Source organism: Amblyraja radiata, chromosome 8 (assembly GCF_010909765.2).
Source record: "Amblyraja radiata isolate CabotCenter1 chromosome 8, sAmbRad1.1.pri, whole genome shotgun sequence".
Lineage (NCBI taxonomy): Eukaryota > Metazoa > Chordata > Chondrichthyes > Rajiformes > Rajidae > Amblyraja > Amblyraja radiata.
Genome location: NC_045963.1, coordinates 50188500 through 50329477, shown reverse-complemented (window position 1 = coordinate 50329477; position 140978 = coordinate 50188500). Strand labels below are relative to the sequence as shown.

Genomic DNA, 140978 nt, shown 5'->3' with positions numbered 1-140978 from the left:
CCATCTAGGTGATACGGGTAGAAACTTTGGCAAAGACCCAAAGAGTTGAATTCCCATGAACGTCCTGGAAGTTACCACTGGCCAGAAACTTAATTAAAGTGACCATGACCCATTGATGGTCAACCGGAGGGGTTGGGTCATTCTATATTTGAATGGGTGTTGGAATCTCACCACAATGACACCCCCTCCTGGTATATCTTGTTGCTACCTTGCCCCACCATTGAAAGACCCAGCTGATATAATGTTTACACCCATCCAGACTGGAGTGACTGCCTTCTGACATTTCAAGGAAATCTCTCTCTCTCTCTCTCTCTTGGCTCAGTTTGCCAGGGTTTTAAGTTTGTGGAACTTGGTGTCTTTACCATAACTTAGATCTTTCAACAACATTCTATTCTGATCTATCCCACAAAACATCTCATACTCAGAATCAGCTTTCATTACAAAAAGTAATTACATTAAACTTTAGGGTCTCGATCCGAAACATCACCCATTCCTTCTCTCCAGAGTTGCTGCCTTAGTTACTCCAGCATTTTGAGTCTATCTATCACATTACACTTTAATGTTCCCATCACGGTGTGCTGATGTGCCCTCTCCACATATTCTGCATTCGTCTTCCCATTTCCTTACATTCATAAGCGTGTTTCCATCAGGAGCAGTCAGGTGAGAAATGGGACGTCGGTGTAACAGGATTGTTTGGGGACAGTCTCCTTTGCTCTCTGGTCCCCCATGGTCATCAACAGAATGCTGCGAGACACAAGAAACTGCAAATGCTGCAATCTTGAGCAAACAACAAACTGCTAGTGGAACTCAGTGGGTCAGTCGGCATCTGTGGAATGAAATGGACAATGCCATTTTGCAATATGGACCTTCTTCAAACTGATGGAGGAGAGAAAAATGGTAGAGAGAGGGGTGGGCAAGAACCAGCAAGTGATAGGTGGATTCAGGTGAGGAGCAGTTAATTGGCAGATGAGTCAGGTGGGGAGAGAGGATAAAGTCAGTAACCAACGTTGGAGGTAGGGTTGATAACTGTCCCGTATACACCGAAACATCCCAATTTTTGGGCTAAATTGGTTTGTCCCATAAAGGACCGCCCTTGTCCCGTATTTGACCTCTACTACTCGGTCGAGGGGACTATCGTGTCGGAGCGCCACGTCTAGTCCCGCCTCACCCGTCCCGAAGTAGTCCACCCCATGGAGTGCAGCAGCAGTGTCTCGCACGTGGCCCCATCGGTCAGCAGCCTGGCCAGCTGTCCGACCTTCGGACTTTCATTTACCGCCGACACCACCACCCCTCCTTCTCATGGCTGATCATCGGTTCATGTTGGATAGGGTGCTGGACTTTGCATGTGGCATCGTGCAACCAAAACTCCTCAGCTGGCCCACCGGCTGGGCTTTGCGTGCAGTCCAGCACCCGGGCCAACTCATCATTCACCCAGCCACGGCCGAGTCAGTCAAAGAATTGCCGTCGGGAATTTGTCCCGTATTTTGACCTTTTGTCCCTTATTTGGGAGTGAGAAAGTTGGCAACTCTAGTTGGAGGTGAAGTGGAGAGGACAAATAATGCAGGTGTGGAATCTGATAAAGAAATAAAATGATAGGCTGTGGGCCGAGGTGCTTTTTCGTTTAAGTAAAAAAAAACATGGCGGCGCGTCCACACGCAGCGGCTTTGCGCTCTCCAAGACCGATTCAATTCGGAGCAGCCCAGTATCGAACGCGGTTGTGAAAACCAGGTACTTAAAAACCCCAGAAAAGAACTCACCACCAGTACAGGAAAATCCAGTACCCACACCGAAATCCCGACGGGTCGCACATGGAGCCGAACGGAACTGCTCAACATCGGACGTGGCTGCGAGAAACTGGATTGTGAATACGAAAGTACCCTCAGCAAAATCCCGATGGAGCAAGGCTGAACAGCCCCCTGGATCACCACTCTGGAGGGTAGGAGACGGAGCAAGCGCCGGGAGAGAAAACAGAAACATGGGAGGCGAGCGGGGGTGCAGGCCAGGCTAAGGAGGGCTCCACAACGACCATCCCTACCAAGCGTCTTTCTCGCAAATGTCCGCTCACTCACCAACAAGCTGGATGAGGTAAGGCTCTGGATCAACACCCAGCAATCCCTGAAAGACTGCTGTGCGCTGATCTTCACGGAGACGTGACTCAGTGCGCTGGTTCCCGACGGGGCTGTGGAGCTAACGAACCGGTCACTGCATCGTGCTGATAGAACAAAGGACTCGGGTAAGAGCAAGGACCCATAGTCAGGATCGAACCCAGGTCCCTGTAAAGGCAGCAACTCTACCACTGTGCCACCGTGCCGCCCCTATAGTGAGCTCTCGTGATTTATTCTTTTTACTGTGATAAGAAAGTCCAGGATCGCATGGAGGTGATGCTGGCGATCTTGGGCTTGTCCCAGCAACTCAGTTCTGGTCTTCAAAGGAGGAGCAATCTCACACATTCCTGCAGTTCACTCTTGCTTCAAGAGGAGATACTGATGGTACAGGTTTCTTCCTGGCAGCTCAGCTTTGGGCTTGAAGAGGCGATACTGGTGGTCTCTGGATTATCCTGGCAGCCACTCTTCACCTCTATGTGTTTGTGTGGACACAACCCATCGTTGTCTGTGGGCAGGAAGAGGTCTGGCGTCTCAGGCTTGCCCTTGCCCCTGCCACTCAGTCTTAGCCTCAGTTGGAGGCACTGACTGTCCAGGGCATCTTTCCCAGCAGTCCAGCCTGGCCACACAGTGGCCTCAGGTTTGTCCCAGTGGCTCAGTCTTCTTCGAACCTGCAACAGGGGACCACAGTTAGCTGGGAGGCATCCCACTTTCCCTCCCCATCACCCCCCTCCTCCCTCTCTCTGCTCTCTGCCCCCTCCCCCCTCCATCTAATGTACTGTATAAAATATAAATCGAGATGATATAAAGACGATATAGGATTGAACAATGATACACTTGCATTTATCAATCTCTCTGATTATATAAATTTGAATTCATAAATCTTTTTCAGCTTTTTGCTCAATTTTTTAAACTTAAAATATTAAAATAAATTTAGCTGCCAAGGTAAACAGATGGGAACAGCTTTACCTTTTCAGTACCAAAAAATGCAATGTGCTGTGATATCTCAATAGTCCAGTAACACCTGTACAGGTTAATACATGCCTCTTTTAACTGTATGTACGAAAAGGAAACTTTGGGACTTTTTTTGTTTGGATTACAAGAAACTTAGATCCAATCTGCTTTACTTCTGAAGTCAGAATTGCAAGACTTAACTTGAACGAGCAGAATCCTCTGTGTCTGTGAACTGTTGACAACTTTAAAGTCAGTAATAGACACAAAAAACTGGAGTAGTGGGACAGGCAGCATCTCTGGAGAGAAGGAATGGGTGACGTTTCGGGTCGAGACCCTTCTTCAGACTAGTTAGGGATAAGGGAAACGAGAGATATAGACGATGATAAAGAACAATGAATGAAAGATATGCAAAAAGTAAAGATGATAAAGGAAACAGGCCATTGTTAGCTGTTGGGTGAAAATGAGAAGCTTAGTGCAACTTGGGTGGGGGAGGGAGAGAGAGAGAGAGAGCGAATATCAGGGTTACCAGAAGTTAAAAAAATCAATATTCATACCACTGGGCTGTGAACTACCCAAGCAAAATATGAGATGCTGTTCCTCCAATATGCATTTAGCCTCACTTTGACAATGGAGGAGACCTGGGACAGAAAGGTCTGTGTGGGAATGGGAAGGAGAATTAAAGCGTTTAGCAACCAGGAGATCAGGTAGGTTCAGGCAGACTGAGCAAAGGTGTTCAGCGAAACGATCACCCAATGTACATTTGGTCTCGCTGATGTATAAGTGTCCACATCTTGAACAACGGATAAAATAGATGAGGTCCAAGTAAATTTGAGTACAGGATGGTAATTGGCGGTGAAGAGGATGAACTCCATGAGTTCTGTATGGGTGCAGGAGGTAGCACCACTGCCTTCCATCAATGAAACAGAGATAGAGTTCGGGGATAGGGCCAGTGTACGCCTGAAAATGGGATTGTTCAACGTACCCTACAAAGAGGCAAGCAGAGCTGGGGTCCATGCGAATGCTCATGCAAGTGCCTTAGACTTGGAGGAAGTGGGAGGAGTCAAAGGAGATGAAGGAAAGTTAGTGAAGCAGTTGAAAACATTCTGAAATCAAGTCCAATCCGCCCATAGAATCATTGAATTGTTGCTATTGCTTTATTATTGTTACATGTACCAAGATACTGTGAAAAACTTTGTTTAGCATGCTATCCAATCAAATCATACCATATCTGCGTGCAATCATGCCATACGCAAATACAACAGATGGCGCATCAATACCTATTCAACAATGAAGATTTCCATTAACCTGACTGGGCAGTGAATTTCAATTTTACTTCGGAGTCACGTGAGTGACTACGTGAAGAACCCGCTTCCAACGCATGCGTGTCATATCGCTACAGCGCATTGCACGAGTCAACAGAAGGGTGGAGGACATCCCCCAGTAACGGGAGAAGGAAAAAAGGACCAGCAAAAGGCAGGTAAAGACTCTGCATTTTTATTCACAGAAAAATGGACAGAGTGAAAAGGAAGCGGTCTGCAAAAAAGCTGCCCGAGAAACGCGTTGTAAACGTGGATGAACGGCAGAGACAGCAGCCGTCGGCTCTAGAGGCCTCGGTAGAGGAATCAGCTGTGCCAGAAATCATTCTGGCACCGACGAAACTTACTCACCGGCCGGGAGGCAAAGTTCAAACAAAAACGCACCATCTAGCAGAGCCCGACTTGGAGCAGCAGCGGGCGACCAGCCCGTATCAATATCGGACCAGGGCTGAACGGGTGCGGCAGACGGAACAAACCCGCTATGAGTGGCTGCATACGAGCAGCCAGGAGCAACAGCTGACCGGGAACAGACGTGGACCGACAGTCAGGACCGGTGTGGCCAGCGGCGGGACGAGGAAAGCCCGCAAACCAGCACCCGTGAGTACCGGGGACGGGAACAGCTGGGATACATAGAAGAGCAGCACACTGCTGAAAGGCTGCAAGAATGGGAGCAGCCAAAAATAGCAAGTGCAGCTCACCGTCTAAAGGAGCTGCTGGAGGAGCTCCTTCACAGTGGCAGTCCCATGAATGTGGAGACTAGCCACAGTGGGCAGACAAGCCCCATATGGGTACCCCGTGAGGGACCCCTGAAATCTCGACCTCTTCGGAGGAGAGTGGGCAGGACCCTGATGGGCCAGACCCTGATCACACAGCTTCCCATGATCCTGAATCTGCAGAAAAACATACACTGCTGGACATGGTGGCTGATTACTTCAAACCAAGTCAAACAGGGGCAGACTTGGATTCCAGGATGGCAGCCAGTATTAACTACATGTCTGGCCATCAACTCCAACAACAAATATTCACAGAGACACTGGCCAGACATCTGCCACCTGGTAACTGTGATGCATTACAAATCCCCAGTGTCAACCAATGCATTTGGAAGCATATGGGGAAGGACATCAGGAACCATGATCTCAAAATCCAGAAAGCCTTAAAAGGGCTTACGGCAGGGATCACAGCTTACATCCGCACCCTGGACAAAACAGAGCAAACTAAAGGCCACCAAGACGCACTAGCCCTGTTCTGTAATGTACAATATGAGCTGAATAGCATGCGGAGGGCGGCTATTCAGCCAGCACTGAATCCTAAATATGCAACAATTTGCAAACAAAGAGCCGTTAAAACCCCAACCCTTTTGTTTGGGGAAGCCAAGACACTGGGGCTCATCAAAACCAGAGCAAAGGCTTATTTTGGATCACGGTACCAGCCACATGGAAGACCGAAAAGTGTGGCTTATATCAGTGGCAGTGCCAGAACCCAATATAACCCGCAGCAGCCTTCTTTTAGGGTATGGCCAGGGACGGCCACCCTGGAAGATGCGGAAGCCTAAAACCTCCAGTACAACCACGAACACGAATAAAAACAAAACCCCCTTTTTTCAAAAAACAAAGAAAATAATACAACCACCAGTAACCATGGAGGTAGGTGGGTGTGGTTCTTTTGTAAAAAAGGGACCCACGACAGTGGGAGGGAGGTTGCAATACTACAGTGACGAATGGTGTAAAATCACTACAGACTCGTATGTTCTAAGCAGTATTCAGGGTTATCTGATAGAATTTACTCATCCCAATAACCCCCCAGTACAACATACACCAGAAAGGCATTTCGTCCTTACAAAAACCGAACAATCTAAAGCCCACATGGAGCTACAACGATTGTATACAAAAGGTGTGATTGAGCATACTACTCATGAACAATTAAAATTTGTATCAAACATATTTATTAAAAATAAAAAAGATGGGGGTTGCAGGATTATCATTGACCTTTCAACCCTAAACACATTTGTTCAATATGTTCATTTTAAGATGGATACCTTTATCACTGCTAAAGAATTAGTATCAGCTGGTTTCTATATGACAAGCATTGACTTAAAAGATGCATACTATACAGTACCCATCAGAGGGGAACACAGACGGTAGTTAAGTGTAAATTGATACCAGAAACGAATATGGATTATCTAGGATTCACCATTAACACGGTCAATATGTTAGTAACTTTACCAATAAATAAAGCCGCAGCCCTACAGGAGGATTGCAGCGAGCTTCTTAACACCAACAGACCCTCCATTAGACGGGTAGGCCGGATAATTGGGAAGATTGTGGCTACATTCCCGGCCACACATTTTGGGCCATTACATTATCAAAATTTGCAAAGAGCAAAAATTAGAGCACTCAAATTTAACAAAGGTCATTTTGATAGACCTATGGAGCTGCCTACGGAAGCTATAATTGAACTACAGTGGTGGGAACATAGCATTAGGTATTGCTCCAACCCCATAATTATTGACAACTCGTCTATGGTATTACAAAATGGTGTATCCAAAGAAACATTTGGATATCGGCAACATACCTACCAGGTAAGCTAAATTAAGTGGCAGACACCAGGTCACGCAAATTTAATGAAAACACGGAATGGATGTTAAATAAAAATGTATTTGCTGAAATTACAGCAAAATATGGTAGACCAGATATTGATATTTTTGCGTCCAGGTTGAATCACCAATTACCAAGGTATGTGTCCTGGGAACCAGACCCTGGGGCAGAAGCTACAGATGCTTTCTCACTGCATTGGGGGAAATGGCGTTTTTTATGCTTTTCCCCCATTCTGCATCATCAATCGGGTACAAAGGAAAATTCAACAATATTCGGCATCTGGGATTCTCATAGTACCCGATTGGCCTACTCAACCGTGGTATTCGGTCATACAGGGGATGGTGTTAGAACCATGTTCCATTATTGGACATAGCCCGAATTTATTAATTCATCCAGTAACTGGAGGGGGGCAGTCACCCATGCCATAAGACTATGGATTTGTTGATTTGTAGAGTCTGAAAGACCCGCTACACGGCATGGGGCTGTCAGACAGGACGATGAATCTCATCACATCCGCACAAAGACTGTCAACACGGAAGCAGTACCTTGGACACATCAAGAAATGGGGCATATATACTGCTTTGACAACAACCTAGACCAAAGGGCCAAGAACATTCCGGCCGTATTGGAATTCTTAACAAACCTCCATTATGATAAACGATTGGGCTACAGTGCCATCAATAGTGCCAGAAGTGCACTCTCCAATTACCTATCACAAGGAACGGAGCGGCACACGGTGGGAACGCACCCCCTGGTAACAAAACTTATGAGGGGCATATTCAATGCAAATCCCCCTAAAACCAGGTACTCCAAAATCTGGGATGTGGGTGTCGTTTTAAACATGCTGAGGAGCTGGTCGCCCATAAACAGCATTATCACTGCAGAAACTGACCATGAAGATGGTTATGCTCATGGCGTTAGTTACTGCACAACGAGTCCAGTCATTAAGCAAACTGAGCCTGGACTCCTTGATCATCTCACGAGAGAAACTGGTGTTTGTCATACATGAGTTAATAAAACAAACAGACCAGGTTCATCGGGTCAAGTGATTGAATTTATGGCATATCCATATGACGAACGTCTGTGTATAGCAAGACATATCCAATTATACATGGAATATACTAAGAGCATTCGAGGTCAGGAAATGGCTCTGTTAATTTCTTACAAGAAACCGCACAAAAGGGTCACGACCCAAACTATCTCAAGGTGGCTCAAATGTGTCCTAAAGATGGCAGGAATAAACACTAATGGTTTTAAATCTCATTCCACCAGGGCTGCAGCAAAATCCACAGCAAAAATCCTGAGGTACCCACGGACCAAATCCTCAGAATAGCAGGATGGTCATCCGAAAGGACTTTCCAAAGGTTTTATAATAAACCAGTTTTTGGAGCCATCATCATTTTCGGAAAGCATTTTACGTTCAATATTATAATTTGCCCGAAGGGTTACAGGGCTATGATTTCAATTAATAAATGTATTTTCTCGTTATATCACACAAGTCTTTGTATAAGTGTGTCTAAAATTGCTAATGATACTCTCTCCCGATACCCAAGGCAGTTGTGAAGCATGGACTCGTTCCACGGCATGAGGTCACAGAGCTTTGAAATCTTCACGTAGTCACTCACGTGACTCCGAAGTAAAATAGTAAGATTAAACGAGAACTTACCAGTTTGAAGTTTGATCTGTATTTTATGAGGAGGAACGTTGAGGGAATACGTGCCCTCCGCTCCCACCCTCCTATGATCATATCAAAACTGGTATCTCTTTGATAATCTTACTATGTTAGGTCATTATAGTTTCTGTGACCTCACACCGCTGCTTTGAAGAATGACACGCATGCGTTGGAAGCGGGTTCTTCACGTATTTCCTCAACGTTCCTCCTCATAAAATACAGATCAAACTTCAAACTGGTAAGTTCTCGTTTAATCTTACTATTTTACAACCATCTTCTGATTAAAACAGTCATTTGGAGTCAAAGAGTCATTGCCCATGCTGACCAACATGCCCCACCTACACTCGCCCCATCTGCCTGCATTTTGCCCATATTCCTCTAAACCTATCCTATCCATATACCTGTCCAAATGTTTTTAAAATGTTGTGATAGTACCTGCCTCAACCACCTCCTCCAGCAGCTCATTCCATATATATTAACTATCCTTCTATTTGTCTTGTCCAAATCAGTCATGAAGATGTGCATCTCCATCTAATCTCAACTTCCTTTGCTCCAAGAAGAACTCCAGCTTCATAGGTCTAATCCTGTTGTGCACGGTACTCTAAATATTAAACAACCATCAAGGAATAGAAGAATGACCACTGTGTACAAACTTAATTTGGTAACATTATCAATTGTGTGATTTTGTTCCACTCTGCTTTTGAGGTAGTTAATGAGGTAAACTCTTCCACATCAGAGGCAGATGGTGGCCGATGGGCAGCTTGAGAAGTAATGCGTTCCTTCCACTGCTTACACAGTGCTCCTGATGCATGATCTTGAGCTTTTCAATATCAGCTCAATTGAGCCGTCATGGGCCAGAGGTTTATTGGAGTCAGTGGGATTGTTGCACTTCTTCATGGAAGCTTTGTGTATATCCTTGAATTATTTTTATTTTATATATTCTCATCCTAAACATTCAAGCTAAGGTGCATCAGTGATTTTGTGGCTATCCATCACCAAATGATGTTTACAATAGACAATAGACAATAGGTGCAGGAGTAGGCCATTCGGCCCTTCGAGCCAGCACCGCCATTCAATGTGATCATGGCTGATCATCCCCAATCAGTACCCTGTTCCTGCTTTCTTCCCATATCCCCTGACTCTGCTATCTTTAAGCGCTATCTAGCTCTCTCTTGAAAGTATCCAGAGAACCGGCCTCCTCCGCCATCTGAGGCAGAGAATTCCACAGACTCACGACTCTGTGATAAAAAGTGTTTCCACTTTGCTCCTATACTCAACTCCTCTTGTTTTAAAGGCAAACATGCCATTCGCTTTCTTCACTGCGTGCTGTACCTGCATGCTTACTTTCATTGACTGATGAACAAGGATCTCCAGATCCCGTTTTACTTTCCCTTTTCCCAACTTGACACCATTTAGATAGTAATTTGCCATCCTGTTTTTGCTACCAAAGTGGATAACCTCACATTTATCCACATTAAACTGCATCTGCCATGCATCTGCCCACTCCTGTCCAAGTCACCCTGCATTCTCATAGCATCCTCCTCACAGTTCACACTGCCACCCAGCTTTGTGTCATCTGCGAATTTGCGAATGTTACTTTGAATCCCTTCATCTAAATCATTGATGTATTTGTAAATAGCTGCAGTCCCAGCACCGAGCCTTGCGGTACCCCACTAGTCACTGCCTGCCATTCTGAAAGGCACCCGTTAATCTCTACTCTTTGTTTCCTGTCTACCAACTAATTTTCTGTCCGTCAGCACTCTACCCCCAATACCATGTGCCCTAATTTTGCCCACATGTGGGACCTTATCAAATGCTTTGTGAAAGTCCAGGTACACTACATCCACTGGCTCTCCCTTGTCAATTTGCCTAGTTAGATCTTCAAAAAATTCCAGAAGATTAGTCAAGCATGATTTTCCCTTCGTAAATCCATGCTGACTCGGACCGGTCCTGTTACTGCTATCCAAATGTGCCGCTATTTCATCTCTTATAATTGACTTCAGCATCTTCCCCACCTCCGATGTCAGGCTAACTCGTCTATAATTCCCTGTTTTCTCTCTCCTGCCTTTCTTAAATAGTGGGATAACATTAGCTACCCTCCAATCCACAGGAACTGATCCTGAATCTATAGAACATTGGAAAATTATCACCAATGCATCCACAATTTCTAGAGCCACTTCCTTAAGTACCATGGGATGCAGACCATCAAACCCTGGGGATTTATCATCCTTCAGTCCCATCAGTCTACCCAACACCATTTCCTGCCTAATGTAGATTTTTTTCAGTTTCTCCGTCACCCCTGATCCTCTGCCCACTAGTATATAAGATTGTTTGTGTCCTCCTTTGTGAAGATGGATCCAAAGTACCTGTTCAACTCCTCTGCCATTTCCTTGTTCCCCATTATAAATTCACCTTTTTCAGTCTTCAAGGGTCCAACTTTGGTCTTAACTATTTTTTTTCTTCTTCACATACCTAAAGAAGCTTTTACTATCCTCCTTTATATTCTTGGCTAGCTTACCTTCGTACCTCATCTTTTCTCCCCCTATTGCCTTTTTAGTTATCTTCTGTTGCTCTTTAAACATTACCAAATCCTCTTGCTTCCCGCTCATCTTTGCTATGTTGTACTTCTTCTCTTTTATTTTTATACTGTCCCCGACGTCCCTTGTCAGCCATGGTTGTCCCTTTCTCCCCTAGGAATCTTTCTTCCTCTTTGGAATGAACTGATCCTGCACCTTCTGTATTATTCCCAGAAATACCTGCCATTGTTGTTCTACTGTCATCCCTGCTAGGATATCTTTCCAGTCAACTTTGGCCAGCTCCTCCCTCATGGCTCCATAGTCCCCTTTATTCAACTGTAACTGCAACATCCTTTAACTGTTTTGACAAGAGATGACAGATACAAATTTCGTTTTCATGCAGCTGAAATGAAGGCCCAAAATAACTTTTTAGGTTCAGAGCTCACCTCTTGTGTTTCCACGTACCTGCCTAATTGTTTCTTAAATGCTGCAATAGTCTCTGCCTCAACTACCTCCTCTGGCAGCTCGTTCCATACACCATATGGAACGAGCTGCCAGAGGAGGTAGTTGAGGCAGAGACTATTTTTAAGAAACGTACCATCCTTTGTGTGAAAAAGGTCCCCCTCAGATTCCTATTACATATTTCCCCCTTCACCTTAAACCTATGTCCTCTGGTTCTTGATTCGCCTACTCTGGCCAAGAGACTCTGTGTGTCGACCTGATCTATTCCTCTCATGATTTTATACACCTCTATAAAGATCACCCCTCAACCTCCTGTGCTCCAAGGAATAGAGGTCTGCTCAACCTCTCCCTATAGCTCAGACCCTCGAGTCCTGGCAACATCCTTGTTAATGTGCGTTTGACTGTTTCTTCAAAGAGACTTTATGGTCTGCAGTCTGACTGCATTGTTTCCAGGGAATTACAAAAAACAACCTCCTGCTAATGGTAAGTTCAGAGATATTTAGCATCCAGCATCTCTTCCATGAAAATTGATGATATGGTGTAAATGGGTTAAGATACATGAATGTAAAAAGAATAAACTGTGCATGGAAGTGACAATCACAACGAGAGAAGTATGCATTGATCAATTGTCTTATGCATGATTCTTTTACATTATAAATAGGTATCTGGGTGAACAACTTGCCAAGAAACTGTGTTTAAATTTAATAACCCTGCACAGAAGGGGAGCAACTTCTTGATTTGATCACTGGAGCGACCTGTGAGCAGAAGTGAATTTTGAAACATAGAAACATAGAAAATAGGTGCAGGAGGCCATTCGACCCTTCGAGTCAGCACTGCCTATCATTGTGATCATGGCTGATCATCCACAATCAGTAACCCATACCAGCCTTCTCCCCATACTCCTAGATGTTGCTAGCCCCAAGAGTTCTATCTAACTCTTTTAAATGTATCCAGTGAATTGGCCTCCACTGCCTTCTGTGGCAGAGAATTCCACAAATTCACAACTCTATGGGTGAAAAAGTGTTTTCTCATCTCAGTTTTAAATGGCCTCCCCTTTATTCTTAGTGCCCCCTGGACTCCCCCAACATTGGGAACATTTCTCCTGCTTGTCCAGTCCTTTCATAATTTTAGAAACATAGAAAATAGGTGGAGGAGGAGGCCATTCAGCCCTTCGAGCCAGCACCGCCATTCATTGTGATCATGGTTGATTGTCCCCTATCAATAACCCGTGCCTGCCTTCTCCCTCTATCCCTTGATTCAACTAGCCCCTAGAGCTCTATCTCACTCTCTCTTAAATCCATCCAGTGATTTCGCCTCCAGTGCCCTCTGTGGCAGGAAATTCCACAAATTCACAACTCTCTAAGTGAAAAGGTTTTTTCTCACCTCAGTCTTAAATGGCCTCCCCATTATTATAAGACTGTGGCCCCTGGTTCTGGACTCGCCCAACATTGGGAACATTTTTCCTGCATCTAGCTTGTCCAGTCCTTTTATAATTTTATATGTTTCTATAAGATATCCCCTCATCCTTCTAAACTCCAGTGAAGACAAGCCTAGTCTTTTCAATCTTTCCTCATATGACAGTCCCGCCATCCCAGGGATCAATCTTGTGAACCTACGCTGCACTGCCTCAATCACAAGGATATCCTTCCTCAAATTAGGAGACCAAAACTGTACGCAATACTCCAGATGTGGTCTTACCAGAGCCCTATACAACCGCAGAAGAACCTCTCAACTCCTATACTGAAATCCTCTTGTTATGAAGGCCAACATTCCATTAGCTTTCTTCATTGCCTGCTGTACCTGCATGCCAACTTTCAGTGACTGGTGTACAAGGACACCCAGGTCTCGTGTACCTCCCCCTTACCTAACCTAACCCCATTGAGATAATAATCTGCCCCCTTGTTTTTGCATCCAAAGTGGATAACCTCACATTTATCTATATTATACAGCATCTGCTACGCATCTGCCCACTCACTCAACCTGTCCAGGTCACCCTGCAACCTCCTAACATCCTCTTCACAGTTCACACTGCCACCCAGCTTTATGTCATCTGCAAACTTGCTAGTGTTGCTCCTAATTCCCTCCTCCAAATCATTAATATATATGGTAAATAGTTGCGGCCCCAACACCGAGCCTTGCGGCACTCCACTCGCCACTGCCTGGCATTCTGAAAAGGACCCATTCAATCCTACTCTTTGCTTCCGGTCTGCCAACCAATTTTCTATCCACGTCAACCCCCTACCCCAATACCATGTGCTCTAATTTTAGTCACCAGTCTCCCGTGCGGGACCTTATCAAAGGCATTCTGAAAGTCTAGATACACTACATCCACTGATTCCCCTTCATCCATTTTACTTGTCACATCCTCAACAAATTCCAGAAGATTAGTCAAGCATGATTTTCCTTTCATAAATCCATGCTGACTTGGACTAATCCTTTTACTGCTATCCAAATGCCCCATTATTACCACTTTAATAATTGACTCCAGCATCTTTTCCACCACCGAAGTCAGGCTAACTGGTCTGTAATTCCCTGTTTTCTCTCTCACTCCTTTCTTGAAAAGTGGGATAACATTAGCTATCCTCCAAACCACAGGAGCTGATCCTGAATCTATCGAACATTGCAAAATGATCACCAATGGCATCTACTATTTCTAGAGCCACTTCCCTGAGGACCCTGGGATGCAGACCATCAGGCCACGGGGATTTATCATCCTTCAGTCCCATTAGCCTACCCAATACTATCTCTTGCCTAATGAAAATTTATTTCAGTTCCTCGACCCCCTTAGATCCTCTGTCCTCCAGTACTTCTGGGAGATTGTTTGTGTCTTCCTTAGTGAAGACAGATCCAAAGTACCTGTTCAACTCTTCTGCCATTTCCTTGTTCCCCATAATAATTTCATCCGTATCTGCCTTCAAGGGACCCATATTTGGCTTTGCTATTCTTTTTCCCTTAACATATCTAAAGAAGCTTTTACTGTCCTTCTTTATATTCCTGGCCAGCTTCCCTTCGTACTTCATCTTTTCAGCCCGTATTGCCCGTTTTGTTTCCTTCTGTTGTCCTATGAAAGTTTCCCAATCCTCTGGCTTCCGGCTACTCTTTGCTGTGTTATACATCTTTTCTTTTAGTTTTATTCTATCCCTAACTTCTCTTGTCAGCCACGGTTGCCTCCTACTCCCCTTAGAATCTTTCTTCCTTTTTGGAATGAAATGATCCTGTGACTTCCGGATTATGCCCAGAAATTCCTGCCATTACTGTTCCACTGTCATTCCTGCTAGTATCCCTTTCCAGACTACCCTGGCCAGCTCCCCTCTCATGCCTTCATAATACCCTTTGTTCAACTGTTCCATAAGATACCCTCTCATCCTTCAAAATTCCAGTGACTACAGGCCCAGTCTTTCCAATCTTTCCTCATATGACAGTCCCACCATCCCGGAGATTAACCTCGTGAACTTACTCTGCACTCCCTCAATAGCAAGGATGTCCTTCCTCAAATTAGGAGACCGAAACTGTACACAATACTCCAGATGTGGTCTCACCAGGGCCCTGCACAACTGCAGAAGGACCTCTTTACTCCTATACTCAAATCCTCTTGTTATGAAGGCCAATATGCCATTAGTTTTCTTCACTGCCTGCTGTACCTGCATGTTTACTTTCAGTGACTGGTATACAAGTACACCCAGGTCTCGTTGCACCTCACTTTTTCCTAATCTGACACCATTGAGATAATAATCTGCATCCTTGGTCTTGCCTTACATTTATCTACATTATACTGCATCTGCCATGCATCTGCCCACTCACTCAACCTGTCCAAGTCACCCTGCAACCTCCTAGCATTCACAGTTCACACTGCCAAACAACTTTGTGTCATCTACAAATTTGCTAGTGTTGCTTTTAATTCCATCATTTAAATCATTAATATATATTGTAAATAGTTGCGGCCCCAGCACCGAGCCTTGCGGCACTCCACTCGCCACTGCCTGCCATTCTGACAGGGACCCATTTATTCCTACTCTTTGTTTCCTGTCTTCCAGATCTATTTGAATGGGAGTCTCAGTTACATTTAATAGTTAACAGAGTATTCGACAACAAAGGCTGCAGTAATGCATGGCTCAATGGCAACTCCATGACTCTAAATGAGAAAGCAGGTGGCAAGGGAATGAGATCTGGTCTCCTTAAATACCAAAGGAAAAACCCAGATGTAGAGCCGGTGGATGTGGACAAATTCCTAAATACATATTTGTCATCTGTGTTCACCAAGAAAGACATTGGGGCCCTGATTTATCCTGATCTTTTCTCGCCTCCAACTCTTCCCCAGTCTCCCCCCCCCTCTCCCCCATACTTTCAGCCTGAAGAAGGGTCCTAACCCAAAACGTCACCTACTCCAACGCTTTGTGTCTATCTTTATGATATGGAGGATAATGAGTTCAGGCAAGGATACATTGATTGTCTGGAATATGTTGGTATTAAAAAGTAAAGCGTTTAGAATTTAGATGTTGTGAAACACATGAAAGTGAACAAGAAACACATGAATGTGAATGAGTCTGATGAGATTTGACCCAAAATGTTAAGGGAAATAGAAAGGGGATTGCTGGCACCCATCAGAAATTTCTGTATCTTTTTTAGCCACAGGCAAAGTACCAGAAGAGAGGGTGGCTAATATTGTTCCTTTATTTAAGAACATCAAGGATAAGCCAGGTAATCGAGGCCAGTGGCATGCCAGTGGTTGGGAAATTGCTGGAAAGCATTCTGAAAGACTATTTATGTTCATTTGGAAAGCAGGGACTGATATGGGATAGTAAGCATGGGTTTGTGGAGGGGATTTTTTTTCTCTTTGGTTTGATTGAATTTCTTGGGGAAGCAACGAAGGAAATTGATTAATGCGGGATGTTAGATGTTGCCCATATAGTCTTCAGTAAAGCTAGTCCAGAAAGTTAAAGTACATGGAACCAAAGGTACATTTAATACAAATTGGTATGTTTGTTGATAAATTAGAGGCACCAGTGCAATGGAGAGGCTCAGACAATAAACAGTGTGATTTCAACACAATTAATTATTTGTATCATCAGTTGCCATTTCTTTACAAGTTTAGAATTATTATCCGTGGTGCTGCACATTGGCACGGATGGTAGAGGAGCTGCCTCACAGCTCCAGGCAGCAAAGCAGGTTTAATCCTGACCTCTGGTGGTGTCTGTGCGGATTTTGCATTTTCTCCCTGTGACTCACTGCGTGGTTTCCTCACACATTGCAAAGATAAGCATGTTGGGAAGTTGACTGACCCAATTGTAAATGAATGGCAGAATCTGGAAGGTGTTGACGGGAATGTGGGAAAATAGGTGTGAGTGGAATTAATCAGGGAATGGGATTAATCTGTGAGCCATTGATGACCAGAAAGAGCATTCACTTATTTTTTTTTTTTTTTTTTTTTTTTTTTTAAATTAGAAGTTAATACAATACAAAACAATACAGTGGCACCTAATTTTAGGTGCCAACTATGTCATACCATAATCCATTCTATGTACAACCTCTAGTTTTATGTTATGAGTAGGCAAGACAAGAAAAAGAAAACAATAGAAAGGGGAAAGAGTGGAAAAATAGATGGTAGAGAGTAGAAAAATGTGAAGTGTGGATATAAAAAATAAAAATAAAAAAATAAAATAAAAAAGAAAAGGTGGAAAGTAGAAATAGAAGAAAAGGCCCCTTAAAAGAGAATTTTTCAAATCTATATTCGGAGATGTAGATCTATCCACGTCATGAACTGAAATCAGCAATCCTTATGGTACCGCTGCATCACATGATTCCAAAAAGTCGATGAAAGGAGACCAACTCCTCAAGAATTGGTCATATTTATCTATTAGTCGGAGTCTCATTTCTTCAAGGCGTGCTATGTCCATCATATTCCTAATCCACATTTTAACAGTTGGTATGGTTGTATTTTTCCAAAATTTAAGTATCAATTTCTTTCCAATTATTAACCCATAATTAAAAAAAACATTTTGGTCTTTATTTAAATTGGTATCTTCTCCTATTATTCCAAATATAATCCATTCCATTTTGGGTTCTATTCTTGACTTGAAGAGCTTTGTAAATATATCAAATATATCACTCCAAAATTTATTCAACTTTGTACATCCTACAAATGAATGTGTTAAATTAGCGTTTTGAAACAAACATTTATCGCATCTGGGAGAGACGTTTGGATAAAATTTATTCAACCTCGTTTTTGAATAATATAGTCTATGTAATAATTTGAATTGAATTAAATTATGTCTTGCATTAATAGAACAGTTATGTGTATTCATCAAATACTTTTCCCATCTATCCTTCGAGATCTTTATCATTAGCTCATGTTCCCAATCTTCCCTTAGTGCTTCTGTTGAGGGTGAGCATTCACTTATGACGTTAAAAAATATAATAAGGGTTATCTTTTCTTCAATTAACAGTAAAGCTCGTGGTAAAAATTATAACTATCTTATTGTCAAGTTCATCATATGATAATTCAATATATAAGAGCAAGTGAAATAGAACAAGGCATGACCGTCTTTTTTTTAAATGCAAGCTTTGCCATTGAATAGGTCATGTGGGATTATGTGAGGGTGCAGTTAGTTTAGGATTTTTGAACACCGTTTGGAATGGTGTGGAAATTTGGAGTACATATTGGAGCGATATAGGATTTTAGAACACTGTTTTGAACTGCGATCCATTTTGGAGCAATTATTAGTGCAGTTTGGAACCGTGTATGATCACAGTGTATGAGTACCTTTAGGATCAGTGTGGGATATGGAAGCACAGGTTGGAACAGAACACATTCTGGAACCATATAGAAGGAGCATTACATGCAGGATTTTAGAGCAGTCTGGGGCAGGGCATGGGACAATGCTATGTTTATTTATTTTGCAGCCTCCTCCCATGCTGGGAGATGACTTGCTTCTAATCCAGATCTTTTGTTTCTGAGGTGGCTACTGACATCAATGTGGACTCAGACTCTTTCACAAATGGTAGAGGAGGTTCCTGATGTGTCTAGTGGAAAGGCAGTTTGTGAGGATATATCCTTCTGCTATTTATGTCAAATGTCTTGAGTGTTCAATTGTTACGTGAAGCAAGAACAGAGCACTAAAATGTTTTCTTGCTGCATATTTGCAGGCATATTAACGCAAAAACACAACCAATAAATTCCGTATAGAATAAATTATCGGTAATGCTAGGTAACCAGGCTATAATAATGAAAACCAAATTATGTAGTGCAATCAAAAGAAAGTACACAGTAGATTGTTGCTAAGGTACGGTTGCAGTTAGAGTTTAGTTTTGTTTAGATTTACGGAGTGGAACCAGGCCCTTCAGCCCACCGAGTCCACATCGACCAACAATCACTGATACACTAGTTTTATCCTACACACTAGGGATCATTTAGTGGTGGTGGTGTGAGCCATAGGGTGATGCATGTGTCTAATATAATTCCAGATGCCATTGGCTAGAAAATCTTGTGAAAAGGGGAGCTGAGTGCGCAAGCGATCCCCTACCAGTACATAACCTCTACATCATCAAGATTCCTTTATTGCCTACTCATGGTAACGCATGGTAACTTGGACCATCTTTGGTCCCGTGCGAAACTGCGTGGGTATCTCGGAGGAACTTTGGCTGCCAGACATTCAACGTATAGCCCCACCTGGCGTCCATCAACCAGGTCCCAGCTATGAGTTAAAATAATTACCCACTGCCTCGTGGGTAAGGCTCAGGAGAGCTAAAGGCGCTGGAGCTGGAGTCCCTATGGTCAGCTGATCCCTCCTGCATTAACCTTCCGGCAACTCCTGCAACCAAGCAGGGTCCAGAAGTAGCGGCCTTGCTGTTCCTCTGGAATCAGTCTATTAGGTTGCGAGGATGTTGGGCAAGTCTGTGTTCCCAATTATTTGCCCAGACCTGCGGCCAAACAAAATGGAGAAGACACTTCATCCTTGCTGATCACAGTGAAGGAAAAAACTTCACAAGAGATAGCAGTTAGAGGTTATAGGTCTACCTCAATTGGCGTAGAGCATGGGCGCCATGGGGCTACCTCCAATGGATGGAAAGATCATCGCATTCTCCTGGTCAGTTATTGCCCACCTCAAGCTGGGCAGCCCCCAGTAAATAAGGTACTGACCCGTCAACATTTGCCTTCATCTATGGGTGCATGGGGATTAGGGAAGTTTCCTTCCTGACAAGCAGATGTCACTAGGTACCCACAAAACAAACGAAAGAAACAACAAAACTCTCCAGCTTGGCAGCTGGAATGTCAGCACCATGTGTCCCGGCATCAACGAGAACTTCCAGTCATATCTGACTGTCGGAAGACAGCTATTATTGATCACAAGCTTCACAGACTCGGCATCGATATTGCTGCAATCCAAGAAGCCAGACTACCTGACACAGAATCTATGCACGAGACCAACTACACTTTGTACTCGCACGGTAAGAGCAATGATGTTCGCAGGGAACACGGTAAAGGCTTTGCTGTTTCCAACAGACTATTGCAGTCATTGGAGATCCCTACAGTAAAATCTGAGTGCCTCACATCTCTCCACATAAATAGGATTCATTAGTACCAGCCGAAGACAAGGATAAATTCTATGACACTCTACATGCATCTATGATGCAGCATCACTTGCCTTTAGAAAGAAAAACATAATACTGACTGGTTCGATGCTTACTTAGATGATATCTCACCCATCATTGAAGCTAAATCGCCTCTCACATGATGTACAACTGAACCCCAACACGACTAAAGCTTGCAATAGCAGCCACACAGAGAGCAGCAAGGTATTATGTAAACAGGTACTGGAGTGAATTGTGCAAAGAAATCCAAGCTACAAGTGACAGTGGAAACCCGTATATCATGTACAAGGGTATAAACCGAGCAATAGGCCCAACTATTTCCAAAATTGCTCATTTTTTTGTTGCAGACGACATCATCATCACTGACGAAAGGAAGCAGATGGAACGCTGGGCGAACACTGCTCTCAGCTATTTTCAAATGCGGTTGACATCTCCACCACAGTTCTTGATGCTCTCCCTCAGGTGCCAGTGATGAGTGAGATCACCCCTGCATGAATTCGATAACCCCATTAATCACCTGGCAGCTCCTGGACATGATGAGATATCTGCTGAACTCCTTAAAGATGGAAACTGTCAACTCTTGCCATACCTGCACTCCCTTATCCTGCTCTGCTTGAGAGAGGGTGGTGTCGCTCAAGACATGTGCAACGGCAACATTGTCACACTGTATAAGAATAAGGGAGATCACAGCGATTGCAACAACTACAAGGACATCTCACTTCTGAGTGTTAAGGGCCTGTCCCACTTACGCGATTTTTTCGGCGACTTGCTGGCACCCGTTATAGCCGCAGCAGGTTGCCGAAAAATGTCAAAATATTGAAAATCCAGCGGCGACCAGAAAAAGGTACGACTCTTTGTGCGACTACTCACGACCATACAGGCGTCACCCCGACATGTCCAGGCTAACCAAGCGGGCATAGGAAGTTCACAATTAAAACAAAGATATCTGTCTATAAAGCGTGTGCATTGAGCATGTTATTGTACAGCAGTGAAGCTTGAATGACTTACCTACATCAAGAACGGAACTTGAATAATTTTCTATTCCGCTGTCTTCATTGCATCCTCAGAGTCTTCTGGCAGGACAAAATGACAAATTAGTTTGTCCTCTCCCTGACCAACATGCTTAGCATCCCTGCAAACTTCAAGCACATATTTCTCCATCCTATGTTCAAGACACCTCACACGCTCTTCGTTGACTCCAGGACTTCAATTTTCTAGGCCCCCATTCCCTCATCATCACCATGGATGTCCAATCACTTTGCACCTCCATCCCCCACCAGGAGGGTCTCAAAGCCCTCCTTTTCCTCCTCGACTGGAGAACCAACCAATCCCCGTCTACTGATACTCTCCTCCACCTAGCGGAGGTGGTCCTTACCCTTAATAATTTTCCTTTGACTCCTCCCATTTCCTCCAAATACAAGGCGTAGCTATGGGCATGCGCATGGGCCCTAGCTATGCCTGCCTCTTTCTAGGGTACGTCGAACAATCCTTGTTCGAGACGTACCATGGCCCTATCCTCGAACTCTACTTCCGCTACATCGACGACTACATTGGTGCTACCTCCTGCACCCACACACAACTCACTGACTTAATCCATTTCACCACTAACTTCCATCCGGCACTCAAATACACCTGGATCATTTCTGACATTTCCCTACCATTTCTTGACCTAAATATCTCCATCGCAGGCGATAGGACTCATGACCGACATCCACTATAAACCCACTGACTCCCATGGCTATCTGGACTACACTTCTTCCTTCCCTGCTACCTATAAGGACTCCACCCCCTACTCCCAATTCCTCCGTCTACGCCGCATCTGCACCCAGGATGAGGTATTCCACACCAGGGCATCGGAAATGTCCTCATTCTTCAGGGAACGGGGGTCCCCCTCTTCTACCATAGATGAGGCTCTCACCAGGGTCTCTTCTATACCCCGTGACTCTACTCTCACTCCCCATCCCCCCACTCATAACAAGGGCAGAGTCCCCCTTGTCCTCATCTTCCACCCTACCAGCCGTCACGTACAACAAATAATCCTCGGTCATTTTCGCCACCTCCAACATAGGTTTCAATTGGACTTACCTGTGAAAGTAGTGGCCGCAGAACAGAAACAAAAGCAATTTCTTTCCTGTGCTGTCCAAACTGCCAGATAGGTAAAGTAATAGAACTGGTATGAGAAATGATGGCAGCTCCATGACAAACCATCCCACCTTAGCGGGGACAAGCATCAGAGATTGGTCATTAGTTACATATCTCCCGTATAATGTTGGATGTCTTCCCATTTGCACAAATGTGTGAATTGTAAATAAAAGCAATTTGCCTGTTAGTGCATAATAAATGTATGCATTACATTCTGGCATATCTGCTCTTGACATTTTCTTTGACAAGGCAATCTTCCTTGAATCTGATATTGTCAGGAAGTGAATCTGAACAACTTTCTAAGTAGTACTTGTTTCCAGATGGATCTACCGTGTCAACAAATTCAGAGGCAGGACTTTGTAATTACGTATTCATTTGACAAAACCGTATTCATTGAAACTCCTCCAAAAGCCAAGACATAGCTTGCATAGACAAGCCAGATTACCCGAACTGATGAGCATTGTTGATTTCTTGTGCAAACGTTTGTTAGTTATGATAACCTGGCCAACTGCCAGGGAGAGAGTACTGTGAACTTCCGTTTAATCATCGGCACTTTTTGCCTATCACTAATTGCCGTTCACCTAGCAAGGTGTTCTCACACTGTTGTTGCATAGGAAGTTTAATGATTTGGATCCATGACAATAAAGGAATGACAACACATTCCAATGCTAGGATATGTAACTTGAAGGGGAATTTGCCCGTACGCATCTATCTTCGTCCATCTAGGTGATACGGGTAGAAACTTTGGCAAAGACCCAAAGAGTTGAATTCCCATGAACGTCCTGGAAGTTACCACTGGCCAGAAACTTAATTAAAGTGACCATGACCCATTGATGGTCAACAGGAGGGGTTGGGTCATTCTATATTTGAATGGGTGTTGGAATCTCACCACAATGACACCCCCTCCTGGTATATCTTGTTGCTACCTTGCCCCACCATTGAAAGACCCAGCTGATATAATGTTTACACCCATCCAGACTGGAGTGACTGCCTTCTGACATTTCAAGGAAATCTCTCTCTCTCTCTCTCTCTTGGCTCAGTTTGCCAGGGTTTTAAGTTTGTGGAACTTGGTGTCTTTACCATAACTTAGATCTTTCAACAACATTCTATTCTGATCTATCCCACAAAACATATCATACTCAGAATCAGCTTTCATTACAAAAAGTAATTACATTAAACTTTAGGGTCTCGATCCGAAACATCACCCATTCCTTCTCTCCAGAGTTGCTGCCTTAGTTACTCCAGCATTTTGAGTCTATCTATCACATTACACTTTAATGTTCCCATCACGGTGTGCTGATGTGCCCTCTCCACATATTCTGCATTCGTCTTCCCATTTCCTTACATTCATAAGCGTGTTTCCATCAGGAGCAGTCAGGTGAGAAATGGGACGTCGGTGTAACAGGATTGTTTGGGGACAGTCTCCTTTGCTCTCTGGTCCCCCATGGTCATCAACAGAATGCTGCGAGACACAAGAAACTGCAAATGCTGCAATCTTGAGCAAACAACAAACTGCTAGTGGAACTCAGTGGGTCAGTCGGCATCTGTGGAATGAAATGGACAATGCCATTTTGCAATATGGACCTTCTTCAAACTGATGGAGGAGAGAAAAATGGTAGAGAGAGGGGTGGGCAAGAACCAGCAAGTGATAGGTGGATTCAGGTGAGGAGCAGTTAATTGGCAGATGAGTCAGGTGGGGAGAGAGGATAAAGTCAGTAACCAACGTTGGAGGTAGGGTTGATAACTGTCCCGTATACACCGAAACATCCCATTTTTTGGGCTAAATTGGTTTGTCCCATAAAGGACCGCCCTTGTCCCGTATTTGACCTCTACTACTCGGTCGAGGGGACTATCGTGTCGGAGCGCCACGTCTAGTCCTGCCTCACCCGTCCCGAAGTAGTCCACCCCATGGAGTGCAGCAGCAGTGTCTCGCACGTGGCCCCATCGGTCAGCAGCCTGGCCAGCTGTCCGACCTTCGGACTTTCATTTACCGCCGACACCACCACCCCTCCTTCTCATGGCTGATCATCGGTTCATGTTGGATAGGGTGCTGGACTTTGCATGTGGCATCGTGCAACCAAAACTCCTCAGCTGGCCCACCGGCTGGGCTTTGTGTGCAGTCCAGCACCCGGGCCAACTCATCATTCACCCAGCCACGGCCGAGTCAGTCAAAGAATTGCCGTCGGGAATTTGTCCCGTATTTTGACCTTTTGTCCCTTATTTGGGAGTGAGAAAGTTGGCAACTCTAGTTGGAGGTGAAGTGGAGAGGACAAATAATGCAGGTGTGGAATCTGATAAAGAAATAAAATGATAGGCTGTGGGCCGAGGTGCTTTTTCGTTTAAGTAAAAAAAAACATGGCGGCGCGTCCACACGCAGCGGCTTTGCGCTCTCCAAGACCGATTCAATTCGGAGCAGCCCAGTATCGAACGCGGTTGTGAAAACCAGGTACTTAAAAACCCCAGAAAAGAACTCACCACCAGTACAGGAAAATCCAGTACCCACACCGAAATCCCGACGGGTCGCACATGGAGCCGAACGGAACTGCTCAACATCGGACGTGGCTGCGAGAAACTGGATTGTGAATACGAAAGTACCCTCAGCAAAATCCCGATGGAGCAAGGCTGAACAGCCCCCTGGATCACCACTCTGGAGGGTAGGAGACGGAGCAAGCGCCGGGAGAGAAAACAGAAACATGGGAGGCGAGCCGGGATGCAGGCCAGGCTAAGGAGGGTTCCACAACGACCATCCCTACCAAGCGTCTTTCTCGCAAATGTCCGCTCACTCACCAACAAGCTGGATGAGGTAAGGCTCTGGATCAACACCCAGCAATCCCTGAAAGACTGCTGTGCGCTGATCTTCACGGAGACGTGACTCAGTGCGCTGGTTCCCGACGGGGCTGTGGAGCTAACGAACCGGTCACTGCATCGTGCTGATAGAACAAAGGACTCAGGTAAGAGCAAGGACCCATAGTCAGGATCGAACCCAGGTCCCTGTAAAGGCAGCAACTCTACCGCTGTGCCACCGTGCCGCCCCTATAGTGAGCTCTCGTGATTTATTCTTTTTACTGTGATAAGAAAGTCCAGGATCGCATGGAGGTGATGCTGGCGATCTTGGGCTTGTCCCAGCAACTCAGTTCTGGTCTTCAAAGGAGGAGCAATCTCACACATTCCTGCAGTTCACTCTTGCTTCAAGAGGAGATACTGATGGTGCAGGTTTCTTCCTGGCAGCTCAGCTTTGGGCTTGAAGAGGCGATACTGGTGGTCTCTGGATTATCCTGGCAGCCACTCTTCGCCTCTATGTGTTTGTGTGGACACAACCCATCGTTGTCTGTGGGCAGGAAGAGCTCTGGCGTCTCAGGCTTGCCCTTGCCCCTGCCACTCAGTCTTAGCCTCAGTTGGAGGCACTGACTGTCCAGGGCATCTTTCCCAGCAGTCCAGCCTGGCCACACAGTGGCCTCAGGTTTGTCCCAGTGGCTCAGTCTTCTTCGAACCTGCAACAGGGGACCACAGCTAGCTGGGAGGCATCCCACTTTCCCTCCCCATCACCCCCCTCCTCCCTCTCTCTGCTCTCTGCCCCCTCCCCCCTCCATCTAATGTACTGTATAAAATATAAATCGAGATGATATAAAGACGATATAGGATTGAACAATGATACACTTGCATTTATCTCTCTCTCTGATTCTATAAATTTGAATTCATAAATCTTTTTCAGCTTTTTGCTCAATTTTTTAAACTTAAAATATTAAAATAAATGTAGCTGCCAAGGTAAACAGATGGGAACAGCTTTACCTTTTCAGTACCAAAAAATGCAATGTGCTGTGATATCTCAATAGTCCAGTAACACCTGTACAGGTTAATACATGCCTCTTTTAACTGTATGTACGAAATGGAAACTTTGGGACTTTTTTTGTTTGGATTACAAGAAACTTGGATCCAATCTGCTTTACTTCTGAAGTCAGAATTGCAAGACTTAACTTGAACGAGCAGAATCCTGTGTGTCTGTGAACTGTTGACAACTTTAAAGTCAGTAATAGACACAAAAAACTGGAGTAGTGGGACAGGCAGCATCTCTGGAGAGAAGGAATGGGTGACGTTTCGGGTCGAGACCCTTCTTCAGACTAGTTAGGGATAAGGGAAACGAGAGATATAGACGATGATAAAGAACAATGAATGAAAGATATGCAAAAAGTAAAGATGATAAAGGAAACAGGCCATTGTTAGCTGTTGGGTGAAAATGAGAAGCTTAGTGCAACATGGGTGGGGGAGGGAGAGAGAGAGAGAGAGAGAGAGAGAGAGCGAATATCAGGGTTACCTGAAGTTAAAAAAATCAATATTCATACCACTGGGCTGTGAACTACCCAAGCAAAATATGAGATGCTGTTCCTCCAATATGCATTTAGCCTCACTTTGACAATGGAGGAGACCTGGGACAGAAAGGTCTGTGTGGGAATGGGAAGGAGAATTAAAGCGTTTAGCAACCAGGAGATCAGGTAGGTTCAGGCAGACTGAGCAAAGGTGTTCAGCGAAACGATCACCCAATGTACATTTGGTCTCGCTGATGTATAAGTGTCCACATCTTGAACAACGGATAAAATAGATGAGGTTGGAGATAGTGCAAGTGAACCTCTGCCTAACCTGAAAGGACTGTCAGAGTCCCTGGACAGAGTTGAGGGAGGAGGTATAGGGACAGGTGTTGCATCTCCTGCGGTTGCATGGGAAGGTACCTGTGGAGGGGTGGTTTGGGTGGGAAGGATGAGTTAACCAGGGAGTTATGGAGGGAACGGTCTCTGCAAAAGGCAGAAAGGGGTGGAGATGGGAAGATGTGACTAATGTTGGGCTCCAGATGGAGGTGGCAAACATTTTGGAGGTTTATGTGCTTTATGCGCCGGCTGATGGGGTGAAAGGTAAAGATCAGGGGGACTCAGTCTCTGTCGCAACTAGGGGAAGCAAGGGCAGAGCTGTGGGGTACTGAGGAGGCACGAGTGAGGGCCTCATCTATGATGAATGCGGACATCTCGGATGTCCTGGTATGGAACACCTCATCTTGGGCGCAGATGCAGCATAGACGGCAGAAATAGGAGTAGGGGACAGAGTCTTTGCAGGAAGCAAGGTGATAAGAAGTGTAGTCAAGATCGTTGTGGGAGTCAGTGGGTTTGTAATAGACGTCAGTCGATAGTCTATTTCCTGTGATGGAGACTGTGAGATCAAGAAATGGGAGGGAGGTGTTGGAGATGGTCCAAGTAAATTTGAGTACAGGATGGTAATTGGCGGTGAAGAGGATGAACTCCATGAGTTCTGTATGGGTGCAGGAGGTAGCACCACTGCCTTCCATCAATGAAACAGAGATAGAGTTCGGGGATAGGGCCAGTGTACGCCTGAAAATGGGATTGTTCAACGTACCCTACAAAGAGGCAGGCAGAGCTGGGGTCCATGCGAATGCTCATGCAAGTGGCTTAGACTTGGAGGAAGTGGGAGGAGTCGAAGGAGATGAAGGAAAGTTAGTGAAGCAGTTGAAAACATTCTGAAATCAACTTCAATCCGCCCATAGAATCATTGAATTGTTGCTATTGCTTTATTATTGTTACATGTACCAAGATACTGTGAAAAACTTTGTTTAGCATGCTATCCAATCAAATCATACCATATCTGCGTGCAATCAAGTCATACGCAAATACAACAGATGGCGCATCAATACCTATTCAACAATGAAGATTTCCATTAACCTGACTGGGCAGTGAATTTCAATTTTACAACCATCTTCTGATTAAAACAATCATTTGGAGTCAAAGAGTCATTGCCCATGCTGACCAACATGCCCCACCTACACTCGTACCATCTGCCTGCATTTTGCCCATATTCCTCTAAACCTATCCTATCCATATACCTGTCCAAATGTTTTTTAAATGTTGTGATAGTACCTGCCTCAACCACCTCCTCCAGCAGCTCATTCCATATATATTAACTATCCTTCTATTTGTCTTGTCCAAATCAGTCATGAAGATGTGCATCTCCATCTAATCTCAACTTTCTTTGCTCCAAGAAGAACTCCAGCTTCATGGGTCCAATCCTGTTGTGCACGGTACTCTAAAGATTAAACAACCATCAAGGAATAGAAGAATGACCACTGTGTACAAACTTAATTTGGTAACATTATCAATTGTGTGATTTTGTTCCACTCTGCTTTTGAGGTAGTTAATGAGGTAAACTCTTCCACATCAGAGGCAGATGGTGGCCGATGGGCAGCTTGAGAAGTAATGCGTTCCTTCCACTGCTTACACAGTGCTCCTGATGCATGATCTTGAGCTTTTCAATATCAGCTCAATTGAGCCGTCATGGGCCAGAGGTTTATTGGAGTCAGTGGGATTGTTGCACTTCTTCATGGAAGCTTTGTGTATATCCTTGAATTATTTTTATTTTATATATTCTCATCCTAAACATTCAAGCTAAGGTGCATCAGTGATTTTGTGGCTATCCATCACCAAATGATGTTTACAATAGACAATAGACAATAGGTGCAGGAGTAGGCCATTCGGCCCTTCGAGCCAGCTCCGCCATTCAATGTGATCATGGCTGATCATCCCCAATCAGCACCCTGTTCCTGCCTTTTCCCCATATCCACTGACTCCGCTATTTTTAAGAGCCCTATCTAGCTCTCTCTTGAAAGCATCCAGATAATCTGCCTCCACCGCCCTCTGAGGCAGAGAATTCCACAGACTCACCACTCTCTGTGAGAAAAAGTGTTTTCTCGTCTCCGTTCTAAATGGCTTACTCCTTATTCTTAAACTGTGGCCCCTGGGTCTGGACTCCCCCAACATCGGGAACATGTTTCCTGCCTCTAGCGTGTCCAAGCCCTTAACAATCTTATATGTCTCAATGGGATATCCTCTCATCCTTCTGAACTCCAGAGTGTACAAGCCCAGCTGCTCCATTCTCTCAGCCTATGACAGTCCCGCCATCCCGGGAATTAACCTTGTAAACCTGCGCTGCACTCCCTCAATAGCAAGAATGTCGTTCCTCAAGGTACACAAAAATGCTGGAGAAACTCAGCGGGTGCAGCAGCATCTATGGAGCGAAGGAAATAGGCAACGTTTCGGGCCGAAACCCTTCTTCAGACACCTTCCTCAAGCTTGAGATACATCAGTGCCATTGTCAAGTTTTAATTGGATGCGAGTCTGACTATTTATTTATATTACTTGTTCATTTCTATCCCGGGCAGTTCCTTCAGGAAGGTGTATATTTTACTCTTGATTGACCAGGTTTTTACCCATTCATTCTGTTTCCAGACAAAATTTATTTAAGGACACAAGTTACATTTTCGGTATTCTCGAGTCTATAAAAATTCTGCAGAGTAATGCGCCTGTCCCACTTACGCGACATTTTTGGCGACTGCCAGCACCTGTCATAGGTCGTTGCAGGTCACTGAAAATGTTCAACATGTTGAAAATCCAGCAGCGATCAGAACAAGGTATGACTCTTTGAGCGACTACTCACGACAAAATAGGCTTCACCAGGGTGTCAACTGTATGGTCGTCAGTAGTCTCCTCAGTCGCCCAAAGAGTCGTAGAGTCTCTCTGGTCGCCGCTGGATTTTCAACATGTTGCGTAAGCGGGACAGGCCCATAAGGTGAGAGAGAAAAAATTAAAAAAAGACCAGAAGAGCAACTTGTTCCACACAGAATCGGTGCATACGTGGAATAAGCTGCAAAAAGGAAGTGGTATTGGTGGGTACAATTATTGCATTTAAAACACTTAGTCAGGTAGATGGATCGGAAAGGTCAGATTAAGTATGTGGGACTAGCTTGGTTGCACAACTTGGGACCAAGGGCATGTTTCCATTATAGATCTGACTCTCGAAGCCAAAATCCTTTCCACAGCATCCAAACTCCACAGTGAAAATTAGTTACAGAACTAATTGGATCAATTTGAGTTTTGCTGGTGGGTGAATAGGTTGTGAATTGGTGCACTCCTTCTGTCATTTACACAGTGTATCTGTCCATTCAAGAATCACGATTCTCCACACCATCCTAAGCACTCCTTCTTTACCCTGACTGTACCTTGTTAATCTCTTCCGCAGTTTAGTTTTTTTAGTTTAGAGATACAGCGCGGAAACAGGCCCTTTGGCCCACCGGGTCCGTGCTGACCAGCAATCCCCGCACATTAACACTCTCCTACTTACACTAGGCACAATTTACACTTTAAACAAGCCAATTAACCTACAAATCAAGTAAAGCTGGAAGAAGAGTTTACATTTCAGGAGTTACCCTCAGTTGACACACTGAGCCAAATGAGTGTAACTGGGGTTGTATTCAAGATTTAGCTCAATGGAATCAAGGGATAGTGGAAAAAAGCAGGAATGGGGTACTGATTTTGGATGATCAGCCATGATCATATTGAATGGCAGTGCTGGCTCGAAAGGCTGAATAACCTACTCCTGCACCTGTTTTCTATGTTTCGGCTTGTTGTGGATCTTGCCTTGGGAGAGAATACAAGGCAACACAATGTTGGTTCTCATTTCCTACTAGTGTTAAGGAGGATTTTGCAGACGTAGGACTATTAGTATCTTTCCAGTGCATTGAAGACCTGGTGTAGGTAGTCCAGAGCTTAGAAGTATAAAGGAGGCCAAGATTCACTGCTGTCCAAGATGTCCTGGTAGACAATAAGTTTTGTAAAGGGCCTGTCCCACCAGCATGCGACTGCATGCGGCGAGCGTGACCAAACGTGGTGGCTTGAGGCGTACGGCCATGCGGGGCCGGTCCCACTTCCAACCGCGGAGCCGTCTGGATCTGGTCCCGATATCATACTCACCAATCAGCTGGGCAGGAGGCGGGCCGATTGAATTTGGGTGTCGCACGGCGTCGGGCGGTTACGTCAGCACGCAACGGCACGCCGGTCGGTGACATCATCGCGCCACGCCATGCGCTAGGTGTACGCCGTCAAGACGCTGCGTACGGCGTCGAGACACTGCGTAAGGTGTCGAGACACTGCGTACACCCGTTGAGGCGCTGCGTACGGCCTCAATGTGGTTGCGAGCCAACAGGCCATTGCCGCGTGGGATTTTTGGACAGTGTCAGTTTTACGGAGCCCCGCACAACTCAATAGGGCTCTGGCGATCGAAGTGGGACCGGCCCCGCGAGGCCGTACGGCTCAAGCGACCACGTTAGTTCGCGCTCGTCGCATGCTGGTGGGACAGGTCCTTTAGAGATCGCAAGTCTTGATCTTCGAATACCCCTTTCCTCATTCACCCAAAGGCTTTGCGGATGCATTTAAATCAATGGTAAAGTTCATCAATGATATCTGCCTTCACCTAGAGGTAGTTTTCAAGATATGAGAAGTTGTCTCATATTTTGAGGAAGGACATTCTTGCTATTGAGGGAGTGCAGCGTAGGTTTACAAGGTTAATTCCCGGGATGGCGGGACTGTCATTTGCTGCGTGAATGGAGCAGCTGGGCTTGTACACTTTGGAGTTTAGAAGAATGAGAGGGAATCTCATTGAAACATATAAGATTGTTAAGGGCTTTGACATGCTGAAGGCAGGAAACATGTTCCCGATGTTGGGGGAGTCCAGAACCAGGGGCCACAGTTTAAGAATAAGGAGTAAGCCATTTTGAACGCTTTTTCTCACAGAGATTGGCGAGTCTGTAGAATTCTCTGCCTCAGAGGGCGGTGGAGGCAGGTTCTCTGGATGGTTTCAAGAGAGAGCTAGATAGGGCTCTTAAAAATAGCGGAGTCAGGGGATATGGGGAGAAGGCAGGAACGGGGTACTGATTGGGGATGATCAGCCATGATCACATTGAATGGCGGTGCTGGCTCGAAGGGCCGAATGGCCTACTCCTGCACCTATTGTCTATTGGTCCATTTTTCACAGGGTTTTGTCATAACCTTTATTATCAGAAGGTACTGCTGTGGAAGAAGAGGTGTGTGTGTGTGTGTGTGTGTCTGCGTCTGTGTGCATCTGCTCAAAAAAACGACGCCCTGACAGTAAAATGTCCACATATTCCTGTAGAGTTTTATCTGCTGGAGTCCAAAAATGTCATCTGAAAATTTCATGCTTTATTTCTCGAGTTCTTTATGAAAACTTTCAAAAATCTCTAAAAATTAGGAAAAAACAACTTTCGTTTTTTCCATGTGCTTAGCTCTGCTCACAACATTATTGCTATCAAAGTACACTGAGCCCTGCCAACCCTAGCAAGTGCAAATGCATTTTTTTAAAGTCACAGTACACCGTGTTCTGCTAGCTAGCAAGTGCAAATGCATTTTTTTTAAAAGTTTAAAAATGAGGGAGGCTGAATAAGGTGAAATGAGCAGCCCCTGCGCAGTTGTCGGCTATGTGTGAGTGGTGGAATATTGCATTGGTGGAACGGGTTGTGTTGGAGAAACGTGTGAGTGGTGGAATATTGCCTTGGGGAAAGGGTTGCGTTGGGGGACCAGACCTACCGTGTGACAGGGACCCAATGGGTCCCACTTGGTCTAGTAGTATTATAAAAGGAAAACATTTTATTTATTTTTTAATTTTTAATTTTTTGCCATTATCAGGCCGTAGTTGAGGAAACGTCTTTGAAATGTAGTTAGCTCAGAGCAGGCTTCTGTTAGAAAACACTTTTTTAAACATATTATTTTCTTTGACGTGGGCACCATTGTCAAGGCCAGCACTGCCAGTCCTAATTGACCTTAACAAGGACACGGTGAGGGGTAGATGCAGATGTAGGCACTGATCTAACTGAATGGCAGGAGGGAGAAGGAAGGGATTTAGGGACTGACTGCCCCATTTTCATTGAAACATCAGATTTACAATGGGAGACAAAAAGGTATTAAGCTGGTTCTTCTGTTTCACAGGGGATGCTTGGTCAACTAGTTTCTGGATAAATGGCTCTAATTTTAAGGACCATCACTTACAAATATTTTAGACAAAGATTGCCATCGCCTCAATACCAATGTAGTTCACAAGAGGTCTTGGCAGATACTAAGCTGAGTTTACAATAGTCCGAACCTTTCATGAGAAGGGTGTAATTATATTTACCGACATTTTATGGCAATAATTTGGTCTCACCTGGATTGACCATGAAGAAACCGGCATTAGGCTGTGGGCCGAGGAGCTTTATTCTGCAGTTTCGTGACCCAAGTCACCAAACTACATGAAATTTTCACATATTGTGTAAATGTTTTAATATAAATCACCCCTGAAACTCGATATGAAGAAGACTTGCACATTTTTTATTAAATTAGAGAAAAACCGGAAAAATGTCGGGAATTTTTTAGTCCAATCAAAGCACATTTAACATTGAGTTGTCTGCCAGTTGGCCAATCACGCGCTTTGTTTCAGGCTAGCACACAAAATGGCTGAGGGGGCTTCACAGATGCCTGTTTACTGGAGATTCCGATGTGTTGTTCTGTGGAATAAATGTCGTGGAAACTTGCAGCAGGTAATTGTATTTAGTGGGAAAAGCATTAAAAAGGCTGAAGAAAGTGCTGCAAAGTGGATTAAAGTGCAAGAAAGTCTTCAAAGTCCCTGCTGATGTGCTGGAACACAAAGAAGGCCCCCATGAATCAACTCTAACTGAAAGGTAAGATTAAAGTCTGAATTTATGAAAATCTATCTGTATGGACTTTAATTAATTTAATATAATGTGAATAAATTCATTCATTCATTCGTTCATTCATACATTCATTCATTCCTTATTCATTCATTCACTCACTCACTTACTCATTCATTCATTCATTCATGAAATTGAGGGCCTTAACTATAACACAGTCAATTAAACATTTTCACTAATGCCAGCTTGTAGTAGAGTAATAAGTCTTTAACAAATTATCTCGGAGCTGCCTGCGAAAACTTACCGGGAAAATGTGCTCCGACCGCGGGGCCTAGGTACTCGCGGTAAAGAGCGATCGATATCCCTCCGTTTTTCTCCCGTTATCGGGGTCTGAAAACGACCGCTACAGACGGCACTATGTACAGCCTCCCCTCCCCCCCCTGCCCGCGGAGATGATCCGTGGCTCAGCGATCGCGAATCGGCCGCTTATTAATTGAGACCGCGGCTTCACTTTACCGCGAGTACCTAGGCCCCGCGGTCGGAGCACATTTTCCCGGTAAGTTTCCGCAGACAGCTCCGAGATTAGCTGTTAAAGACTTATTACTCTACAACAGGCTGGCATTAGTGACAATGTTTAATTGACTGTGTTATAGTTTAGGCCCTCAATTTCATGAATGAATGAATGAATGAATGAATGAGTAAGTGAGTGAGTGAATGAATGAATGAATAAGGAATGAATGAATGAATGAATGAATTTATTCACATTATATTAAATTAATTAAAGTCCATACAGATAGATTTTCATAAATTCAGACTTTAGTCTTACCTTTTAGTTAGAGTTGGTTCCTGGGGGCCTTCTTTGTATTCCAGCACATCAGCAGGGACTTTGAAGGCTTTCTTGCACTTTAATCCACTTCGCAGCACTTTCTTCAGCCTTTTTAATGCTTTTCCCACTAAATACAATTACCTGCTGCAAGTTTCCACGACATTTATTCCACAGAACACATCGGAATCTCCAGTAAAACAGGCATCTGTGAAGCCCCCTCAGCCATGTTGTGTGCTAGCCTGAAACAAAGCGTGTGATTGGCCAACTGGCAGACAACTCAATGTTAAATGTGCTTTGATTGGACTAAAAAATTCCCGACATTTTTCCGGTTTTTCTCTAATTTAATAAAAATGTGCAAGTCTTCTTCATATCAAGTTTCAGGGGTGATTTATAGAATTTTTTTTACACAATATTTGAAAATGTCATGTAGTTTGGTGACTTGGGTCACGAAATCCTATTTCTAGACACATTTTTGATGCTCGGCCCACAGCCTACATGGAATGGCAATGGTTGGTGCCCTCTACTGGCCCCTTGTAGAATGTTCATTCCTGATTACATTAACTTTAGAACTGAGAAAGGTGGTTTTAAACAATTTTCTGATCAATTTTGACCAATGAGAACAAAAGAAAATTCAGCAGTGGAAACATTCAGCTACAACCATTGGCTTAGTACTAGACCAATAAGTCACATACCAATGTGTTCAAGAAGGAACTGCAGATGCTGGAAGATCGAAGGTACACAAAAATGCTGGAGAAACTCAGCGGTGCAGCAGCATCTATGGAGCGAAGGAAATAGGCGACGTTTTGGGCCGAAACCCTTCTTCAGACTGATGGGGGGTGGGGGGGAGAAGGAAGGAAAAAGGGAGGAGGAGGAGCCCGAGGGCGGGGGGGATGGGAGGAGACAGCTCGAGGGTTAAGGAAGGGGAGGAGACAGCAAGGGCTAGCAAAATTGGGAGAATTCAACGTTCATGCCATCCGGACGCAAGCAACCCAGGCGGAATATGAGGTGCTGTTCCTCCAATTTCCGGTGTTGCTCACTCTGGCAATGGAGGAGACCCAGGACAGAGAGGTCGGATTGGGAATGGGAGGGGGAGTTGAAGTGTTGAACCACCGGGAGTTCAGGTAGGTTATTGCGGACTGAGCGGAGGTGTTCGGCGAAACGATCGCCCAACCTCTGCTTAGTCTCCCCGATGTAAATCAGCTGACATCTAGAGCAGCGGATGCAGTAGATGAGGTTGGAGGAGATACAGGTGAACCTTTGTCGCACCTGGAACGACTGCTTGGGTCCTTGAATGGAGTCGAGGGGGGAGGTGAAGGGACAGGTGTTGCATTTCTTGCGGTTGCAACGGAAAGTGCCCGGGGAGGGGGTGGTACGGGAGGGAAGGGAAGAATTGACAAGGGAGTTGCGGAGGGAGCGGTCTTTGCGGAAGGCAGATATAGGGGGAGATGGGAAGATGTGGCGAGTGGTGGGGTCACGTTGGAGGTGGCGGAAATGGCGGAGGATTATGTGTTGTATTTGCCGGCTGGTGGGGTGAAAGGTGAGGACTAGGAGGACTCTGCCCTTGTTGCGAGTGCGGGAATGGGGAGAGAGAGCAGTGTTGCGGGGTATGGATGAGACCCTGGTGCGACCCACATCTATGGTGGCGGAGGGGAATCCCCGTTCCCTGAAGAACGAGGACATTTCCGATGCCCTGGTGTGGAAGGCATCATTGGCATCACATACCAATGATATTTTAGGACTGATTTGTGCCCGATGTGAAGTACATTGTGTATTGCCCTTCCCTGATTGGCCCAAGAATAACAAATTTGCGGTCCAATTTTAGAGCCAGACGTGGCTGTAACTCACATTGATAGAGTAGTTAAGGACACAGGATTTCAATTCCTGATGGAAATAATGAACAAGATTCTTCTTGCAGCATTCCTGTTGCTTAATGATCATTATTACTGATACCCAGCTCTTAATCATGCATCAATCACTCTAATTACATGAATTTAGAATCATACTCATAGATCCATAGAGTCATAGAGCTCAAAGACGGGCCCTTCAGCCCAACTTGGCCACCAAGATGCCCCATCTACGCTGGTCCCTCCTGCCCATGTTTGGTCCATGTCCCTCTAAACTTTTCCAATCCATATACAGACATAGAGCCATAGAGTCAAACAGTGTAGACACAGGCCCTTCATCTCAACTTGCCCACGCCGACTAACATGCCACAGCTACACCAGTCCCACTTGGTTGCACTTGACCCATATCCTTCTAAACCTGTCCTATTTATGTACCTGTCTAAATACTTTTTTAAATGTTGTTATCGTACCTACCTCAACTACCTCTTCTGGCAGATCATTCTGTACACTCATTGAAAAGGTTTCCCCTCACATTCCTATTATAGACAATAGACAATAGATGCAGGAGGAGGCCAATCGGCCCTTCGAGCCAGCACTGCCATTCAATGTGATCATGGCTGATCATCCCCAATCAGTACCCTGTTCCTGCCTTCTTCCCATATCCCCTGACTCTGCTATCTTTAAGCCCTATCTAGCTCTCTCTTGAAAGTATCCAGAGAACCGGCCTCCTCCGCCATCTGAGGCAGAGAATTCCACAGACTCACGACTCTGTGATAAAAAGTGTTTCCACTTTGCTCCTATACTCAACTCCTCTTGTTTTAAAGGCAAACATGCCATTCGCTTTCTTCACTGCGTGCTGTACCTGCATGCTTACTTTCATTGACTGATGAACAAGGATCTCCAGATCCCGTTTTACTTTCCCTTTTCCCAACTTGACACCATTTAGATAGTAATTTGCCATCCTGTTTTTGATACCAAAGTTGATAACCTCACATTTATCCACATTAAACTGCATCTGCCATGCATCTGCCCACTCCTGTCCAAGTCACCCTGCATTCTCATAGCATCCTCCTCACAGTTCACACTGCCACCCAGCTTTGTGTCATCTGCGAATTTGCGAATGTTACTTTGAATCCCTTCATCTAAATCATTGATGTATTTGTAAATAGCTGCAGTCCCAGCACCGAGCCTTGCGGTACCCCACTAGTCACTGCCTGCCATTCTGAAAGGCACCCGTTAATCTCTACTCTTTGTTTCCTGTCTACCAACTAATTTTCTGTCCGTCAGCACTCTACCCCCAATACCATGTGCCCTAATTTTGCCCACATGTGGGACCTTATCAAATGCTTTGTGAAAGTCCAGGTACACTACATCCACTGGCTCTCCCTTGTCAATTTGCCTAGTTAGATCTTCAAAAAATTCCAGAAGATTAGTCAGGCATGATTTTCCCTTCGTAAATCCATGCTGACTCGGACCGGTCCTGTTACTGCTATCCAAATGTGCCGCTATTTCATCTCTTATAATTGACTTCAGCATCTTCCCCACCTCCGATGTCAGGCTAACTGGTCTATAATTCCCTGTTTTCTCTCTCCTGCCTTTCTTAAATAGTGGGATAACATTAGCTACCCTCCAATCCACAGGAACTGATCCTGAATCTATAGAACATTGGAAAATTATCACCAATGCATCCACAATTTCTAGAGCCACTTCCTTAAGTACCATGGGATGCAGACCATCAAGCCCTGGGGATTTATCAGCCTTCAGTCCCATCAGTCTACCCAACACCATTTCCTGCCTAATGTAGATTTCTTTCAGTTTCTCCGTCACCCCTGATCCTCTGGCCACTAGTATATAAGATTGTTTGTGTCCTCCTTTGTGAAGATGGATCCAAAGTACCTGTTCAACTCATCTGCCATTTCCTTGTTCCCCATTATAAATTCACCTTTTTCAGTATTCAAGGGTCCAACTTTGGTCTTAACTATTTTTTTTCTTCACATACCTAAAGAAGCTTTTACTATCCTCCTTTATATTCTTGGCTAGCTTACCTTCGTACCTCATCTTTTCTCCCCCTATTGCCTTTTTAGTTATCTTCTGTTGCTCTTTAAACATTACCAAATCCTCTTGCTTCCCACTCATCTTTGCTATGTTGTACTACTTCTCTTTTATTTTTATACTGTCCCCGACGTCCCTTGTCAGCCATGGTTGTCCCTTTCTCCCCTAGGAATCTTTCTTCCTCTTTGGAATGAACTGATCCTGCACCTTCTGTATTATTCCCAGAAATACCTGCCATTGTTGTTCTACTGTCATCCCTGCTAGGATATCTTTCCAGTCAACTTTGGCCAGCTCCTCCCTCATGGCTCCATAGTCCCCTTTATTCAACTGTAACTGCAACATCCTTTAAATGTTTTGACAAGAGATGACAGATACAAATTTCGTTTTCATGCAGCTGAAATGAAGGCCCAAAATAACTTTTTAGGTTCAGAGCTCACCTCTTGTGTTTCCACGTACCTGCCTAATTGTTTCTTAAATGCTGCAATAGTCTCTGCCTCAACTACCTCCTCTGGCAGCTCGTTCCATACACCATATGGAACGAGCTGCCAGAGGAGGTAGTTGAGGCAGAGACTATTTTTAAGAAACGTACCATCCTTTGTGTGAAAAAGGTCCCCCTCAGATTCCTATTACATATTTCCCCCTTCACCTTAAACCTATGTCCTCTGGTTCTTGATTCGCCTACTCTGGCCAAGAGACTCTGTGTGTCGACCTGATCTATTCCTCTCATGATTTTATACACCTCTATAAAGATCACCCCTCAACCTCCTGTGCTCCAAGGAATAGAGGTCTGCTCAACCTCTCCCTATAGCTCAGACCCTCGAGTCCTGGCAACATCCTTGTTAATGTGCGTTTGACTGTTTCTTCAAAGAGACTTTATGGTCTGCAGTCTGACTGCATTGTTTCCAGGGAATTACAAAAAACAACCTCCTGCTAATGGTAAGTTCAGAGATATTTAGCATCCAGCATCTCTTCCATGAAAATTGATGATGTGGTGTAAATGGGTTAAGATACATGAATGTAAAAAGAATAAACTGTGCATGGAAGTGACAATCACAACGAGAGAAGTATGCATTGATCAATTGTCTTATGCATGATTCCTTTACATTATAAAAAGGTATCTGGGTGAACAACTTGCCAAGAAACTGTGTTTAAATTTAATAACCCTGCATAGAAGGGGAGCAACTTCTTGATTTGATCACTGGAGCGACCTGTGAGCAGAAGTGAATTTTGAAACATAGAAACATAGAAAATAGGTGCAGGAGGCCATTCGACCCTTCGAGTCAGCACTGCCTATCATTGTGATCATGGCTGATCATCCACAATCAGTAACCCATACCAGCCTTCTCCCCATACTCCTAGATGTTGCTAGCCCCAAGAGTTCTATCTAACTCTTTTAAATGTATCCAGTGAATTGGCCTCCACTGCCTTCTGTGGCAGAGAATTCCACAAATTCACAACTCTATGGGTGAAAAAGTGTTTTCTCATCTCAGTTTTAAATGGCCTCCCCTTTATTCTTAGTGCCCCCTGGACTCCCCCAACATTGGGAACATTTCTCCTGCTTGTCCAGTCCTTTTATAATTTTAGAAACATAGAAAATAGGTGGAGGAGGAGGCCATTCGGCCCTTCGAGCCAGCACCGCCATTCATTGTGATCATGGTTGATTGTCCCCTATCAATAACCCGTGCCTGCCTTCTCCCTCTATCCCTTGATTCCACTAGCCCCTAGAGCTCTATCTCACTCTCTCTTAAATCCATCCAGTGATTTCGCCTCCAGTGCCTTCTGTGGCAGGAAATTCCACAAATTCACAACTCTCTAGTGAAAAGGTTTTTTCTCACCTCAGTCTTAAATGGCCTCCCCATTATTATAAGACTGTGGCCCCTGGTTCTGGACTCGCCCAACATTGGGAACATTTTTCCTGCATCTAGCTTGTCCAGTCCTTTTATAATTTTATATGTTTCTATAAGATATCCCCTCATCCTTCTAAACTCCAGTGAAGACAAACCTAGTCTTTTCAATCTTTCCTCATATGACAGTCCCGCCATCCCAGGGATCAATCTTGTGAACCTACGCTGCACTGCCTCAATCACAAGGATATCCTTCCTCAAATTAGGAGACCAAAACTGTACGCAATACTCCAGATGTGGTCTTACCAGAGCCCTATACAACCGCAGAAGAACCTCTCAACTCCTATACTGAAATCCTCTTGTTATGAAGGCCAACATCCCATTAGCTTTCTTCATTGCCTGCTGTACCTGCATGCCAACTTTCAGTGACTGGTGTACAAGGACACCCAGGTCTCGTGTGCCTCCCCCTTACCTAACCTAACCCCATTGAGATAATAATCTGCCCCCTTGTTTTTGCATCCAAAGTGGATAACCTCACATTTATCTATATTATACAGCATCTGCTACGCATCTGCCCACTCACTCAAGCTGTCCAGGTCACCCTGCAACCTCCTAACATCCTCTTCACAGTTCACACTGCCACCCAGCTTTATGTCATCTGCAAACTTGCTAATGTTGCTCCTAATTCCCTCCTCCAAATCATTAATATATATGGTAAACAGTTGCGGCCCCAACACCGAGCCTTGCGGCACTCCATTCGCCACTGCCTGCCATTCTGAAAAGGACCCATTCACTCCTACTCTTGCTTCCGGTCTGCCAACCAATTTTCTATCCACGTCAACCCCCTACCCCAATACCATGTGCTCTAATTTTAGTCACCAGTCTCCTGTGCGGGACCTTATCAAAGGCATTCTGAAAGTCTAGATACACTACATCCACTGATTCCCCTTCATCCATTTTACTTGTCACATCCTCAACAAATTCCAGAAGATTAGTCAAGCATGATTTTCCTTTCATAAATCCATGCTGACTTGGACTAATCCTTTTACTGCTATCCAAATGCCCCATTATTACCACTTTAATAATTGACTCCAGCATCTTTTCCACCACCGAAGTCAGGCTAACTGGTCTGTAATTCCCTGTTTTCTCTCTCACTCCTTTCTTGAAAAGTGGGATAACATTAGCTATCCTCCAAACCACAGGAGCTGATCCTGAATCTATTGAACATTGCAAAATGATCACCAATGGCATCTACTATTTCTAGAGCCACCTCCCTGAGGACCCTGGGATGCAGACCATCAGGCCATGGGGATTTATCATCCTTCAGTCCCATTAGCCTACCCAATACTATCTCTTGCCTAATGAAAATTTATTTCAGTTCCTCGACCCCCTTAGATCCTCTGTCCTCCAGTACTTCTGGGAGATTGTTTGTGTCTTCCTTAGTGAAGACAGATCCAAAGTACCTGTTCAACTCTTCTGCCATTTCCTTGTTCCCCATAATAATTTCATCCGTATCTGCCTTCAAGGGACCCATATTTGGCTTTGCTATTCTTTTTCCCTTAACATATCTAAAGAAGCTTTTACTGTCCTTCTTTATATTCCTGGCCAGCTTCCCTTCGTACTTCATCTTTTCAGCCCGTATTGCCCATTTTGTTTCCTTCTGTTGTCCTATGAAAGTTTCCCAATCCTCTGGCTTCCGGCTACTCGTTGCTGTGTTATACATCTTTTCTTTTAGTTTTATTCTATCCCTAACTTCTCTTGTCAGCCACGGTTGCCTCCTACTCCCCTTAGAATCTTTCTTCCTTTTTGGAATGAAATGATCCTGTGACTTCCGGATTATGCCCAGAAATTCCTGCCATTACTGTTCCACTGTCATTCCTGCTAGTATCCCTTTCCAGACTACCCTGGCCAGTTCCCCTCTCATGCCTTCATAATCCCCTTTGTTCAACTGTTCCATAAGATACCCTCTCATCCTTCAAAATTCCAGTGACTACAGTAGGTATGTTGCAAAGCCTACCTGAAGCGTCGCTGAAAATCTGTCGCTGCGGGTGTGCGCGATTTTGGCGCCGTTTAGAGAGGGGGGCGGGTTTAAAACGCGATTTTCTCTAGGCTGTTCAAATCGAAGATGTTCAGCCTAATTAATTATTAACGAAAAATCGCTGGAAGACCCCGTCGCAAAAGCTATTATTAGTTTTAAAGGAGTCGTATAATAGTTATAGTAGTTTAAAAATCAATCTCTAAACCCGCGACCACCAGCAACCGCAGGGTCTCATAGAGCAAATAATAGAAGGTAGGTTGTATATTTTTACATTAAAAAGGGCTTCTTAAGATCCCTTTATACAAAGTTTAATATTGCGAGGAGCTCATTTTGGGCCCATTATATCCCGCAGTATTTTTCTGGGCATTTGGGGGCACAAATCTACCGCAATGTGAACGTTCTAAACCAGCGTGTTCACAGGATCCCACTAGAAAGCTGATTTAAAATGGGCATTTATTTGCAGCAATTGAACACTAAATTCCTTCCATTTGGTCTATAAATTAATGTAAATGAGATTTTAAAATCATGTTTTATTGTGAATTATTTGTGAATATTATTTGGACATTTAGGCTATTTAAAAATGTTAATCATTTATTAAGAAATGGATAGATGTTTAGATCTAGTAATTGAAGTCTGAAATTAGCTACAATTAGGTAACTAACTAATTATATGCTTTAATTTCAGGTCATCCAAGTAAGATTATTTTATATTTGTTTCAGAATGCTTCAATCTATGATAACTGAAAATTTCATTCAGTTCTCTTAATTTTTAAGAAAGTTATGGGCTTTTGACTGTTCACGATCACAGCTTTTTTGTTATGTCCATAGAAAATCAATAGGGAACAAGATGCTCATTTCCGAGTATGAAAATGGCCATAACTTTTTAAATTCTTGAGATATGAAAGTGAATTAGGTGTCAAATTAAACTTATTTTTATGCTTTATCTGATCGGATAAATTACAGACTTGATTTATAAAATCTCAAAATTTTGTAACATTGCTAACTACAGGCCCAGTCTTTCCAATCTTTCCTCATATGACAGTCCCACCATCCCGGAGATTAACCTCGTGAACCTACTCTGCACTCCCTCAATAGCAAGGATGTCCTTCCTCAAATTAGGAGACCAAAACTGTACACAATACTCCAGATGTGGTCTCACCAGGGCCCTGCACAACTGCAGAAGGACCTCTTTACTCCTATACTCAAATCCTCTTGTTATGAAGGCCAATATGCCATTAGTTTTCTTCACTGCCTGCTGTACCTGCATGTTTACTTTCAGTGACTGGTATACAAGTACACCCAGGTCTCGTTGAATATTTGCAGGCATATTAACGCAAAAACACAACAAATAAATTCCGTATAGAATAAATTATCGGTAATGCTAGGTAACCAGGCTATAATAATGAAAACCAAATTATGTAGTGCAATCAAAAGAAAGTACACAGTAGATTGTTGCTAAGGTACGGTTGCAGTTAGAGTTTAGTTTTGTTTAGATTTACGGAGTGGAACCAGGCCCTTCAGCCCACCGAGTCCACATCGACCAACAATCACTGATACACTAGTTTTATCCTACACACTAGGGATCATTTAGTGGTGGTGGTGTGAGCCATAGGGTGATGCATGTGTCTAATATAATTCCAGATGCCATTGGCTAGAAAATCTTGTGAAAAGGGGAGCTGAGTGCACAAGCGATCCCCTACCAGTACATAACCTCTACATCATCAAGACTCCTTTATTGCCTACTCATGGTAACGCATGGTAACTTGGACCATCTTTGGTCCCGTGCGAAACTGCGTGGGTATCTCGGAGGAACTTTGGCTGCCAGACATTCAACGTATAGCCCCACCTGGCGTCCATCAACCAGGTCCCAGCTATGAGTTAAAATAATTACCCACTGTCTCGTGGGTAAGGCTCATGTGAGCCAAAGGCGCTGGAGATGGAGTCCCTATGGTCAGCTGATCCCTCCTGCATTAACCTTCCGGCAACTCCTGCAACCAAGCAGGGTCCAGAAGTAGCGGCCTTGCTGTTCCTCTGGAATCAGTCTATTAGGTTGCGAGGATGTTGGGCAAGTCTGTGTTCCCAATTATTTGCCCAGACCTGCGGCCAAACAAAATGGAGAAGACACTTCATCCTTGCTGATCACTGTGAAGGAAAAAACTTCACAAGAGATAGCAGTTAGAGGTTATAGGTCTACCTCAATTGGCGTAGAGCATGGGCGCCATGGGGCTACCTCCAATGGATGGAAAGATCATCGCATTCTCCTGGTCAGTTATTGCCCACCTCAAGCTGGGCAGCCCCCAGTAAATAAGGTACTGACCCGTCAACATTTGCCTTCATCTATGGGTGCATGAGGATTAGGGAAGTTTCCTTCCTGACAAGCAGATGTCACTAGGTACCCACAAAACAAACGAAAGAAACAACAAAACTCTCCAGCTTGGCAGCTGGAATGTCAGCACCATGTGTCCCGGCATCAACGAGAACTTCCAGTCATATCTGACTGTCGGAAGACAGCTATTATTGATCACAAGCTTCACAGACTCGGCATCGATATTGCTGCAATCCAAGAAGCCAGACTACCTGACACAGAATCTATGCACGAGACCAACTACACTTTGTACTCGCACGGTAAGAGCAATGATGTTCGCAGGGAACACGGTAAAGGCTTTGCTGTTTCCAACAGACTATTGCAGTCATTAGAGATCCCTACAGTAAAATCTGAGTGCCTCACATCTCTCCACATAAATAGGATTCATTAGTACCAGCCGAAGACAAGGATAAATTCTATGACACTCTACATGCATCTATGATGCAGCATCACTTGCCTTTAGAAAGAAAAACATAATACTGACTGGTTCGAGGCTTACATAGATGATATCTCACCCATCATTGAAGCTAAATCGCCTCGCACATGATGTACAACTGAACCCCAACACGACTAAAGCTTGCAATAGCAGCCACACAGAGAGCAGCAAGGTATTATGTAAACAGGTACTGGAGTGAATTGTGCAAAGAAATCCAAGCTACAAGTGACAGTGGAAACCCGTATATCATGTACAAGGGTATAAACCGAGCAATAGGCCCAACTATTTCCAAAATTGCTCATTTTTTTGTTGCAGACGACATCATCATCACTGACGAAAGGAAGCAGATGGAACGCTGGGCGAACACTGCTCTCAGCTATTTTCAAATGCGGTTGACATCTCCACCACAGTTCTTGATGCTCTCCCTCAGGTGCCAGTGATGAGTGAGATCACCCCTGCATGAATTCGATAAACCCATTAATCACCTGGAGGCTCCTGGACATGATGAGATATCTGCTGAACTCCTTAAAGATGGAAACTGTCAACTCTTGCCATACCTGCACTCCCTTATCCTGCTCTGCTTGAGAGAGGGTGGTGTCGCTCAAGACATGTGCAACGGCAACATTGTCACACTGTATAAGAATAAGGGAGATCACAGCGATTGCAACAACTACAAGGGCATCTCACTCCTGAGTGTTAAGGGCCTGTCCCACTTACGCGATTTTTTCGGCGACTTGCTGGCATCCGTTATAGCCGCAGCAGGTTGCCGAAAAATGTCAAAATATTGAAAATCCAGCGGCGACCAGAAAAAGGTACGACTCTTTGTGCGACTACTCACGACCATACAGGCGTCACCCCGACATGTCCAGGCTAACCAAGCGGGCATAGGAAGTTCATAATTAAAACAAAGATATCTGTCTATAAAGCGTGTGCATTGAGCATGTTATTGTACAACAGTAAGCTTGAATGACTTACCTACATCAAGAACGGAACTTGAATAATTTTCTATTCCGCTGTCTTCATTGCATCCTCAGAGTCTTCTGGCAGGACAAAATGACAAATTAGTTTGTCCTCTCCCTGACCAACATGCTTAGCATTCCTGCAAACTTCAATCACATATTTCTCCATCCTATGTTCAAGACACCTCACACGCTCTTCGTTGACTCCAGGACTTCAATTTTCTAGGCCCCCATTCCCTCATCATCACCATGGATGTCCAATCACTCTGCACCTCCATCCCCCACCAGGAGGGTCTCAAAGCCCTCCTTTTCCTCCTCGACTGGAGAACCAACCAATCCCCGTCTACTGATACTCTCCTCCGCCTAGCGGAGCTGGTCCTTACCCTTAATAATTTTCCTTTGACTCCTCCCATTTCCTCCAAATACAAGGCGTAGCTATGGGCATGCGCATGGGCCCTAGCTATGCCTGCCTCTTTCTAGGGTACGTCGAACAATCCTTGTTCGAGACGTACCGTGGCCCTATCCTCGAACTCTACTTCCGCTACATCGACGACTGCATTGGTGCTACCTCCTGCACCCACACACAACTCACTGACTTCATCCATTTCACCACTAACTTCCATCCGGCACTCAAATACACCTGGATCATTTCTGACATTTCCCTACCATTTCTTGACCTAAATATCTCCATCGCAGGCGATAGACTCATGACCGACATCCACTATAAACCCACTGACTCCCATGGCTATCTGGACTACACTTCTTCCTTCCCTGCTACCTATAAGGACTCCACCCCCTACTCCCAATTCCTCCGTCTACGCCGCATCTGCACCCAGGATGAGGTATTCCACACCAGGGCATCGGAAATGTCCTCATTCTTCAGGGAACGGGGGTTCCCCTCTTCTACCATAGATGAGGCTCTCACCAGGGTCTCTTCTATACCCTGTGACTCTACTCTCACTCCCCATCCCCCCACTCATAACAAGGGCAGAGTCCCCCTTGTCCTCATCTTCCACCCTACCAGCCGTCACGTACAACAATTAATCCTCGGTCATTTTCGCCACCTCCAACGTGACCCCACCACTTGCCACATCTTCCCATCTCCTCCCCGGTCTACTTTCACAGAGACCACTCCCTCCGTAACTCCTTGGTCAATTCATCCCTTCCCATCCAAACCACCCCCTCTCCGGGCACTTTCCCTTGCAACCGCAAGAAATGCTACACTTGTCGCTTTACCTCCCCCCTTGACTCCATTCAAGGACCCAAGCAGTCTTTCCAGGTGCGGCAGAGGTTCACCTGCACCTCCTCCAAACTCATCTATTGCATCCGCTGCTCTAGATGTCAGCTGCTCTACATCGGCGAGACCAAGTGTAGGCTTGGCGATCGCTTCGCCGAACACCTCCGCTTGGTTCGCAATAACCAACCTGATCTCCCGGTGGCTCAGCACTTCAACTCCCCCTCCCACTCCGAATCCGACCTTTCTGTCCTCGGCCTCCTGCATGGCCAGAGCGAGGACCATCGTAAATTGGGGGAGCAGTACCTTATATTTCGCACCCCAGCGGTATGAACATTGACTTCTCTAAATTCAGGTAGTCCGTACTTTCTCCTCCCCTTCTCAGCTCTCCCTCAGCCCACTGGCTCCTCCTCTTCCTTTCTTCTTCTTGCCCCCCCCCACCCTCACATCAGTCTGAAGAAGGGTTTCGGCCCGAAACGTTGCTTATTTCCTTCGCTCCACAGATGCTGCCTCACCCGCTGAGTTTATCCAGCATTTTTGACTAACTAAAATTGTTATTCTTAGTTTGAAATCCCATTAATTTTTGCAATCCTATAACCTGCTCCAGAAATTTCAATCTCTGTGCTTCAACCTAATTGTCATAGTATTAGTTACTTTTTTTGTAAGTAGCAATCCCTTGCTGCCAGGAATAAAACCAGACAGAGCACTCAGCATTAACCTTGGCACCAAATTTAGATGGAACCATGTCATCCCAACCTAGTTGACCTTGCAAAGTACTCCTCGCAAATATCTGTAGCCTGGTGTCTAAATTAGGACCACAAGAGGCACTCATCAAACAACAGTCATTTAACAGGCACTGTTTCAGCATCATACCCTACAGACAATGTGCCAGACTCCTGCATCACAATCCCTGGGTATGCGCTGTCCTATCATTGATAGGATAGATCTACCAGAGATCAGGACAGTCGTACATAGACAGGATTGAGTGACCATGGAAGACCTCAGCATAGATTGCTTACTCTTTGAAGTCTCGCGATATTTGGGGTGAAATCTTGGGTTAAACATGGACAAGGAAACCATTTTCTAATTACCACTGACCATCCTCCCTCACCTGATGAACATGTGCTCCTCTGTACTGGTGAGAAGCATTGACTGTTGCAAGGGCACAGAATGTATGTTGGGGACTCCTATCGAAAAGAGACAGGTAGGCAGAGGGGGTGGGATTGCCCTGTTGGTGAGGAATGAAATTCAGTCCCTTGCAAGGGGTGACATTGAAACAGGAGATGTGGAGTCAGTATGGATAGAACTAAGGAATTGTAAGGGTAAAAATACCCTAATGGGACTAATCTACAGGCCCCAAAACAGTAGCCTGGACATAGGGCGCAAGTTGAATCAGGAGTTAAAATTGGCATGTAGTAAAAGTAATGCTGTGGTTATTATGGGAGATTTCAACATGCAGGTAGACTGGGAAAATCAGGTTGGTACTGGACCCCAAGAAAGCGACTTTGTAGAGTGCCTTCGTGATGGATTCTTAGAACAGCTTGTATTGGAGCCTACCAGGGAGAAGGCAATTCTGGATTTAGTGCTATGTAATGAACCGGATTTGATAAAGGACCTCGAGGTTAATGAGCCATTAGAAGGCAGTGACCATAACATGGTCAGGTTTAATCTACAATTGGAGAGGGAGAAGAGTAGATCGGAGGTATCAGTATTGCAGTTGAAGAAAGGGGACTATGGGGCCATGAGGAAGGAGCTGGCCAGACTGGACAGATACACTAGCAGGGATGACAGTGGAACAAAAATGGCAGGTGTTTCTAGGAATAATACAGAAGGTGCAGGATCAGTTCATTCCTAGGATGAAGAAAGATTCCAAGGGGAGAAAGGGACGACCATGGCTGACAAGGGACGTCAGGGACAGTATAAAAATTAAAGCGAAGAAGTACAACGTAGCAAAGATGAGCGGAAAGCAAGAGGATTGGGTAATGTTTAAAGAACAACAGAAGATAAACAAAAAGACAATACGGGGAGAAAAGATGAGGTACGAAGGTAAGCTAGCCAAGAATATAAAGCAGGATAGTAAAAGCTTCTTTAGGTATGTGAAGAGGAAAAAAATTTGTTACGACCAAAGTTGGACCCTTGAAGACCGAAAAAGGTGAATTTATTATGGGGAACAAGGAAATGGCAGATGAGTTGAACAGGTACTTTGGATCTGTCTTCACTAAGGAGGACACAAATAATCTTCCTGATATAGTAGTGCCAGAGGATCTGGGGTAACGGAGGCACGGAAGGAAATCCACAATAGGCAGGAAATGGTGTTGGATAGACTGATGGGATTGAAGGCGATAAATCCCCAGGGCCTGATGATCAGCATCTCAGGGTACTTAAGGAAGTGGCTCTAGAAATCCTGGATGCATTGGTGATAATTTTCCAATGTTCTATAGAATCAGGATCAATTCCTGTGGATTGGAGGGTAGCTAATGTTATCCCACTTTTTAAGAAAGGCGGGAGAGAGAAAACAGGGAATTATAGACCAGTTAGTCTGACATCGGTGGTGGGGAAGATGCTGGAGTCAATTATAAAAGATGAGATAGCCGCACATTTGGATAGCAGTAACAGGATCGGTCCGAGTCAGCATGGATTTACGAAGGGAAAATCATGCTTGACTAACCTGATATTTTTTGAAGATGTAACTAGGAAAATGGACAAGGGAGAGCCACATACGAGATTAGCGGGCAAAATGGGGGTACATGGTATTGGGGGTAGAGTGCTGACATGGATAGAGAAGTGGTTGGCAGACAGGAAACAAAGAGTAGGGATTAACGGGTCCCTTTCAGAATGGCAGGCAGTGACTAGTGGGGTACCGCAAGGCTCGTTGCTTGGACCGCAGCTATTTACAATATACATCAATGATTTGGATGAAGGGATTCAAAGTAACATTAGCAAATTTGCAGATGACACAAAGCTGGGTGGCAGTGTGAAATGTGAGGAGGATGCTATGAGAATGCAGAGTGACTTGGACAGGTTGGTGGAGTGGGCAGATGCATGGCAGATGAAGTTCAATGCGGATAAATGTGAGGTTATCCACTTTGGTAGCAAAAACAGGAAGGCAGATCACTATCTAAATGGCGTCGTTGGGAAAACGGGAAGTCCAACGGGATCTGGGGGTTCTTGTACATCAGTCTATGAAAGTAAGCATGCAGGTACAGCAGGCAGTGCAGAAAGCGAATGGCATGTTGGCCTTTATAACAAGAGGAATCGAATATAGGAGCAAAGAGGTCCTTCTGCAGTTGTACAGAGCCCCAGTGAGACCGCACCTGGAATATTGTGTGCAGTTTTGGTCCCCTAATTTGAGGAAGGACATTCTTGCTATTGAGGGAGTGCAGCATAGGTTTACAAGGTTAATTCCCGGGATGGCGGGACTGTCGTATGCTGAAAGAATGGAGCAGCTGGGCTTGTACACTCTGGAGTTTAGAAGGATGAGAGGGAATCTCATTGAGACATATAAGATTGTTAAGGGTTTGGATATGCTAGAGGCAGGAAGCATGTTCCCGATGTTGGGGGAATCCAGAACCAGAGGCCACAGTTTAAGAATAAGGAGTTAACCATTCAGAACGGAGACGAGGAGACACTTTTTCTCAAAGAGAGTGGTGAGTCTGTAGAATTCTCTGCCTCAGAGGGCGGTGGAGGCAGGTTCTCTGCATGCTTTCAAGAGAGAGCTAGATAGAGCTCTTAAAAATAGCGGAGTCAGGGGATATGGGGAGAAGGCAGGAACGGGGTACTGATTGGGGATGATCAGCAACATCAGTGACCAATCTGGCCAAGACCAGAAGGTAGAACCTAACAGTCTGGGTCTGAGGCGCATAGTGTCAAACCGACACAAACGATAAACCTCCCTGGTCACGTCCTCATCAATCTACAATGGTATTGGAAGTACTTTGCACTACATTCATCGTGGAGACAAAGGCACACTTAATCACATTGCATGGCATTACAATCATGTGAAATGGAAGAGGCTCAGCACAAAATTTGCGGATCCAATGCAGCTACCTATGAGGCACTGTGGACCATGTGCAGTAATATAAATATACACCATCTCAATCCATAACCTCATGGCTCAGCATATCCCACATTCCACTACTATAATCAAGCCAGAGCATCATCCCTGCTTCAATAAGGTGTGAAGATAGGCATTAAAGAAGCAACACCATGCACACCTATAAATGACGTTTACTGTGAACCAGGACAACATTGTTCTCAATAGCAAAATACAGCATGCAATAGACAGAGCTAAGTAATCTTAACCAACTGATTAGATCAAAACATTGCAGTCCTTTCATATCTAATTGTGGGAAATTAAGAAGCCAACAAACTGAGGAGGCTCTGAGAGCATCCCCATTCACAATAATTGTGACACCCAGTGTGTGAGCGTGAAAGCTGATGCTGAAAGATTTGCAATCATATTGAAACCGAAGTGCTGAATGGATGATCCATCTTTGCTTCCTCTGGAGGTCCTCACCAACACAGAATAGATATAGAACAAAAGAACATGCAGAATGCTGGAATAATCAGGATTCAAGATTGGTAGCAAAAACAGGAAGGCAGATTACTATCTAAATGGCGTCAAGTTGGGAAAAGGGGAAGTACAACGGGATCTGGGGGTCCTTGTTCATCAGTCTATGAAAGTAATGCCCCTGTCCCACTTAGAAAACCAGAACGGAACATAGAAGAAGCAGAAACCACTTTCGACCATTAGGGAGACTGACGAAAACCTCCGGGAACCGCACGGAAACCTTGGGTGGGATGCAAAGTCTCCAGAGGTTTCCGTTCAGGTTTCCTAGTCACAGGGACAGGGGCATAAGCATGCAGGTACAGCAGGCAGTGAAGAAAGCGAATGGCATGTTGGCCTTTATAACAAGAGGATTCGAATATAGGAGCAAAGAGGTCCTTCTGCAGTTGTACAGAGCCCTAGTGAGACCACACCCGGAGTATTGTGTGCAGTTTTGGTCCCCAAATTTGTGGAAGGCCATTCTTGCTATTGAGGGAGTGCAGCCATGATCACATTAAATGGCGATGCTGGCTCGAAGGGCCGAATGGCCTACTCCTGCACCTATTGTCTATTGTCAAGATTCAATTTAATTGACACATGTACCAATTAAGGTACAGTGAAAAATTGTGTTACCATACAGCCATACTAAGTAAAAATGCAAAAATACACACAGCACATAAAATAAAGATTAATATAAACATCCACCACAGTGGAATCAACATTCCTCACTGTGATGGAAGGCAATAAAGTTAAGTCATAATCCTCCTATGTTCACCCGTGGACCCTCTGCACTTGCCGTTGTCGACGGTCTGCTGTTCAAACCCTCTCGTCGGGATGATCGAAACTCCGGCGATGGGACGGATCGGAACATTCCAGGGCATGGAGCTCCCGAGTCGGCCGCTTCTTACCGGAGACCGTTGCTTCCCGGTTTTAAAGTCCATAGGCCCCACTGGGTCCAGCATTGGCAATCCTCGACATAAGATCCCAGGCTCCACGATGGGAAGTTCGCGTCACGCCCGCGGCTTGAAGCTCCGGGCCGGTCTCCAGGAAAAGCCGCACCACTCCACGTTGTAGGCCGCAGGGAGGAATGGAAATTCGACACGGAGCAAAATCGCATCTCCGTCGAGATAAGTGACTAGAAAAAGATTCCCCCGATCCCCCCCACCTACCCCCCACATAAAACATACCAAGAGACATTAAAACAAACATTCAAGACATACTTAAAATAATAAAAACAGGGAAGGCAATTCAGTAGGTCTTGCAGTGTCTGTACAGATAAAAAGTATAAGTGGACTTTTTATGCCGAGACCCTACATCAGGACTGAGAAGGAACAGAAAATAATGTCCAGTTGAGGGGTGGAATAGAGACTGGTCTGTGATAGTTGGAACCAGTTATGGAGGAGATGGGTAGATGGAACTTGTGAAGAAGAAGTAGCTGGATCAAGGCTAATAGGCGATAGGTGGAACCAGATGGCAATGGCATGGTGAGCAGTTGATACCACGAGCAGGGAAGGAAGGGAAAGATAAAACAAAGGAAGAAGAAAATTTGGTGGACAGGTGAATATGTGTAGGACATTAGTCTTGTTTACAAAATCAGAGCAGCATTTGACTGAATACAGCTTCAAGGAACCATGGCAAAACTGAAATCAAGACTGACTGAAAGTACTCCAATAGTTGCAATCATCTAACACGAAGGAAGATGGCTGTGGTTGTTGGTGAATAACAATTCCTGTAAGGAGATATCACTGCATGAGCTTCTCAAGCAGAGTCCTTGCCCCAATTATTTTTAATTGCCTTATCCTTGACCTTCATCCAATCATAAAGTCAGAAGTGAACTGCTGACTGCATAAAGTTCAATCTCATTCAATACTCCTTGGCAAATGAAGCACCCCATGCAACAGGACCCAGGCACCATTGAGCCAAGAGATATTAAATGGCAAGTCTTGACACCTCCCCTTGACATTTAATGTCTATATCATTTAGCATTAGCATAACTACTTAAGGATAAGGGGGTATTCTTTTAGGACTGAGATGAGAAAAACATTTTTCACACAGAGAGTGGTGAATCTCTGGAATTCTCTGCCACAGAAGATAGTTGAGGCCAGTTCATTGGCCATATTTAAGAGGGAGTTAGATGTGACCCTTGTGGCTAAAGATATCAGGGGTATGGAGAGAAGGCAGGTACAGGATACTGAGTAGGATGATCAGCCATGATCATATTGAATTGCGGTGCAAGCTCGAAATGCCGAATGGCCTACTCCTGCACCTATTTTCTATATTTCTATGTTTACTGTATATCAATATCAACAACCTGGGAGAAGTTGATCAAGTGTCCTTACTAGCCATAAAAATAGGGCAGAGGCTGGAGTGAACACAGGTCCAACATGTAAAACAACATCCACAAGGAGTTGTGCGGAAGGTGGAAGTGAAATACAACAGGATCGCATTGCAGGCCCGTACGAAGCTTTCCAAAAAGGGGGGTGGCATGGCAGGATTACAAAAAATTTAATGTGAAATAGTGTGCGCGCTGCGCACATCATGAGCGCAAAGCGTGAAGTCCCTCGATGCCAGGGTCCAGGGCCCGCTTAAGGGCCCTGGAAGCTCTGGAGTTTTAGATGCTCTCTGAAGCATTCTGAGCCTTATTTTGGAGCATTTTTGCACCAAATTTATGACCAATGTTTCAGAAATTAACAGGAATCTGAGAGGTAGCTTTTTCACACAAAGGGTGCTGGGTGTATGTAACGAGCTGCCAGAGGAGGTAGTTAAGGCTGGGACTATCCTAATGTTTAAGAGACATTTGGACACGTACATGGATAGGACAGATTTAGATGGATATATGGGCCAAACGCGTGTGAGTGGGACTAGTTTACATGGGACATGTAGGTCGGTGTGGGCAAGTTGGGCTGAAGGGCCTGTTTCCACACTGCATCATTCTATGACTAAAAATTTAAGAAGAAAAATGAATGTAGATAAGTAGAGCAGATTTGAAAGAGGAGTGAAATGTAAAGGCAGAGAGAGGTTTATGGGTGGAAAGGAACATAGGAAAGGACGGGGGAGAGTGGGCTTGGGCAGATGGGTGAAGGGAAAATAGACACAAAGTGCTGGAGTAACTCAGTGAGTCAGGCAGCATCTGTGGAGAACATGGATAGGTGACATGTCACAGAGTGCTGGAGTAACTCAGTGAGTCAGGCAGCATCTCTGGAGATTATATTTCGGGTCAAGACCGTTCTTCAGTAATATTCATGATGTGGCATGCATAGACATTCCTGAATGTTACCCAAACCATCGTGAGCTACTTTGTTACGGTGCTTGCCCTCTCCTATAACGTCTCTGCTGCCTTGGATGATGCAGGACAGTACACAAGCCTGGTAAAAACATGGATGGAGTGGATGTGGAGAGGATGTTTCCACTAGTGGGAGAGTCTAGGACCAGTGGCCACAGCCTCGGAATTAAAATACATTCCTTTAGGAAGGAGATGAGCAGGAATTTCTTGTCAGAGGGTGGTGAACTATGGAATTCATTGCCACAGACAGCTGTGGAGGTCGTCAATGGACATTTTTCAGGAGATTGATAAGATTCTTGATTGATAGGGTCAGAGGTAATGGGGAGAAGGCAGGAGAATGTGTTTGAGAGGGAAAGATAGATAGAGCCATAGAGTGATACAGTGTGGAAACAGGCCCTTCGGAGTGATTGGAGTGACATGGTATGAAGGTGCAGATGGGTGCATGGAAAGAACCAAGAAGAAAGGCACAGCTGTCTTGGTTCTTGGTCCTCCAAAATATTCCAAATGGAATTTAAACTGGAGGTGGTACCTCATGGTGGTACCCCATCTCCTCCTTCCCCCACCCCTCCCCTCTCTCCCTCCGTCCCTCTTCCACCTCTCCCCCTAACCCTCCCTCCCTCCCCACTCTCCCACCCCTCTCCCTCCTCCACCTCGCTCTCCCCTCACCCCTTCCCCTCTTCCACCACTCCCCCTACCCACTCTTCCACTTCTCTCCCCCCCTCCCCCTCCCCACTCTCTCCCCTCTCCCCCGCCCTCCCCACTCCCCCGCCCTCCCCACTCTTCCCCCTCCCTCCCCTCCCCCATCCCCTCTGCTGTATCCCATTGAAGGAGTGAAAGGTTGGAAAATATCACCCCATAACACATTGGACACGATCCCAGGGAAGCATGAAGGAGTCTTTCACGCTGGGGAGGCAGATTTGACAAAATAAGATCCCAGGACGCGAAGGGAACTTCACACAGCAAAATACGGAAGGACGAGACTCGCAGAAGATCGCAACAAGAGCAGCTTTAGATAGGAGGGGGAATTCAGGAAGCGTTGCGGGCGTCTAGACACGGTGATGTCTCAGGGGAAAGGCCAGACGGACCCGTGGGGAGCGGCGGGACGTGTTACTCATGGCAAGATCTCAAGGGGTTAGCGAGGCGGGTTTGGCGCAGCAAGGGAGGGGGTTGTGTGGGCGAGACTAGCGGCTGAGGCGGGCGGAGCGGAGAGGCGCGGTCAGGGCCGGCGCTCGGTGGACCAAGGGCGGAGGCAGGCAGCAGGAGGGAGGAGTCAATCTGCCGCCGGCCGCACGATACACGGGCTCATCGCTCACTCGCACACCGGGACATCATGACGGAGAACGGCAGCGGGGGCGGCTTGGACTCGGAGCCGAATGGCGGGCTGTGCTGCGGCTCGGAGCCAGGCGACGAGCTCTGGCGGCGGCTGAGGAAGGCCGAGCCGCCCAACAAAGTGACGGTGGTGCTGGGCGCGCAGTGGGGGGACGAAGGCAAGGGCAAGGTGGTGGATCTGCTGGCGCAGGATGCCGACATGGTGTGCAGGTGCCAGGTAAGCGAGCCCGCTGGCAGCCAACTCCGGCCGGCTGGCGGGGAGCGAGCGGGGCCTCAGCGTGGGCCGCTGGTTCTCCCGCCCACCCGTCGAGCCCCAGGCTTTGGCCGAGGGGAAGGGGAGAGGCCGGGCCTGGTCCGGTCCCTGTGGCCTCAAGCCCGCTGCGGCGAGACCAGCCCAGGATGGCGGATTGAATCAAACCGCGTTGGAGGGGGGAGCACCATCTCGCCATCTCGCCATCATCCCCCATCCCCATCCTTCACTCGCTTCTCCACCCCCTCTCTCACCTTCACTCTCTTCTTCCTCCCATATCTTTTCCAAAACAGTCATCTCTTTCTGCCCTCCATCCCGTTTTCCTCACCTGCTCTTTCTCTCCCACTTATTTATTTCTCCTTTTTTGAACCTGCCCTCCCTCTTCTCACTCATTGCTGACCTCTTCGTCCGGTTGTTTGGCCCAGCCTGCCCCGTTTTGGGGTTCAGACTCAGACCGTTGTTTGCTCCTTTTTTCACTGCGTGGTTCAGCAAAGCGCATGAACCCTTGCCGCGTCTACTTCAAGCGGAAGAGCTGCTGTATTTTTTGTTGGTTAGAGACGTATTTATGTAAGATGTTTATTATAACGTCGCCGGCGTATCTTCATTTGGGTTTATAACGTCCTTGGCGGGACGAATATTTCGGGAAAGCTGCACGTCACTTTCTGGTTGCTAGTCTGTGAGTAACAGACCCACTTCCTTTTTTCCTTTAACACTACTCTCTAACACTTTCCAAGACGCAGTAGTAACATTACATAAAAGGGAAAAGAGCCTCCGTTTAAAAAAAAAACGTTACTATTTGTTTTCTATGGAAGCAGCAGATGTTAAAGGAAATGGTATTTTATTACCCCATTATCTATTTCTCTCCCTACCCCCTTCTCCCCCCGCCCCTCCTTCCCCCTCCCTTCTTCCTTCCTTCCATCCAAATGTAAACTGTTACCAGGACTGTATGGAAAAACAATTGCCTGGCTCAAAACTATGCATTTATATAGTTATTTAATGTTGCAGTGGATCCCAAAGAGTAGGGTTGTCGCAAAAATTTGAGATGTTAAAAATTAAGCCTGTCATTTTATCCTATCAGATAAAACATTAAAAAACCTTTAATTTGATAACCAATTCACTTTCATATCTTCAGTATTAATAAGGTTATGGTCATATTCATACTCGGAAATTAGCATCTTATTCCTTATTGTTTTTCCATTAACTTAATATAAAAGCTGTGATCGAGGGCAAAGGCCGTTTTACACAGACATGTGTCCAACATCCACACTCAAGATAATCAAAATCATTATTTTTTGCACAACCATGTCATAAGAACTTCTAAATTATCTGTATTTTGTGTAATTGTCTATCCATGATCAATATTTTCATACTAATATCTGACTAAACACTTCCACGGTACATACAGATATCGGGGCCAAAATAGCTTATTTCACATCATCAGATTAAAATGAAATTACACCAAACACTAGATAAGATGTTAAATAAACGTCCTACATACCTTTTATTTTGTCCTGAACTTGATTCCGTGATTTGGAAGGTGTTGAAGTTGAGCCCGACTTTCAAATCCAGCGATCCAATAGACCAGCAACGTTTTGAGAAAAAAAAACGCGAACGGGATGACAGAACGAGATTTCCTCTACATCATAAGCTTGTCGTACGAGGAAATCCCTCCCTGACAACCAATGAAAAACGTGCATTTTACTCCCTCACCCCCCCCAGCCTCTCGAGTTGCACGCACAAGCAGTGGGAAGATCTAGAGCGCCACTGATCGCGGGGATTGTAACGTTACTACAAAGAGATTGTAAATAACAGTATGAAACAAAAATTGACATTTAACCACGTAAGATATTGACATTTGTACCGAGAGGCTATTTGGTCATGCTTGTGTCAAAAACAGTCAACTGCACAGAAATAGGTCCCTTTGCCATGCCATCAAAGCCAAAAAGACTATAAAAAGGGAGCTCATGCAAGATTTAAGAGGATGAAATCAGACGGGGCATTTGACGAATATAAAGAAAGAAGAAAATAATTCGCGGGCAATTAGAATGGCCAGCAGGGACCACAAAATGGCTTTGGCGAGTCGGATTAAAGAAATTCACAGAGCTTTTTATACCTTTGTTTAAAACGAGGGTAACCTGGGAGAAAGTAGGACCGCTCAATGATCAATTTCAAGAGGTCTAGAAAACAAAAACAGGGATGTAATCCTGAGGCTCTATAAGCTGCTGGTTCGGCCGCATTTGCAGTATTTTGGGCACCATATCTGAGGAAGGATGTGCTGACTCTGGAGAGGGTACAGGTGACGTTTACAAGAATGATTCCAGGAATGCATGGGTTACTATCTAAATGGCCTCATGTTGGGAAAAGGGGTAGTACAACGGGATCTGGGGGTCCGTGTACATCAGTCTATGAAAGTAAGCATGCAGGTATAGCAGGCAGTGAAAAAAGCGAATGGCATGTTGGCCTTTATAACAAGAGGAATCGAATATAGGAGCAAAGAGGTCCTTCTGCAGTTGTACCACACCTGGAGTATTGTGTGCAGTTTTGGTCCCTAATTTGAGGAAGGACATTCTTGCTATTGAGGGAGTGCAGCGTAGGTTTACAAGGTTAATTCCCGGGATGGCGAGACTGTCGTATGCTGAGAGAATGGAGTAGCTGGGCTTGTATACTCTGGAGTTTAGAAGGATGAGAGGGTATCTCATTGAAACATATAAGATTGCTAAGGGCTTGGACACACGAGAGGCAGGAAACATGTTCCCGATGTTGGGGGAGTCCAGAACCAGGGGCCACAGTTTAAACCATTTAAACTGTAGTAAGTAACAAAGTAGTAAGCCATTTAGCCTGCGGCACCACACACGCACTAACCACTCCACACACTCACACTAATCACCCCCCTTGTATATTATATTAATATTATTCATTTTGCTCCTTTTACCCCATCCCCCACCCTATCCACTCACGCATAGCCCCCAACTCGCAGGTGCGGCTAGAGAGGGAGGGGAAAGGGCAGGGGCAGAGGGAGAGAGAGAGGGCAGGAGCAGAGGCAGAGGGAGGGCAGGGGGTGCGCGGGCGGCAGAAAGCATGCGGGGGGGCAGAGAGGGAGAGCGGGGGTAGAGTTTGAGGGGTGGAGGGTGCGCGCGGCGTCACGGGAGGACTGGTTCCCGAACGTAATACTCCCTCACTCCAGCTCCAGGCTCTGCTCCAGTCCGGGTCTAGTTGCCGGGCTCGGTCTGCAGCAGCAACCTCCACACCATGCGTCAACCCGAGGATCCCGAGCGAGAGGGCAAGTATAGAGCCCGACTTGCTCGTTCTTTCTGCGTCTTTTGAATAGCAGGGGGGAGGGTCGGGGGGTGACGTCACTGGCTGCACGTGGAAGAATGGTGCGGAGCAGACACATTGTGACGTCATCAGTGAAAGGCAGTCGTTTTTACATTCAAAGTTTTGTCATATTTTTAAACATTTTCAGTAATAAGTCGAGAAATAAAACATGAAATTTTCAGATAAGTAGATTTTGGACTCCACGGGTAAAATGTCTACCGGAATATGTAAAGAAATTATCGTTACATCGTCATTTTGTTGCGTAAATGTGATCACACGCACACACCTAGACTAAGTGAAGACCCGTTGGGTCTGCTCACCCAACGCACACGTCCCCTACCCGTAGCCCCCACGGAGGCATGGGGGGCAGAGAGAGGGAGGGAGGTAGAGTTTGAGGGGTGGGAGGGGGCTGCGCGTCGTCACTGGGGAGGGCTGGTTCCTGAACGTAATACTCCCTCGCTCCAGGCAGGTGGTTGAGAAAAGATAGTTTTAGCATTATAGATGGACACAAGAAGCTGGAGTAATTCAACGGGTAAGACAGCATCTCTTGACAAAAGGTATAAGTGATGCTTCGGGTTGAGGCCCTTCTTGGTATCATGTTTGGCATAGATATTGAGGGCCGAAGAGCCTGTTTTCGTACTGTTGTACTGTTCAAGCGCTTAATTGGCCAGCCATTGGCCTGTGTCTTCTCCGCTGGTATTTCCAGTGCTTAGCTCGATATGACTTCAATATCTGCATTCACCACTTACTCGGGCAGAGTGTTTTAGGTCCTAGATTCCAACTACCTTCTGGGTGAAAAATGCTCTTCATCAGATTACCTTGAAACTACCTACTGCTTTGGATCCATGCCCTCTGGTTTTACACATATCTGTTATGGAGAAAGGTTCCACACTTTCTATCCTATCTGTCTTTGTATATGCTTATCAAATCCCTCTCATTCTCCTTTACTTCAAGTAAAACAAATATAGTCTTTCCATTCTTTCTACACAACTGAAACAATCCATTCCAGGAACATCTTGGGGAACCTCATCTGCATCCTCGCCAGTGCAATTCCAATCATGTGGTGACCAGATTTTCACACAATACTCTACAATACTTCAGTTAGGGTACTATTTTACAGTCCTGTACTTTACCTATTTATTCTTCGAGACTAAACGCTAGCTAATTAAGGAGACTTGTTTGAAATTCGTCTTGCCTACGTGAGGTGTCACAAAAACGTCCCTTTGTTAATCAATACTCTCTAAGCGCCACTGTTCATTGTGCGTGGCATAGTTTTATTTATTCTCCCAAAATGCATCACTAATCAGGATTAAATTGCATCTTCAAGTGTTTTGATCGTTTTACCACTTCATCAATATTGTCCAATATCCTCTTCTCTATACTGACAATACCTATCAACTTTTGTTATTTTTGTGACCTGTTGGTATTGATATGTTTTAAGGACTGTCATTAAAAAACACGCAGTTTTTTAGGGAAGAAATCCTAGAACTTCCACCTCCAGTTTAAATTCCATTTGGAATATTTTGGAGGACCAAGAACCAAGAACTTTGAGTTGGCAGCTGAAGCGTGGCTAGAGGATGTAACGAGATTGAACTGGAAATGATCAAGTGGTCCGAAGTGGTTTTCTGGAGGATTAGAGGACTAGAGATAGGGGGTGCAGAGAACTTGGAGGAATTTGTAAAAATAATTAAGAATTTTAAAATTGAGGCTGAGTCGACACCAGTCACAATTATCAATGTGAGCCGGAACAAGTGTTACGATTAGTACTAAACTCCATTCAAGTTCATCACTGCAATTGTTTTATTGGAATTAAAATATACACCGGGTTTTGTTCAACTGAATAATAACGACTGCGCTTCCTAAAAAAACTAGCATTCAGTTGTTTCAGTATGACTAAGCATCAGTAATGCAATATTATTTGGAAAACAAATAGAATTGCAGATACTGGAATATGGAAGAGAAAAAAAACACATGCAGGAAGAACTCATCCAGCCAAGCAGCATCTATGGAAAAAGAAACCAATTCATGATTTTTGGTCAGGCACACTTCCCCATGGTCTCTTTTTCTTTCTACTGTCAAAACTCGAGGAGCGAGTGGATGAGCATCCATTTTGAGAGAAGAGAAATCAATTTGGCGAGAGAATAGAGAGTCGTATTTTTAATATTGAATTAGCTGAGGAAGAGTCCCAGTAGCAAATAAAAGGAATGGAAGATTTAGCAGAGCGGCTGTGTTGGGAGAAAGGCCATGCTGAGGCTAAGTGCAGAAATGGAGCTTTGGCTCAAAGGGCTTTGACAAGAAGGGCTGAGAAAAGGAGTCCAAGTCCGGAGGCTGAGCAGCAGCAGCAGCAGGAAGTCAGGCAGTCATTCAAGATGGGGAGAGAAGAGACAATTAGTAATTGGGGATAGTATAATCAGGGAATCGACACAATTTTCTGTCACAAGGATTGAGAGCCCCAAAGGCAGTGTTGCCTGCATGGTGACTGGGTTCGGGACATCTCATCTCATCTCTCACCTACAGTGGAATTTGGAGTAGGATGGGAAAGATCCAGTTGGCATGGTCCATGTGGGTACCAATGACATTGGTTGAACAAGGAAAGCGGTTCGGCTGAGGGAATTTCTGGATTGCTATCTGAGCCACAAGCAAATTTGCATTGGGTCGACAAGATAAGTGAGTTAAACAAGTGGCTCAAATATTAGTGTGGGAGAAGTGGCTTTGTATTTGTGGGACATAGCCATCAGTATTGGGGAAGGAGGAAACTTCTGACGGGACGGACTCCATCTGAATCTTGCTGGGTCCAGGGTCCTGACGAATTGCATAACTACGGCTGTAGATAGGGTTTTAAACTAAGTAGTGGAACGGGTGAGGTGGGTTCAACAGACTGGAAAAGTATGGATAAAGTTAAAGGGAAGAAGAGAAGGAAAGGCTACTGAAGTCTCCAAAATACAAAACAGGACTACATTTAGTAAGGCAACTTGGCACCAATTTGAGGAGAGGTTGTGAATACAGAATTGAAGGTGCTATCTTTGAATATATGCAGTATATGAAACAAGGTGGGTGAGCGTATGGCGCAGTTAAAAATTGGCAATGTTGTGGGCGTCACAGAGTCATGGCTGAAAGAGGGTCAGAGCTGGGAGCTGAACATGCTATTGAAAAGATAGGCAGCTGGGGAGAGGAGGGTGGGGTGGCTCTGTTGATAAAGAATGAAATCCAACCATTAGCAAGAAATGACATAAGATTAGAAGATGTAGAATCCCATGTGGGTGGAGCTAAGAAACTGCAATGGTAAAAGGGCCCTGATGGGAGTTATATACAGATCTCTGAAAAGTAGCCAGGATGTAGGGCACAAATGACACCTGGAGATAGAAAAGGCTTGTAAGAATGGCAAAGTTACAGTGGTCATGGGTTATTTCAAGCATGCCGGTACAATGGGAAAAATATGGTTAATTAAGGATCACAAGAGGAGGAATTCTCTCCCCCCCCCCCTCTCCCTCCCCCTCTCTCCCCCTCCTGTCTCCCCTCTCTCTCTCTCCCCCTCTCTCTCCCCCCCCTCTCTCTCCCCCCTCCCTCTCACCCCCTATCTCTCCCCCTCCCTCTCTCTCACCCCTCTCTCTCTCTCCCCCCTCTCTCTCGTACTCCCCCCTCTCTCTCTCCCTCTCTCTCTCTCTCTACCCCCCCCTCTCTCCCCCCCCCTCTCTCTCCCTCCCCTCTCTCTCCCCCCCTCTCTCTCTTCTCCCCCCCTCTCTCTCTCCTCCCCCCCCCTTCACTCCCCCACCCTTCTCTTCTCCCCCCCCTTCTCTTCCCTCCCCTTTCCACGCTCTCTAAAGGACTTACCATACACCGTGCCAGCCAAATTTTGCTAAATTTTGTATATTTCAGCATTCCATTGCTGAGATGAGGAAATAAAATTCACAGTTGTGAATTTGTGGAATTCTCTGCCTCAGAAAGCAGTGGAGGCCGATTCACTGGATGTATTCAAAAGAGAGTTAGATAGAGCTCTTAGGGCTAGCGGAATCAAGGGGTATGGGGAGAAGGCAGGAATGGGGTACTGATTGTGGATGATCAGCCAAGATCACATTGAATGGCGGTGCTGGCTCGAAGGGCCGAATGGCCTAATCCTGCACCTATTGTCTATGTATCTATGTAGGTATTAACCACCTGCCATTTGCTTTGTAGATGCTACTAGACTAAGTGTGACCCGTTGGGTCCCAGCATCACACGGGCGGGCTGGTCCCCCAACGCAATATTCCACCTCTCCACCAATTCCAATATTGGCGGCCGGTGGGGGGGGGGGGAACTTTCTGGAGCGCTAGTATGGGTATTGTGGGCTGAAGCGACTGGTTTCCAGAGGGCTAGTATGGACATTGTGGGCCAAATGGATGCTTGGACTGGCAGCTCAGTCACTCAAGCCTGTTGTGCTGGCAACTCACTAACTCATGGCTGGTGGGCTGCCAGTTGACTCACGGCTATTCCTTGAAATTCCATTTCAAGCAGGGTGCAAGGCCACCAAATTCAAGTCCAGTTTCTTACCACTTCAAGCAGGGTGCAAGGCCACCAAATTCAAGTGCAGTTTCATACCATTTCAAGCCACTAAAGACAGCGAGTCGTGACCTCTCCCTCCTCCATCTTTCAGAGACTGAGCCACGCCCACACTTCTGGGTTTTATAATCCCTCCCACCAGAAGGGACGTGGCCTTCATGGCATGATTGTCAGGAGAGAGAATCTCAACATTTTTTAAACACTAATAACTCTTTTATTTTTCATCGATGGGAAAAATCCTTGGCACCTGATGAGCGGAGGGGGACTCTGAGTAAGATTGCCAAAAATCACAGCCGTACGTGGTGGCGTTTTTTCTAAAATCAATACACAGCGCAAACAGGAAGTGATTAGATTTTTAATTATATAGAAGGCAAGGCAACTTTAATTAGGCAACACAGCTTTAGCATTTCCAAACCAAAGGCAACACAGCTTTAGCATTTCCAAACCAATGGCAACACTGCTTCAGCATTTACAAACTATATTTTCAAACCACATTAAGGGCACTGACAGGTCAGTAAAACCACTCACAGTTTAGTAGACATGTGTTCAGTGTTATTCACAGCTCGGACTGAGAGACGTGACCCTCTCGCTCCCCATTCTTGCAGAGACTGACTGAGGCACTCAACATTTCCGGGTTTTATAGTCCCTCCGGAAGGGGGCGTGGCATCAGGAGAGAGAATCTCAACATTTTTTAAACACTAATAACTCTTTTATTTTTCATCGATGGGAAAAATCCTCTTGTCTTGCGTAGCGCAGGGGGACTCTGAGTAAGATGGCCAAAAATCACAGCCGTAAGTTGCAGCGTGTTTTCTAAACTCAATATACAAAACAACAGGAAGTTGTCAAGATCAGACTTTTAGTAATATAGATAACGGTTTTACCACACCAAAAGGTGTATCACTCATTGCAGGTACCTTGTCAACAATCGGAATATTTTTTGATCAGCTGTAAACTTGGCTTAAGAATGTAAGAATTGTGTAAGGATTACATCTGTGATGAGAAATAACATGGACTTGTCAGACTGCTACAAGGCTTTTGTGGCATTGAGGCAATGCCACTGCATTTAAAAATAGCGTATGATTTCTCACATTTATTAATTATTCAACATCATGATGTACTGGCACGTATCTGGCTAAACTCCATAACCTGTAGCCTGTGAAAATTTGAATAACTATCAGTTAATATTTTTTAATTATTAATATGTCACAGAGCATTAAGAATTAATTTCTGATCTTGTGTGTGACTTCTTGTCACACTGATCTTGTGTGTGACTTCATTTGGTGAATTGGATGAAGATAATAGATGGAGCTGGTATGGATTTTAGGGTTGCCTTTTTTCAAGTTGGAATGGATCTTGAACTGAGCTGTGTGAGGTGCTATTTTGGAATTAATCTGTGCTGCAAATTATCCTTCAGAAAGTTCTTATTTTGTTGTCATTGAGAAGAGCTGCAAAAGATTTTCTGAGGAGATTGATTTATTTTCTCAAAATCGCAGATAATGCACTCTAAATACAAAATAAATCAGCTTGGTAATGTTACTTTAAAGTAGCGGGTGAAAGAAGTAAAACGGGGTCTAATGTTATGCTTATTTTGATCCATAGCAACTATTCAAAACTGTCAACAAAACAAACGACAGGTATTCTGAAGTTTAATTTCTGCTGTCACTCAGCAACTGTTGATCAGCAACCAATGTTAGAGACAAGGAACGGTAGATGCTGGTCCCGACCTGAAACGTCGCCTATCCATGTTCTTCAGAGATGCTGCCTGACTCACGGGAGTTATGCCAGTACTCTGTGTCTTTTTTTGACCAGCACCCAATGCTGTATGTTTTAGGCTGAGAATAGAACTACCAAACTCTACAATACAAATTATCAATTCAAGTTATCATCTAATAAGGGTCTGGCACTCATCTGCTCTAAACTGGCTACTGAACGTGGAGTCAATTATCTTCTCCCTCATTCTAGATAACCTTGGTGTGAACTTCTCTGGCTGAGGGAACAGGTGGCAGATCAAGTCACTTGTCACTATATTTTATCTTGTGTTGGTTGTATTTAGCTTCCTAGAACTGCTGCATGAAGCAATTCAGCAGTAGATGTGACTGCTGGGGCTGTGGAGTTGCCTATTTACATTGTTCAGTTTCTAGGGAAAGGCACCACTTCCTCATCTATTTAAAAAAAAAAAGAAGAAAATATAATCTTGGTATGTACAAGAGCTGCACGTTAGGACAAGATGGCGTACCACTACTGATTTTATCAAATCAAATGTTGAGGTATATAGCTGGTTCTTGAAAGAGCAGTCAATAATCAATCCCAGTTGGAGACATGATACTGCAGATGTTGGAAAAAATGTGTTTGAGCAAAAAATAGTGCAAAGGAATTGAGCAGGTTAGGTAGCATCCGTGGAGGGTAATGGACAGGCGTCTTTTCAGTTCAGAACCCTTCTTCAGTCAGATGCTGCCTGGCCTGCTGAGTTCCTCTAGCGCTTTGTTTTTTGTTCAGTCCCACTTTCCTGTTGTTTCCCATAACCTTGCATTTAAAAGTAGCATGCAATTTGTTATTTATTCTTTTGAACTTCATAATATACTGACACTCATCTGGGATTGAATCTATATTGCAAATTGAAATGCCACTTTAGTTTAGTTTATAATTTTCACATGTACCGAGGTACAATGAAAAGGTGTTGTTTGTGTGCTATCCAGTCAAAGGAAAGACTATACATGAATACAATCAAGATGTCCACAGTGCTAGATAAAGGATACAACATTTAGGGCAAGATATAATTTGATTAAAATAGTTCAAAGGTCTCCAATCGGGCAGATGGGTGTCAGGACTGCACTTTAGCTGACGAGAGCACCATTCAGTTGCCTAATAACAGATGGGTAGAAACTGTCCCTGAATCTGGAGGTATATGTTTTCAAACTTCTGTACCTCTTACATGATGGGAGGGGTGAGAAGAAGGAGTGACCTCGGTGAGACTGATCCTTGATTATGCCGGCAGTGTGAAATGCAGATGGAGTCAATGGAAGGGAAGTTGGTTTGCGAGATGGTCTGGGCTATGTCTAGAACTCTGCAATTTCTTGCAGTCTTGTATACATCCCAATGCTAGCCTACAGCACAGTAAATACCAGCCTACAGCACGAAATTATTAAAATACATCGGATGAGTACTCTGAGCTGCATGATAACAGCATAACACAACCATAAGAGCCATAAGAGAGAGTCTGGTGCTGGATTAAAATATTGTCTTTTAAAGGCAGAGTTTAAATACATTGCCAAGTTAATGGCAGAGTATTTCAAATTGTATCAAATTGCTCCTCGTCCACTGTGGTCAATTGACGGACAGTGGAAGCATATTCAATCCACTCATCACTCTTCATAAGATTGGCAATTTCGGCATTGGTATTTGATTTTGTAAAATTGAAATATGTTTTTTCTACACTAAAGGGCCTGTACCACTTAGGAGACCTCCACAGCAACCTCTGGTGCCCTTGCCCGCCACCCATGATCGCTGCACGGTCGCCATGAGGTCACAGGAGGTTTTGGTCACTCTCCCTAATGGTCGAAAATGGTTTCCGCGAGGCCGAGGCTTCATCTAGGTTGCTGCTTTTTTTCATCATGATTAAAACCGGCCTCGACTAAAAATAGGTCGCCGTTTGATAAAATCGATCATTTTTTTTAGTCGCAGGTCTAGTCGTAGCTGGTCGTAATGCTAGTCGTAGGTAAAAGGAGGTCGAAGGGCAGTGGAGTGGGGTCGCTATTTACTTACAGGTAGTCAAAGGCAGCCGTAGGCAATCTCCTTCGCTGACCGGCCATTTTGATGGGCTCATTGGGGTTTCACGACCTAGAAGACCCACCAGTAGGTAAAATGCCCGCTAACTTTATTATACTTCTTTAAACTGTCTCTACCCCTTCTCCCTCCCCCTTCTCCCTCCCCCTCCTCCCTCCCCTCCTCTCTCCCACTCCTCTCTTCTTCACTCCCCCTCCCCCCGTTCTCTCTAAAGGACTTACCGTACTCTGTGGCAGCCATTTATCTTCATCGCGCAGACAGCGCTACTCCGTTCTCCATGGCCCACACCTTCGCGATGTGTTTGTGTGTGTGTGTGCGTGGTCTATAGATGCAGCTCGCGGTTTCAACGTGGCTGGTCGATCCAGCTCGAGGCTTTCCAGGCGAGTGCCCTCGAGCTTGAAGGTCGAAGGCACTCTTCTGGACTCGCGGATTCGGTCGCCCAAGTGGGACAGGCCCTTAAGTCTATGATCAACTATTGCTTAGATCTGTGGATAAAACCCCTTTCCCCAGATAACTTGTCTACAAAAAATCGCCTTCATCTAGTTTTGGTTTTATTTTAAGACTAGAAGTGTGAGAATGCACTTACCTGCTTTTATTTCGATAAATTATAATTTCCCATAATGTCTGCATTTTGATGACTGGATTATGTAAATCACTATTGATTCGTACTAATGTTTCTTCTTGCTACTTTTGCTGGAGAGGTCAGTACTCTAATTTATTGTTCTTCAATCCATTGATTTGTGGGAATTTACACCTTTGGGGGTGGGGGGGGGGGGGCTGAGGGAGAGGGATGGAATGGCTATCTCCCACTACCCCCCACTCTCCGATTTTCATAACTTTACCTTTCTTATATTATGGTCATAGTTTATGCATATCAGGCCTCCTCTGCTAGATCTGCGTGTGTGTGGCTATTCTGACCCACTTCTCTGCATTTGAGTAGCTGCTTTAAAAGAAAGATAAAGTTAGCCATATGCCCACATACTAGGTAGACATCATAGCCCCACTGCAGACCCCAGGCTACTGGTCACAGTTACCCGGTCAACTTATCAAACTGAATTATAAATATTGGTTATTGCTTCACCTTACTTGGGGTTCTCTGGAGTATTTCAAACCATAAGAAGCTGAAATGTTGTAGGTTAAATTTTTACATGTGTAATGGTGGCCCAATAATTAAAAAAACCCCGTTAAATTAGCCAAGTTCTAGTGTTATACAAAATACCAGTAATTAGCTTTGACGTTTGCAATTTGCTAATAACTGTTTACTTTGTTTTTAAAGACTGTTTGAATATGTAACCACGTTGATTGCAGAATATTCCAAGAAATGGTTGTTGATTTGTACTTTGGTGTCCAGTCATCCATTTTAAATGTTCACTCATTTACAGCTGCAGCAATAAGTTGGTGTAAATAATAGCTGATGGTCTCAGCATTTTTAGTGAAACCTGTTTGTTTGCAATGTTGTCATTGTGACTTGGGCATTTCCATCTCATGTAAAACAGTGCAGCATAAAGTTGGGCCTCCTTATTTTCATTCGAAAAATGTTCTGTGACAATTCACAGAAGCTGTTAAAAACCCAAGTCTGCATCAAAGCTTATTTCGTATCTGTGCTATCTTAATATTTAGTCAGAGTTCAGATGTGGAAACCATTCACTTGTCTTCCACTCTTAATCTTTTGTCATCACCCAATGAAGTCTTCTTGCTTTATCCCATGTGATCTCTTGCTCTACTTTCTATTCGGCAGCTGTACTGCAGTGAAAGTCTTGATTACTTATTTTGGTAACCAAAGGTAACCTATGACTAAATTCCAAGAGTGATTCTGGGAAGTCTGTGCTTGTCACCTTCAATTATATATTATGTGCATGGGCACTGCCGACAGGCAAGATGTTGTGGTCACAGTGCAAAATGTATCACTTGATAGATGTAGGGATTGAGCAATAGAAAGAAAATTAGCTGATAAAAAGTTGAATTGCTTTTACAGTATAATACCTTAAATCTGATGGACCACCAAGTTCATCTTCACCTGTTCAATTTTCTTTAAATAAAATATTTTGCATTAGTTTATTTTGCATAGCTATTTGATTACAAATCCCCTCATTCTGTGAATCAACAAGTACTGTAATCCTTCGCACAGGCCAACAATATCACCCAGGTTTAAGGTATATCACTTCAGATTCTGCTGACGCATTTGACGGTGCTAGAATTTATCAGAGCAGCTTTGTATTTTTTTACAGCAGTTCTTCTAAGTAGGTTTCAGATCAAGGACTAGATGTGGTACAATAATAATAATAAACTTTATTACGGACTCGAGGTCCAGACAAGAGGCAACATTACATTAAAAATGCATTGCATATTAAATATCATAAAATACATATAAAATCTTAGTATATCACTTATAAAAACATCATAATTTATATATTTTTTAAACCACAATACGTAAGTTAAAAATCCAGATTAAAAGAATGATCAATGTCCTACAACGAGACAACGATACCAGTGTCTCCACAGCTGGGATTCGTAGCGTGTAGTGCTAACCCTTATGTTTGACAAGGCCACAATAAGCACATTTTTAGAGTCATTTATCCTGCAAATGAATTTATACATGTGATGTCTTAGGATAGCTTCTAAAGTACTGACTCCTGCAGCCACAAACATATTACTGGCACTACACCATCTAGGTTGCCTCAGCAGTGTTCTCATGGCATCGTTATATGCCACCTTTAGTCTCTGCATACTTGTCTTTCCATAGTTCGACCACAGGTGCGCAGTGTAGAGTGGTGTGCAGTATGCTCTAAATAGCGACATCTTCACCACATCTGCACACGCACCAAATTTACGCAAGAGAATATTCGCCTGTACATACAGCATGCGTCATTGCCTATAAATATCCTCATCATCTGTCATTTGTTCTGTAATAATATGCCCTAGATATTTTACCTTATTACAGACACTGATTATTGTCAGACAATTTAAAATCAGGAAATTTTAGACATTTATCCTCTTTGGTTCTACAGATCATAACAGCACTCTTACTAGCATTATATTTAATGTCATGTTTCACACCATACACAGAACATATAGTAAGGAGCTGCTGGAGACCAGCGCTAGATGGATTAAAGACCACAAGATCATCTGCATACATAATATGGTTCACTAAAATATTACCAATCACGCACCCAGTGTTACAGGCTTTCAATTGTTTAGACAGATCATCAATATATAGATTAAAAAGGACTGGGGACAAAATTCCCCCTTGTCTAACACCATTGCTAACCCCAAATGGGGCTGAGACCCTATTGCCCCATTTTATTTGCATAGTCTGGTGGGCATACCAGTAGACCAGAATTCTAACAATGTATTTAGGCACCCCTCTTTGACTCATTTTACCAAACAGCTTTCTGTGATTAACACGGTCAAAGGCTTTGTACAAAGGTACAGATTTTCTATTGCTAGTCTTTTGCATAGCCAACTCACAAACAGATCTGCCCGATGGCCTTGGAGTTGGAACTATGCAAACTTTTCATGAGTGCTCTATGATTTGGTTGTTGGTTCTTTGTGAGATAGTAGGGAATTTGAGGGAGATGCATGAGAGGGCATGAGATCTTTGTGATGGAGCCAGGAGTAACCCTTGTTCATTTTCCCATTGAGGAAAGACTGCAGATTAAGGCACTGGTTGTGCAGAAGCAGGTATAGGTACAAATAAAAGGACGTAAACCGTAAACATGACAGAACTGTTCTTGACCTCTGAACGTTTCTCTTTGTTCCTGTAACTCCTGACTTTTCTAGGATACAAATGTCTATCAATCACAGATAGACAAAATCCTGGAGTAACTCCGTGGGTGAGGCAGCATCTCTGGAGAAAAATAATAGGTGATGTTTTGGATTGAGGCCCTTCTTCAGAGTAAGTCAGGTGAGAGGGAAACTAGAGGTATGAAAAGGTTCAGAACAGATCAGAGCCGGCTCCACTGATCAAGGAAAGGTGGAGCCCACAGTTGCCCATTGTTGGCTGCGGAAGAGGTGTTAACCAAAGATCCGCTATAGGATCTTTGGTGTTAACGAAGGGATGCAAACAATGGAAATAGCAGGACGACTAGGGTGGGGGAGAGGCGGAGCGAGAGGTTACTTGAAATTAGTGAAATCAATATTCATGCCGCTGTGAGATAGACACAAAAAGTTGGAGTAACTCAGCGGGACAGGCAGCATTGCTGGAGAGAAGGAATGGGTGACTTTTCGGGTTGAGACCCTATTCATACCACTGTATTGTAAGCTGCCCAAGCGAAATATGAAGTGCTGTTCCTCCAATTTGCATGTGGCTCAGAGCATCTAAAACATTATACTTTTCTACCTAATTGTTTCTTAATCGATGGGATAGTGCCAGCCTCAACTACCTCCTCTGGCAGCTTGTTCCATACACCAACCACCCTTTGTGTGAAAAGGTTACCCCTCGGATTCCTATTAAATCTTTTCCCCTTGACCTTGGACCTATGTCCCATCTGGTCCCCGATTCCCCTACTCTGGGCCAAAGACTGTGCATCTACCCCAGGGGTCGGCAACCTACAGTACACTTCTTTACAAAAAAATCGGGACTGATATAATCCCATGAACTGGGCAAAAGGTTAGTTGGATTGGTGGATACGGTTCCACTGATGTAAAAGTGCAGTTACAGTTGCAGCGGCTGCTGTGCTTGGTGCTCAGCGCGCCCCAGAGCCATCTGTCCCCGCGCATCACCCAGGGGAGGGTCAGTGTCAGGGCCCCTGGTGGTCGTTGGTTCGTGTGGACGCGGCGGACAGGAATCCAGCGGTAAATGGACGGGACTAGGCCTTGGAGAGGAGGAAGGGGATAGGGAAAAGGGAGATAAGGGAGGAGAGGTGGAGAGGGAATGGGGAAAGGGATGGAGACAGGAGGGAGGGAGGAGAGGTGGTGGAGAAAGGTGGCGAGGGGTAGAGGGGGAGAGAGAGTGAATGTGGGAGGGGAAGAGAGGGTAATAAAGGGTCTACATGGTTTAGGACAGGGGTGAGGGTAGTTTCAATAGCAGTGTCTCAAACTAACTGCTATGTTCAGTAGACATAATATTGCTTAAATATATAAATATGTCAAAGTTTAGTTAGTATGTATTATTACCTCCATTTGTTAACTAAGATGATAGATGTGGTCCGCCATCCGCTCAGATATGGGTCCTGGCCCCTATGCAGAACAATGTTGCCGACCCCTTATCTACCTGATCTATTCCTCTCATGATTTTATACACCTCTATAACATCTCCCCTCATCCTCCTGCGCTCCATGGAATAGAGACCCAGCCTACTCAACCTCTCCCTATAGCCCACACAATCTAGTCCTGGCAACATCCTCGTAAATCCTTTCTGAACCCTTTCAAGCTTGACAATATCTTTCTTATAACATGGTGCCCAGAACGGAACACAATATTCTTAATGCTGTCTCACCAACGTCTTATAAAACTGCAACATGACCTCCCAAATTCTACACTCAATACTCTGACTGATGAAGGCCAAAGTGCCAAAAGCATTTTTAACCACCTTATCTACTTGCGACGACCTTCAAGTAACCATGCACCTGTACTCCTAGATCCCTCTACTCTACACTACCCAGAGGCCTACCATTTAGTGTGTAGGTCCTGCCCTTGTTCGACATCCCAAAATGCAACACCTCACACTTTTCTGTATTAAATTCCATCAACCATTCCTCTGCCTGTAGATCAAACAGTATTGCTGATTTGATCCATGTCTGGTTTTGCTGTTGACCTGATCCATAATCCATGTCAGGTTTCCACACTACCACCTAGTGGCATGCGGGCAGCCATGTTAGTTAGTTCAACTTGCAACTCCGAGCCTACAGTACTCATTTCGGTGGTCTCTGTATGTATTCTAATTAAAGTACTTGTTATGATATATAATGACACTGTATCAATAGTACTTTGCACATGGTGTCAGAAGTGGGATGTAAATCCATGCCCCCAGTTGGAGACCCGTGGTACCCCCTGTTTGATCTACATCCACTTAGGCTTTTTGCTCAAAGGGCAAACATTAGCATGCAGAAGTAATATGTAAATAAAGCTGTAAAATTAACTATCATCTACAGTAAAGCAATGGAGGATATATTGCACGTAACATAAGTAACTTCGGTTATAGTTAATTAGAGTCCAAGATCTGCATCTAGACATAATCCATGTATCTAGCCACAGGCTTGCTGAAGGTAACCAGTCCCATATCTTTGCAGGCATCATAGCCTAAAAGTGGAAGAACATTGTGGTCGATGCCATAGAATCTCAACCTGTATGGTTGATCCCCTAGGTGGCACTGCAGCTTCACAATACCGACCGTATTGACCTCGTTTCCCCCAAATGCGAGAAGAGTAACATTGTTGGGTTTTAATAGCTCTGCCGTCCTCGGACGATTACACTGTTCCCGAGACAAAACATTGCATTTTGCTCCATTGTCGATTGTCATCTTGATCACTTTATTGTTCACTGCTAAGGTGGCCATTTTGTGTGATAACCGAATGTGCCTGCAGAACGAATCCATCGACCTTTGGCCTCATGCCCATGCTGCTATTGGACAAATCTGACAGGGGCTCAGCCTGCAGTAAATTTATGGGCCGCTTTGACTGCTCTCTGTTAGGTCGGGATCTGCACCATCTCCAGAAATGGTTTTGCCTCCTGCACCCATGGCAGACTTGACCAAAGGCAGGGCATTTCTCTCTCTTAGCCAAGTGTGCATCACCACAGTTATTACATTCTTGAATAACACGAGCCGCAGGATAATTAAACTGTCTCTGCCTTGTTAATTCTTGCCTGGGTTGACTGCGAGATGAGGCCTGAGTGCTCTCAACATGACCTTGTAGTACTATCTGAAGCTACGATGCAACGAGCAAAGAGCATGTTTTTCTGGCCTGCCATGTCAGATTATATACGCCAGAGGGTGCAGTCCTGCACTGTGTGCAACAGCATGGCTCCACATCAACAGAAAGAGCCCCTTTTGCAGCACCCAGTATCTGGCGCTGTGATCTATGGTGGCTACTGACATTTTCGACCGGCATGGCAACCAATACTTGGTCCTGGTTGACTCTTACTCCGGGTAGTTTGAGATCGATCTGCTCCCCACAGCTTCCGCTGCAGCGATCATCAATAAACTTGCAAGACGTTTTTCGGTCCATGGGGTACCTCAAACCCTCATGTGTGACAATGGTGGCCAATTCACAAGCCAGCGTTTTAAGGACTTTGCAAAGGAATGGGACTTTAAGCACATCACCAGCAGTCCGGAGTACCCTCAGTCAAACAGGCTGGCTGAGCGAACCTTCTACAGTGTAAAGGAGCGCATGGAGAAGTCCAGCAGGGCCGGGTCTGACATGTTTTTGGATCTTCTCAATCTCCGCAACATTCCACGTGATCCCATACTTGGTTCGCCGGCTCAGCGACTACTCGAAGCAACTGCTCCAGCCACAAGTCTGAGAGCCCGAGGTGATTCAGGCGCATCTACAGCGTAAAAGACTGACGCAGAAGGCATACTACGACCGTTTTAGTTGTCTTCTCCAACCATTGTTGTAGGGCCAGGTGTTCCGTCTCCAAACCCAGAAGCGGTATGACCGTATGGGCACGGTCAAGGAGGTGTGTCCGGAACCAAGCTCTTATTTGATTCAATCTAGCGGAGGTCTATGCAGACGAAACCGACGACATATTCTGCCAGTAAATGAGCTGGTGCCATTGAGGCAGGCTCAGTATGATGATGCAGATGACCCAGATGATGTGTTATGGACAGAGGATGGAAACGATTATCTAAATGAGGAGACAGTGAGTAGTTCTGGGATCAGGGATTTGTTTCTGCACTTACAAAAGGGCTGCCAATGGGGCTGGTGCCGATAATGAAGATCCCTGTAGAGCCTGTCGACAAATCCCCCCCGAAACCTGTGCTGGTTAAGTCATTGTCTGCTAAGAAACTCCCGATGGAGGCCGTGCCTGTGGAAACATCTCCTGTGAGGGGTACGGCTGGAGGCCTGTACCGTACTCGTGCAGGACGGGTCAGCAGGCCTGTGGCTAGATACGGGGATTATGTCCAGATGCAGATCTTGCACTCTAATTTACTATAACCAATGTTACTTATTACTTGTAATGTATCCTCAATTGCTTTACTGTAGATGATAGTTAATTTTATATACATTAATTTTAGAGCTTTATATACATATTACTTCTGCATGCTTTGTTTGCCCTCCGGGCAAAAAGCCTAAGAAGGGGGATGTAGATCAAGCAGTATTGCTGATTTCATCCGTGTCTGGTTTTGCTGCTGACCTGATCCATAATCCATGTCAGGTTTCCACACTACCACCTAGTGGCATGCGGACAGCCATGTTAGTTAGTTCAACTTGCGTCTCCAAGCCTACAGTAATCATTTCGATGGTCTCTGTATGTATCCTAATTAAAGTACTTGTTACGATATATTAATGACTCTGTATCACCAAGTATTGGTTGCCATGCTGGTACTTTGCACACCGCCCACCTGGCCAATCGATCCAGATCCTGCTGCAATCTTTCCCATCCCAATCTTTGCACATCCTGGACTTTTTCGCTCGATAATTTAAGTTCATGCTTGTTGCGTATCTGCTGCTCACTTAAATTATTTTAATGCACATGACACCTTAAATGCCTTTTTACTGTTGGCAGACCAATTTCCCTCTGGGATAAATAAAGTTGAATCATATCATATGGATGTTGCAGGAAAGTAGCCGTTCCTGGACTGCGTGGTGCGGGACTTAAGACTTTTGTATGTCCTGCCGATGGTAGCGGTGAAAAGACGGCATGACCCAATTGGTGGGATCTTTGATAGATGCTGCCTTCTTAGGCAGTGTTTTATGTAGATGGGTCCGAGGGACTGGTGGGCTGTACTGTGATGGACTGGGCAGAGTTTGGCATGCGGTTGTGGTTTCCCCAATACGGGACGGAAGCTTTGGATAGGGTGCAGAAGAGGTTTACCAGAACGTTTCCTGGATTAGAGGGTATTAGCTATAAGTAAAGGTTGGACAAACTTGTGTTGTTTTCTCTGGAGCATTGGAGGCTGAGGGTAGATTAGATGGAAGTTAAAAAAATTATGAGCGGAGAGACATTCATAATATTTTTCCCATGATGCAAATATTACATACAAGAGGGCATAGCTTTAAGTTGAGAAAGGCAAAGTTTGAAGCAGATGTGCTCTGCAATTTTTTGCGCAGAGCTTTAGATGCCTGGAAAGCACTGGCAGAAGTCGTGATGGATATGATTGTGGAATTTAAGAGGCCTTAGGTACATGAATATGTAGGGCAGGGGTCGGCAACCTACAGCCCACAGGCCCGTAACCCGAAATCATCCGCTCACAGGCGGTTTTTTTTCCAATTAGTTTTCACGTGGAACTACAGCCAGTCCCGGGGCAGGCGACCTGGGCACTACAGCCAGTCCTGGAGCACGCAGGCGACCTGGGCGCTACAGCCAGTCCTGGAGCACGCAGGCGACCTGGGCGCTACAGTCAGTCCCGGGGCTCGCAGGCGACCTGGGCGCTACAGCCAGTCACAGGGCAGGCGAGGGATCTGGGAACTGCAGAAAACTAATTGGAAAAACACGTGAAAACTAATGCGAAAAACAACACCAAGTGTCACAGTATATGTATTATTAGTATGTATTATTACTAATTTATGTATTATTAGTATCTATTATTACTAATTTAGTTAGTATGTATTATTACTATTTATTAACTATGGCGATAGATGTGGCCCGCCATCCGCTCACAGACATGGGTCCTGGTCCCTATGCAGAACAAGGTTGCCGACCCCTGATGTAGGGAATGGAGACACATGGATTAAGTGCAGATAGAAGTTTAATTTAGCATCATGTTCACACAGACTTTGTGGATCATAGGGCCTGTTTCTATGCTATATTTTTCTTTACTCCAGGGCAGAACTGAAGAAGTGAGCATCTGATGGATGTAAAGGATTCTAGGCCACTGTTCAAAAAGGACCAGCATCTCTGGCACAGTGTTCCTCCACAGTCCAAACCAACAAGTGTTAAATTTACATAATTCCTAATTTTTCAGTTTGTGGCAATTTGGAGTAAGCAGAATGGCAGTTATAACGTAAATTATTCTTGTCTTTCTTACTCATGGCTGCAAACATTTCTATTGAAATAAATATGCTCACAGAGCCACTATTAGTATAACTTGACCAGCATACAGGAGCAGATTAGTCCAGTTGTGTGTGTTGAGAAATGTTAGTAGGTTTGTGAATGTGCCAATAGCAGTGGGCCGCAATCTGAGCATTCGCCCAAATGTTCTGAACTTGCTTCATAGGACAAATATAACATAAGGAGGCTATTTGACCCATCAAATCTGATGGTAATGGAAGAGCAATCTAGTTTGTCTCACTACCCCATCCTTTCTCAAGAGCCCTGTATTTATTTTTATTTCAACTACTTTTAAAATTTGATACAATTGGTGCCTTCTCTGACGAGTACATTGAATAACTGTATAGGAATAAATTCATAAAATAGTGATTACATAAGTCAGGTGAGATCTGAGGAGAAGAATGTAGGTTAACCTGTGATGTCCGTTTGGCGGCACTGGGCTTGTACTCGCTGGAGTTTAGAAGAATGAGGGGGGACCTCATCGAAGCATGCAGAATAGTGAAGGGCTTGAATAAAGTGGATGTGGAGAGGATGTTTCCACTAGTGGGAGAGTCTAGGACCAGAGACATAGCCTCAGAATTAAAGGATAATAATAATAATAATAATAAATTTTATTTAATGGGCGCCTTTCAAACATCTCAAGGTCACCTTACATAGTATATCGGAATAACATATAATCGGAATATAACAAGTAATAAAGACATCACAGAGACACAAATTAAAAACAGGATTCAATCCAAAAACAGAAAATCAAAAACACAGTGTGAAGAGGGAGCAGCGGCAACCAAATCGTGCCAGCGTCCACTCTCTCTTCACGGCAGCCATCTTGGACACAGACCTACAGGACTACAATTAGACAAAAAAATCATCCCCCCACAGTGGGTAGCACTGTGGAGGAAGGCACAATGTCCAGTCCCCACCCCATGTTCACCCCAAAGTCAGGCCTATTGAGGCCACCGCAATTGCCTCTACGGAGGCCCGATGTTCCTGGCCGTTCTCACCGGGTGGTCTTGCCCCGGCGTCGGGAGAGTCCTTTTGGCGGCTGGGCCACTTGGAACGGCCGCTTCCTGGTTGGAGACCGCGGCTGCCGAAGCCGACAAGGCCGCGCCGGTTTGGAGCGCCCAGGCTCCCGTTGGTAAAGTTGGCGACGCCTCTCCACACTGCCGCCTTGCCGCCTCTACGCTCCGCAGACCCGCAGCCCGGAGTTGTTGCTCTCGGCGGTCCAGCTCGCCAGAGCTCCAGCGCGTCGCTCCAGCGCGGCGACCCAGGCAAGGGATCGCCCGCTCCGCTCCAGCGCTCCAATGCTGTGCCGCCGCCGAGGCCGAGGTGCTGGGCGGTTCCCGCCAGGAAACGGCGCTCCAAGCCCGCAGGTAGGCCACGAGGACGGGTCAACGGGCAGCCCGGAGAAAAGGCTGCCACACCGACCAGGTAGGGACCTAGAAATTAAGTTAATACCTACCCCCCACATTAAAAAGACCATATCCCCTACAAACAAAAAACAGGACTCACTAAAAACTATAAAAAAAACGGATTTAAAACGGACGGCTGCTGGCTAGCAGCCGTTCACCAAGATGGCTCCTCCTCCAGGTCAAGGATGTTCTTTTAGGAAGATGAGGAGAAATTTATTTAGTAAGAGTGTGGTGAATCTGGAATTTGTTGCCACAGAATGCTGTAGAAGCTAAGTCAGTAGACAGTTAGATTTTTGATTAGTAGAGGTTATGAGAAGGCAGGAGAATGGGGTTCGGAGGGAGAGAGAGATCAGCCATGATTGAATGGCGAAGTAGACTTGATGGGCCGAATGGCCTAATTCTACTACTATCACACGAATAAAGTTGATATTTCTGGGATATTTCATCGGAACTGAAATTGAGACACGAGACAAATTCTCATGAAACATGAGAAATCCAACAACATCTCGTGCCTGTTTGACTGGCACCCAACATCAACCATAAATATTAAATTTATTTGTCACCTGCAGTTTCTCAGAAAGACTTCATAAATGTCTACCAAATCTGTAGTCTCTGCAAACCAGAATATTACTGTTGTCAAGTTTTCCTATGAGTGAGTGTTACACTGCCCTGATATGGAAATATGCTGGCAGTTTCTTCATTGCGGGCTCAAAGACCAAAATTGTTTTGTACAAACTTACTATGGGAATGTCTTCACCACAAGGAATACAGTGTTTTGAGAAGACGTTCAGCACCACCATCATGAGGGAAACTAAGAATTATTATTAAATACTGGTTTTGCCTGCAACTACCACATCCCTTGGTCAAATAAAGGAAGGCTCTGTAATGAATCGGAGGTTGCAACCTCCAGTGCAAATGTTTTTTTAAGAACATTTGAAACTTTACAAGTGCCCTATTATATATATTTTTGGGGTATTGAGTTACATGCTAGACGCACACTTAATTAATCAGGCAACTCAAAATGCACTTACAAATCATGGGTATTATGAACAGCATATTCTCTTATTATATCATGGGAAAAGTTTAGACAGGCTAAACATGGTTTATTGTTACGTGTACCAATTAAGGTACAGTGAAACTCGAATTACCATGCAGCCATAATAGAAAAATAGCAACAATACACACAACTACATAAAAGTTAACAAAAACATCCATCACAGCAGATTCCCCACATTCATCTCTGTGATGGAAGGCAATAAAGTCTAAAGATTTGCTGGAGCATATAAGGATTACACAAATGAAACGTGTGATTGTGAGGGATCAATGCAATATTCTCTCCATAGGCCCTTTAGCCATCCATGTTCGTGTCGACCATTGGGTACCAATCAATTCTGGTTCTGTTTATCAGTACTTGATCTAAAGCCTTCGATGCCATGGCAGTCTTAAGTACTCCAGATGCTAAAATGTTGTGAGTCAATCAGCCACTTGAGCAGTGCATTCCAGATTTGACTTACCCTTCCTTGGTAAGTTGTACCTCAGATCCATTCTAAGCCTTTGTAAAACTTTCTGACCATCTGCCCAGCCTATCTGCTCATTTTCTTTTGTGGGAGATCTAGTACTTGGAGGTTTCTCCTAAAATGGTCATGAGCATTTGGAACTCTCCTTCCTCTAAGAGTAGTAGTGTGAATAAAGTCTGTTCAGCCAACACTGTATTGAATGGTGAAGCTTGAGGGGCTGAATGGCCTACTCCTGATTCTAACATGTTTATGTTGATTGATGATTTCAATCTAAGCACAATGGATTTTCATACTTCATTTAAATGGGTTTCAACAACATAACTGAAGCAAATTGATTTGACACATTGAAAATTAACTCTCCATTTGAAGTCTAGACTGCTTCCACTTTACATCTTAAGCATTGAACTTGCACTGAGACATTATTTGCTCCAGCTGAATATTCGAAGGACAGAGACTTTTGCCTCCTGTACTTTCACATCTATACACAGTTTATCAATTCTATCCCCTTACCTTTTCCTATCGTAACAAATTCTTGCTGTTTTCTCCATCTGTTCTGTTCAAATTCCGACCCATATCAATCTCTATCATTGATAACATCTCATCCACCCGTTCACTCCTTTGTCACCTATGCACTCAAACTCCCTAAAGTCATCCTCTACCGCCTGGCAATCCTCCAAAAGCTTCAGCTATTCCAAAACCATTGTCTCATTCTATGCTTGCCAATTTATTTTGCTGTTTTATGTTTGGTCTCAATTCCCATATAGCCATAATTTAGTGTTCTCATTGTCTCCTCCAGTGCTCTTTAATAGTCTGCCCTAATCCTGTTCAGTAATTCGAACCAGTCTCTCTTGTATCCAAAAGCTTCAGCCAGGCAATTTTAGACTGGGTATTGAGTAATGAGGAAGGGTTAGTTAGCAGTCTTGTTGTACGTGCCCCCTTGGGCAAGAGTGACCATAATATGGTTGAGTTCTTCATTAGGATGGAGAGTGACATTGTTAATTCAGAAACAATGGTTCTGAACTTGAGGGTATGAGACGTGAATTGGCCAAGATTGACTGGCAATTAATTCTAAAAGGGTTGACGGTGGATATGCAATGGAAGACATTTAAAGACTGCATGGATGAACTACAAAAATTGTTCATCCCAGTTTGGCAAAATAATAAATCAGGGAAGGTAGTGCATCCGTGGATAACAAGGGAAATCAGGGATAGTATCAAAGCGAAGGATGATGCGTACAAATTAGCCAGAAAAAACAGCATACCGGAGGACTGGGAGAAATTCAGAGACCAGCAGAGGAGGACAAAGGGCTTAATTAGGAAAGGAAAAATAGATTATGAAAGAAAACTGGCAGGGAACATAAAAACTGGCTGCAAAAGTTTTTATAGATATGTGAAAAGAAAGAGATTAGTTAAAACAAATGTAGGTCCCTTGCAGTCAGAAACAGGTGAGTTGATCATGGGGAACAAGGATATGGCGGACCAATTGAATAACTACTTTGGTTCCGTCTTCACTAAGGAAGACATAAATAATCTGCCGGAAATAGCAGGTCAAAGGAGTTGGAGGAATTGAGTGAAATCCAGGTTAGCCGGGAAGTGGTGTTGGGTAAATTGAATGGATTAAAGGCCGATAAATCCCCAGGGCCAGATAGGCTGCATCCCAGAGTACTTAAGGAAGTAGCTCCAGAAATAGTGGATGCATTAGTAATAATCTTTCAAAACTCTTTAGATTCTGGAGTAGTTCCTGAGGATTGGCAGGTAGCAAACGTAACCCCACTTTTTAAGAAGGGAGTGAGAGAGAAAACGGGGAATTACAGACCAGTTAGTCTAACATCGGTAGTGGGGAAACTGCTAGAGTCAGTTATTAAAGATGGGATAGCAGCACATTTGGAAAGTGGTGAAATCATTGGACAAAGTCAGCATGGATTTACAAAAGGTAAATCATGTCTGACGAATCTTATAGAATTTTTCCAGGATGTAACTAGTAGCGTGGATAGGGGAGAACCAGTGGATGTGGTGTAGTCAAGGCAATAAGGTTGCATAAAAATATACTTCCTTGAAATCTAGACTTGCAGTTCCATGAAAATTTGATTACTTGAGTAAACAACCCAGTAATTGGTTCTCGGTTATCACTAAGAAAGAAACACTAGATGCACTGGAAAACATTTCAATCTAGGATAGGGTTCATTCCCTAATTCTATTAATACTCTTGTGAAACCTCTTGAGAGGTTTTACTGAGTGAAGTATTTAAAGTCATGTTGAAATTTCAAACATCTTCAAAAATATTTCAATTGAGCAAGTTGCCTATCAACCTAAAATAATTACCTAAGATAGACACAAAAAACTGGAGTAACTCAGCAGGACAGGTAGCATCTCTGGAGAGAAGGAATGGGTGACGTTTCGGGTCAAGATCCTTCTTCAGACCAAAGATCTTATAGCGGAGCAAGATAGGCCACTCCTGTGAAATGCAATGGGCTGACGTGTAGTACACTACGGAGGGGATCCTGGGCATCCCCCCGGCACTCCCTCGCCTCCCCCCACACTACAATGTCTCCCCCCCTCCTATGCTGTAGTCCCTGAACCCACCAGCCCCCAACCCCCCATCTCTCCCCATGCTCTCTGCACCCTGGCCCATACCCCACCTCTCTCTCCCAAAGATCTTATAGCGGAGCTCTCTCTCTCCCCTGGCCCTACCCAACCCTCCTGCGCCACCACTACCCCAGTTGCACTACTCCCCTCCTCTCTCCCCGCTGCCCCGGGCACGCACCCCCTCTCCCCGCCTATAGATAGAGAGAGAGGGAATGCCGGGGCTACTTCAAGTGAGAGAAAACAATATTTTTGAACCATTGGGCTGCAAGCTGCCCAAGTGAAATATGCGATGCTGTTCCTCCAATTTGCGTTTAGCCTCACTCTGACAATGGAGGAGACCGAGGACAGAAAGGTCTGTGTAGGAATGGGGAGAAGAATTAAAGTGTCCAGCAATCGGGTTGGTTCACGCGGGCTGTGCGAAAGTGTTTCGCGAAACGATCGCCCAGTCTGCATTTAGTCTCGCCGATGTATAAGAGTCCACATCTTGAACAACGGACACTGTTGATGAGGTTGGAGATAGTGCAAGTGAACCTCTGCCTAACCTGAAAGGAATGTCTTGGTCCCTGGACAGAGTTGAAGGAGGAGGTATAGGGACAGGTGTTGCATCTTCTGCGGTTGCAGGGGGTGGGTACACAAAAATGCTGGAGAAACTCAGAGGGTGCAGCAGCATCTATGGAGCGAAGGAAATAAGCAACGTTTCGGGCCAAAACCCTTCTTCAGACTGATGGGGGGCGGGAAAAAGGAGGAGGAGGAGCCCGAGGGCTGAGGGAGAGATAGGAAGAGGAGGAGACAGCAAGGGCTAACAAAATTGGGAGAATTCAATGTTCATGCCCCCAGGATGCAGACTCCCCAAGCGGAATATGAGGTGCTGTTCCTCCAATTTCCGGTGGTGCTCGCTCTGGCCATGGAGGAGACCCAGGACAGAGAGGTCGGGTACGGAATGGGAGGGGGAGTTGAAGTGCTGAGCCACCGGGAGGTCAGGTAGGTTCTTGCGGACCGAGCAGAGGTGTTCGGCGAAACAATCGCCAAGCCTCCGCTTGTTCTCACCTATGTAGATCAGCTGACATCTAGAGCAGCGGATGCAAAAGATGAAGTTGGAGGAGATGCAGGTGAACCTCTGTCGCACTTGGAATGACTGCTTGGGTCCTTGAATGGAGTCGAGGGGGGAGGTAAAGCGACAAGTGTAGCATCTCTTACGGTTGCAAGGGAAAGTGCCTGGGGAGGGGGTAGTACGGGAGGGAAGGGAAGAATTGACAAGGGAGTTACGGAGGGAGTGGTCTTTGCGGAAGGCAGACATGGGGGGAGATGGGAAGATGTGGCGAGAGGTGGGGTCACGTTGGAGGTGGCGAAACTGACGGAGGATTACTTGTTGTATGTGACGGCTAGTGGGGTGAAAGGTGAGGACTAGGAGGACTCTGCCCTCGTTGCGAGTGGGGGGATGGGGAGAGAGAGCAGTGTTACGGGGTATGGAAGAGACCCTGGTGCGAGCCTCATCTATGGTGGGGGAGGGGAACCCCCGTTCCCTGAAGAATGAGGACATTTCTGATGCCCTGGTGTGGAACGTCTCATCCTGGGAGCAGATGCGGCGTAGACGGAGGAATTGGGCCCTGAAGAATGAAGGGGGTTGCAGGGGGTGGGGGTGGTTTGGGTAGGAAGGGATGAGTTAACTTGGGATTTGCGGAGGGAACGGTCACTGTGGAAGGTGGAAAGGGGTAGAGATGGGGAGGCCTCTTTCCGCCATCTGAAGCAGCTGCACCAAAGATCCTATAGCTGTAGGATCTGCACTGCTCGGCCCCGCACCCAGTGTACACGAGTGCACAGAAGTGAGAGGTGGAGTGAAGACAACAGTGCAGGTTAGGATATGGACTGTAGTGTTTTGCATCACACTGTTTACAGACAATACTATGGGGGGGAACAGCCCACACTTTATAGGTGAGATTTTTAGTAGATGAGTTGAGGTAGTGTTAACAAAATTTAAGAAATGGTTAAAGGCTGCATTTGGGTGAGATTCAAACAGTCAAAGGAATTGTGAATGATCTAATTCAATTTCAGATATTTGCCAAAAGAAGTGGTTGGGAGCAGGAATTTGTTAAGGAGGACAAACACAATGACTTTGACCTTCCCTATATTTAGCTGGGGGAAATTTCAATCATCGGATCGTAGACGTCACTGAAATAGCCTGACAAATTTAATGATGGTGGGGGAGGGGGGGGGTGTGTTTTCAATGCACATTTTGTTATTGAGGCCATGTTTTTGGATGCGTTTGCCAAGAATGAGCAAGTAGATATGTTAATAGGAAGGGAAAGGGCCATGGAGAGACTTTTTGAGGAGACCTGAAAGTAACAGGTGCATGAAGAGATGCATTTAGAGACTGGTGATTTTGTGCCTATAATTGGACAAATAAGAATCAAACCATGGGAATATGGCACTGCCCAGCTGATGGGAGTGTTGGAGAAACATGATATAATCATTTGCATTAAAGGCTGCAAGAAGCTCAACGGGCAAGAAGGACTGGAGGATCTATGTCATGATCAACTGTGAGACATCATTATGTCGGAAGAAACTGCAGATGCTGGTTTAAACCAAAGATAGACACAAAAAACTGGAGTAACTCAGCGGGTCAGGCAGCATCTCTGGAGAAAAGGAATAGGTTTAGGGTCGTCCCTTCTTCAGACTGAGAGTCATGAGAAAGTGAACCGAGACATATAGACAGTGATATAGAGAAATGTAGAACAAACAAATGAAAGATATGCAAAAAGATAACTATGATCAAGGAAACGGCCCATTGTTGGGTGTTAACGAGTTATACAGACAATGAAACCCACCAGGACGACAGTGAAACCAGTATAATGACTAGGGTGGGGGAGGGATGGAGAGAGGAAATGAAAGGGTTACTTGAAGTTAAAGAAATCAATATTAATACTGCTGGATTGTAAGCTGCCCAAGGGAAATATGAGATGCTGTACCTCCAATTTGTGTTTGTCCTCACTTTGACAATGGAGGCGGCCCAGGGCAGAAAGGTCAGTATGGGAATTGGAAGGGGAGTTAAACTGTTTGGCAACTGGGAGATCACATAGGCCCCAGTGGACTGAGCAAAGGTGTTCAGCAAAAAAAAACACCCAGTCTATGTTTGATCTCATATAAGGGTCAACACCTGGAACAACAGATGCAGTAGATGAGGTTGGAGGAGACGCAAGTGAACCTCTGACCAACCTGAAAGGACAGTCGGGGTCCCTGGACAGAGTTGTGGGAGGAGGTCTAGGGACAAGTGTTGCATCTCCTGCAGTTGCACCCAAACCACCCCCTCCTCAGGTACCTGTCCCTGCAACCACAGGAGATGCACTACCTGTTCCTATACCTCCTCCCTCATCATGGGTCTGCTGCACTGTTCTATGAAATAAGGGGAGAGGTTGAAAGGGATTGGCAGGATTGCTTTGTTGGATCTGATGGGCCAGGTGATGACCTTCTGCGTTGTGGTAAAGGAAACAGAAAAGGCTAGAAACAATGAGGTATGCTCGTGAGAGAAAGGGAATGAAGGTTTTCAGGTTGATGATCTTTCATAAGAGCAGTCTTCTGTTGAAAGTCATCAACTTTCAGAGTGGATACAAATATGATTATCAACTTTATTTAAGCATACGATATAAGAATTTCCTGTCCGAGGGCTATTGATAGATACAAAGAACTGCAGATGCTGGTTTACAAAAAAAAATCTCACAAAGTGCTGGAGTAACTCAGTGGGGCAAGCAGCATCTCTGGAAAACATGAATTGGTGACATTTAGAGTTGGGACTCTTCTTCAGACTTATTGTGGGGGTAGGACAAACCCCAATAAGTGATGCAGATGAGGGGGAGTTTTGATAGGTAGCTGGTTGGACAAAGGCCAGACAAAGACCAAAAAAGAAAAAAAATGTGTGAGATAGGGATATATGTGATTTGTGAAGCTCGAGAAAGGAATATCGAGGAAAGGGGAGAAATGGGTGCAGGTGGAGTACATGGGAGGGGGAGAAAAAATGGGCTATTCTTTGGCTAGTTACCTAAAACTCCCATTCCTATACTGGCCTTCCTGTCCTCGGTCTCCTCCATTGCCAGAGTGAGGCTATACACAATCTGGAGGAACAACACCTCGTATTCTATTTGGGCAGCATGAACATTGAATTCTCCATTTTTATGTAACAAACCTAAAATGCTAAAGCATGTTTGCTATTCCTATTTCTATTATATCCTGATAATATGAAATCTGGTATCTCCCCAAATTAATGCTCTGAATCTTGGTCAACTATTTCAGACTCGATGGGCTGCCCGTTTCAGATTATAATTTGGTCAACACATTAGTTTCAACAGTGAATTCAAAGTTATGCATGATTGGTATCATGAGACAGCCTTCTTGGAGCAGTGTGCATTTTCTGTGCAACTGGTACTGCGTGGTAACATGTAGCAAATTTCACAAATCCAACAACATGGAAATATCTTAGGTCCCGAATACTAATGTTTTCTCTCTTTCTCAGTTCTGACAGTTTTCCACCTGAAACAGGAACTCTTTCCACTGATCCTGCCTGGTTTGCTGAGTGTTTTCAGCAATTCTGCTTTCACTTCAGATTTCCAGCATCTGCAGTGCTGTTAAGCGGCCTTTTCACGGGGCGACTTGACGCAAGAGTTAACCAGAGTTTAACATCGTGGGAACATCGTGCGATAACAGTACGGCATTCGTGGACCACCGTGGACCACCGTAGCGCTAACGGCAGGTAATCGTGTATCTTGGTCACTCGGGAGAAAATTCAAGAAAGTTTGAATTTCTCCAAGAGTGACTTGTACACTTGTGGTTGAGCATTGCAACATTATATGAACGTAGTGGCCAGTGCGATATCCGTAATAACTCTTGCGGGTACCGTGGGAACTCCTGCGAACGGTGAACCCGGAAGCTGGACAGAGGGGACAGAAGGTGAGTAAAAATTGTCTTCTGTGGGATTGAATTTAAAAAATAAATAAAAATAAAGATTTGCATCCGCATATGGACATCAACTTATGCATGAGTTATGTTAATGAGATTCAAGAAAATAACTATAATCTTTAAAAGGGACTTTACTGAAAGGTCCCGCATTTTTATGGTCCGTGAGAAATTTTTCACATGTACTTCTTTGAGAGATACAGCTCGGAGTCCTCGCCGACTAGCGATCGATGCCTTTCCGAAGCAGGGTCCGGAACGCTACCAATCAATGTTCTCCAGAGACCCGTGTAAGGAGTGAACTGCACATGCTGGTTTAAACCGAAGACAGACACAAAACGCTGGAGTAACTCAGCGAGTCAAGCAGCATCTCTGGAGAAAAATAGCTGATGTTTCGGGACGAGACACATCTTCAGACTCAATTCCGATTAGGATGTCTGAAGAAGGGTTCCGATTCGAATCGCCACCTATTCTTTTTCTCCAGAGATATCGAGACCCTTCTGATATGCTGCCTGTGGTCGATAAATGCGTAACCTTTCAGTAAAGTCCCTTTTAAAGATTATAGTCGAGGGAGAGGAGGGGGAGACAGATGGGGGTGTCTTCATTTACTGGCGGCGGGTGTCTGTCACTGAAACAGGCAGGTGAGATTTCACATCCACCTTGTGTGTGCCTCTCTCTCTCTCTCCCTCCCTCTTACACAGGCTGAGAGACTCTGCCTCTGTGAGTGTACGTCTCTTTCTCCCCCTCTCCCACACACAGTAAGACCGAGGTACTGTGCTCAGTCCATCTGTGTCTCCCACATACACAGTAAAACATGTCTCCAAATGAGCCAATTCAACCAAGGGAGGATATTTATAGTGTGTGAAAAAAAAAGTTACATCATTTGTGTCACGTGTAGTTCACGACGTTCATTCAAGATTTAACGCGAAAGCTCGGGAGACGGACAAGTCACTCGCACAAATAACAGAAATGCCGAGTACCGTGGGAACTCTATCTACCCCCCGTTATATCGTGCGAGACTCGTGCTGGACCACGACCACTTCACTCTGGTGACATCTTGCGTCAACTCGCCCCGTGAAAAAGCCCCATTAGACTTTCACCAACATCAACTGTTCCTCCACCTTGTATTTGCCACATTGAAACCCTTAATTTTAAATTTGCTGTAATCACATCTTGACCTCAAACGGGAGTAATACACCTTGAGATTTTTATCTGTTCTCTGGAATTATGGTGGGGAAATCAAATGCTTTTACAAATTCAATTCACTTGCACTTTATGTGCAAGTGACGAATAAAACTGATATTGTATTAAAGTTGCAAAAAATCAAAGGAAAATCAAAAGAAAAACTGCAGATGCAGGAAATCGGACCAAACAAACATAGGAAACATCCAGTACAGGTGCACAACCTTTTATCCGAAGATCCAAATAACGAAAACCTCCGAATAGCGGCCATTTTTTCGGTCCTTGAAGAAAGGTCCTTGAAAACGTTCACCGAGGGCGGCCCGCAGAGGTGACAGCGGAACCTCCGGTCGGTCCTCGAAGAAAGGGGAACTAAATCCCCATTCATAAAAGAGAAGATGAGGGTATATTGCGCGGGAGGGTTAATAATTGACAATATGCTGCTGCCTGCCCGCTGAATTAAAAAGTTCCCACGGTAGACTCACGATATACAGTGTTTCATGAGTCTTGCGTGGGAACTTTTTAACTCAGCGGGGCAGGCAGCAGCAGATTGTCGCTCGCTTCAGTATCACCCCACCTACACCCCTCTGCTTCCCAGCCATGTGTGTGACCCCTTCCCTCCCCTCTCCAGCTCCCCGCCCATTGCACCGGCGCGGGGGCTTTGCACTGTCTTCACGTCGGCGATTTCGCAGGACCGTGTCAGGACCAATTGGACACCGACCACCAGGCCCACCGCAAGCACGGAGATCCCAGAGACCCACAGCCAACAGCAGCCCAGCCCAGCCCCACTCCAACTACAGAGGAACCTGGGTTGCGGATGACGGGGCGCAGCTCGGGGCGTCGTAGGGGCCCATCGGGGAGCGGCCACTCAAAGCCACGCCCGGAGATGTAGCACCCTGCCCCGGTCTTGATGTTGGAGCCCCCGGCGGGCGCTAGCAAGTCCGCGGCAATTTACAGCCGCGCCGGGCGTTGTAAGGCCCCCCTCCAGGTCACTCTCAACCTCTATGATCTTTGCTCTCAACCCCGTAATTCGGGCGGGAGAAGTCGCCGCTGCCGGTGCCCCGCAAAGCAGTCTCCCACCGGAGACCCGCGAGCTCCCGGTGTCACCATCCACCGGAGCCGGGTCGCAGCAGCTCGCCCCCGCAGCTCTCCACGCTCCGAAGCTGGCTAGCTCCACGGAGTTAGGTCCGTAGATACACAGCTCCCACCGCCGCCCACCGACCCCCAGGCCCACTGCAAGCACGGAGATCCCAGAGACCCACAGCCAGCAGCAACTCCAGCCCAGCCCCGCTCCAACTCCAGAGGAACACGTAGGGGCAGAAGCTGATGGTGTGCAAGGTACGTCTTGTTCTTGGGGTGGCGGATGAGGGGGCGCAGCTCGGGCTGTGGGCGAACTGCCACTTGTCGCTGTAGCGGCCAAAGATCATAGAGGAACTCCTCTATGATCTTTGGTAGCGGCCCATCGGGGAGCGGATTCCTCTGGAGTTGGAGGGGGAGGGGGGTATTATGCTGTTTGATCGCCCCCTGCTATCCCAGGGACAGGGAGACACAGCGGCTTTTTAGACTGGTGGGCAATCACTTCCAAAGTTCTGCCCACACAGTCAGTACACTTCTCCTACACTGTATTTCATACAAACATTTATTCTGCAAGAAAAAACGACATTGAAGACTCAAACTCGCGATCGAGTAACTGCCAGGATCAAGGCGCAAACTCGCGACCTTGCGGATATGAGCCGAGCACTCTACCACTGAGCCAGCCATTAAAATCTACGCTAAAAAATTTCCATTCCGAAGACCGACAAATTCTGAATTACGAAAAGTGTCTGGTCCCAAGGCTTTCGGATAAAAGGTTGTGCACCTGTAGTAGGTCAAATACCAATCTCTGACAAGAGAAACAATGTTAATGTTTAAAGACTGAGACCTTAATAACGATTCTTTCAGGATTTTTCAATACTGCACGTATCTGATCAGGTGATGTATCTGCTCTATGAAAGTTAATTTTACACAACAATGTTTTGTTGTTTAAGTGTCTCATTATTTGCATAAACTGCAGAAGCAAATTAAATTTTTAGGACTCAATGCTTCAAATGTAAAACTGTTATGAAATTTTCTATAGGCTTAATTCTGACAAGTTAACAGAAAAGGAGAGGCATTAATAGATGGCTAAACTTAGCAACAGAACATGAGTGGATCTGCAGCATGTGCATGATTTGGTCCTGTGATTTATGGTTGAAAAGACATGCCGTTGGTTAAGTTGAGTTAAGTATTATGTATTGGTTAAGTATACACACTGTATAAATTACAGTCTTTAATTGCTTCAACACCAAGCTAGTGCTTGGGGATCACACTGAACTATACTTTAGACTCCAATCTGGTTGCTGACATCAAATTGGTACGTGCTTTGACACAGCTACACTGACCCCCATTGAGATTATTTTCAGAGATTTTATGACTTCGATGGAGGCATATCTATCTCCCAGTTATGGTGTAATTAGACCTGAAGCTGTAGAATGCTACATACTTAGATTCGTTGTTACATTTTGTTGATGAGAAGTTTGAGTGTACTCTCATATGTCAGAATTACTTTGTCCAGATTATACAGGCAACTGTTCACCTATTTTATTTTGCTGAGCATTATCTTAAAATAAATGCTTTTACCCACATACTCCAAAGTAACAGATGATGTATGCTTTAAGAGAGGTCCCCCAACTTTAATGCAAGTGCCATTGTTCAATACTGAAACTCATTGTGGCACATTTTTTATTTTGATGAGTGCGCTTATGTATTGAATTTTAACCAAATTATAATATTCCTGAGGGATCAGTGGTGCTTAAGTTTGGCATTAACCTTGCCTTCTGGGGTGTAAGCAGGACTGTAAAAAATGCTCCACCTTTGGTTTCTGGTTCAGAAATGTCGATAAAAGCAGTCTTTTGTTCTCTTGACAAGCAACATTTTAGTGCAATAATATTCTTAGCAGATAATATTACACTCAGTAAAATGCTAAGTTTTCTATGTAGGATAATTGTAACCACTATAAAACCATCCTAAAACTGTTCACATATATGCTTCAGTTTAAAACTGGTGGCAGTGTTCTTCATCTGGTGTTAGTTTTACTGCTACTGAGAGGGAGAAGAGGCCTCTGACATATGAAATCTTGAGTTTTGCAGTTTACTATTTGGTTGGATTGAAATTCAAAGAAAAATAAATTGTAAACATGTACATTGAACATAGAATAGTACAGCACAGGAATAGGCCCTTTGGCCCACAATGTCAGTGCTGAACAAGATGCCAACTCTTATTTGCACCAAAGTGTTCACATCCTTCCTGTAATGGGGCAACCAGAACTGCATGCAATACTCCAAATGCAGACTAACCAAAATCTTGTAAACCTGTATCTTGACTTCCTGAACCTTTACTCCGTACCCCGACCAATGAAGGCAAGCATACCATCTCATTATTGACACGGCAACTCCTAATGACAAGCACCTGAAGTGTCAAAAAAAGATGAGATTAACGACACTGCCTCAGGTCCTTTAACCTTCCCTTTGCCCATTCACTCTTTTTAGCTATCCACTTTTAAAGATTTCAAGTTCTCAAATACATTTTCTCAATATGCAACAGAATGTCGCGGTTGCTCTTTTCCCCATCTTGTGACTGCAGAGGTTTGGTGGGTATGATCTCAGAATATGGCTCAATGGTACATTTTGACGGATGGCAGTTAGGCAGTTAGAATTGATTGCTGTCCTTGTCAGTGCTATCCATGTCCTTGGAATGAATTTAAAAATAGGTTATTACTGAACATCTGTGGCCCCTGGTTCTGGTCTCCCCCAACATCGGGAACATGTTTCCTGCCTCTAGCGTATCCAAGCCCTTAAAAATCTTATATGTGTCATTGAGATCCCCTCTTATCCTTCTAAACTCCAGAGTGTACAAGCCCAGCTGCTCCATTCTCTCAGCATATGACAGTCCCGCCATCCCGGGAATTAACCTTGTAAACCTACGCTGCACTCCCTCAATAGCAAGAATGTCCTTCCTCAAATTAGGGGACCAGAACTGCACACAATACTCCAGGTGTGGTCTCACTAGGGCTCTGTACAACTGCAGAAGGACCTCTTTGCTCCTATATTCGATTCCTCTTGTTATAAAGGCCAACATGCCATTTGCTTTCTTCACTGCCTGCTGTACCTGCATGCTTACTTTCATAGACTGATGTACAAGGACCCCCAGATCCCGTTGTATTTCTCCTTTTCCCAACTTTACGCCATTTAGATAGTAATCTGCCTTCCTGTTTTTGCTACCAAAGTGGATAACCTCACATTTATCTGCATTAAACTTCATCTGCCATGCATCTGCCCACTCCCCCAACATGTCCAAGTCACCCTGCATTCTCATAGCTTCCTCCTCACAGTTCACACTGTCACCCAGCTTTGTGTCATCTGCAAATTTGCTAATGTTATTTTGAATCCCTTCATCCAAATCATTGATGTATATTGTAAATAGCTGCAGTCCCAGCACCGAGCCTTGCGGTACTCCACTAGTCACTGCCTGCCATTCTGAAAGGGACCCGTTAATCCCTACTCTTTGTTTCCTGTCTGCCAACCAATTTTCTATCCATGTCAGCACTCTACCCCCAATACCATGTGCCCTAATTTTGCCCACTAATCTCCTATGTGGGACCTTATCAAATGCCTGTGACTGCTAGTAAGGCAAAAGTTACATTTATCAAATTGCTTGCAGCGGGTGGATTGTTTTTCCTAACTGAACACTAATGATATGCAGGCAGACATGACTGCCAACTTGCATACTGCAAACTCAAAGCAGTTAACAAGCATGAAGCAAGATAATTTCTTGTGTGGTATTGATTGAGGCCAGAGAATAAGACATCATTGTCATCCCAGCCAGGCCCCCAGGTTTGGAAGAATGGAATCTGTAATCCACACATCTTCCTGAGGATTTTGCAGTTGAAATGGACATTGTACAAACATTTCACATGCAGCCCATTAAGCCTTTATAACATCCCAATGACAATCGTGCATTCCTGGGCTCTGACCAGTAATCCATTCCTCAGGTTGTGCCAATTCCATTAGTTAGCAGGCTGTTTTGAAGAAAAAAAATACTATCCCCCCGCAAATCCTCCTCAACTCTTGCCTAACCCCCAAACAATTGTCTTGATGTGTTTTCTTCCTAGTCTAGTTAATGGAGAAGTTCAAGTTTATCTTTGTGCTTGGTTGCTGATAGATGGCTGAGGTTGGTATGTATTAGATGTCACTTAAGCTGTAACTTATGCAGGTTAGTTTTGTGATGCATTGTCTGACATGCTTCCATAAATGCTGAAAACATTCACGGTATTATTTTAAATCCTTTCCCTCCATATGATCAGCTGCAAATCCATGTGGGTCATGATTTACACATGGAACAGGATCAAGAGTCTTGTGCTATTTTTCTTTAATGAAGTGCTATGTCATGTGCTGTGCTGACAGCTGGAAATATCCCCTCATCTATCCATTCATGTAACTGGATAAATGTAAGGGTGGTGTAGAAAATTGCAACTTCTGGCAATGTGCACAAGCATTGGTTGTTTAATTACTGCATGGCTATACAGCTTTGATACTGAAACGTGTTGAAGAGAGGAACTTCATTGTTAGGCATTGCTAAATTAGTTTTAATTTGTGGCAGGTTTGTTTTCGTCAGAATCTATACTGTTCAATGCCAAAGAATTGTGAAGCAGCCTAGCTGTTCAATTACTGGTGTGACCAGCTGTGCATAGTGAGAGAAGGGAGCCTTTGCACAGTTCATACTATGCCCAATACACTTCAAGTGCAATGTGCTGAATCTGTCACTTCAAATTGATCTTATTCCTGCAGATCAAAATAGTCATAGTTCAAAATATTTTCTACTGGTGCGAGTGGACATAACATGTAGCTTTTCCTATCCACCATAATGTGATACTGGAATCCTGAAAAAGTACAAACACCAGACTACATGAGGATTAAATGGCGCATAGATAGGATTTGAGCCTTTGGTAGGCAGAACAACAGCAACTTTTAATATGTGTAACACTTTAATGAAGGCAAAAATGTTGTAAGATTCTTTGAGAGTGTACTTCAAATAGAAAATGATACTGAGCCAAACTGTGAGAAGAGCAGGCTAATAGTGCAGCTCATAGAGCTGCTGCATCACAGTTCCAGCAACTGGGGTGCTTTAGTTTATCTTGGCTTCTGGTGGTGTCTGTGTAGAGTGTGCACGTTTTTTCTATGAATTTGGGGGCTTTCCTTTGGTGTTCCATTGCCCACCAAAGACGTACGGTTCACAGGTTAGAAACAGAAAAATAGGTGCAGGAGTAGGCCATTCGGCCCTATGATCATGGCTGATCATCTAAAATCAGTACCCTGTTCCTGCTTTTTCTCCATATCCCTTGATTCCTTTAGCCCTGAGCTAAATCTAACTTTCTCTTGAAAACATACAGTTAATTGGCCACCACTGCCTTCTGTGGTGGAGAATTCCACAGATTAACAACTCTAAGGGTGAAGATGTTTTTCCTCATCTCAATCCTAAATGGCCTACCCCTTATTCTTAACTGTGACCCCCCCCCCACATCGGGAATTTTTTTTGTACATTTAGCCTGTCCTATCCTTTAAGAATTTTATATGTTTCTATAAGATTGCCTCTCATCCTTCTAAATTCCAGTGAATACAAGCCCAGTCGACCCATTCTTTCATCATGTGTCAGTCCCGCCATCCCGGGAATTAACCTGGTGAACCTACGCTGCACTCCTTCAATAGCAATAATGTCCTTCCTCAAATTAGGAGACCGAAACTGCACATAATACTCCAGGTGCGGTCTCACTAGGCAGTGACCCCTGTACAACTGCAGTAGGACCTCCTTGCTCCTAAACTCAAATCCTGTCGCAATGAAGGCCAACATGCCATTAGCTTTCTTCACTGCCTGCTGTACCTGCATGCTTACTTTCAGTGACTGATGTACAAGCACACACAAGTCTCATTGTACCTCCTCTTTTCCTAATCTGACACCATACAGATAATAATCTGCCTTCTGTTCTTGGCACCAAAGTGGATAACATAGAAACATAGAAAATAGGTGCAGGAGGAGGACATTCGGTCCTTCGAGCCAGCACCTCCATAACCTCACATTTATCCATGTTATACTGCATCTGCCTACTCACCCAGCCTATCCAAGTCACCCTGCAGCCTCATAGCATCCTCACCGCAGTTCAAACTGCCACCCAGCTTTGTGTCATTCGCAAACTTGGAGATGTCACATTTAATTCCCTCTAAATTGTTAATATATATGTAAATAACTGGGATTCCAGCACCGAGCCTTGCGGCACCCCACTAGTCACTGCCTGCCATTCTGAAAAGGATCCGTTAATTCCTACTCTTTGTTTCCTGTCTGCCAACCTGTTCTTTATCCCCAACACCATGTGCTCTAGTTTTGCACACTAATCTCTTGTGTGGTACCCCCCAACACCATGTGCTCTAGTTTTGCACACTAATCTCTTGTGTGGGACCATGTCAAAGGCTTTTTGAAAGTCCAGATACACCACATCCACTGGCTCTCCCTTATCCATTCTACTTGATACATCCTCAAAAAATTCCAGAAGATTAGTCAAGTTTGATTTCACCTTCATAAATCAATGCTGTCTTTGACCGATCCTGTCACTGCTTTCCAATCTTTAACAATCGACTCAAGTATCTTCCCCACTGCCGATGTCTAGCTAACTGGTCTATAATTCCCCGTTTGAATTGTTGAACTGTTGAATACGATACGATAAAATCGCTGGGTGACCCTCCACAATCAATACTCCGTTCCTGCCTTCTCCCCATAACCCTTCACTCCTCTATCTTTAAGAGATCTATCTAACTCTCTTGATAGCCTCCAGAGAATTGGCCTCCACTGCCTTCTGAGGAATTCTCTGCCATGATCACAGTGAATGGCAGTGCTGGCTCGAAAGGCCAAATGGCCTACTCCTGCACGTATTGTCTATTGTCGATTGTCTAAAACTTTATTTATCCCAGCAGGGAAACAGAATAAGGCGCTTTTCAGACCAGGAGCATGAAGGAAACATTTATTTGGCATTGTAAATAACTTGAGTGAATGAAACGAGATGAATACAATTGTGCAGAAGTTAACTATGTGATAGTTTCCTAAGATAACAGTAACTCTGCCACCACCTAATATATGCAAGGTACAAACCAATCTAGATATACAATATTTTGGGGTCAAACAAGGCACAATTGCATTTCACGGAGACAATGTTGGTCAGAGTTGAACAGAACTGTGCAGATTGGGTCAAAGGCAGTATAATGTTTACATGGAATAGACTGAAGGTGGTTGTTCAAATTTGCATGCATATAGTCAAAACTTTTGTCATAGATTTTGGTAAGCGTTTTGGCAGCAGATTAGCTGAGCCAAGGGGTGAGTCAAGTGATGTTTCAGAATTTGATATATGGTTTGGATATGTGGATCTGAAATTCTGGATCAAGAGAGTTAAGATTGTTTTATTGTCATATGTTCCGAAACGGAATAATGCAATTCCTACTGGCAGCAGCACAACAGATATGTAAACACAGTCCTCAGTAGATACCATAATAAACAACAAATAGACGTTCTATAAAATCAATATAATGCAAAAATATTTTAAACTCAAGGTCCCTAGTGCAATCAAGGCAGTTCATAGTTTAGTTGGAGTTCATAGTGCTCAATAACCTGATGGTTGTTGGGAAGAAGCAGTTCCTGAACCTGAATGTTAGTTTTTGGTTATCGAGGAAGAAGTGTTTCGAATTCTTATCGATTGGATTCTGTTGATGAGGAAGTCGAGGGTCCATTTGCAAAGGGATGTGCAGAGACCTAGTTCCCCCGAGCTTGGTATTAGTGTAGTTTAGTTTAGAGATAAAGCGCGGAAACAGGCCCTTCGGCCCACCGGGTCCGCGCTGACCAGCGATTCCCGCATATTAACATTATCCTACACAAACGAGGGGCAATTATTACATTTACCAAGACAATTTACCCACATACCTGTACATCTTTGGGGTGTGGGAGGAAACTGAAGATCTCAGATAAAACCCATGCGGGCACGGGGAGAACGTACAAACTCCGCACGGACAGCATCCGTAGTCGGGATCGAACCCGGGTCTCCGGCGCTGTAAGGCAGCAACTCCACTGCTGTGCCACCGTACCGCCCATTAAGTTTGCAGAGGATGATGGTGTTGGAATGCCGAACTGTATTCTGAGTGACGGCCTAACAGATGTGTTTTTATAGTTCAAATAGTCCAGTACAGAGTGGAGAGCCAGCGCAATCTCATCTCCCGTTGATTCATTGTGGCGGTAGGCAAAGTATGGTGGGTCCAGGTTTTTGGTGGGGGTAGGAGTTGATATGCGTCATAACTAACCTCAAAGCACTTCATCACCATGGATATTCGTGCCTCCGGTCAGTAGTCAATGAGGCATGTCACCTTACTCTTCTTGGGCACTGGTATTTTTGATGCCCTATTAAAGCAGGTAGGGGCCTGCACAGGTTTTGAGAGGTCCATCAGGTCCAGCCGCATTTCGAGAGTTCACCCTCCTGAAGGATCTTCTGACATTGGCCTTGGTGACTGAAATTGCAACACCATCGGTGGCGATGGGGCCCCAGAAGGCATATTAATATCCACCCTATCCAAGCATGGGCAGAACGTGTTGAGCTCATCCAAGAGTGATGCCTTGCTCTCGCTTGAGCTGCCCCCTGCTTTTGCCTTGTGAAAGTGATAGAGTACAAGCCCTGCCACATATGCCAAATGTTGGACTCAAATCCAAATTAAAGCAAAAGTCTCTTTTAGCCTTGTTGATGGCGTTATCAAGGCCATATGACCTCAGAAAATTGTGGAACTGTATGGGGTTTAAAAATAATTGAAGGCACTTTATCCTGAAAATGTTTCACATTATCTTATTTACTTTTTAACTGATAAGGTAGGAGCCAGAATTTTAATTAAATATTCTTAGATGTACTCATTGTAGTGCTCGGTAAGATTTTGGCGAGACTGGGCCAATTTACACTGTAAACAAAAACAATTTGTATCAGCAAGCGAGTTGACTGAAGATATAATTAACCCAAGCTCCATCCTACACCCAACGTCTTCTCATTCCAGTATGTTGGTGTTGAAGGTTGCGGTAAGGGTGACCCGCTTCCCTTTCTCCTCACCCATTTGCTTGTTACAGATGAAATGAATTGTTATAGCACCTTGCGTCATGTCTTGTTTGCTAACCATTTATTCCTCTATCCACGTACAGCCTCACCCACTCCCACTTGTACTTTATAAACTGTCATTGCATTCCTCTTCCTTGTATCTCCTGATGTGAATGATACCACTGTTAGGCTCCATGTAACACTTCAATATGTTAGAGACACCATACAATACAACCTGAGACCAATTGACTGAGCACAGTTCAGAATATAGATTCAGATTCAGATTCAATTTTAATTGTCATTGTCAGTGTACAGTACAGAGACAACGAAATGCATTGAGACATACAGATGCTATGTAAGGCTCAGCTACATACTTCCCTTTCTACAATGAAGGCTCGAACAGTAATTCAGTAGTTTTGATCCGGTGATTGCCCATCACTGGTGCCTCTCGTTTGTTTATTGTGTCACTTGTCTGACCGTGCTGCTGTGTGGAGTGAGTTTTCTTATATGGAGGAGAAAGAAGCCCAATGCCATATCATTAAATTTGCCCATTAATACACATACCTTGTCCATGTAAGCTGCCTAGACCTGTACAAGTCGGTTGCTAGAAAGAAAAGGTGGGTGGTATATAGAAATATTTTTGCTTTATTTATCTCTTTTTCACACACAGGGAGGAAACAATGCTGGCCACACAGTGGTAGTGGATTCTGTTGAATATGACTTCCATCTTTTACCTAGTGGAATCATCAATCCCAATGTCATTGCTTTCATTGGTAAGTTGTTTTTTTTTGCCTGCAGCATGTGAAATTATGGAACCAAATCCAAAGTGCTCATCAATTTCTGTATTGTTTTGGGAGTCTCTTTCTCAGGCATCGCTGAAGAATGGATTATTATATGTTGTCAGAGGTTTTTTTTACCTATAACAGCATTGCTCTTGAATAAAAGGAATTTGTGGCCTTTTTTTGTAACATGTGCTGCGTGGTAGTTTGCAGCTGCTACCCAATAGTTTGTTGACATCAGCTTTTTGGCAAGCAGTTGAGACCTATTTACATCTTAACTAATTTATCTTCTGTTCTTCGGTCATCCACCAGAAGCTGCATGCGGTCATAAAAACAGCAAATACTGGGTATACTAAGTAGATCAGGTCACATCGCTACAAATCCTGTTCAGTTGTTTCCTTTGTCTTGTTTGTATCCTATGTCTGCAGGGCTAATACTTTAAAAAAATTTGAATCCACTCTGGGGGAGTTCAGGATTGCTATGGAAGAAATGTTGCATTTGTTGTTTTCATTCCAAGTTTAAAATATTTTTATTGATGTTTTTAAGAGCAATGAGAGGGAATTATCATGCCATAATTTGAGTACTATCTATTTGAATTAGTAAAGCCGTGGGAGATGCCCATACCTTGGGCCAGGTAGAATGAAAGTTTTAGGACTGGTTTTGGGACTGAGCCATAATAGCTGACATTTATGGATTTCTGACTTCCCACTTTGTCCATTGAGCAGACGTGAGTTTGAAAGATAGTAAAACAATAGGTTTGCTACCATTACTGGAACATAATGAATGTAACTGAAATTCTCTTTCTAAGAACAATCACAGGCTTATCTGCTGTACCATACTATGGGGTCAGACAATTTGATTTCTAGCTGTAGCCAGCAGAAAGACAATTGTATGCATGTCGCTGTTTTAAAACTATGGTAGTTAATATTTTAAAATGAGATATTAGAATCAATGAAATATTTGTACTAAGTAACTCTCGGGCTATCAGATCCTTTATCCAGCACTAAGGTTCAGTGACCTATAATTTATTATCTAAAATTGCTGCCAATAACAATATCAGTGAGAAATCATTATACAGCAGTTTTATTATCTGCTCTCCCATTTTGAAAGGTCTATACATAAGATGCAAAGTTGTGGTTAAAACCTTTTTTAGTGAAATCAGTACTGCCCCAAATTGCTTCCTGTTGAAAGAGCTGCCGAGGCCCTCTACGCCGCCCGAGGTCCAGAGAGCTGCCAAGGCCCGCTGCTCTTTCGCAGTCGGCCCCGTCCGAGCCGCCCGCTCGCCGAGTTCAAGTCTACCCTCTCCCTCTCTCTCCCCCATCCTCCACCTCTCCCCCTCCTACCACCTTCCTCTCCCTCCTTCACTCCCCCTCTCCCACCTCCTCCCCCCTCCTCTTCCCCATACCCCCTCATCTCCCACCCCTTCCCCCCTCTCTCTCCACCCACTCCCCCTCTACCCCTCCCCCGCTTCCCCGTCCCTCCACCGCCTCTCCTCCCCCTCTCTCCCCCCCACCCCCTCCTCTCTCCCGCCCTCTACCTCCCCCCTCTCCCACCTCCTCCTCCCTGCCCCTCCCTCCCCCTCCCCGCTCTCCTACCCCTCCCCCTCCCTTCCCCCCACATCTCCCCCTCACTTCCCCCCACATCTCCCCCTCACTTCCCCCCACATCTCCCCCTCACTTCCCCCCCACATCTCCCCCTCACTTCCCACCCCCCCCTCCCTCCCCTAAACCCACTTCCCCCTCCCATCCGCACCCACCCCTCCACCCCCTTGCCCTCTCCTCCCCCCTTCCCTCCAGCTCCTCCCCATCCCCTACACCCCTCCCCCTCTCCACCCACTCCCTCTCCCTCCCTTCCCCCACTTCTCCCCCTCTCTCCTCCCCTCTCTTTCTCCCCCCCTCTCTTTCTCCTCCCCTCTCTATCCGCTTCGACTTGAGTTTCCAGAGAGATGCTGAGAGTCGGGTCCTGTTCTAGAGCTCTCTCTCGCCGCTTTTCGCAGCCCGCTTGCTCGCCCGGCTCCCCCCCCCCCTCTCACCTCTAGCGTGTCCAAACCCTTAATTTAATTTATATGTTTCAATAAGATATCCTCTCATCCTTCTAAATTCCAGAGTATACAAACCCAGCCGCTCCATTCTCTCAGCATATGACAGTCCCGCCATCCCGGGCATTAACCTTGTGAACCTACGCTGCACTCCCTCAATAGCAAGAATGTCCTTCCTCAAATTTGGAGGCCAAAACTGCACACAGTACTCCAGGTGTGGTCTCACTAGGGCCCTGTTCAACTACAGAAGGACCTCTTTGCTCCTATACTCCTCTTGTTATGAAGGCCAACATGCCATTCGCTTTCTTCACTGCCTGCTGTACCTGCATGCTTACTTTCATTGACTGATGAACAAGGACCCCCAGATCCCGTTGTACTTCCCCTTTTCCCAACTTGACGCCATTTAGATAATCATTTTCCTTCCTGTTTTTGCTACCAATGTGTATAACCACACATTTATCCACATTAAACTGCATCTGCCATGCTCATTATGTTATAGCTACTCCAAAACTGCTGTATGGGTGGGAGTTCCAAGATTTAGATCCATTGCTGATGAAAGACTGGCAATACCCAGGATGGTGTGGGACAGAGGAGATTCTGGAGGTGGTGGTTTCCCCATGCACTTGAAGCCCAAGCCATAGAAACATGCCCTTCAACCTACTATGTCCATGCTGATCATCAATTACTCAACAATACAATCTAATTTACCATCCCATAGCCGGCTATGTCTTGGTGATTCAAGTGCTTGTCCAGCTGCTTTTTAAATATTTAGAGAACCTGCCTCCGCCACCTTCTTAGGCAGTGCATTCCAGGCTGCCACTGCCCTCTTGGTGAAGCAATGTTTTGTCAGATTCCCTCTAATCCTCTTGCCTTACACCTATCCCTCTGGTTTTAGTAGTCACTGGTTTGAGGAAAATCTTTTCATTGTCCACTCTGTCTATGCACTTCATAATTTTGGATTCCTTTGTCAGGTCTCTACTCAACCTTATCTGATCCAAGGAAAACAATTCCAATCTATAGTGTCATAGAGTGATACAGTGTGGAAACAGGCCCTTCGGCCCAACTCGCCCACACCGGCCAACAATGTCCCAGCTACACTAGTCCCACTTGCCTGCGCTTGGTCCATATCCCTCCAAACCTGACCTATCCATGTACCTGTCTAAGAAGGAACTGCAGATGCTGGAAAATCGAAGGTACACAAAAATGCTGGAGAAACTCAGCGGGTGCAGCAGAATCTATGGAGCGAAGGAAATAGGCAACGTTTTGGGCCGAAACCCTTCTTCAGACCCGAAACGTTGCCTATTTCCTTCACTCCATAGATGCTGCTGCACCTGCTGAGTTTCTCCAGTATTTTTGTGTACCATGTACCTGTCTAACTGTTTCTTAAACAATGGAGTAGTCCAAGCCTCAACTACCTCCTCTGGCAGCTTGTTCCATACACCCACCATAGACCCTTTGTGTCTCCTGTCACAACAAACATTGGCAACGTCCTAGTAAATCCCCATTGCACCTTCATGGTGCATTCACATCTTTCCTATAATGTGGCGACCAGAACTCTACACAATACTCGGCATTGGCCTAACTAAAGTTTTACAAAGATGTCCTTGGTGGTGGAGTCATGGGTTTTGGAAGTGTTTTCAGAGTACCCTAGGCTCGTAAATGGAATTAATTTTCATATGCACTGCAGCCATGGTGCGCTGCTGGTAGAGGAGATTAATTATTGTTGATAGGGTGCCAGTCAGGCGGGCTGTTTTGTCCTGCATCGTGTTGAGCAGCTCGGGGTTGTTGGTTGAACATGTATCCAGAGGATTTCATCACATTCCTGACAGGCCTGTTAATGATGGGACGGCTTTGGGGGTATCAATGGGTAAGTTATTTACAACAGGATATCTGGCTTTCGCCCTGGTCTTATAGCAATTGTGGCTGATCCAGTTGAGCACTGGTCATTAACTGCTGCCAGGATATTGATGGTGGGGTCTTGGTGATGGCAATGCCATTGAATGCCATCCCTTGTTAGACGTGGTCATTGCCAGTTATTTCTGTAGCATGATTGTATCACATATCAGTCCATGCCTGACCCAAGGATAGATTTTGTTGTATGCAAGCATGGAGGTGTTCCCTTGTTGAAGAGTTGTGATTGGAATTGAACACTCCAACACATCAGCAACACACCCCCAGTTCCGGCTGTTGATGAAGCTGGTTAGGCCTGGAATGCTGTCGTGAGGAACTCCTGCAGTAATGTCTTGGGACTCCGATGATTGTCCTCCCAACATCTACTGCCTTCTGTCTGCATTTACTTTTATGAATGGATAACAATTATTATTTTTTAATAAGACCACATTTTATTTAATGGTTAACTGTTTGTGTCCTTTAGGTAATGGCGTAGTTGTTCATCTGCCAGGTCTCTTTGAAGAAGCTGCAAAAAATGCAAAGAAAGGGAAAGGTTAGTACAATAGGATAATTTTGTAGCTCGAGCATGTTGGTGTTGTATGTTGGTGTTGATCATTACAAAACATCAGCAGTGTTGTTACTTACTCACTTCTATCCTTAGTGGCATCTTAAGGATAGATGAGAAATGTGAGGCCAGACGAAGGAATATTGGGATGGGGAGAGAGAAAGGGAGAAATGGATGCATATCCAGCTGATGCCCAGAGATGAGAGGGGAGGAGGGTGAAGGGGGAGTTTGTTTGCGCACTACTCTCCTATCTCTCCCCCACCGGCAACCCGCCCCCCCCTCCCCCCGTCCCTTTCCACCTATATTCCTTCCTCTGGCTTAACATTTCATACCTCTTCTATCTTTATCTCCTCATCTCCTTATCTCATGTCTTTTCATCTCTGGCTGTTGTCCAACCATCTACCAATCAATCCTTTCCCCTGCCCCCCACCTGTATCCTTCTATCACTTGTCAGGCTTTGTCCCACTACCACCTCTCTTCCAGCATTCTTCCCCCCTATTACAATCAGTCTGAAGAAGGTCCCGACCCAAAACGCCGCCTATCTACGTTCTCCAGAGATGCTGCCTGACCTACTGAGTTACTTCAGCATTTTGTGTATTTTTCAGTAAACCAGCATGTGCATTTCTTGTATCTTCATCTTTTCATTCCCCATCTCAAGTAAAGGTGCATGCCCTCATCCACCCTCTCACTTTCTTAATTACTCTGTAGAATAGATAAAACTTGGTAAAATTAAAATCTATTACTCTTATCATTCGTTTTAATATCTAGGCATAAAACATCAATTAGTGTCAAATTAAGAACAATCCATCAACTTATAATTGTCTTTCTAGTCTATGCCCAGCTCTCAATTAATCTCATCAATCTCCTTTGCTTGCCGATTTGCCTGTAACCTGTTCTCCCTCCTACCTAATAATTCCCCCGATTCACCTACCACCACCCACACTCGAGGTAATTTACACTGGCCAGTTAACCTATCAGTTCAGTGGGATATGGGAAGAAATGAGAGTACCCCATACCGTCAGAACTTGTTCAAAGGTAGCATTGGTTGTTGGAGTTGAATCTTGGTTGCTGAACATGTGCGGCAGAAGCCTTACCTATTGTATCACTCTACTGCTGTACCGCACCGTTTGTAGTTGTGAACATAAGTGATTGCTCCGTACGATTCTTGCTCCTGATTCTCCAATCTACATAATAGAAACGTTTATTCTTTGTACCATTTCGGTAAATGTACTCTTTATTCTCTTCTAAGGATGTGGTTTCTGGAATTGAATGTTGTACTTTACCTTTAGGCCAACCAGTATTTCATAATATATCATAATTTCCATGCTTTTGTACTATCTGCAAGTATCAACGATATCAGCCTTCTCAACTTCTACCAACACCTTCAGGAGTAAGAAGCACTCCAATTTATTTCCCGATTGTGGAAGATCAGCCATGATCACATTGAATGGCGGTGCTGGCTCGAAGGGCCGAATGGCCTACTCCTGCACCTATTGTCTGTTGTCTAATGTTTATTGCATTCAAAATCATCTATCTGTATGTGAGCATTTGTAATCAACATAGTATTTCTTCTTTGTGCTGTATTCAGCAAGTAATATAATATAATTTTATATTCATTTTTAGGTCTTGAAGGTTGGGAGGATAGATTAATCATTTCAGACAGAGCACATATTGGTAAGATGAATGATTATTAAATTGTTATTTTAACAATTGAACTAATATAAATAACCTTATTTTTCTGTTTACCTTTGTTACTTTGAATTCTAAATAAAAGTGTTAATTATTGGACACGCATATTGATCCTATTTTAGTTGAACTAGTCAAAGGCCTCCAGTCTGAAAAACAATCTCCACCTTTAACCTCCTCGTATTAAGTCACTTATCTATCCGGTTGGCCATCTCTCCTTGGATCCCATATTATCTAACCTTCCAGAAAAGCCTACCATACGGAGCCTTGTCAAATGCTTTGCTGAAATATATATACGTCTACAGCTCTCCCCTCATCAATCATTTTGGTCACATCTTCAAAAAAATCCTCAAATCAGATTTGTGAGACAAGAATACCAGGGGCTCCAGGTACATGGATAAGAAATATTTAGGGTGATGTGGGCCAAATGTAAGCAAATGGGACTAGCTCAGGAAGACACCTTGGTGACATGTACAAGTTGAACTGAAGGCCCAGTTTCCGTGCTCAATTACTCTATGCAGCTGTGAAGAGTTGTTCTTATCCTAGCAACATTGCTGGGTTGTAGTTGTAGATTCACCAGGTTAAATCATTTCTTGGAAATGTTGATTTAAGTAATATTCAGGGCAGTAATACGCATTGGGCAGATTTGATTGAATTGAATTACATGGTTAATGTATTAGTTGCTGTATTAATGAGCATGACATAAACATGATATGCCAAAGATATATTGATAACTGATGGACAGTTATGAACATGAATGGACAGTTAAGTTATTTTTGTATCTCTCATTTGTTCATGATGCCGAAACTATTTGGATTCTGAGTTGTCAGGCTGTTGATATTTATTACAGTAAGACAAAATAATTCATGTGCTACTTCTATTAACTAAATTAGCAAAGCTTTATTAATTATTTATTCCTTTGTTTTAGTATTTGATTTCCACCAAGCTGCTGATGGTGCTCAAGAACAACAAAGGCAACAGCAAGCTGGAAAAAAGTAGGGCTTCTATTTTTTTTTCCTGTGTAAATTGTATACAATAGTGCATGAAATAGAATTTGTAATAAATTTTACGGGTTTTTTTAATTGCAATTTGGTGTCCAGAATGTTGTAACACTGAAGGATGCAGTTCCCCCCCCTTCGAGCTTGGGCAAGTTCTTCATAATGCCAAAAAAGTATTCATTTTTAAACTGCTTATGCAATACATCAAGCATTTCTTCTAATCCCTGGTTAATTATTTTATTTTTTAAATTGCAATGGCTTGAACTATGGCTTGCAATGGCTTGAACGAGAAGGCTCTTGGGAACCTGAAAGATCTGAAGGTGGACAAGTCAGCTGGACCAGATGGGCTACACCCCAGGGTATAGCCAGGCTACACCCCAAGAGGGTAGCTGTAGAGATTGTGGGGGCAATAGTAGTAATCTTTCAGGAATGGTTCCAGAGGACTGGAAAATTGAAAATGTAATTCCACTATTTAAGAACTGCGTGAGGCAAACGAAAGGAAATTATAGGCCTGTTAGCATTTAAACCGGTATACAAGGTATTTGCTTTTATATGTAATCCTTCAATGAATAACGTCCAGTATTACTTTGTTTTTTGGGATAGGGCCCTTTATTTATATCCCTGGTACCCAGTGCTATCAGGCTTCCATTCTAAAAAAGGCCTGTTTATTCCTATTGCTCTGTTCTTCAAACAATCTTCTCTTCATGTCCATATGTCATCCAGAATCTTATTTTCATAGCATTCTTTTCAGGTGCCTTTAAGTGCCCTTAGAAAATCCAGATCCACTACATCATCTGGTTTCCCCCTGCCTTCTCTGTTACATAAATCTTCAAAAAAAAGTATGACATTTTCATACGTTCTTTTCTTTTCATTAAATAAGTTGATTCTTCCTAATATTATGTTATGATTTCCAAGTGTCTAGTCATAATTCTCTCCAATGCATTGGTACTACCTTTAGCACCGAGGATGCGCTCCCAATAATAAAAGTGCTAATGGAATAAGGGCTAAAGGGAATCATTATAGGATTGTATTTCAAGAGAGTTGACACTACGCTGCCAGGAACCTGGTGTGAATCTCTGCATTGCGCTAGTGCTATCACAGCAATGAAGCGCTCACAGCTTGGTGTGAAGAGATTGCCTGTGGTGCTGAGCAGGCCAGGGTCAGCAAAATGCTGAGATGCAATGCTCAGGGCTGCACTCTGATCAACATGGTGAGGGGATGCTATTGATCAGAGTGACAACACCTGCTCTGTGTTGACGCACGGCTTGGTTGAGCTTGTTACCTCAGAGAAATCTCCAGACTTGGGGGATCTGTGCAACCATACAGGATGGGGAGACAGCAATTCCATTGAGTTAATTTCAGTTTAATTTAATTACTTGAACTGAATATCCCAGCTGAAGTGGTGGGATTTGAATGCGCACCTTTAGATCAGTAATGTAACTTGTTCTGCTCTGGGCTACTTAACTAATACACTGCTGTACCTGTTGTTGTTCACTACAGCAATTGACACTGTACAGTATAATATAAAGGGCCCTTTATTTATAGTACTATAAGGCTTCTGTCCTGCAATAGAACCATTTATTCCTATTGCTTTATTCTTTAACCAATCTTCTCTTCATGTCAAAAACTAAAATAAAACAATTAACATTAATTCTAATTCTAGGCAGCTTATTAATAAGAACCCTTAATCACAAGTAGTTTGACTTTGGAAAACTACCGTGTTTTCACAATCATAGTTATAACTTTTATAAAGTCATACCATCAGCATCTATTTCTTTCTTATTTTATAGCTTGGGCACCACGAAGAAGGGAATTGGACCGGTGTATTCTTCAAAAGCAGCTCGGAGTGGGCTCAGGATATGTGATCTCCTGACTGACTTTGATGATTTTTCTGAAAGGTATTTAACCTTGTTCATTACTTCAGGTACTACATGGACTTTCCACTGCTTCTTTTCTGATTGCTCAAGCCAAACTCAAGGACAAGGTCATGCTTTATGTTACTACTGGTTTTCTGGTTGTAATAGTCTGACTATAATCATCCATGCAGGATAATATTTTAGTTGATGAGTATTAATAGTATCAAAATAAATTCACCAAACAATTTAAAACTACTTGCTGACTATGCCTTTTATTTTGGGCTTTTTTTAACCATAAATCACAAATATGAACATTAAGGTTATCAGAAATACAATTAGTCACATTTGGATTCCTAATTGGCTCCATGCGACTAATACATGCAACAGCACTGCCGAAGGTGATGATAACCATTTCTGTTTATCCTTTTTGAAAATACATAGCCACATGGAATTAAAAGGAAAATGTTAATGTTGATTTTCAACTAAAGAACTGGGAGGAGGTGACAACTGAAGTGGAGGATAAATTAGCAGTTTAAGATTGTCCAAGGCTTGTTTCTTCCAGTTTGTGATATTGCCATAAGATTGACCATTGTAGGTGAGACTTGAGATTGATTACTTTCTTTACCTGTCAAGGGCATTTTAATAATAATAATAATAATAACTTTATTTATAAAGCACTTTAAACAACTACAGTTGCCACAAAGTGCTGTACATGAGAAATCATGAACAAAAAGCTATTACAAACAATTAAAAACCATTAAAAACCGTACAACGAAGGACTATAAAAAACACACTAAAAATTAAAAGACATTAAAAGCACTAAAAACAGGACCAATGCCTCAGCCAGTGTCGAAAGCCAAAGAATAAAAATATGTTTTTAGGGAGGATTTGAAGATGGACAGTGAGGGGGCCTGTCTGATGTGCAACGGCAAGGTGTTCCAGAGTGCCGGAGCAGCAACAGAAAAGGCTCTATCCCCTCTGAGCTTCCGCTTAGACCTTGGTACCTCAAGGAGCAGCTGATCAGCTGACCTGAGGCACCGGGCAGGAGCATATAGGTGGAGCAGCTCAGAGAGGTAAGGCGGGGCGAGCCCATTCAATGATTTAAAAACAAATAAAAGAATTTGTTAATAACCTAAGTGCATGCTCCCAAGACACTTTAGGCTTAGCTGCTATCCTTTACCTGTTTAGAAAGTGCTCTGCTCCTGTTTAGTTCCAAATTGGGCGACCCTATATTGAAATACATTTACCAGAATTTTGTCAATTCACTTAATTATTAATATGGTACTTTATTCCACACTTTTATAAACAATGCCTATATTTACATCATTGAGAAAGAGCCATGTATTCAGACTTTTAGATTTTAGAGATACAGTGCAGAAACGGGCCCTTTGGTCCACAGGGCCTGCACCGACCAGTGATCACCCCGACATTAACACATTCTCTAGGAACAAATTTACAATTTTTTCAAAGCCAATTAACCTACAAACCTGTACATATTTGAAGTGTGTGAGAAAACCGGAGCATCCGGAAAAAACCCATGCTGTCACAGGGAGAACGTCCAAACTTCACACAGACAGTATCCATAGTCAGATTTGAACCCGGATCTCTGGTGCTGTAAGGCAGCCACTTTACCACTGCATCTCTATGCCACCCCACACGTTTATTTTATTCATGTTTATCTAATCTGAGAGCTGTTTATAAATATACTAAACCTTGCCACAACCCGATAATAGAGATTTGCAAATTATCATTACTCTTATCTTCTGCATGCAGCCAATTTCCGAGCCTGTTTACTAAATAACATTGAAGAGTGCAGCACACGAACAGGATGCCAACATAACTAATCTCCTCTGCCTACTTTCCAATTTCTTGAGTTTAAATCTTCAGCTAATGGTTTTTATAGAGTAAATGTGTTATGCTGCATGGAAATGCGGCCTTCTGCTTAACTGATGTGCAAACCAGGTTTTATGATTGAGCTGGTACCATTTGCTTACATTAAGTGCGGATCTCTCTAAATCTTCTTTTGGATGAGAATGGTTCAAGCCTCTTCAACCACTTACCCTTGAAATGATGGAGAACAAAACTGGCTCTGAGGATTTATGAACTCTTTTATATTTCCTTTCTATTACTTGGCAAGTGCTTATTTTGGCAATACCCTGTCTTTTAGTTTAGAGATGCAGCGCGGAAACAGGCCCTTTGGACCACCGGGTCCACACCAACCAGCGATCCCCACACACTAACACTATCTCCACACACTAGGGACAATTTTTACATTTACCAAGCCAATTAACCTACTAATCTTGATTCAATGACGGTTTTCTTTGGATTTTTGTATGTTCTCCTGTGCAAGTGCTGAAAACAGTGCAGTTATTTGGCAGGCTAGATTGAATCTGGAAAGAGGGTATAGTTGACACATTTTATGCAGTTAAGATATCTGGCTTTGAAAGCCTCAACCGTACATTTTGCTTCACAGTCAGACCTGTTGGATGTTTCTGGCATTTCTTTTATGATTTTTGTAATTGATGTCATTTTTACAAGATAATTTTATATAAATAGACCATGGAATTGTAGAGCTTTACAGCATGGAAACAGGCCTTTTTGACCAACAGGCCTTTTTGAGCATGGATTTATGAAGGGGAAATCATGCTTGACTGATCTTCTGGAATTTTTTGAGGATGTAACAAGTAGTATGGATAAGGGAGAACCAGTGGATGTGGTGTATCTGGACTTTCAAAAAGCCTTTGACAAGGTCCCACACAAGAGATTAGTGTGCCCAATTAGAGCATATGGTATTGGGAGTAGGGTATTGACATGGATAGAGAACTGGTTTGCAGACAGGAAGCAAAGAGTGGGAATTAACGGGTCCTTTTCAGAATGGCAGGCAGTGACTAGTGGGGTGCCACAAGACTCGATGCTGGGACCCCAGTTATTTACAATATATATTGACGATTTAGAGGAGGGAATTACATGTGTCATCTCCAAGTTTGCGGATGACACAAAGCTGGGTGGCAGTGTGAGCTGCGAGAAGGATGCTATGAGGCTGCAGGGTGACTTGGATAGATTGGGTGAGTGGGCAGATGCATGGCAGATGCAGTATAATATGGATAAATGTGAGGTTATCCACTTTGGTGGCAAGAACAGGAAAGCAGATTATTATCTGAATGGTGTCATATTAGGAAAAGGGGAGGTGCAACGAGACCTGGTTGCACATCAGTCACTGAAAGTAAGCATGCAGGTACAACAGACATTGAAGAAAGCTAATTGCATGTTGGCCTTCATTGCGAGAGGATTTGAGTTTCAGAGCATGGAGGTCCTACTGCAGTTGTAATGGGCCCTGGTGAAACATGGAGTATATGCAATTTTGGTCTCCTAATTTGAAGGACATTATTGCTATTGAGGGAGTGCAGCACAGGTTCACCAGGTTAATTCCAGGGATGGCAGGACAGACATATGATGAAAGAATGGGTCAACTGGGTTTGTATTCACTGGAATTTAGAAGGATGAGAGGTGTTCTTATAGAAACTTAAGCCCGTGAAAAGCAACAAGACACACAACCACATAAAAGTTAACATAAACATCCATCACAGCAGATTCCACATTCCTCACTGTGATGGAAGGCATTAAAGTTCAATCTTCTTCCTCTTGTTCTCCTGTGGTCGGGGCAGTCAAACCATCCGCAGTCATGGCGATCAAAGCCCCCTCAGCTGACGGTCGAAGCCCCCGTCGGGGTGATCGAAACTCATGGGTCGGAGCGGTTGAAACTCTCTCCGCGGCATGGAGCTCCCGAGTCAGCCCCTTCTTGCCAGAAACCGCGGGCTTCGCGATGTTAAAGTCCACAGGCCCCGCGGTTGAAGCTTTGATCCCCGGCAAAGGGATCACAAACTCTGCGATGTTAAAGTCCCGCAGACTCCCGCGGCTTGGAGCGCTGTCGGACTCCAGGAAAAGCCGCCAACTCCACGGTGTTAGGCCACAGTGGGGACGGAGATACGATACGGGAAAAAATCGCATCTCCGTCGAGGTAAGATATTGGGGGAAAAAAGTTTCCCTCAACCCACCCCCCACATAAAACTAACCAAGAAACACTAAAACACACTTTTTAACACATACTAAAAATAACAAAAAGAACAAAGGACAGACAGACAGACTGTTGGCGAGGCAGCCACTGCTGGTGTTGCTCATCTGGTTTAAAATGTAGATGTCTTTAAACTAATTCTCTTATTGGATAATTTTCATCCATTGGTTTCTGTGTGTTTAATACATTCGATTGTATGAATTTGCATTTTTAAATATATACTTTTTTTACCTCAGGTTTAAAGTATTGGCTAATCAGCACATGTCAATGTACCCTACTCTGGATGTTGACATAGATGGGGAACTGGAGAGACTCAAGGTAAGATGAGAGGAAATTCACTTCAATTTACATTGTTTATGTACATTTATTTTAGTTTAATTTAATTTAATATTGTCACATGTATTGAGGTACAGTGAAAAGCTTTGGTTGCATGCTATTCAGTCAAAGATTATCCATTCATGATTACAAAATACCCAAGAGAAATGGCTGACGTAGATCATAATTCAAAAATTATTTTAGGAAAAATGTTAAAGGGCACTGTAAATCTCATCTAAAAGTTTAGTGCAGCCGAGGAAAGCTCGTAAATTGCTTACTAAGCTTTCTTCCCACACTGACAAATCATTGTACACAGGGTCATTTGGCCTCAAAGCAGATGGCTGCTTCTGGGTTGATTGGTGGGGTTGTTAAAAGTATCTATCTTAAGTGTTCCAACACATCTTATTGGAGATGACAGAAGCCCCATAAATTGACAGTGCAACATTTAATGAAGATGGTTTTCCTCAGCTGTTCAGTAATGCATGGACTTGTGAGTTGCATGTTAAAATAATTTGTGGCTTATTTTTAATTTCCTTTTTAAAGCTTATCTGTCATCATACAAGCATGGCACTGCCACTCAAATCAATGGGATAAATAATATCTTCAAAACTTACACTGATCTTTTAACCTATTACAGTGGATGGACTCAACTCATTTTGCACCAATCCCAAACTAGTCATCAAACATGCAGACAAGGGTGGGGTCATTGCAATACAACGGATTGACCTCTACCTTGCAAAGGCTCTTGGATACCTCCTCATATCTACCTCCTGCACTGTAATATCACATCAAGCGACATCCCATCCAAACCTCCAATTCCCACTTCTAACTCTTACCCAAGATTCACAAACAGGACTATCTTGGAAGGCCCAATGTTACTGTCTGCTCTTGAACTGAACTTATCTTCACAAACCTTGACTCTATGTTGTTACCCCTCCGCCCAATTCCTTCCCTCTACATCCAGGCTACCTCCACTTTGTGTAAAAAAAAAAGATCCAACCAGTTTGCCTCCACTAACACCTGGAAGTGTTCTTAACCTGAACAGCTGAACCTGTTCTTAACCTAGACAGCTTCTCTTTTGACTCCTCCCACTCTTACAAATCAAAGGTGCAGCCATAGATACTTGCAAGAGCCTTAGCTGCATCTGTCTTTTCATTGGCTACATGAAACACTTCTTGTTCAACCTATTCTGGTACCATTCTCAACTCTGCTACATTGACAAATTCATTGGTGCCGTTTCCTGCACCTGTGTGGAGCTCATCAAATTAATCACTTTCGCTGCTATCTTCCACTTGGTTTCTCAAATTCTCTCAAACTATTTCTGACATTTCTCTCCATTTTCTGGATCTTACTCTGTCTCCATCTCAGGAGACAAACTCTGCTGACATTTACTTACAACCGTTTGAATCCCACAGCTACCTAGATCACACCTCTTTCCAACCTGACCTTTGTAAGGATGTTATCGTTTCCCCCCCACTTAATGACCATGTTAACAACATTGTCGTCCAGATGGTTAATATAGATGACAGAAAACAGTGACAGGCATCCAATTTGTTTATTTGTCCATAATTTAAACTATTACTGCTATTTTGATATTATATGCAAGTTTTATCTCAAAATCAATTTTCTCCTTTGAATTTGTTTAGTCTTTTGCTGCTGGACCCTGAAAGAAATCCCAGTCGTCTTGCCTACCACTAGACCTTGATACTTTGTTGGCTAGTGTTATGAACTAGCGGTTTAAATGCTTACAACTGCATGTCCACTGATATATTTTGTAGCCTATTTAGGCAAGCTGCTCTAAAGAGCTCCACCTGTGATTTCCCTTAAGTTGAAGATGTAAAGAGCTGATTGGAAATGTTGGATACCACTAATCATTCATTTTTTGAGACACTGAAGTTTGACTTTTAACTGCAGGGCTACGTGGAGAGAATCAAACCGATGGTAAGGGATGGTGTCTATTTCATGTATAAAGCCTTACATGGTCCTGAAAAGAAGATTTTGGTCGAAGGAGCAAATGCAGCCCTTCTGGATATCGATTTTGGTAGGTTTTGGTTTAAATTTCCCTGAAATGCATTTTCTGACAAAAGAACTGTGTGACCTGTGATATGAAATTTCACTTCCCCGGTCTGGTAATTGTATGATATCACTGCATATCATTGCTGAACCATTGGAAGTATCTTTGTTTATCTTGCTGTACCCTGCACAATAGTATAAATTACAAAACTGTCTTGAGAAATTTTATCTAAAAGCTCTTAAATATGTTTATATGTAATAGTAATTTACATTTGCTTACATTATGATCTGGGCAGTGGGCAGGTGCTATTGACCTGCACAGGAAGGTAGACGCTCCCGCCCCCACGAGTCTTGGGCAGATGGGGCTCGTCAGCCTGGGAAGGTAGTCCATCTAGGAGAGGGAAAACTCTGATTTAAAACCTCCACTGCCTTGTGGCCATATCCAGTCATGGAAAAGGCTCCAGGAGTAAACCTCAAGAAAATCCGGAGTCAGAGCCCCTAAGGCAGTTCGTTGTTTTCTACAACCTCGCTCTGGTAGCTCCTGCGACGGCGCTGGTGCCCAACTGTAACGGCCCTGCTGTTCCTTTGGATCGATCAGCGATGTGGAGAGGGGGACGTGCTGCATAGGCAACAGCCTGTCCTCCATATGACATCGCCCAGGCTTTCATTAGACCAGGATGCATCACCCATGGTCAGTCATGACCGAGGGGGGGCTACTAAACATTATGATGTTGTGGTTACAATTGGGTTATTAAATGTTTTCTTGTCAGTCCTTTCTTCCTTGTAAAATAGACAATAGGTGCAGGAGTAGACCATTCGGCCCTTCGAGCCAGCACCACCATTCATTGTGATCATGGCTGATCGTCTACAATCAGTACCCCGTTCCTGCCTTCTCCCCATATTCCTTGACTCCGTTATCTTTAAGAACTCTATCTGACTCTCTTGAAAGCATCCAAAGAATTGGCCTCCACAGCCTTCTGAGGCAGAGAATTCCACATATTCACAACTCTCTGGGTTATTACTCCTTATTCTCAAACGGTGGCCACTGGTTCTGGACTCCCCAAACAACAAGAACATGTTTCCTGCCTCTAGCGTGTCCAATCCCTTAAGAATCTTATGTTTCAATAAGATGCCCTCTCATCCTTCTAAATTCCAATGTATACAAGCCAAGTCACTCCATTCTTTCAACATATGGCAGTCCCACAATCCCGGCAATTAATCTTGTGAATCTACGCTGCACTCCCTCAATAAAAATCATGACCTTCCTCAAATTTGGAGACCAAAACTGCACACAATACGCCAGGAGTGGTATCACTAGGGTCCTGTACAACTGCAGAAGGACCTCTTTGCTCCTATACTCAACTCCTCTTATTATGGAGGTCAACATACCATTAGCTTTCTTCACTGCCTGCTGTATCTGCATTCTTACTTTCAGTGACTCATGAACAAGGACACCCAGATCTCGTTGTCCTGCCCCTTTTCCTAACTTGACACCATTCAGATATTAATCTGCCTTCCTGTTCTTGCCACCAAAGTGAATAACCTCACATTTATCCACATTAAACTGCATCTGCCACCTCGCCCAACCTGTCTAAGTCATCCTGCATCCGCATAGCATCCTCCTCACAGTTCACACTGCTACCCAGCTTTGTGTCATCTGCAAATTTGCTAATGTTACTTTTAATCCCTTCATCTAAATCATTAATGTATATTGTAAATAGCTGCAGTCCCAGCACCGAGCCATGTGGTACCCCACCTGTCACTGCCTGTCATTCTGAAAGGGACCCGTTAAGCCCAATTCTTTGTTTCCTTTCTGCCAACCAATTTTCTATCCATGTCAGTACCCTACCCCCAATACCGTGTGCTCTAATTTTGCCCATTAATCTCCTATGTGGGACCTTATCAAAGGCTTTCTGAAAGTCCAGGTACACTACATCCATGGGCTCTCCCTTGTCCATTTTCCTAGTTACACCCTCAAAATATTCCAGAAGATTATGGGCCTCTCCCCCTTAGGCGACTGCCAGGGACTAATTTTAATGGAATTCACCTACGACATCTGGCGACAACCTACGACATAAAAAATTGTCAGCACTTTCGCTGAAAGAAATTTTCAACGTGTTCAAAATATTGTGGCAGTCGCCTGTAGTCGCCCAAAAAATCATCTAAGTGGGACAGGCTCATTAGTCAAGCATGATTTCCCCTTTGTAAATCCATGCTGGCTAGGAACAACCCTGTGAGTGCTATCTAAATGTGCCGTTATTTCATCTTTTATTATGAACTCCAGCATTTTCCCCACCACCGATGTCAGGCTAACTGCTAGAATTTAGGAGATTGAGGGGGGATCTTATAGAAACTTACAAAATTCTTAAGGGGTTGGACAGGCTAGATGCAGGAAGATTGTTCCCGATGTTGGGGAAGTCCAGGACAAGGGGTCACAGCTTAAGGATAGAGGGGAAATCCTTTAGGACCGAGTTGAGAAAAACTTTTTTCACACAGAGAGTGGTGAATCTCTGGAACTCTCTGCCACAGAAGGTAGTTGAGGCCAGTTCATTGGCTATATTTAAGAGGAAGTTAGATGTGGCCCTTGTGGCTAAAGGGATCAGGGGGTATGGAGAGAAGGCAGGTACGGGATACTGAGTTGGATGATCAGCCATGATCATATTGAATGGCGGTGCAGGCTCGAAGGGCCGAATGGCCTACTCCTGCACCTATTTTCTATGTTAACTGGCCTATAATTCCCTGTTTTCTCTCTCCCGCCTGTCTTAAAAAGTGGGATAGCATTAGCTACCCTCCAATCCACAGGAACTGATCCTGAATGTATAGAACATTGGAAAATGAGTACCAATGCATCCATGATTTCTAGAGCCACTTCCTTAAGTACCCTGAGATGCAGACCATTAGGCCCTGGGGATTTATTAGCCTTCAGCCCCATCAGTCTCCCCAACACCATTTCATGCCAAATGTGAATTTCCTTCTGTTCCTCCGTCACCCTAGGTCCTCTGGCCACTAGTACATCCTAGAGATTGTTGGTGTCTTCTTTAGTGAAGACGGGTCCAAAGTACCTGTTCAACTCGTCTGCCATTTCCTTGTTCACCATAATAAATCCACTTGTTTCTGATTTCAAGGGACCCACATTTGTCTTAACTAATTTTTCCTCTTCACAGCTTTTACTATCCTCCTTTATATTCTTGGCTAGCTTACCTTCGCACCTCATCTTTTCTCCCCGTATTGCCTTTTTAGTTATCTTCTGTTGCTCTTTAAAAGTTTCCCAATTCCCCATCCTCCCGCTCATCTTTGCTATGTTATACTTCTCATTTATTTTTATACTGTCCTTGACTTCCCTTGTCCGCCATGATCGCCTCTTACACCCCTTAGAATCTTTTTTCCTCTTTGGAATGAACTGATTCTGCACCTTCTGTATTTTCCCAGAAATACCTGCCATTGTTGTTCCACTGTCATCCCTGCTAGGATCTCTTTCCAGTCAACTTTGGCCAGCTCCTCCCTCATGCCTCCATAGTCCCCTTTGCTCAACTGTAATACTGACACTTCTGATTTTCCCTTCTCCCTCTCAAATTGTAGATTGTAGATGACCTTGATATAATCTGTTATTTCATGATTGAATGTAGAGGCCTGTAAATATTTCTGAATTCGGAAGTGCCTCCAGAGCACTGTCAGTTATGCTAATTTGGTTTAAGGCCAACTTTGTCTGCCTTATAATTAACCCATTCCTCTTGTAGTTTAGAGCACATGAAACTTGCCACTGGAAATTGCTTAACACCAGCAGTTCTGTGCATGGTGAACCATTCCTGGCATGGTTCTTTTCATTGGTGTAAGATTACATTTGGCCCCCTGCATTTCAGCTTTGTGATTGGTAGGCATTGATCCAGAAAAATGGGAGGACAGGGATACAGATGCCTCTTAAGAAAGGTATCCTTGGCCTTTAGCCACTGGGACGTGTTTAAAGGTAATGTAAACCGTTGAAAGATTGCTATATCTGTGGATGGTACAGGACCAAATTAATATGGCCTTGGACAGCTCAAAGCAGTGTGTGTTAGGCTGAAGCTGGGAACCCTGTCCCTAAATCTCAATCCTAATACTGATTCATAAATAGAGAGCTACAGTGGAATGCAGCTGAGGCTATTGGTGGCGATGGTGGGGGTGGTTTGATGTGAAGCTGTTTAACCAGCTGGAAAGCTTAATGTTGGCAGTATATTCTTTAATTATAAATTTACATTGGTCCATTGCTTCCAAGGGATCCTCCTAAATAGGTACTATGGTAAAGATCACTCCTTGTGATTGATAGAATGCAAGTACAATTGTAACTTTCCATACAATAAAAAGAATCAAATAACGCATAACATCATGCCTTTCACATCTTCAACATTACTTTTGTAATGAAAAGTCATAATATTTACATTATTTTATTTTGTTGTACGTAATTGCACTATTTCAACATTTTTCTTTCCTCCCACCAAAGGTACTTACCCTTTTGTGACTTCATCGAACTGCACAGTGGGTGGTGTGTGTACAGGACTAGGAATCCCTCCTCAGAATGTTGGAGAAGTGTATGGAGTGATGAAAGCTTACACCACAAGGGTTGGAATTGGTGCTTTCCCCACAGAACAAAACAATGTAAGTCTTCAAGCAGTTCACCAAAACTCATCACTTTCTGCTCCCCAAACCCAGTTTGTAATGCTCTATGTCAATTGTTTTCTGTTCCAAATTCTTTATCATGAACGATCAGAAGATTAATTTTTGACTTGTCATTTTTTTGTGAGATTGACTTGCATAGATTCATAGACAATAGGTGCAGGAGAAGGTCATTTGGCCCTTCGAACCAGCACCACCACTAAATGTGATCATGGCTGATCATCCACAATCAGTATCCCGTTCCTGCCTTCTCCCCATATCCCTTGATTCCGCTTGCCCTAAGAGCTCTATCTAACTCTTTCGAATGTATCCAGTGAATCAACCTCCACTGCCTTCTGAGGCAGAAAATTCACAACTCTCTGGGTGAAAAAGCTTTCCTCATCTCAGTTCTAAATGGCCTACCCCTTATTCTTAAACGGTGGCCCCAGGTTCTGAACCCCCCAACATTGGGAACATGTTTCCTGCATCTAGCGTGTCCAGTCCCTTAATAATTTTAGGTACACAAAAATGCTGGAGAAACTCAGCGGGTGCAGCAGCATCTATGGAGCGAATGAAACAGGCAACGTTTCGGGCCGAAACCCTTCTTCAGACTGAATAATTGATACCGTAATAATTTTATATGTTTCTATACGATCCCGTCTCATCCTTCTAAATTCCAGACTTGCGAGACAACCGGTGATTGATGACTCCCTCTCCTCTACCCCATGCTGCCTTCCCATACTCATTATATTATTATCCCTTCCCCTGATGATAGAAGGAATTCACTAGTATGTCACCAGTCATGACAGGCTGCTTGGAAGAATCTCCCTGAATCTTAATCTAACAACTACATTCTTAGAATGGCCTTGTAGAGGTGATGGAGTGTAAACATGTGCCATCATTAGCACTTGTGAAGAAGGCAGCTCATGTCCTCTTCCGGCCACATCAGCAGTACCAGGAAAATAGCTGATTTCACCCTCTACCTCTGGTTGGTTTGTTTCTAGGCCGTATGTTGGTTAGTTAGACCATCGTTTTGGTGTTTGTAACTAACAGTATCAAAATCTTGTTTTGTGCCAAACATTTGTTCAAACTAGAAATCGGTATCTTTTTGTTTGATTTTTAAAGTATGACCAAGAGGCACAAGAGATTTCAGGTGCTGGAATCTGGAGTAACAGACAATCTGCTGGAGGAACTTAGAGGCACAAGCAGCATCTGTATCTGGAAAGGAATGGTCGCGTTTGGGTTGAAACCCTGCATCAAGACGCATTGACCATTCCTTTCCACGCACAGGTGCTGCTCAACCCACTGAGGTCCTTTAACAGATTATCTGTTGTTCCAGATTGTTTGTAGCTTATTAATTAACCCAAATTGATTACAGGCCAATTCTGGAAATCATGTTTAAAATATATGTGTGTTAAGAATGGAGAATAAATCTTCATGTTACATGTCTACAACCGCCCATAGTATTGCGATTGAGATAGTGTCAGAAAAACAAAATCTCCCTTAAGCAAAATGTAATATAATATGATCACTGACACACAAAAATAGACTCTAAATTGTTCGAGGTAACATCATCGAGACGAAGTCCGTAGTACAAATAGCTTTCTCTATTCCTATACTATATTCCTAAGGAAATATATAGACATATATAAAAGAGGACGTAGGTTCAAGGTGAAGGGGAAAAGATTTAATAGGAATCTGAGGGGTAACGTTTTCACACAATGGGTGGTAGGCTTATGGAACAAACTGTTGAGGTAGTTGAGGCTGGGACTATCCCATCGTTTAAGAAACAGACAGGTATATGGACGAAGTGCAGGCAGGTGGGACTAGTGTAGCTGGGACATGTTGACCTGTGTGGGCAAGTTGGGCCGAAGGGCCTGTTTCCACATTATATCACTCTATGACACGGAGCATGGAAAGACAACTTGATTCTTTGAACCTGCTTCATCATTCAAGAGTTATCCAGCGTTGAAACAAGCTCTTGTCCCAACACTTCCCAGCCCACCAAGTTGCCTACCTGACCTTGTCCCAATTGCCTGTATTTGGCTGATTTCCTCTTAACCTTTCCTATCCATGTATCTGTCCAAATGTCTTTTAAACTTTGTGATTGTATCTGCCTCCATCAATTCCCCTGGCAGCTATTCCACATACCCATCACCCATTCCCATTAGATTGCATGGGATCCAAGGAAAGGTTCATGGAAGGAAGCAGCGGGTGATGGTGGAAAGTTGCTACTCGGTCTGGAGGCCTGTGACTAGTGGTGTGCCTCAGGATTTGGTGCTGAGCCCTTTATTGTTTGACATCTATATCAATGATTTGGATGAGAACATACATGGCAAGATAAGCAAGTTTGCATATGATATGAAAGTGGGTAGCTTTGCAAATAGTGAAGATGCTTGTGGAAAATTGCAGCAGGATCTTGATCGATTGGCCAAGTGGGCTGAGGAATGGTTGATGGAATTTAGTACAGAGAAATGTGAGGTGTTGTATTTTGGGAAATCTAACAGGGACAGGACCTACACAGTGAATGGTAGGGCTCTGGGGAGTGTTGTAGATCAGAAGGATCTAGGAGTTCAGGTGCACTCCTTGAGTTGCAGGTAGATAGAGTGGTCAAAAAGGCTTTTGACACATTGGCCTTCATCAGTCAGATTATTGAGCTCAGAAGTTCAAGGTTAGTTTATTGTCACATGTACCAATTAAGATACAGTGAAATTCGAGTTGCCATACAGCCATACTAAGTGAAAAGCGACAAGACACACAACCACATAAAAGTTAACATAAGCATCCATCACAGTAGATTCCATATTCCTCACTGTGATGGAAGGCAATAAGGTTCAAACTTCTTCCTCTTTGTTCTCCTGTGGTCAGGGCAATCAAACAATCCGCAGTCAGGGCAATCAAAGCCCCCGCAGCCGACGATCAAAGCCCCCATTGGGGTGAGCGAAACCCCCACATCGGGGCGGTTGAAACTCTCGACGGCATGAAGCTCCCGAGTCGGCTCCTTCTTACCAGAGGACGCGGGCTTCACGATGGTAAAGTGCACAGGCCCTTTGGAGCTTTGATCCCCATCAAAGGGATCGCAAGCTCTGCGATGTTAAAGTCCCGCAGACTCCTGCAGCTTGGTGCGCCCGTCGGTCCCCAGGAAAGGCCATCAACCACACGATGTTAGGCCGCAGTGGGGATGGAGATACGATACGGGAAAAAATTGCATCTCCGTCAAGGTAACAAATTGAGTTGGGAGGTCATGTTGCAGTTGTATAAGATGTTGATGATGCCACATTTAGTATTGTGTTCAGATCTGAGCACCATGTTATAGGAAGGATGTTGTCAAGCTGGAAAGGGTACAGAGAAGATTTACGAGGATGTTATATTGCCAGGACTATAAGGTCTGAGCTGTAGGGAGAGGTTGAGTAAGCTGGGACTCTCTTCATTGAAGCGCAGGAGGATGAGGGGTGATCTTATAGAGGTGTATAAAATCATGAGAGGAATAAATCGGATAGGTGCACAGAGTCTCTTGCCCAGAGTTGGTGAATCGAAGACCAGAGGATATAGGGGAATAGGACCTGAGGATACACGGTAAAGGGGAAACGATTGAATAGGAATCTAAGGGGTAACCATTTCACACAGAGTGGCGGTGGTATGGAACAAGCTGTCAGAGGGGAGGTAGTTGAGGCAGAGACTATCTGAACATTTAAGAAACAGTTAGACAGGTTCATGGATAGGACAGGTTTGGTGGGATATGCGTTAAACGTGGGCAGGTGGGACTAGTGTTGCTGGGACATGTTGGCCTGAGTGGGCAAGTTGGACTGAAGGGCCTGTTTCCACGTTGTATCCTCGTTTTGCTCATTCCTTTTGGATTTCCTTTTTGTTAAAACTGCTGATGCTTTGTTTAGTATTTTAACATAAATTCTCTATGACGTTTCATATGCTGAGTTTAAGGGCAATGTGGAATTGATGTATTTTATTGAATATTGTATCCAATTATAATTTATAAATCTGTGATTTTGTAGGATATTGGTGAATTGCTGCAGACACGTGGTTCGGAAGTGGGTGTCAGCACAGGTAGAAAGAGGAGGTGTGGCTGGTTGGATCTTGTTTTGCTGAAATATGCTCACATGATAAATGGATTTACTGCGTAAGTAATTTAATTGGAGTTTTCTTTCCTCTAGACTGAATTTAACGTTCAATACTCAAAGAATTTAAGAATTGAAACAAGTAATAAATTTGTTTTGAAGCACTGCTATTTCTAAACAGATTTTGACGGTGAAAGTAAGACTGCTGACCTATTTAAATTGAGTTTAATTTGCCCTAAGTAAGACTTAATGGTTTTCTGATTTACCTTTTGTGTAGTTTAGCACTTACCAAACTGGACATCCTTGATGTACTCACAGAGATTAAAGTTGGTGTGGCTTATAAAGTCGATGAGAAAGTAATACCACACTTTCCAGGTAATTATTATTGCATGATTTGTAATATTTTGGCAGGATCTAGTCCTGTTGGAAATGGAGGCAGAGAAATGGTACAATATTTCCAGGAATGTTTTAGACAGTTTTGAGTATTACTTGTGTCAAATATTTAATGCTAAAATATATGTACTTGTAAATAACATTTCAGTGGATTATTTTTCAGTAACCTTGTTTTACCCAACAATAAGTATGATAATTTTCTCCCAGCTAACCAAGAGGTCTTGAACAAGGTGAAAGTTCAGTATGTATCCCTGCCTGGTTGGAACACCAGCATAGCCAAATCCAGAACATTTGAAGATTTGCCTGCAAATGCCAAGAGCTATGTCCGATTTATTGAAGGACACCTAGGGGTGCCTGGTAAGTGCTGCCTTTGCTGGATGTTAACATCTCTCAGCACTGAAAAATGTTTTATAGTGAAATGTTTATTCAAGAATTAGATTTAACCATGTTTTATACAAAATAATTAGATCTGATTTGAGGTACTGAATCATTGCTTTACTTCTTCTGTTATAGTGAGAAGTACCTTCAGTATAAACATTGCAGAAATAAAATTTGAATCCATGCAGTAGCAGGTGCTCCCAAAAGAGTTATCTAAGTCTTCTGCTATATCTCCAGTACAGGAAAGCCATAGAGGAGGGGGAGGGAGGGGCGGGGTTGAAGCTGAGGTTTCTGCTGAGGACTGATTTATTGGAAGCAAAGAGGAGAAGATCAGAAGGAATGCTGAAAAGATGGCAATGGATGAGATGGCCAGAAGGGATAGGGTGAGAGGAAAGTGAATTTGGAGGAGGATCTGGAGGAGTGTTAAAATTCACAATAGATTTACAAACTGCTCTGGAATCATTCGGATAGAAATCTTGGCAGTTTTATTGGACTTGCACCCAACATCCATTCATGTTCCTGAAGACTACAGGAGCGCATTGAGAAGTGCAAGCAATGAATGAGAAAGTAATTATTTCAGATCTGTTCAGTGAAGCCCTGCATAAAATCAAGGAGCAGTGCCTCAACACCCATCTCGGCAAGCTAATCTCCTTGGGATTCAATATTGAATTCAACAATTTCAAACAGCCATTCTCTTCAGTTTGTGTCAGACTGAACTGTTTTCGTGTAAGGCAGGTAACAATGGAATGCTTAGCGGGTCACACAGAATCTGTGGGAATGGACCCGGGTTGGCATTTTCAGTCAATGATCTTTCTTGATAAGAAGCCATCAAATGGGACACTGGCCATCAACAGAAGCTCAGCTTCATTCCCTGCATTCTGATCTTTATGGATTCTGAGCCTATGAAGTTTTTGAATTCTTCTGCTGACTTTCTCTATATCCAGTTCTTTGGCCAAGAATCCCTTCCAAAGAATGTGGGCAATTTCACCCATCTCCAAAATACCTGATGCAACTGGACCCTTTTTCCAGCCTTTCAACCTCTCACAGCTTATTCAGCACTAATTGCTAATGCAGCATTGACTGTGTATATGGGATCGACTGTATGGTACTTTCCCCAATATCAGAGCTAGATAAAACTGGAGGATATAGTTTTAGGGTGAAGGGAAGTTCAGAGAGGATATACAGCGGTCCTCCTTCAGCCAGAGAGTGGTAGATACCTGGAATGCACTGCCTGAGAGGGTGGTTGATGCTGGGTGGCTGACAGCATTTAAAACATGTCTAAATGAGCACAGGCAAGGAAGGCTACGGACAAGTGTTGGAAGATGGAAGGGGGTTAATACAAAATGGTACCCACTGGTCAGCATGGGTGAATTGGGCCAAATGTCCCACCTCTATCCTGTATGACTCTATGAGCGCCATTATATCTACTCTGATAATGAGCATTTCCACAACACCCTTCAGATATCTTCCTCTTAAACATGATCTCCTCCACTATAATTGACACTACTCCAAACTGTGTATATGCTATTTTTTGCACTTCTCTCACCCTCTTTCCCAATGAGAACAAACATGGTTCCCCATATTCTCACTTTCCATTGTACTAGCTTCTGCCCTTACTCAAGCATTCTCCATAATTTTCACTACCTTCAAGTGGATTCTATTACAGGTGCACAACCTTTTATCCGAAAGCCTTGGGACCAGACACTTTTCGTAATTCGGAATTTTTCGGCTTTCGGAATGGAAGATTTTTAGCGTAGATTTTAACGGCTGGCTCAGTGGTAGAGTGCTCGGCTCATATCCGCAAGGTCGCGAGTTTGCGCCTCGATCCCGGCAGTTACTCGATCGCGAGTTTGAGTCTTCAATGTAGTTTTTTCTTGCAGAATAGGAGAGAATAGGGAGGGTTAGGCTGGGATCATTCTCTGCGAGATGATCTTAGTGCGGGAGACAAGTGTAGGAGAGGTGTACTGACTGTGTGGGCAGAACTTTGGAAGTGATTGCCCACCATTCTCAAAAGCCGCTGTGTCTCCCTGTCCCTGGGATAGCAGGGGGTGATCAAACAGCACAATACCCCCCTCCCCCTCCAACTCCAGAGGAATCCGCTCCCCGATGGGCCGCTACGGCGACGTGGCAGTTCGCCCACAGCCCGAGCTGCGCCACCCCAAGAACAAGACGTACCTTGCACACCATCAGCTTCTGCGTGTTCCTCTGGAGTTGGAGCGGGGCTGGGCTGGAGTTGCTGATCTGGGATCTCCGTGTTTGCAGTGGGCCTGGGGGTTGGTGTCCCGATGGGGGGGCGCAGCTCGGGCTGCGGGCGAACTGCCACTTGTCGCCGTAGGGGCCCATCGGGGAGCGGCTTCTGGTGGTCCTGACGTCTCCGGCCAGTTTTCAGTTTTCCTCTGGAATTGGAACAGGGCTGGGCTGCTGCTGGCTGTGGGTCTCTGGGATCTCCGTGCTTGCAGTGGGCCTGGGGGTCGGTGTCCCGTTGGTCCTGACGTCTCCGGTGACTGGCACTGACCTGCTGGCATCGCCGACGTGAAGGCAGTGCAAAGCCCCCGCGCCGGTGCAATGGGCGGGGAGCTGGAGAGGGGAGGGAAGGGGTCACACACATGGCCGGGAAGCAGAGGGGTGTAGGTGGGGTGAAACTAAAGGGAGCGACAATCTGCTGCTGCCTGCCCGCTGAGTTAAAAAGTTCCCACGCAAGACTCACGATACACTGTATTGTGAGTCTACCGTGGGAACTTTTTAACTCAGCGGGCAGGCAGCAGCAGATTGTCAATTATTAACCCTCCCGCACAATATACCCTCACCTTCTCTTTTATGAATGGGGATTTAGTTCTCCTTTCTTCGAGGACCGACCGGAGGTTCCGCTGTCACCTCTGCGGGCCGCCCTCGGTGAACGTCTTCAAGGACCTTTCTTCAAGGACCGAAAAAATGTCTGCTATTCGGAGCTTTTCGTTATTTGGAATTTCGGATAAAAGGTTGTGCACCTGTACCAATTTTCAGAATCGCAAAGGAACCATTCTCTCCATGAATCATGACTCCATGAACTATGCCTCTTTTCACACCACCTTCCCATGAAAACATGAAGATGTGTTTCTTCCAATTTAGTATAAAATATATATAAATTAGGTGACTGCTTGTATAATGTCCTTTATTCAATGGGCAAGAGCTTCCATCAACTTCCATTCTCCTGCAATTTTAACTTCCTGTTCCACTCTCACTCAGACTTCATTGTCTTTGAGTTCTAGTATGGATCCAACAATGGATGCTTGAGGACGGCACCTCACCTTGTGCCTGGGCAAGTTGCTGCGCTAGGAATTTTATATTGTGAGCATATCATTTCAGATAACCAATTTTGTTTTCCTCACTGCAAATGATTTTTAAAGTAATTCTAAACTTGACAACTGTGCCCTATCACAGACAATCCTTCTGCTCTATCTTCTCTCTTCCCCCCCCCCCAAAAAAAGTATTTTGTGGTATTGTTCTGCAGTTATTTGCCCATTGATTAAATCTCATTGATTTTATGGCAGCATCTTTTTCAGCAAAGATACATTTTACACATGTTCCACAATCGCTGTTTTCTTTCTGCTTCTTTTCTCATACACTGGAACACAGTGAAAACAATCTTCATTCCTTTATTTCTTGATGTGTTCATACAATCAACTGAAAGTATGTCAGTCATGGAGATATATCCTTACCCGAGCAAAATCTGCACCGTTTGTGTAAGAAATATCTGAAATTAATGATATTCTGTCAATGGTAAAAGTTTTCACTATTCTGATATTTGTCAGCTTAGAAAATAATTTGTTAAACTTGTAGCAAATCCTGTACCTTTTCCTTAAACGTGCAATACATTTGACCACTCTTCTGTTCTTATTATTGGATGGCAAATCTTTGAGACAATTGGTTTTCTTAAAATTTTCCTCTATTAGAGAGTCAAATTTAACCTAGTACCTTACCCTAACATAGTACCTACCCTTGGAAGGTTGTATATTTTAGGATTGTAACATTCAATGCTTTCTACAGGCTTGTATACATTTTGTTCACAGAGCTACTTTCACTGAATTGGCTGGCGCTGTGCCTCTACTTTTTTTGATAACACCAATTTATGAATCTTCGAATTTGTAGCTCTCCTTTCCTTACCTTTCACAGCCAATACCTTGTAAGTAAACTGGCTTTTTCACTGTTCATGTCTCCATACATTATCTCAGCCTTATTTTGGTGACTACATTGATCTTGGGCTCAGGATTTAATCCTCACTTCAGATATCTTGGTTGTCTAGTACTGACAGTGTTTGACTATTTGAAGTGCATTTTTTAAAGTATTGAATTGAGGCTACTGCTCAAGTAGACAAAAAGATTTACGACACTTTTGAAAGAGTAATTCCTAGTCAATGACATTGCTCCAAACAGCAAGGCTAAATTTGTTTATTTTGTCAATAGTGCACTGGAATGTTTACAGTGTCAACCGTTGAGTTGGAAGTTGGGTGACTAACAGTAAACAGTTTACTGCAGCAAACTAGTCATTTTTCTTTAGAGTGGAGAAAAGAAAATCCTTATCAAACCAGATAATCTCTCCAGAAATATGCTGCCGTTTGGGAAGAATAATTTATATAAATCACATGCAGTAAATCAATGCAAGTTACTTGTGTTCGCATAGTCACAAAGTTTCAGAGAACAGCTGCTTCCCTGCTATTATCAGCCACTTGAATGGATCTCTCATATGGGAGGAATAAATTCCCGATCTTCTAATTAACCTTGTGGTTTTTATTTTTTCTTCACTTTCTCTGTGGCTCAAACATTATACTCTACACTGTTTATTTTCTCTTTTATGCGACCTGATGAATTCATGGATGATTTGCCTGGATAGCAGCCAAAACATTTTTTCCCCCTCTATCTTGGTACACATGACAATAACGTACCAAAATTACTGAATTCTAAAGCCATGTTAGGGATCCTGAAATGACATCTACTGTAATATAATTATCCAATCCTTTTGTTCAAAATTAACTCCAAGCTGTAATCTTGCATGAGCGCAGCTGATGTCTCCTGAAATTTACCAACATTCCTATGTTTACAGTTAAATGGATCGGGATCGGCAAATCAAGAGAGTTGATGATCCAGCTGTTTTAGGTTTGCTGGTGCCAAGAAGAGTCTGTTATCACCAGAATGGACTTCGGCAAGTTGAAATCTGGACATGTTCGGTCTTCAAATACCAGTATTGTTTGTATCTGGCAGAAATGTAGGAAATTACTGTTTTTGTAAGGGCGGAAGAAATGAGGGGAAGAAAGGATGTTTTTAAAAGCAACGTGAAAATGGCATTCAAAAAATTTTAATTTCATTTTATTCAGGGATAGGTTAAATGCTGCTGTCACAAAGTGTTCAGAATCCATTGCATTTGCATTGAGATTTGGTATAACTGGCACTTGTTTAATTATTAAATCAATGTTGGTGGGGGGTTTTTTCAAGAGTTGCTCTGAATTGGGCAATATTTTTAATTAAGTTGGTAACTTTGAAAATAAAACAAAATGAAAAATTCTCCCCTGCACTTCGGAAGAATACATTGGCTGGTGGTTTTTTCCCATACTAAATTGGAAATTATTTCTTTGACGTTTCTAAATTGATAATGATGGGGGCATTTTGTGACGCCAACGAAGGCCGTGGTTGATACGAATCCCTACATTTCTCTTGGAGTTGTCACCTGGTTTAGGTTATGTCTCTTATGCCTTTAAGTAGACAGAATCATTTCATCTTCTTCTTCTTGCGTATGCCTAAAGTTGTAGGACAACTTGTTCTATATGATCTTATTTGATTTTGCATTCGTTGAAACAGGGTGAAGGTTGCAATCTTCCACCCCATTTCATTTCATGGACTCTCAGGAGGCAGTGGTTGAGGAATTCCTGGTAGCAGACAAAAGGGAGATGCTTGTAATTACCACAGGACATGCCCTTTTCTTGACGATGGTCATGATGATGGCATTCCTGAAGTTGTATCGTGCGTTCTCCCAGAATTTAGAAATGGGGTAATGAATTATGATCAATTTTCCCGTCCTCCAAATTTTAAAGTTTTAACAAGGATGCTGTCAACTTCCATAACCTAAGAGATTCTCAGTCGGGATGTGGTCTTTTGGGTTTCTTGTCAGCCTGGATCACAGTGAGATTGAACTGGATATGTTGCTGTGGAATGTAGGGAAAAAGGTCATCCAGTTAAAGGCAGATTTACTGTTGAGTTCTTTGAAGTGTTCCGTCAGATAGGTGCTGACTGTCTCTGCCCTTGATATGATTGACTTTTTGGTGGGGTGGTCCTTTGGGCATTACAGGCTGTAGATGGCCTTGATATCCTTGAAATTGTATGTTTATCAGTGAGTTTCCACTCGCCATCTGTCTTCCAATTCATAGGTTGTCTGCTAGACTTCTGCATTCACGTGCCAATGGAGCCGTTTCTTTTCCCTCGAGCCATGATGGTACCTCCAATCCATCATGTTTAATGTTACTTAGATCCTGTATACCTTGGTTGTTCTTAGTTGTCTTTTATGGTATGGAAGGCCTATGAGTGCTATTGGTGCACAGGTGGCACCAATGTTTCATGCAAAAGCATCCAAATCCATTGGCCAGACAAGTGAGCCAATGCCACTCCTCTCACAGAGCAACGTCCTTTAAAAAAAAAAGGGGGTTATCGTGGGCAAGTCTTGTTATCCCCGTGTCTGGCACCACATTCCCAATACAGGCACTCTATTCCAAGTACTATCCTGGCAAGAGATTACTGTGTGGATAAAGGAAGACATTCAAGGATCTTCTCAATGCATCATTGGAAAAGGTGTAACATCCCCTGGAATTGTGGTAATCCCTGGTCCGTGATCACTCAGAATAGAGAATCTCACCTACATTTATCTGGAGTTATACATAAATAATGGGAATAGTGCATAAAGTATCTAACCACCCAGCTATGGAGAGAAGGAATGAAAGTAAGTCATCCTTAATTCGGAAGGACTTCCCTAGAAAAATATGATTCTTTTACAGTATTTTTGCACTATTGACAGGACAAAATTCCATGAGATTTTATTGTGGGGTATGCTGCAAACTTACATTTGGTACAAATGACAATAATTGCGATTAGTTTTTAGACTGTGTGCTATGCATGACCTTGTGCATGAGAGTGTTAATATATATGTGAACAGTGGGATTGTGTGCTTGTCACAAGCAAATCCTTCCTATAATTCATGCTCGTGAATCATAAGACAGAAGAAAAAAAATCATTTTCGCAAAAACTCTTCAGTTCTCTTTGGGTGTGACCTGGGACATCATACTTTGAGTCTTTGGCCCTCATGAGAGAGATTTAATTTCATTGTTATACTGCTGTTATTAACAGATGTTGCTGAATAGAGTGCTGCATGCCATTGAAATGTATTGACATTAATGATAAAGGGTGAATGAATGTAGCATTAACTGAATGGTAGACAGCATTTAACTATTGCAAACAATGACTAGAATTCAAACTACTAAGTACTGGGAATTTCAAAATGTGGGTAAAACTGTTGTTTTAATATTTAATATCAAAAACGTTGATATTTAATAGTTTAATATTTAATAACAAAAGCTGTTCACTGTACCTCGGTACATGTGACAATAAACTAAACAGAACTGAACTAATATTTAAGCTTGTCGAAGAGATATTAACGAAACGTGATTCATTAGAAAAGACAAATAATTTGTTTTCTGCACAAAGATGTGGTACTTTCATTAGTAAGAATTGGAAGCTTGTTTGATCCCTGTGAGAGACTCAAATCTAGAGGAAGAAGGCAAAACGTACTTTAATTCATTGCAGAGTTTAAGAGATAAAACCATGGCAATTCAACATCACTAGTCACAGAATTTTCCAGTGTTTTCCTAATTTGTGAAATGTATATTTTTTAAATGAAAAATCACTGGCAACAGTAGAATGATTGAATGTATTTTAAAAATCACAGTGTAAACTGGTCTCTTCAAACTGATTTGCTTTCTTGGCTCGTGTAGTTTGTTGCTGTACTGAAGCTCTTCAGGATTGAACTCCAAGAGCTCAATTAAAATCCCCAAATTTTGCAGTCCATTGTCCATGTGTGGCTCTGTTTTCCATACATTTTCTCCAAGCTTTTCATGCTGCTTTTCTGTGTTCCTCTTATGGATTCGGTTTTCAGTTGTGTATTCCATGTTTTAAGGGGCCTCCTTTGTATATTTAAACACTAAATTACAGAATTTTAACCTCGCCCAACACAGGAATTCTTCTAAAGGAGCATTTCAGTGCTGTCTGTACCTCTGCATTTATTCAGCAAGCAAGTATCCCAAAGCTGAGAAAGATCAGTGTCAAGATTTTTTAAGCAACCGTGAGCTGTCCATATCAGCATGTATAGTAATTAAAAAACATTTAAACTTCTTGTGAAACCCAACACCTGTGCATGTTCTTAGTTTTTTTTAAAGTAAAGGTATTATGGAAATTTCCATTTGCTCACTCCAACAGGTTTATTCTAATACCATGCATTTTTGCAGACTTTTTGCCATGCTAACTATTGTTCTAAAATTTTTTTTCCAATATTTCTGCCTGCTGATGTTCAGTGGAAGAATATGACAAACTGCACTGTAAATATTTAACATGATGTGCAGGGTATTTTTCCTGGGTTGGTGTCATTTACAATGAATATTCATGTACAATGCACACAGATGAGTAACGTATATGTACAGGCTGTATGTGTTTTACTTTGTAAATTATGCAACTGTTCTCTTTTTAAACATATAACTATTGAAACTCTGGGTGGGCTGTTAAGAACATAACTACAGAAAATAAATTCTGAAATGTAAAGCCTCTTTGTCTCAGTTTATTTTGAGCCCTGGTCGTTGCCAAGGACTTTTTACGTTGTGCTGCATTCAAGTAAAATTAAAGTAACCTTTTAACATTGTAGCAATTTGATTGGATTGATTCAAAGTACTAACTGAGATTGACAATATATGTACATGCATTTAATCATAGTAATAATTCAATTATAATGAGAGTATGTAGAATTATTATTATTATATAGTATTCAGATATAAACTAGTTTGAATATAAAATATTTTAATAAAATGCTTTTCTGAATCTATTTCTAATGTTGAACAAAATGTGGAAACTTGACAAATTTAATGTAAATTTTCTGTTGAGCCATAATTATTTTAGTCCACTAAGGAATAGCTCTGTGTACCTATTCTACATAAGATTAGCTCTTTGCTAATTTACAAAATATTTGAATAATGTCAACATCACTTTAATGTGCTACTTAGCACAAAGAAATATTTTAATTCTGCATCCTGAACATCAGATTCACAAGTGTTGGAAGATTTGTTCTTGGATTCATTCTCTACCTTCTGCCTTTGCAAAATCTCTGTCATCTATTCCATAAGTTTGGGCGGCACAGTGGCGCAGCAGTAGAGTTGCTGCCTTGCAGCGCCGGAGACCGAGGTTCAATCCCGGCGACGGGTGCTGCCTGTAAGAAGTTCTCCCCGTGACCGCGTGGGTTTTCTCAGAAATCTTCGGTTTCCTCCCACACTCCAAAGACGTACAGGTTTGTAGGTTAATTAGCTTGGTATACATGTAAAATTGTCCCTAGTGTGTAGGATAGTGTTAATGTGCGGGGATCGCTGGTTGGTGCGGGCTGAAGGGCCTGTTTCCACGCTGTATCTCTAAACTAAACTAAAGTCGTACTTGGATCTGGTCACACTGTCAGACATTGCCAGTACTTTTTCCCAATTCATTCATTCATCCCCTGGATCCCTCATTCCTTTCCCATTGCAATCCTGATTCAATCTGCCTTTTCCCTGACCGTCAAGTTGTTATGCTCTCCCCTCATCTCTGACTCAACTCCTGTGTCTCCACAAATTGGTGAACCAAGATTGCCCCTCCAAAATGTCTGGCTGTCCATAATAAAAGCAGAACGTTCTGGAAACACTCAGTTGTTTCGACAACATCTATAGAAAGGGAAACAGTTAATGTTTCAGTTTAAAGATCCTTCATCACAACTGGGAATAGAGAAAACAAGTGTTTTATAACAATATTTAAAAAGACATTTGGACTGGTACATTAATAGGAAATTTAGGGGAGGGTGGAGGCAAGTGTAGATGGGCAACTTGTTCGGCATAGATGGGTTGGGCCGAAGGCTCTGCTTCCCTGAAAAAATTGTTCAAACTTCACACACAGTAGTGAAGGTCAGAATTGAACTTGGAGTACTGGAGCTGGGCAACATCAGCACAGCTTTGCCACTGTGCTGCCCAAGGAAAAGAAAATGTAATTATCCAATCATTCCTAGCAATAAAACTTAAACAACAAGGCAGGCATGAAGAAGGGCTCTGACCTGAAATGTCATCTGTCCACTTCCCTTCACGGATGCTGCCTGACTGCTGAGTTCCTCCAGCAGTTTGTTCTTTTCTCAAGTCTTTTATGTCTCCAGGTGGGAATACTGTTTTTTTGCAAAGATACATAATTCAATCTCTAAGTTTAAATAAAGAACAGATTGTTTTGGCTGAAGAGGGAATCACATGTTAGAATATTGCTAATTTTCTGGGATCTGAATATGAATTTGCTTCAGTAAGGAAAAATTAACATTTTCTATCTCATGGGGCAGTGAACAGTGAGTAAAATAAATCTGAACAAAGCCCACAGCACTAACTATCTATAATTTGCTACTAATGCAATAATCTCCTCAGTGTAACCATTATGAATCCCGTGGAAATGAGAAGTCAGGGCAATCTATTAGGTAATGTTGCACTTTATTGCCAAGGAAATTGTTGACTAGATTTAATATGTTAGTATTATAAACTACTGCTGGAAGTAGTTGTCCTATGTGGGACCTCAAACAATTATAGTAATTTAAGTGGCAAATATCAGAAACTTTTACTCCCAAATCATGGGGAATGGGATTGAGGGGGGGAGAGACAGTGAAATGCAACTGCGCCACGCGTTCAGAATCTTCTGGAAATGAAGCGTGCGCGTCTCATGCACGAAAGCTGTCGGCAGCTCTATGGAATTCAGGGGAGCAGCCTGCTGCGTCCCACACACTAACCACCCCCCTCCCTCTAACCTCTCTCCCCCCGCCCTCCCCTCTCCTTAGTGATGTTAAGTGACAATTCAATTCAATTCAATGAAAACCAATGGAATCTACAACCTGGCAGGCGGGGCCAGCAGACAGTCTTGGGGGGGGTGGGGTCAGGTGCAAAAGCATTATGAGGTCAGTGGGCGGGGCCACCAGGCATGCTGGGAGGGGGGCAGTTGGGCCAGGTGCAAAGGCAGTGTGAAAGGGAGAGGGGGAGAGATCTCCCACCCATGTCCCATTGTGATTAGACTTCTGTGAGATGGCACTCGGCAGAAGATTGATTTTAGTGGGACCACGTGAAGGTCCCGATCTCCCACCCTGTCCCATTGTGATGTCATCATATGAGATCCATTGTGATTGGACATCTGTGAGGTGGCACTGACTCATGCAGCAGTTTGATTTTTTTAAATGTTCATGTTTTGTGAACAATTTTATTCAAAATCTGGTGAAATAATTGACCAAATCTAGAGAGGAGTACATTTATGAAATCGTAAGTTAAATCCCTACCGAAATTGTAAAAATCTCTGCGTTTTTGTGTCTGGTTTTCGAGAAAATACGTTTCACATGCAAAATGACACACATACATCCACACACTGTACACATACTAGACCAAGTTGGGTCTGTTCCCCCAACCTGTGGGTGCGGGGGAGGGGGGGCGGCAGGCGGCGTCACACACACTAACTACCCCCCTTGATATTATATTAATATTAGTAATTTGCTCCTTTTACCCCATAACCGCCCTATCCACTGACGCATAGCCCCCAACTCGCAGGCGCGTCTAGAGGGGGGGGGGGTGTAGAGAATGAGAGCAGAGAGAATGGGGAGAGACAAAGAGAAAGGGGCAGAGACAGAAGGGCAAGAGACGGAGGGAGAGGGGGAGGAGTGGTGAGAGAGGGGGAGGGGGGGGGGAGGGGAGGAAGGAGATGGGGTAGGGGAGAGGGGGAAGAGTGGAGGGAGTCCATCTATTCCCTACTCCCTATCACCCCCACTCCTCTCCCTCTATTTCCTCACCTCCCCCATTCCCTCAATCTCCCTCTTCACCTCCCCAGGATCTCACCTGTCCTCCGGATCTGCAGAACTTGCTCATTCACAGAGAGGACCGCAGAACAGGGAGGAGTCAGAGAGCCAATTGCCAGCGCCGGGGAGGGGGGGGGGGGGGGGGGGGGTGGGGGTGTTGACGTAACTCGGCCTCGCGACGCCCGCAGCCGTTGATAACTGCCAGCTGACAACAGCCCTTTAAAGCCGCTAAGGCAAGACGGGTTCGCCCAGGAGCGAGCGTTGACAGCAAAGAAGCACCGGCTTCTGACTCTGGAAACCCACAGCTGCAATGAGTGCGCAAGGGATGGGAGGGGCACGTAGGCAGGCGGGGCTTTGCGAGCTGCGCCGGCTGTGAGGAGAAAGTTCAGCAGAACTTATGAGGAGAAGTTCTGCGCGTCAGGAGTCGCTGCCCCGAGATCTGTCGAACAAAGAAGCTACCGCGGAACGCAGCTGTAGAAGCTTTGTTCTGCAGAACTTTCTCGATATTTCTGCGCCTTTAATCCACAGCGGCGGGGGGGTGGGGCCTGGATTTGTGGGCATTGTGATGTCAGCAGCTGGTGAGCCCCGTTTATATTTTAAAATTTGAGTTTTGTGATAAATTTTATTTAAAATCTGGGTAAATAATTGACCAAGGAATGGATTTCTGAACTCTTAAGTTAAATCCCTACCGAAATTGCAAAAATCTCTGCGTTTTTGCGTCTGGTTTTCGAGGACATATGTTTTGCATGCAAAATAACACACACATATCCACACACACACACAGTTTTAATAGAAATATGATATGATTATTGTCATATGGACCGAGTTAAAGTGAAAAGCTTTGTTTTACATGCTATCGAATCAGATTAGATAATACTACTCATAAACAATAAGTAGAGCAAAGGGGAAAGATACAGAGTGCAATATATGGTTCTCCGTATTGTAGCGCATCAGTTGCATTGACAAAGTCCATTGTCTGCAATAGGATGGAGGTGAATTGATTAGGCGCCTAGTTTATGGAAGGATCATTAAGATGCCTGATAACAGAGGGGAAGAAGCTGTTCCAGATCCTTGTGGTGTGTCCAAGTCACGTTGTGGAAGCAGGTATTACAGCAGAACTACCCATGCTCTGCTCCTTGCAATGCTAGAAAGGACTTGTTCACTGTGATTTTAATCAACATATCTAGTTGTTTTCCCTATGGCTTTTGTTTGGAAGGGTAAAATATAATTCCTGCCAATGAACATTCTGTATTTGAAATATATTGGAACTATCCAATGATTTGAAGTAATGTGTAGCAAACTAATATTTACTGATGGTGAATTGCACTTTACTTTGATCTAAAAGCACAGAATATTCACTATGTACCCAGCTGTCAAGAAAATGATTTCAAGTTGCTTTTACTTACATTAAAACTGCTGTCAGAAAACAAATTAAAACACAAAGACAAAACAAAGAAATAACTATAGGATAAGGGGCTTTAGTTTAGTTTAGAGATACAGCATGGAAACAGGCCCTTCGGCCCACCGGGTCCGCGCCGGCCTGAGATCCCCGCACATTAACACTAACCTACACTCACTAGGGACTATTTATACATTAACCAAGCCAATTAACCCACAAACCTGTACGTTTTTGGAGTGTTGGAGGAAACCAAAGATTTCCTCTTTCGGAGAAAACCCACGCAGATCACGGGGAGAATGTACAAACTCCATACAGACAGCACCCATAGTTAGGGTCAAACCCAGGTCCCTAGCGCTGCATTTGCTATAAGGCAGCAACTCTACCTCTGCGCCACCGTGACCGCAGTAGTGGAGCAATATATTTGAAATGTAGCTGCAATAGTGCTTTGGACCAAAAGTAGCCGCAAGAGGTGATGAGTACTCATCAAATACAGTCTTCTGTTGCTCTGATATCTCTGCTAGTTTTCCACAGTGACCTGGACTGTGCATCACACTTCCCTGCTGCATCCTTGCGGAGAAAACTATCTGCAACTCCATGAGTTGCTTCTGGAAGACTTACCAGCTCCATGCTTGATTTAATCTAAACACTCAGTTGATGCCCATCATCCATTAGACTCAGAAGACTCACGCCAAATCCAGACTCGCTCCCTCATTTGTTGCCTGTCATCCCTCAAGGTCATCTCTTTTTGTCCAGAACTATAATCCTTCCCCTAACCATGCCTTTATCTAACTTGATCATCCCTCAGGAATTTCTAGTATGGATAGAGTAAAATTTTCAGGGAGGAACTGCAGGATACTCTTATGTCCAGCTAAATGGTGAATAATTGGATAAAATCTGACTTGTCACACAACATGAAAATAGGCCCTACAGTCCAACCCATCCATGCAACCAAGATGCCTATCTATGCTAGTCATATTTGCCTGCGTTTGACCCATATCTCACTAAATCTTTCCAATCCATGCACCCATCCAAATGTCTTAAATGTTATTGTATCTGCATCAACCGCCTTCTCTGGCAAATTGTTTTGTAATCACCTCCCTTCTGTCTGAAAAGGTTGCCCCTCACTTGTGTGACAACGAGCCTCAATATGTGTACTGATCTTGGGCTCCGGTGGGGATCAAGTACACCACCAGGGGCGCCAAATGATTGGCAGCCCCGCCAACAGTCTGTCTGTTTTTTTGTCTTTTTAAAACATTTTTAGTACATTTTAATAGTTTGTGTAAATGCTCTCCGGTTTGTTTTAT

General features: G+C 44.0%; 1 protein-coding gene across 2 annotated transcripts; it reads left to right on the top strand.

The window, feature by feature from the left end:
- Positions 1-56511: 56511 nt before the first annotated feature.
- On the top strand, positions 56512-134998 carry adss2 (adenylosuccinate synthase 2). Of its 2 annotated transcripts, XM_033025860.1 has the most exons (14): positions 91632-91637; positions 93021-93024; positions 101151-101255; positions 105674-105742; positions 107378-107428; positions 108369-108435; positions 110229-110336; positions 114603-114684; positions 116596-116722; positions 121172-121326; positions 125334-125458; positions 125674-125771; positions 125997-126146; positions 131247-134998. In XM_033025860.1, exons 8-14 carry the CDS (start codon positions 114628-114630, stop codon positions 131297-131299), a joined length of 765 nt encoding a protein of 254 aa, XP_032881751.1. In that variant the 5' UTR covers positions 91632-91637; positions 93021-93024; positions 101151-101255; positions 105674-105742; positions 107378-107428; positions 108369-108435; positions 110229-110336; positions 114603-114627; the 3' UTR covers positions 131300-134998. The 2 variants fall into 2 exon arrangements, with proteins under 2 accessions (XP_032881750.1, XP_032881751.1); XM_033025859.1 differs by lacking the exons at positions 91632-91637; positions 93021-93024 and adding an exon at positions 56512-56849 and having other exon boundaries at positions 101153-101255.
- Positions 134999-140978: the final 5980 nt, after the last annotated feature.

What these genes read in the sequence shown, in the direction of transcription:
- adss2 (XM_033025859.1), top strand. Translation starts at nt 56,634, where the DNA reads ATGACGGAGAACGGCAGCGGGGGCGGCTTGGACTCGGAGCCGAATGGC. An exon ending in AAATGCAAAGAAAGGGAAAG is followed by an intron (nt 105,743 to 107,377) that starts GTTAGTACAATA and finishes ATTCATTTTTAG; the next exon opens with GTCTTGAAGGTTGGGAGGAT. An exon ending in GGGAACTGGAGAGACTCAAG is followed by an intron (nt 114,685 to 116,595) that starts GTAAGATGAGAG and finishes TTTTAACTGCAG; the next exon opens with GGCTACGTGGAGAGAATCAA.